The sequence below is a fragment of the Coffea arabica genome, chromosome 8c, assembly GCF_036785885.1.
Source record: "Coffea arabica cultivar ET-39 chromosome 8c, Coffea Arabica ET-39 HiFi, whole genome shotgun sequence".
NCBI classification, from domain to species: Eukaryota; Viridiplantae; Streptophyta; class Magnoliopsida; order Gentianales; family Rubiaceae; genus Coffea; species Coffea arabica.
The window spans coordinates 38589824-38721703 of NC_092325.1; the positions used below are offsets into that span (position 1 = coordinate 38589824).

At 36.8% G+C, this 131880-nt stretch overlaps 7 protein-coding genes and 1 non-coding gene across 8 annotated transcripts; 4 read left to right on the forward strand and 4 right to left on the reverse strand.

Moving 5' to 3' along the window:
* The first annotated feature begins 5249 nt into the window (after positions 1-5249).
* On the forward strand, positions 5250-7939 carry LOC113705521 (tRNA-splicing endonuclease subunit Sen2-1-like). The gene is made up of 2 exons (XM_027227398.2): positions 5250-5516; positions 6498-7939. The coding sequence occupies exon 2, from the start codon at positions 6521-6523 to the stop codon at positions 7247-7249; it is 729 nt and encodes a 242-aa protein (XP_027083199.1). The 5' UTR covers positions 5250-5516; positions 6498-6520; the 3' UTR covers positions 7250-7939.
* Positions 7940-10946: 3007 nt separating this feature from the next.
* On the forward strand, positions 10947-106920 carry LOC113703152 (BURP domain-containing protein 6-like). Its single transcript, XM_072063702.1, has 2 exons — positions 10947-10980; positions 105571-106920. The coding sequence occupies exons 1-2, from the start codon at positions 10947-10949 to the stop codon at positions 106635-106637; spliced, it is 1101 nt and encodes a 366-aa protein (XP_071919803.1). The 3' UTR covers positions 106638-106920.
* Positions 12191-13503, forward strand: LOC140013718 (BURP domain-containing protein 6-like). Its single transcript, XM_072063703.1, has one exon. It carries the CDS (start codon positions 12206-12208, stop codon positions 13220-13222), a length of 1017 nt encoding a protein of 338 aa, XP_071919804.1. The 5' UTR covers positions 12191-12205; the 3' UTR covers positions 13223-13503.
* LOC113706388 (BURP domain protein RD22-like) lies at positions 25107-27384 on the reverse strand. Its single transcript, XM_027228293.2, has 3 exons — positions 27224-27384; positions 26984-27083; positions 25107-26148 (listed from the first exon to the last, which is right to left on the reverse strand). Exons 1-3 carry the CDS (start codon positions 27263-27265, stop codon positions 25364-25366), a joined length of 927 nt encoding a protein of 308 aa, XP_027084094.1. The 5' UTR covers positions 27266-27384; the 3' UTR covers positions 25107-25363.
* LOC140013938 (small nucleolar RNA R71) lies at positions 50132-50238 on the forward strand. Its single transcript, XR_011820790.1, has one exon. It is a non-coding gene; the product is annotated as a small nucleolar RNA R71 (small nucleolar RNA).
* LOC113707331 (BURP domain protein RD22) lies at positions 74401-76173 on the reverse strand. The gene is made up of 3 exons (XM_027229610.2): positions 76016-76173; positions 75793-75892; positions 74401-75351 (listed from the first exon to the last, which is right to left on the reverse strand). The coding sequence occupies exons 1-3, from the start codon at positions 76055-76057 to the stop codon at positions 74585-74587; spliced, it is 909 nt and encodes a 302-aa protein (XP_027085411.1). The 5' UTR covers positions 76058-76173; the 3' UTR covers positions 74401-74584.
* Positions 90186-93199, reverse strand: LOC140013180 (beta-1,3-galactosyltransferase GALT1-like). The gene is made up of 4 exons (XM_072062278.1): positions 92722-93199; positions 91724-91852; positions 91475-91654; positions 90186-90386 (listed from the first exon to the last, which is right to left on the reverse strand). Exons 2-4 carry the CDS (start codon positions 91784-91786, stop codon positions 90342-90344), a joined length of 288 nt encoding a protein of 95 aa, XP_071918379.1. The 5' UTR covers positions 91787-91852; positions 92722-93199; the 3' UTR covers positions 90186-90341.
* Positions 106921-111534: 4614 nt separating the features above from the next.
* LOC140013564 (BURP domain protein RD22-like) lies at positions 111535-115121 on the reverse strand. The gene is made up of 2 exons (XM_072062893.1): positions 115110-115121; positions 111535-112415 (listed from the first exon to the last, which is right to left on the reverse strand). The coding sequence occupies exons 1-2, from the start codon at positions 115119-115121 to the stop codon at positions 111831-111833; spliced, it is 597 nt and encodes a 198-aa protein (XP_071918994.1). The 3' UTR covers positions 111535-111830.
* Positions 115122-131880: the final 16759 nt, after the last annotated feature.

The window sequence follows — 131880 nt, forward strand, 5'->3', positions numbered from 1 at the left end:
AGAAATAATAGAAAAGAAATATTAATTTCATAGGTTCTTTAAAAGATGTAAAACAAAACTATCACTTCAGCGTTAGTATTGAATATTTTCCCTACAGTACAAAACAGATATATATAAAGCAACCATTAATGAGGTGGTTTGCCGGTTTACATGCAAATCATATTATGTGTTACCTCTTAATCTGCTGAGAATTGACAATGACTTCATCAAATTTGGGCCACTTTCTTTTTAAACAATAACAGTCCAGATTAATTATGTGTTGGGGTGATGTTGCTTATAACAAATTGACAATTTGAACACCATAGCTTGCTACAACATGGTATTTTAAAACCAGAGCTGAGGAAGACCAAAAGGGCCCCTGTTTCTTTGTTCGGATGGTAGGTTAATTATTTTTCTGAGTATCTTTCCAAAGTTATTATTGCAGTGGTTTTCTCTGGATAAATTTACATTGTTTGTTGGAAAAAAATTGTTGAAACCTGTTTTGAAGTTTTTGATAACAACTCCATGCAGATGGTCTGTTTCGTTTTAGTTAGGTCTCCATGTTTATAAATAATGTCAATTTAATACATGAATTAAGTATAAAGGTTTTATGCATTGAATTATTAGTTAACAAGATAGGAAGTAGATTGACAACGTCTGAAAATCTATAGACTGGTTTTCTAGTTATATTTCACTTGTGTATTTATTTTCTTGTAGAACCAAAAAAACAAAAAAAATTCTTGGATATTCTTGCAGAATCTTACACAAAATTAAGAAGAAAATTCTTCTTGTCTTCTCACGACATACAAGATAGATGAACTTCATCCCAATCCAAAAACTAGTAAATCTCTGTTGAAAAACTTAAGACAAGTTTGAGTCTTTTGACCTATTTTCTCCCAAACTAAAACAAAGAAAGGGCTTGCACCTAATTATGGTAAAATCACCATCATTAATTCCAGGAAATATATCAGGGTTTTACTCTAATTGTGGGAGTGTAAGTTTTACTCAATCAAGAAAACTATTATCTTATGGATAGGGGATGGCAGTACTGAAGATTGAACCCTCCATTTCTTTATATTACTGCAACAATTTTCATTACTCTGTTACAATTACACAGAGAAATCCGCAGTTGAGATAACTATTCATTGCCAATTATAATATTTTGTCATGTTCCCTAAAGAAGGGTGAACCTCCCTGCCGAGATAAAAGCCATCTTCCCTGGCCATCCAGTAGCATACGTTACCGTAGAACTTACGTCCACAGGCAACAGCTATGAATCTATTGAAAACATCAAAAACCGGTTTTCTCTCCCCACCAGAAGAAACAATAGTATTTTATGGTTCCTTGAAGATCCATCCGAAGATGCCAACTATATTCTTCTCCTACACGAAGAAAACGTTCGCCAAGATCAGCACCTTTGCTCGATTGGCAATGAGTCTTCAAGGGGGTATCGTTGTTGGGAAGGCCACTGGCCACATATATATCATATGATTCATAAGCAGCAAATACATGTATTTTTTCAACAAGGAAAAGTGATATGATGAGGATTGAGTGAAGTCTTTTGATGGTAGTATAGTCCATCTTGCCTTTTCTTGTTTCAAATTATGGTATCTTCTGGCTTTTTTTTTTTTTTTTTTTTTTATAGGAGTTAGTGATCTGCATATAATGGGAGAAAAATAACAAAAAAAAAAAAACATTAATTGAAAGCATGACTTGCACTTTTGAAACGTTTTCAGTAAGGTACACTATTTAATACAGACTTCATTCCAATAAGCCTACATGAATTGGGTGCTGTTAATGCCATAATCCTTTTTTTTTGGTTCCATAGTCATATTGCATAAAATACCAAAATTACCCTTCTCAGGTCCAAATGCAATTTAGACTTAGGAGGGGCAATTTTGTCATTTTAACATAAAATTGCTGTGGAAATAAACTATGGACTGTGGCATTATCATTTGCCACATGAATTTTTTTTTTTTTTTTTTTGTCTAGATCTGATATTGTTATTGCAGAAATATCTAAGGTAAACACAGATGAAGTATTCATAAAGTTTCACAGTTCAACTCCAACAAGATATTAATGTCAACTTAATCCTTTACTTATGAAAATTTGATCACCTAAATTAAGAGTTTCGGAGTGCAATTTTAGCACATAAATACATTTAGCTGTATTCTCCTAGAAGAGAAAAAATATATATAAAAAATTTATCTGCAATTTGCCAAAGGGTCGGATTATGATTGCTCAAGTTCTCAATTTAAGCAAAATCCAAAATTCTGGATGAAAAATGATTTGGGTGACATTCTTACAAATCAAAATTTCCTTCACTGCAATTTTCATTTTCGTTAGAACGCCAACTCTTTGCGAATAAAAATCAAATAACTTTAGGCCTAGTTCAAAGCCGCCTTGTTTTATGGATGGACCAAGTAATTGGGCAGCAGAACATTGCCTAATAGGGCTCAAATTTCTTCAATTCAGCTACCCCCTGTGGATCTTTCCTTGTATAATATAGCAACAGGGCAAATGGCAAAAATAGTTATTAAACTATATAACATTTCTTGATTTGGTTATTAAATTTTTATTTGACTTTTCTTTTAATAGTATAAGTGAGAGGGTTCAAACCCGAAATCTCTCACTTACACTTCCTCTTTCTGAACCATCTAACTCATCCCTCCCCCTAATTGTTTATTTAACTGAAATGGATAGTCATCTAATTAAAATGTACTCCTACATTTTTTGTATACTATTAGAGCAGATGATAAAAATAATTCTTATTATATAGTGTTAGAATAAATGGCAAAAATAGTCATTAAACTGTTTAACATTTCTTTATTCTGATTATTAAACTTTTTACTTACGGTCATTCATCTAATTAGAACGTACTCTTACCTTTTTAAGGCTAATAAGTATAAATTTTTGTTAGATAAGTGATACTAAAAAGTTTGATTTTTATCAATTGAGTGACAAAAAAAATGTACTTTTTATATGTTGAGTGATCACATTAGCTAAATAAAAATTTTAGTAACTAAAACATAAAGTTCAATAAATGGGTACTAATTTATAAATTATCATAAATGAGTTTAAATAGTTTACACAATTATACCAATCCAAAAAAAAGGGTAAGATGGCAAAACCACCAAACCCAAAATAATAGAGAAATCCAAAGTTGAAAGCTGTTTATTGCCAATTGTAATATTTTGTCATATTCCCTAAAGAAGGATGAAAACCATCTTCCCTGGCCATCCAATAGCAAACGTTACCATAAAAGTCACCTCCACAGGCAATAGCTATGAATCTTTTTTTTTTTTTTTCCGCAACGATATATTTGTATAACTTACTCTATCCTAATCTAGGGGGAGAGGAGCCTAAGGAGGCTGTTGTAGGGGCTAGTGGATATACAGATCCAACTAGACTAAGAAAATGCTATGGCACAAGCCTTAGATTTTTTTCGCTGCTGGTGAAATTTGAATCCTCACCAACAGCCCATGGAAGGACTTAAGTCCCTCCTGGTGGCCACTGAGCCATTGGCCTAGTGGTTAATAGTTATGAATCTATTGAAAACATCAAAAAACATGCATGGTTTTCCCTCCCCACCAAAAGAAACAATAGTATTTTAGGCTTTCTCGAAGATCCATCCGAAGATGCCAACTATATTCCTCTCCTACATGAAGAAAACGTTCGCCAAGATCATCACCTTTGTTCGATTGGCAATGAGTCTTCAAAGGGATATATCATTGTTAGGAAGGCCACAGGCCACATAATATATATCATACGATTCAAGAACAGCAATTACATGCATTTTTTCAACAAGGGCAAGTGATATGGGGAGGATTGAGTAAGGTTTTGTCCATCTTGCCTGCCCTTTCTTGTTTCAAATTATGCTATCTTCTAGCATTTTTAATTTGTAGGAGCTACTCAGCTGTATATAGACATTAATTGAAAGCATGACTTACAGTTTTGAAAGGTTTACAGTTAGGTACACAATTTAATACAAACTTCATAGCAATATAATTTTGAAGCCTACATGAATTGGGAGCTATTAATGCCACAGCCCATTTTTTTTAGTTCTACGACCATTTTTGCATAAAATATCAAAATTACCCTTCTGAAGTCCAAATGCAATTTAGACTTAAGAGAGGCAATTTTGTCATTTTAACGCAAAATGCCGTGGAATTAAAATACATTTAGCTGTATTCTCCCAGAAGAGGGGAAAAAAAATACGACTTTTATATGCAAATGCAATTTGCCATAGGGTCAAATTATGATTGCTCAAGTTCTCAATTATAGCAAAATCCAAAATTCTGCATAAGAACTGTTCTTGCAAATATTTGGATAACATTCTGATAAATCAAAATTTCCTTCACTGCAATCTTCACCTTTATTAGAACGCCAACTCAGCGTGAATGAAGGGCAAACAACATGAGGCCTAGCTCCAAGCTGCCTCGCTTCAATGCCCAAGTAATTGGGCCGCCGGATATCATGTGTCGGGCCCAAGTTACTTCAATTCAGCTGCCGTGCGTGAAGCTTTGCTTATATATAATGTAACAATAGAGCAAATGGCAAAAATAGTCTCTTTTTTTTTTTTTTTTTTTTTTGTGGTAAGTGGAAAGTTTTGAACCAAAACCTTCTACTTAGGTAAAGATAGTTAGTAAAATATTAAACATTAATTGTTTTGGTTATTAAACTTTTATTTAAATAAAATGGTTATTCATCTATATAAAATGTACTCCTACACTTTTTGTATAGGATTAGAGCAAATGATAAAAAGAATCCTCATTATATGGTCTTAGAATAAATGCCAAAAATAGTTATTAAACTATTTAATATTTCTTTATCTTGATTATTAAACTTTTTACCTATGGTCATTCATCTAATTAAAGTGTACTCCTACTTATTGAAGGCCAATAAATATAAATTTTTATTAGATGAGTGATAAAAAGTTTGTTTTTTTTTTTTTATTGATTGAGCAAAGATGCACTTTTAATAAGTTGAGCGATCACATTAGCTAAATAAAAAGTTTAGTAAATAAAACATAAAGTTCAATAAATGGGTACGAATTTATAAATTACCATAGATGACTTTAGATAAGTTACACAATAATTAATATGGAGAGGTACTTTTGTCTGAAAATTTAATAACGGGACAAAATGTTTATTTAATGAGTTTGGGGAGCAAAACATAATTAAAGGTAAAGTTCAGGGGGTATGGTGCATTTAGCCCTTGTACTAATCCAATGAAATGGGTAAGTTGGTACGATTACACAAAGTAAAAACTCTTTCCGTCCGAAAGCATAAAAACCATCTGTGGATTCTCTCGACGACAATTGCTCTCTAACCATTTCTCCGTCGTTGCGACCTCCGGCGACACTATTCTGCTGCACCGGCAGGGTATTGTCACCATCATCTTGTTAGTGCTTTGGGATTATTATGGATTCTTGAGAGAGGGGACATTGTTTTGCTATGATAATACTGTGCCTAGTCCTTGCTGGAAGCTGAACTTTCTGAAAGATCATCATTGTTTCGGAAGTTGCAGTAATTCAGGTCCGAACTGGTGACTTGTTTATGTAGTTATCGATTAACTTGTCTATTAAGTGTTGTGAAATGTGCAGTCTAATAATGGGTGCTATCTGTTTGTTGTTTTGCCTGAAGAAACTTTTGAAATCTGATGCCCCATTTGCTTGATGAAAATTTTCATTCTGGGAGTTTTTAGCCTGTAGTTCTATATGTTGTTGTTTATTGGCGTATTGAGGTTGAAGAAATTTAAATTGGAAGGACATTATTCTGTTGTTCTCTGTCTCGGCTTTCATATGAAAAACCCTTAAGTGCAACCAAAGTTGCTGTGCCACTAGGGATGAAATGATATGAACGTGCGTGTGAATGTGTCTATATAAAAATTTTTGCTTCGCTTTAGTGCAGATTTTGAGCGCAACTTTGTCCTGCTCAATGCTGTTATTTTCATTGTTGTTCTATTGCGTCCATATAATAAATGTGGTTTTTGCAAACTCTTCAATTTTCTTATGTTTCTTTATGTTTTCACTATTTTAGATTTAGGGGAAAAATAACTACAGTATCAAATTGGGCCCAGCACGAACTTTAGTTTTTAAGATTTTCTGAGTTTTGTTCAAAAATTTTGTTTCCCGAAAAGGATGTGGCACCCCGGGGGGGGGGGGGTTTGATCTATTTATGGTTTATTCCGCATAGTCACCACCCGAAGATTTAGGTAAGTTAATGCTTTTGTTTATCATTTTTCTTGAATTAATTCATGGCAATGTTTTTCTCCTCCTTTTTTTTTTGGGGGTACTAAAAGCAGTGGATCTTTAAGGATATATATATTTTTGGGTGGAGTATTTGTTTGTTTTTAGTTCAGTTTATATTGTAATAATATGGGTTATTTTGTCATATTGGTAATTTCAAGTTTAAGGTCGCCTCATCATCTTTAACACTAGATGATCATTTAGTTTAAGTAGCAGTTTGGTGCAGACTTGTTGAAGTTACTACTAACAGCTTTCATGACTTCTAAAGGTGTTCTCCTGCTGAAGGATGTGATGGGGCCAAGATGGAAAGGAAAGGGAGCAGAAGCAAAAGCACTTGCTGATCCCATTTCCACTATAGTTTCCCAGCTTCAATCTTCTCTAGTTCAGTCAAGCTCTCAAGGTTTATTGATGAATTCCAGCGTACTCTTTGAAGCAGATGCCAAACAAACTGATCTACTTAATCGAGCTTGTTTTGGCCGCCCGGTAGTCACAGCTAAGAAGGATAAGCAGTGGTTCCAATTAGGTCTGGAGGAAGCTTTTTACCTCTTCTATGTCCTAAAATGCATCAAAATCGTCAACGAAAATAATTGTGAAATTGATAGTGAAGAGTTGTGGATGTACATGACGTCCAAAAAGGAAAATTTTCCGAATTTATTCAAAGCTTATTCTCATCTTCGGATGAAGAATTGGGTGGTTAGATCAGGATCACAGTATGGTGTGGACTTTGTCGCGTACCGGCATCATCCATCTTTGGTGCATTCGGAGTATGCTGTGATTGTTTTGTCTGATAATAATGGTGAAACAAATGGGCGTTTGATGGTTTGGTCTGATTATCATTGCACACTTAGACTTTGTGGCAGTGTTGCAAAGACATTGTTGCTTCTTAATATTGATAAATGTGGAGAGAATGCAACATTGCCATCATGTTTAGAAAGTTACATTGTTGAAGAAAGGACAATCACTAGGTGGAGTCCACAACAATGCCGTGAGAACCAAACAATTGCAACTGGGGAATCTTGACACCAAGAATTTGCGACAGCAGTTGTCAACAAGGATTAATGACATATCAGACCATGGAATATTTTGATGATTTTTAATGCAGGCTTTGATGGTTTTAGAAGGGATTGTCCCTTCTGTACAATTTAGAAAGATTCAAGTTCCTCATCTTGCTTACTGGATTTTGGTGTTGGAAATGTAAGAACTGCAAAGAAGTTCACAGAAATTTATTGTGTATGTCAAGTGATAGAAGAAGTGGAACTGGGAAAACAGGCTTGGTAGAAGCTGTATGAGATGGATATGGGACAACTGGCACCAGTGTGGTTGAGGTTAGCAGTGAAACTTCCAGCGTTGTGTTTTCAGCGTTAGAGCGCTGAGAAGAACAATCACAAGATGAATCCAGATCTTGCTGTGAGAATTGGATGGGATGATGATTACACAACCAAGGCATATACTTGAGTTTGCCTATGTTCTAGTAATTTTGAGAGGTTTCTGTAGAATGCAGAAGGTGCCGGCCTGATCAGGTGTAACGTGTTTTAAATTACATTTCGTAGTTCCTATTGATTGTTTAAGCTCGAAATGTAATTGATATCAAACGTTGAGTGTTCCTGTTACTCATCAGCTTCGATTGAACATTGTGTATCTATCATTTCCTTTGGCCCTCTGCCGCCCCATCAGTCTAATGAATATCTCATTTATTCTCTTCTGCTGCTATATGCCAAGTGCAGAAATGTCTGCAGGATATACTTTGTCGAAAAGAATTAGATCTTAAAATACAGAAGTAATATATAATCGAGGGCTTTATACTGAGGATAATTTTATTATTTTTTTTGCGCACAAACCAAAAGATGAACTAATTCATACATCAAAACTGAACTCGATGGAGCATAAGCTACCAATCATACATTTTTACCAAATCCGCTGGAGACGGATTACTGTTATTGGCAAAATGGATGGTGTCTTCAGTCACTGACCAACAGCAAATGTTTCCTTGCCATTTGCCTCCGCAAGCTTCAGCCAAGTGAGAATTGAATACATCGAAAGTTATGACTTTCGTATTCCACCAAAAATGACACAGATATCTAGGTGTCTCCCACACAATAAAGAGATGCCAACTGAAAATTTCTTTTGGTTGAAGTGTACGAGAACCAACATCGGAGTCTAAAGATTGGCAGTGGATCTTCAAGGGAGGAGAATTGATTGGAAAATTATTCACTATGTAAAAAACGCCATACCCCTAAAAAATAGCAAGAACCTGTGTACCCTGAATCAGGAAAAGAGAGGAAAGAAGCAAGGAGAAAAGAATTTTGATAGTACGGTTGCTCATATTGTCAATTTGAGTTTAGTTCACTGAGTTGCAAGATATTTAGCATTAGCCCATGTTCTTTATATAAGTTAGTTACCATAAAAGAAATATAAGTAATTTGGCGACATGTATGAGAAACGGATACTTAGCTGTAAAAGTTCCCTAAATTGGGCAAATCATTTATTGCTGTATCTGGCTAGAACATAATCTGGAAAACTTTTAATGGTTGGGGTCAATTAGAAATTGGCAAAACGTGTTAAGTACTGTGCTATAACGTGGGAATGGCAACGCGGCAGAGATGCCCAGTATTGCCCCCGCACCGCTTCCCCTGCGGGGTTGATACAAGTTTTTCCTGTAATTGTATATTGTAGCTAAATTTTAGTCAAGAATCATGTACTTAAAATACCAACACATCACGAAGTTATTATTCACTATAATTTCACAATTGAAATTCATAAAAATAATTAAACAAAAATACAATTGAATACAATCCAACATGATGAGACAAATACAACTAAAATAGTCAAACTTTTACTTTTGAAACAAATACAATCACCAAGTCATTATTGTGTTTTTTTTAAAAAAAAATGTTATTATGTTAAGTGTAATTAGAAATTTAGTATAAATGTATTAGTAAATTTATTAGCATGACTAATTAATAATTTCTATTAGTATACATGTATAATTATTAATATAATTGATAATATTAATTATATTATATAACTAATGTAATTACATAATACTTACAATATCATTATCATAAGTTATAACTAATTAAAATAAATAACATATATATATTTTAACGAGTGGCGGGGTAGGGGAATGCTCTGCCGCCCCCCACCTTATTTTTTAACTGGGGCTCTCGCGGGGCACTCGTTCCAACTGTCATCCCTTCTATAACGTAAAAAAATATTTTTGAATGCTGATTATTCACTAAAGGGTCATGCTCCTAGTTTTTATTTAGAAAAATGATGAATTTGACTAATAATAATATACTTGGTGGTTTTTTTGTACACCTTCGCTCTATTTCCCTCTACTTGACATGAAGTTCTACGCTACCTTTTGATTACCGTATCCATGAGTTTGTTCGATAAGAATCAGGACATAAAAAACTATCCTCCTTTCTTCCAAATTAATTTCCATGCAACAAGCGAGACTTAAAACTAGTTTTTCCTAACAAATCTAAGCACCTAACATTATCTCCTAAGCTAGCCTGAATTGAGCGTAATCATGACACATGTAAAAGTGTGGTACATATTATATTACATTTTTTTTTCTAAGAGATAGAAAAACATACACTCAATTAGATTAGAAACACTCAGGAACAACCCAATTAAGAGTAATCTAAGAGGATTCACAAGAAATCGACGTCCAGCAATTGGTGGGTATATACTATACATGGATGCTGCAAAGTTGGCTACTGTTCTTTTAGATAAGGCAAATAATTAAGCAAAATATGGAAGCTCTCATGCATCTCGTGCGGCCGATTTTCCAATGATGTTTACTCTTATTTGCGCATGGGCGGAACTAGTGGGGACCAAGGCGGGCGGTCGGATGCACAGTGCGGGGAGATGGGAATTTCCATTAAAATTCTCTCTTCGCCCGCCTTCCTCCTTCTCCCTTCTCCCTCTAAATTTTGAGAAAATTGAATTGCCCTCCTCCACCTAATTTTTGCTTTATGAAAAATTAAAACTTTCATTCTTTAGATTTGTTTGACCTCGCTGCTTTATCACTTTAATCTGTAAGGTTCATCTTGTTATAGTTGCATTAGCACTTCAAATTGATTTGTTAAAACAAACTCAGACCTCTCATTTACATTCCTTCTCCTTATACTACCTAATTCGTCCCTTCTCCCTCCCCACTTTAAAAGTAAATTTTGTACACACTTTTCAATTAATTATTTCATTTTTTATCTATCCAATTTCAATTTTAAATACCTGGTCACGCATACATATAATTTTTTATCTGAAGGTGAGTGGAGAACCACAATTGACATTCTTAATACATATATCTATGTATATGTGTATATGTATGTGTGTGTATAAAATCTTTTATTTGTGAAGTTGAGACTACTAATTAAGTTTGAGATTAGAGGATACTCAAATTGTAGCTTTTTGCTCTCCACTTTCTAAGGATGTATAGTTGTACTAATAAATAACTAATGCATATTTTGTGTTCAGTAATCAATATGCTGCTTGCCGACTGTGTTTCATACTGTTGAGACAGAAATTCGATTAAACATTTTTATACTTTGAGTTGGAATCATATATGAAGTGTTCGGGGGATCAAGGGCGGCTGAACGTACAGCTGGTCCCTGTATTGGCTGCGGCCATGGACATACTATGCTAATAATTGATTGGTACAGTCAATGTGTTGCTCAATTATTCAGTCTCCAGAATGTCCAAACTTTCCCCTATGCCCAAAGCTGTTAGAGAACTCGTACACAATGGTTTGTCTGAGAAGCAAACCTTCCCTATATTTCTTACTTATTCTGCTTCTATTGCTTGAGTTGATTTTTTCTTTTTCAAAGAATCTTATATACTATGGAAAAATCTTTACTGTTGGTTAATCATGTATGAGTAGTTTTTCTTTTTTTGAGAGAATTGGTGCGTTTTATATTAACAAAATATAAGAATTTACACTCTTAACAGTTAACTTTCTCGTTTTCCTTTACAATTGTAAGACTAAATAATAGCTTTGTCTACCCTATTGAGATAACCGGTCATAAAGTTAGCAGCTTGATACGATACACAAAATATGGAGTCACCTACCTAAAGCATGATATTATGTCCTTTATATCAGATATGCAACTAGAGCACTCCGACGGTGGAATATGTACAAGCTATGTTTTCAGAACCGGACCGGATAGTGACTCGGCCGAGGTCAGGGGTCAGGAGTCAATGGATTCGATCGGGGGTCGATAGGGGTCGAACCGGATGACGTCATAAATAAAAATTATTTAAAAATTAAAATATTATATATATAATATCTAATAATATATTGATATTAATAAAGGTATATTCATATATATTTGATGTTTCAAATATATTTAACAAGAAAATACAAAGAAATTAGAACAATCAAGTAGCAATTTATATTATTTAATAAATATTAACAAGTTTAGAATTAAAATTATGAATTTAATTGAAAAATAACATCAAATTTTAGGACAATATTTATAAAGTATCAAATATTTGAGGTATATCAATAAGTTTTAACAATTTAGGGGGTCAAAACATAATATAAAAAAGTTTGAATTTTTTTTAAAAAAAATTACTGTTGAACCGAAAAAACTGATTTTTTCCCGATCAAACCCGATTTTTGACCGGTTTTGACCGGATTTTAAATTTCCGGTTTTTTAATATGACTCGGACCGGCTACTTGGCCGGTTCCCGGTTCGACCGGTTCGACCCGCCGGTCCGGTCCGAGTTTTAAAACAGAGTGTACAAGTGATTGTATGCGCTATATCCAATCCACCATAATGGCCCACTTATTTTATTTTCATTTTTCGTAATTCACCAAAAATTAATTAAACTTTTACATTGCCTGAAAAGAACTAAAAGAGCCAACACTTATATGGCTTGCAGTAGTAGGTTATGTATATAGTAATTAATCTAGCATGCCTTTTGTTTTAACAATGGAATTATTTCATTGATGAGCAGGTACTGTCTTGAATGAAAAAAACAGTACCTGACTTTCATTCCTTAAAACTTTATATTTGTGACCCTGTTAAAAAGGTGTTTTCTCTTGCCATTGCATTAACTACAGGGAAAACCTCTGGAAGTGGCAGTTTCAGCAAACTGCCAGACGCAGGGTTTCAAATATATAATAGAAAATCACAAGTGAACGGCCATGGTAGCAGCTTCAGCAAACTACCAGACTCAGGGTTTCAAATATATAATAGAAAATCACAAGTGAACGGCCATGGTAGCAGCTTCAGCAAACTACCAGATTCAAAATTTCAAATATATAATACGAAATCTCAGGTGAATAGCCATGGTACAAATCCAACTAAAGATCAACTCTACAATGACAAAAACATTACAATTTTCTTCCTTGGAAAGGATTTGCACCGCGGCTCAAGCATGAATCTGGAGTTTGTTGAGTCGCTAAAGATTACTACACTATTCCTGCCAAGACAAGTTGCTGATTCCATTCCCTTTTCCTCCAAATCTGTTCCTGAGATATTGAACAAATTCTCACTGAAGCCACAATCAGAAGAAGCCGAAACTATTAAGAAAACAATTGCAGAGTGCGAGATGCCTGGAACAAAAGGGGAAGACAAGTACTGTGCGACTTCACTCGAGTCAATGATTGATTTCACTACTTCCAAGCTGGGGAAAGATGTTCGAGCAGTTTCAACTGAAGCAGAAAAAATAGATACCAAAATCCGAAAATATACTACTAAGGATGTTGCCAAGTTGAACACGGCTGCTAAAGTCGTTTCTTGCCATAAGGAAAAGTATCCGTACGCAGTATTTTACTGCCACACATCGCAGAGTAATGCATATATGACCAATTTGGCTGCTGCTGAAGATGAAGCTAAAGCTAAAGCTGTGGCTGTTTGCCACAAGGATACATCACAATGGGACCCAGAGCATTTGGCCTTTCAGTTGCTAAAGGTGAAGCCAGGAACTGCTCCAATCTGCCATTTCCTTCCTGAGGATCACATCATTTGGGTTCCAAAGTAATAAATATTCTGCAACAATATTGCCGGCATCCCCTGTCCGGGAGTGTATCAATATTTGTCAATTTAACATGGCATTTATATTTGCTGCAGTGTGGGAGTTCCAATCACATGCTCCTTTTTTTGTTTTTTTGGTTGTTTCAGTCGCATGTTCTTCCCATGATTAAATGAAACCTTGTTTAGTTTCGTCTCTAATGGTTGTACTATGTCGATGTAATATCACCCAGATGGAATGGTGTCTGGGTAAGTATTATTAATGGTTCAATTGTCTGTGGGCTGTTTTTCAATGTGTTTGTGGGTTGTTTCTAGATGTGCTACTTTAGTTTTAGACTGTTTAAGTTAAAATTGTTTTTCTAAAACACCTCAAAAATAGAATTGTCTACCGGTATGCTCGAATTGGGCATGGGGCCTCACAAATTCCATTTTAAACCAGTTTGCCTTTAGAGTATGAACAAATTGGAAAAGAGTGTGAAACAAATTTAAAATGACCATTTTTTAAGGTCAAATATACTCTCATGTCTTCTTAATTTTCGGTGTTTATATACTCTTCTTAATGGAGCGTGCAAAGTATCACAAGACAAGGCGATGAGGGACAAACTTCTGAGCATGTCCGGCGCCAAACTTCGGGGAACTCAACTTGCAAGGGTGATTGGTGCCATGACCAGCGCTGGTCATCATCGGCAACTTTATTTTTATTTTTCTTTTCTTTTCCTTTTTTATTATTTTTTTCCCAAACGATAGAAACTTTCATTACTTCATCAAAGGATTACAAGTCTGGAGCAAAGGCTCCTACATCATTTTTGGCTATACTACTCAGCCAATTTGGAAATGAATCAACCCAAGTTATCTCAGAAACTAAGTTTAAGGCAAATTTTCCCAACTAATGTGACACAGAATTCCCTTCCCTCTTAATAAAAGAGAAAAGACAGGAACTAAAACCTTTGCTAAGTACCTCTATGTCAAAGAGGACAGCTCCTGCTAAATGATCATTCAGGTTCCCCTCCCTGATCTGATCAATAATTCCCTTGCAATCAGATTGGATGATAATGTTCATCCAGCCATTTCTCTTGGCAAAAATCAGAGCTTTCTGAATTGCCATAGCCTCTTCAACAGCAGGAATTCCCTTTCTATCTTCACTACCAGCCCAAGCACCTCTTAACTTTCCTTTACTGCATCTAGCCACAACTCCCCATCCTACCTTAGCTTCATTCTTTCTAATTGCTGCATCAGTATTTATACATAAAAAACTTCCTGATGGTGGCTGCCAGCTAAACATCCTGTCTTCTGTTCCCCTCCCAACTGCTTCCTCATCTCTTATTGCCAAGTTAGCTACCTGGAACTCTAACCATTCTTGAACCGCCTTATTTGCTGTTACGCCTGGACATCTACCCTCTCTATTAAACTGTATATGATTCCTAGATTTCCAAATCTGCCACAATACATTAATAGTCAGCTCAATATGCTCCCTACCTTCCTTCCTAGCCTTTGCCTCCATCAGACCACTCCACCACAGCCAAAAGTTATGCCTGTAGTCCCTCAATCCATCCCAGTTAATTGGGGCAGCTTTTTATATCAGCTCAGCATGCTTACAGAAAAAGAACATATGCTCCATAGTTTCTATCCCTTCTCCACAAATACAACACCTATCATTACCTTGTCCAATTCTCCTCCTAATTGTTTCATTAACTGGCAATATACACTGAAAACATTTCCAAATAAAATGTTTGAGCTTATGCTCAATGTTCAGACCCCAAGAAACTTCCACACCCCCGAATTTGTTCGTTCCTGCTGTTGCTTCCCTGCTGTAGGCTGTCTTTTCTACCCTTGTCCTCTATCTCTTTTGCCACCACATATCCAGACTTCACAGTGTACTCACCTGATTTAGACAGTATCCAAACCAGTCTATCCTTACCGCCAAAAGCACTTATTGGAACATTAAGTATCCTTTGGCAGTCCTCTTCCTCAAACAGGTTCCTCAGTAAGTCCTCATTCCACCTTTCCTTAGAAATCAGCTCATGAACTTTCTGTATCCTACAATGCTGAGGCTTTTTTGTCTTATTTTTCCATCTTCACGTCAAGCAACCACCTGTCCTTCCATATCCTAATCTGCTGACCATTTCCCACTCTTTTCCGTACCCTTGCTGCTAACACCTCCCTTAAGCTCAGGATACTTTTCCATATCCAGGAATCCCCTGCATGACTTCTCATGTTCCAAATGGAAGCTCCTCTAAAGTACCTCCCCCTAACAGTCTTGCTGACTAATAGGTCTGGCCTTGTCAAAACTCTCCAGAGCTGCTTAGCAAGCATAGCAGTATTAAATTGTTGGAGATCTCTAAAACCCAACCCCCCTTTCCCTTTCACCTCAGACAATCTCCTCCATTCCATCCAATGGATTTTCCTGTTTTTCTCCCTATTACCCCACCAAAATCTGGCCATTTCCTTACAAATATCCCTACATTATCCTTTTGGCAGTTTGTAGCAGCTTATAGCATATGTAGGAAGAGCTAGTATCACAGATTTTAGAAGCACCTCCTTACCAGCATTACTCAGCAGCTTCTCCTTCCATCCCCCCAACCTGTTGCTGACCCTCTCCCTGATGTAGTTAAAGACTTGCCTCTTTGGTCTTCCAATAACCATTGGTAAGCCTAGATACTTGCTTTGCTTAGCCTCCTTCATACCTCTCAAGATATTTAGAATTTCACCCTTTACTGAATTCCCAGTATTCTTGCTAAAGAACACTAAGGACTTTTCAGCATTTATGGCCTGTCCTGAGGCTTCTCTATACAACTTCAACAAATTCATCACATGAGCAGCCTCCTCCTTATTAGCTCTGCAGAACACCAAAGTATCATCTGCAAAAAAGAGATGAGACAAAGTTGGACTCTGCTTAGCAATCTTAAGTCCAGAAATGTCATGGTTAGTCATGGCTTTCTTAAATAAACTTGACAGATCCTCAGAGACTAGTAAAAAAATGTAAGGAGACAGTAGGTCTCCTTGCCTAATGCCTCTTGTAGGTGTAACCAAACCTCTTTTTTTCCCCATTCAAATTAAAAGAGTACACCACAGAAGACATGCACTTCGAAATCTAGTTCCTCCACTTTTGACAAAAACCCATTTTTTCCATTACTTTTTGCACAAAACTCCACTCCACTCGATCATAGACTTTGGCCATATCAAGCTTCAAAGCCATGAAAGCGTTTGATCCACATCTTCTATTATTCAAACAATGAATGAATTCATGTGCAATAACAACATTATCAATGATTTGTCTACCTGGAATAAAAGCTGACTGGTTTTGGCTAACATAGTGTTTTAGGAAAGGCTTAAGTCTATTGACCAAGATTTTAGAGATTATCCTATAGACTACATTACACAAGCTAATGGCTCTAAATTGAGAACCAAAAACTGGAGACTCAATTTTAGGAATGAGAGTGATAATAGTTTCATTGATAGCCTTCAGTAAATGCCCAGAATGAAAGAAACTAGAAATGGCACTTACTAAATCATTTTTGAGTACACTCCAATACTGCTGGAAGAAAGCAGGAGTCATGCCATGAGGTCCAGGAGCTTTGTTGGATTGCAAAGAAAAAACAACTTTTCTGACTTCCATTTCTGATACAGGTCTAACCAGCATAGCATTCATTTGGTCTGTGATCACCCGAGGGATCCCACTCAATACTGGTTCAACCTGCTGGGGATTACTGGAAGTAAACAGATCCTGAAAGTATCCATTGATTTCTTCCTCAATATCTGGCTCAGAATCACACCAATATCCATCTCCTCTTTGCAAACCTGATATATTATTCCTTCTCCTCCTCTCAGTAACACTAGCATGAAAAAATTTTGTATTCTTATCACCATCCTTCAACCATTTGACTTTAGCTTTCTACTGCTAGAACACCTCCTCTCTCCTATAGGCCTCTTCCAGTTTCTTAAGCTCTCTCACCCTCCCAGTCTTATTGGCTTGACCATTTTCATTAGCCTCTATGATCTTCTGTTTCAGCTCTACAATCTTTTTTTTTTTTTTTTTTTGCATTTTTACCCTTTTGTTTATTCTAGTTCAGAAGAGCAACTCTGCAATTCCTAATTTTTTGATGCAGTTTAAAAAATCTAGATCCCTCCTGCTGTTTCTCCCATTCCTTAGACACAATCTCTCCCACTTCCTTATTATTGATCCAATTTCTATCAAAATAGAACCTCCTTTTCCATTTCCTACCCTTTGGTTCAGTGTCTAGTAGCAACATAACATGATCAAAAGCATTATTTTGTATATGTAAGCACTTAGCCTTCTCATGCTCACTTCTCCACTGTTTACTGCATAGAATTCTATCCAAACATTCCTTAACTTCCCTCCCTTCCTCCCAATTATTGACCATGTCCATGGAATCCCTTCAAAACCAATGTCAACCAGCTGATTAGTGTTTACAAAATGCCTAAAAATCTAAAAACTACTATCAGGCCTCTTACTACCCCCCACTTCTCATCATTAGATAGAATATCATTCATGTCCCCTGCTAACACCCATTTTTGACCCACCCACTCATCCTATCTTCTATGATCTTCCACTGTTTCTCTCTGATCAGATCCACACTACTAGCATACAAACAAATCAGCCACCACCTATCTCTAGCACCAGTCCTTTCTAGCAAAACTTCAATGGTAAAGTCAGTACAAAGAAACTGACAGATCTTCAAATCATTTCTCCACATCACAGCCATCCCACTAGCTATACCAATTGGATCCACCAAAACCATACTATCACATCTTAACTTTAGTCTCACCTTATTCATAACTTCTTTTTTATTTTTTGTTTCTGATAAGAAAATCAACTCAGGAGAGTGGAGTTTGACACTCTCCTCTGTTTGGGGAACTGTCAAGGGGCTTCCAATACCTCGACAGGTCCACAACAGAGCTCTCATTGAGACTTGAGAGCTCCATTAAGGTAGGACTCCACCACCTCAGATGCTAGCTCCACCCCATCCATACTACACCCAGTCTTGCCTCTTTTCTGGCTGTCCCCTTGTTCACTAATATTTTCCTTATCCACACTCTCACTCAGCTTCCTTTTACCCCTTTTATTAGCTATGACCATACTCCCATTCTTGTTCGCCAGAGGGATTCTTCTACTTACCTCACGAATTAACCTCTTCCACCCTCTATTCCCCTTATACTTCACCCTTTTTAACTCTATACTACCATTCAGCTCCTATTGTACTATCACAGGATCACTCCCTTTATCTCCTACATTCCTTCCCTTAGTATCAGGATCAATTCCATCAATCCACATAGAATCAAAAAGTTCCTGATCCTTCAACCCCTCATCGGGCCATCCTCCTGTATTTTTTCCTCAGTTGTGAAGATCAATCCCCTTGTGGTTTTACTCTTTCCCTTAACAGCATCTCCCTTCTTCTTATGATCAGGCTGCACACTTTCTTCCTTTATGACTTCCAACACTACTCCCTGGTCCCTACTCTTTTTAGTGTCTTTTATTATTGCCCCTAGATCCCTCTCCTTTCCCTCACTCCCTTCTACTACTGTATCAACATGTACCTCCACTAGCTTCCAGGGCAGACATAGTTGTTCCTGCCCCCCGTCCCCCCTCCTTAGCCAACTGTGGCCCTTCACCAACCTTATTCTTCTCCCTACTCAAAGTATTCTATTTCCTAATAGGACTCCTCGCATTACTTGCTCTAAGCCAGGCTCCATACTAATTTGCCTTATCCATATTCACTCCTTTTTCCCTGCAACTCCTCTCATTATGCCCCATGACCCCACAGCAGTAGCAGAAGCCATCTAGTACTACACCTCAACTTAACAGTGGTTCCTCTCAGCATTGGCTTAGTTAAATCCATCTCAACTAGAATTTTTAAATGTTTCCCATCCTTTCCACCACCATGAGGAATAATCACCTCCTTAACAGAGCTGAAAACTCCCCCAATTTTCCTACCAATGTCCTTGGTAATCCAGTGAATAGGTAAATTCCACAGCTGGACCCAAATCCAAGTCCTATTAAAAGCCTCAAGGTTCAGTTCTACCCCCTCCTCCCACGGTAACACTACCAAAGGCAAATTGTCATAAACCCAAGGCCTACCCCTCAGCACCCTATCCATTTCTTGTTTATTACTGAAGCTAAACTGAAACATATTAACCCCTATCTCAACAACTCTTAGATTTCTGGCAAACAACCACATATTATTTGTAAAGCTCTTTATACCAGTAATGTTTGCAGTCTTCTCCCCCACCACCCTACCAATAATGCTCAATTAACAATCAACTACTCCTTGAGCCAGATCATTACTATCTAACTCTACACCCTCCGCCTCCTTCTCCGTCAAAGCAAATTTCCTCAAAATTTCATCCAGATCCTCAGTCATCCTGAATCAATACCAGTAAATCCCCAACTAAACAGACCAAGTGAACACTACTCGTATCCTGACCAAACAGAAATAGAGGCTACGAAAAGCAAAAGAAGCAACAAAGATGATAGGTCATAATTTGTTGTTAAATTTATAATTATTCTCCCCCTGATTTTAGCCAAATATTATTTTAATCGTCAGATTCTACTTATATTTGGTATTTTGTGCTTATTTCAGGAGAAAGAATGAAAAGTGCTTAAAATCAAATTTCAGAGAACTTCTTGATGAGTAGGTATGCCCACGCCTAACTCCAGCCTTCTTGGCCGGACCTTCGGGATTATGTGCACGTGGAAAGCTTCGTAGAATGAGTGGAATAGCTGGCTTCAAACTAGGAAATCACAAGACTCGTGGGCCGCAGAGATGTAGAGGATAAAAACTCTCATCCTACAAAGCTTCAAGGACTTGGAAGCTTACCTTTCTTTTCGGCGGCCAATAGAAACAAAGCCAGAATCACGTATGAATTAGACTAGCTTGAGTTTCCTTTTTCTAGCGGTCATACGTCTTCTTTTTCGGGGGACAATTCCTATCTTTTTATTCTGACTCCTTAGCCGGCTTTTGGGGAGAGGAAAAGAAACGATGAAAAAGCTTCGGTCAACCTTCTCTCAATTGCTTTGCACGGCTTGTTCTCCATTAATGGAGAACTAAGTTCTTATTTCTAGTCAATGGACAACTGAAGATTTGGTTCAACAATAACTGTGAGATCAAAATTATTTTAATTGTTTCCTTCATTTATTGGTATTTGTATGTTTTCCGCTTTAAATTGTTGTTATAGCTATCGTGTATGATTGAATAGATGCGCAATATTTAATTATTCACGTAGGCTATTTGCTAGTTAGGGGTAATTGAATCCGTAATTGTTCGTTATCTCTATCTCAGTAGCAACTGGCGTAATTGGGTTTATGTCAGGGAAACATACGATCTAATTAAACAAACCCTCGTAGCGTGTTTGTTAGTTAGGATTGGGCCTTTCTAATTATTAATGCAATCTACAAATTAAATCCTACGGTTGTACGTAGGGTTGTTTTCGGGTTAGAGAAATAGTTAACGGTCGTACCTTGACTATCGAGAAACTAAGGAAAGGTTGGTTGTTTATCGCGTGCATGACAACTATAACTAATCTATTAATAAATGTGGAATTATCTGTGAATCGATGATCAGTACATGAACCATTTTTGAAGTGTACCCTTGACTAGAGTTTCTCCAATAATTATTTCTTTTATTTATTTTCTGCATTTAATTTATTTAGTTAGCATTTAATCCAACAATCCCCCATACTTTGAACTCTAGAAGAAACGAATTATCCCCAGTCCCTGTGGATTCGACCCTACTCACCGCTATATACAAAATCTATATTTTTCTCGAATAGGTATTTATTATTGCACAGGCTCGACCCCTGTCAAAAGACCAGACGAAGAAACAAAAATGACAAAAACAGCCGATCAAACAGCACAACAGAAGGATTAGGAAAAACTGGAAAGACAACAAGAAGCTACTACTACTGCAAAGGAAATTGTCACCTGAAAGCAGAACTTAGATCGATGGAGAAAGAGTCTGAAAGTAGAAATTACGATCGAGCTGGAAGTTGAAAGCCAGAGAGCAAGCTCAGCAGAGCTCAAATCCAGCTTGGGAACTCAGCTCGCAGAAGCCACAACCGATGACTCAAGTAGAAAAGGGACGACAACATCATGATTATCAAATTATTCCCTCGAATTCACCATTGGAGCAACCATCAATGTGGATCAAGATGGAAGAATAGCATCAATTTGTATTGAAATGTATTTGTTTTTTGTAAATTGAACTAAGAAAGTACGGAAAATTTAAATTTGAAAAAGCAAGTTCACACACCTACAAAAGGTGAAGTTTGTTCCCTACGTAGAGAGAGAAAGTAACCACCTACAAGAGGGACTCATTCCTTTTTTTCTTTTTTTTTTTATGGAATTTCATTTTTTTTTTTCAATTTAGAACTTCTAATTTATATGTAGGGTCGTACAAGGGCTTTTTTATTCAGACTTTTATCAATTATTATGAAATTTCCTTGGTTTCTACCAATTGCTCTCAACTTCCTTCAAGTTTTAAGGTTCATATAAATTTTCGGGGTTTGACCATGAATCATTCCCTTAGTTTTTTTGAGAATTGTTCGTAAAACAATTCTTACCACTCACTTTCGCATTAGTTGGCATCAGAGTAGGATTTCGCCTATTTGTGAGTTATACCAATGTCTAGTAACAAATTCGGAGATGAATCTTTTGGCCCACAAACTGATATCCAAATTCAAAATGAGTGCTTGGATATTGAAGCATGAGAAGACCGAACAAAGGACCTAGTTGGCTCGTATGCAAGTATCCCTGGATTTAGTTATTCAATGCTTGAATCGTTTGGGTATTGTGAGACAGAACCAGCTGGGTAATTAGGACAGAAGAGTGCCACTTGACCAAACCTTTGTGATAAGTGCCTAATTTATAATATATTTGTGGCTATTTTAAGGATTTTTAATCTCTTTTTACCTGAAATCAAGAATTGAAGTTGATATTATCTTAAAAGTTGATGTTTGAGTATTGTTGATTAATGATAGAATTTTTATCCCTTTTACTTGTTTAGTCTGGTTGTTTTTATAGGGAAAAGGGAAAAAGATTCGAAAGAACTTAGTCGCCAAGTCAAGTGAAGAAATTGGAAATTGTCGTGAAACGGGGAGGAGGAACCGGCCATGGTTTACTTAGCCAGTTCCTAAGCCAGCTGCTGGGTAGAATGTATCAACTTTTACTATGAAAATTTCAACTTCATAACTGGCCTTGTAACCGACTGAGTTTCCTCCAAGTGTTAGCCAACTGAAATTTTTTACTAAGAAAATGCAACTTGCTCAACTTGTTTTTTGAAGGGTTCTCTTTTTATGCACTTCAACGATTGATAAGACGTAATTGTGGCTTGGAGGAGAGTACAATCATCATCAAGAAACACCTTTTGCAATCTCAACTTTTCTTGGTTATTTTAACTTTCTTTTTTGTATTTGATTTCATATTCAGTTATAATACAAGCATGGTCTTCTCTTTCATTTTCTTCATGTTTCGTTAAGTTAATGCTTTGAATTATGGATAAATTTTTTATATCTTGTTTGTGACGTTTCCTTGGTTACTTGATACTATTATTTTGAGTAAATTATTTAGCACTTTTGCTTTTGTAATCAATGATTAACTAGCCATTAGTTGTGATAATTTCAAGGTGTTAAATTTGCATGAGAATTGAAATTTAATACTAGTTCAAAGAAATGCTAAACTTAGGAAATACACTCACGAGAGTAGGGACACACTTTTGTGATTTTGATGGTTTGTTCCATGTAATTTCATAGAAAAAAGGAGATTGTAGTTAATTTCATAACACAAGAGTAGATATGGATTAACTATAAGTATAGTCGATTTACTACGAGAGTAGATTTCACATGTATTAGAAAATTATGCCATAACTAGTCAAGATAATAACATTTAATTAATTGATAATTTCACCTGTAAGAGAAGTAAAGAATTCTATAACCCTAAGAGCTTTCTATTGTCATTTTTGGTACTGTTATTTTATGTTTGTAGTGTAGATTTAATTTTCTTGTATTTGTGATAGTCTAAATAATAAAGAAATTTAAAAATTATTGGTAATTCACAATCTTTCCTATGAAATCGACACCTCATATCCTCTATATTCGATAAACAATCTGTATACTTATAGAAAACAAGGTGTTTAGCTTTTATTAAAATTAGTGCATGGTAGAACCTCACTAAGTTTATCACACCGTTGTCATGAAAGATTTGGTTCAATATCAATACTAAGAACAATTTTATTAGTTTAGATATTTTTACTTGTTTTTCTTGTATTTATTTTGTCAAGTTTTTTGTTTGTTGTACTTAGTGGCTTATTGAGTTTTTTATCTTGTGTTAAATGTCTTGTTTTTGTTTGTGTCTTTTAAATTATTCTTCTTGACTAATTTTGCCTTTTAGATTGCTTGAAAACACTTTTAGGTTCTAAGGAGGATAGTAAACAAACGTAGATAAAATTTTGAGAGAAAAAAGTTCAGAAATGTACTACAATTTTAAAAATTACAACTATGGATGTAATCAAAAGATATCCGAAGGTATGTCTTTTAAAGATGATTTAAGTAATTTAAAGGTTATCAAGATTAATTAAATTTTTAAAATTTTCTAAAAAATCTTTTATGTGTTTATGAATTAGACTTTTAAATTATGAATAAAATTGTAACTAATGCATGATAGTTTCTTTTCATTTCCTTTCTTAATCCATACAAAATGAATGGATTTTGGTTTTCTCTACTCTCCTTTTCTTTTGTATTAGAATTCTCTCCTTTCCTTCAATCCAAACAGAGCCTTAGGGTTTTGTCAAATTGGCTAGTATACCGTGAAGACGCAGACATTCCAAATGTCTACATCTATTGGTCCAAATCACATGTGGTCTCCAATTTGTATCTTAGGTGAGCAAAGAAGAATCTCGTCTATTTGTCCCCTCTATTATTTATGGTTTCAATTATGGCTGTACTTCGGGGAATACTGTCAGTGTTTTTTTAATTCGGAGCTGATTGAGTAGTTCAACCGGTTTGATCGAGAATGAGGTCATTATTCAATCCGAATTATTCACATAAATCGAGCAATTATTGCCCCAGTAAAAGATTCAGTTTGATGGGGAAATCAGGTTCTTCAATTTATTTTTTATTTTTTTTGGTAACCCGGAACATGCCTGACTCGAACTCTTAGGATCCGAGTCGGCACATCAAATCGGAAGAGTGCGCCACGGCCTCACGCAGCGACCCTGGGCGAGTCACAGGGGTTTAAATATAAGATAAGATTCAAACCCAGGACCTTAAGAATTCTTAAAAGCTCGCTTACCGCTGGACTACTAGCGAGGGCGTAGGTTCTTCAATTTTCTTTCATACTTCTTTGTATCTTGATAATTTATATACATATTTATAATATTATGGTAACTTCATTCACTTTCATTTTTTTTAATTACGAATTACGATACAATCAATCAAACCTCTCAAACCCAGCGGAACATTTGTCAATTATTCCTTATGCCCTGCTTTCGTATCCCCCCTTCCCCCAGATAGTTACACACTCCTTTTAATTTATCCATGCATCTTTATTTACCAAAAAAGATAAAAAGTTTTTGATAAGGAAACTCAATTTCTCAATTGATAAGCTTGAAAAGAATTTCATGGGTTCACGATCATCTTGTAGTATTCATGTCGGGAACCACTTCTGAAGGGTTTTGTTTTTGTTAGTTCGGTGGTAAGTTTCGTTAATAACAGGCAAGTCAACTTTCTGCAAAAAGATAATTTAGCACAGCCTGACTGGTACTTACATGATCTGAAAACCGGTAGGTGAGTTCAGGGTTGGTCTGGGAGAGTTGATATATTTGACGTAGATTCATCAGAAGTTTGATATGTTGATGATCGTACACAACGTAAAATAGTAGATATACAGATCAAACACATACAACTGAACCATTAAAAATACTCGATTCCCCTAGTAGTAGTACCTTTACATTTGGAGAATATTACACTGACATAATTGATAATTAATACAACCAGAAGAAACGAGACTAAACAAAGGATTTATTCCATTATGGCAAGATAATTAATAGAAGTCCCAGGCTGCAGAAGACCACACACAAAACATCAAAGCGACAAATATTGATCACTCGTGGGATATCAACAAGCTGCTGCTGCGGAATATTTAGTGCTTTGGAACCCAGACAATGTGATCCCCGGGAAGGAAATGGCAGATTGGAACAGCTCCAGGCTTCACCTTGAGCAGTTGAAAAGCCAAATGCCTGGGGTCCCATGAAGATGTGTCCTTGTGACAAACAACCACAGCCTTGACTTTTGCTCCATCAGCACCAACCAAGTTAACCATATAAGCATCGATGTTCTGGAAGCTGTGGCAGTAAAAAACCGCGTAGACATAGTTTTGCTTGTGACAAGCAACCAATTCATCATCAACGATTGCTTTATCATTGTTCAACTTGGAAACATCCACAATACCATATTTTTGGATTTTTCCTGCATTTTTTGGTGCTTCATTTGAAAATGCTAGAACATTTTTGCCCAGCTTTGAAGTAGTGAAATCGACCATCGACTCGAGAGATGTCGCACAGTACTTGTCTTCCCCTTCAATTGCAGGCTCCTCGCATTCTGCTATGGTTTTCTTGATAGCTTCGGATTGGGCTGAATGTGGGTTCACTGAGAATTTATTCAAAATTTCAGGAACAGATTTGGATGAGAAGGGAGTGGAATCAGCCACCTGGCGGGGTAGGAAGGCCGGAGTATCATTCACTGATTCAATGAACTGCATATTCACGCTTGAGCCGCGATGGAGGTCCTTTTTCAAGAAGAAAGCTGTTACTTTTTGGTGATAATGGAGTTGGTCTTCAGTAGGACTATAATGCGCAGTGAATCTATATATTCTCAACGGGATTCTGTCTGGTCTTACGCTGAAACTGGCACCTCCCGGGGGCTTTCCTGTAGTTAATTGATGAGCAACAAGATGAAATACCAAATATTTTGAGGGACCAAATTTAACATTTTTAAATAGAAAAGCTTCACAGTTTTGTGAGGTATGACTTTAAATTTATATAAAATATATCTAAATTTTTTTACAGCTTAGACCCTCTAATTGTGGCAAGTATTGGGAATGGTTGTGAGTTGTGACATCTGCTGGACCACTATATTTGTATGATCTTCTGAACTAAATGCAGTGTAGACAATCACTTGTGCATGATTATGTAAAATTCAAGATATTTTACTCATTTTGTCGGTAAAAGCTTTTACACAGTGCATGAATATGAAATAATTATAAAACATTTAGCCAAATTCTTTTTTTTTATAATTAAATATTAGATTTTTCTAACAGATACCTAATCGGCACCCCATTTATTATATATATACTACTAACAGTTGTTATACTCTTTTACATTTAAGCCCATCCCTAAACTTAACTTTATTTTTTAAAAAAAGTTAATAGATTAACTCAATCTTAATGAATGTCCACTCTCGTTGGACAAACCCTTAACTCTTTTACTCATTTCATTATTGGTCGTTGAATGGGAAAATTGAAGTATAAAGACCAGATTTATTGTGTTTGTCAGCATAATTTTGTGATTTTTTTTTTTGGTTTTCCCTTTAGTGAAACTATAAATTTGTGGTGTAAATTTTCTCAAAATTCTTTAGCTTTTGAAATTGGTTTAGTATCTATTAAAACCCTTGAAATCTTGGGGAAACAAACAGGAAATTTAGCAAGCAATAGAAGAAGCGGAATAAATAATAAAGATTGGAAAGGAGCACTTCTCGGACAAACCATTGCGTACGATATCTCTGACAGCTTTGGGCATCGGACTGGTTGGAAGCTTGGATTTCCAATAAACTTCGAGATCTGCATGCTTTGCTCCAACTCCTGTCTGGTATAAATTTCACGATACCCAAAAAGAATATATCAGCAATTAAGTTTCCAGGCTGCCCAAAATGCAAGCAAATTATCACGAAGTTAAAAATTAAGATAGCCTGTAACTTTGAAATATATATATACACACACACTCACAGAAACAAGTGTGAGAAAGTAGAGGAGCTTGAGCAAGTCCATAATACTTATGCCACAGTAGAATTCGGCTATGTAAGGCTGAGTGAAGAGATACTAAAACCAAAATGTTGATGTGAGATAGCTCAAGAACCTTGGCAGCAGTATTTATACAAGTGCAAGAGCCACAGTGGCTTGCTAAATATTTGAGAGGGGAAAAGTTTTGACATGATTAATACTGCATAGTTGAGCATTTAAGGGTCTGTTTGTTTGAATTGAAAAAATTTTTTAGAAAATGTTTCCTCAATTTGTGCTTTTTAACTCATTTAAAACCACAGAAAATGATATCTCTTGGTAAAATGTTTTGCATAAGTGTGCGTAAATAATTCCGGTTACAAGCTAAATAATTCCAGTTAAAATGTTTTGCATAAGAGTGGTTGATATGGTGACGAACTGAATTAATTATTCATCAAGACGGGTATTTTCTAGAAGGAACCGAACACATGAAAATTAGAAAGAAAAGAAGAAATTTTTTTCCAAAAGATGACTTCCAATGAAATTAGTTTCCCAGTGAAAATCATTTATATGGTGCCGAATAGATCCTTAGTCACTGTACCTTTCAATTTTCATGATATGCATCAATCACTACAAGAAAATTGGTCATCAGTGATAACTTTTCTCTGTGACGAAAAAAAGTTGTCACAAAAGTGGATCCTTTATTGATGACTTTCTAACTCGTCACAAACCTCTAATGGGAGCCAACTCATTTGTGACACTAGTAAATTCCCGCCAAGTTTTAGCAAGAGCGCGGGAGTGTTTAGAACACACAATAGTGACGACATTAAGAACATCATCACTATTGCTTGGCCTATTTACGGACGACTTTTTGTTGTCGTCACTGATCACTAAAAAAAAAAGTTATTAGTGACAACATTTTGTAGTGATGAATTGTAATTTTTGTCTTAATAATCTAAGTCTCATTACTTGTTCTTTATTATTGTACTCCTCCCCTTACCTATTTCTTTTACTCTTTTATGACAGATAAATGCTATTCATACTAGTTTTTGGAAGATATCTATGGTTATGGTTGAAGAATGTTGAAGACAAAATTGCCTTTTGCTCATGGAGTGATTCATTTAGATGTTCTTCAATTTCTTAAACTATGATTGCTTTTGTAAATGTACCTTATGTACAAGTGATATTTTGGACAAATGTTATTTTTGTAGGCATTAGTTGGGCAATGTACACTTGAATTTGGCATTTGAGAATGCTATATTATTACCATGTAATCTAATGCAAATACTTTTGGTTATCAATCGTTCATGTTTATTTGTATGGTTTGTTTAAAATCAATGATTTAGCAATGATTACAGGCCAAATTATGACTATTAAGCTATTATGAAATTATCTAATGACAAAAAAAAGTTGTCACAAAATAGAAAATAAAAACTCCTTGTCACAACAGAGACTGTCACTAAATCTAAGTTACATTTGTGACGACAATTGTTGTCAGTAAAATAGTTATATACAATGGCTTTCGGTGCTTTTTAGTGACGACCTTAAGTAGAGCATTTTTGACAAAAGGTCAATTCGTCAATAAAACACTTCCAGATTGTCGTCACTAATGACAACTATTTAGTGACGACCTCAAAAATGCTCTACTTAAAGTCGTCACTAATGAGAACTATTTAGTGACGACATTTTAGGTCGTCACTGTTTACTTTTACCGACGGGGATTTAGTGACGACTTTGTGACGATCAAAAAGTCGTCAATAAAAGGTATTTGTGACGATATTTGTATGTTCTGTGATGATTTTGTGTTGTCACTGATGAACAATTTTCTTGTAGTGAATGGAGTATTTTTCATAATAGTCATTATCACAACTCGGGTCCAAGGATTGGTCCAAGTAATTTTTGGATCGAAATTCACTGAATCAAAATAGTTAACCCAAATTACAAGATAGCTATTGGATCCAAGCTTTAAACTCATTCCCTTCCCTTCCCTTTCTCAAATTGATATGGAATACCTTATTCTCCCCACCTTCAATACTTTGAAGTCCTAGCAAAATTGATATTGGATCTAGAGGTGACTTCCGTCGAACGTAGTAGTACTTAGCCCCACACAACACTTAGCTCTTTACGTGGTTCGCTTTGATACCAACCATCATGACTCAGGTCCAAGGAGTGGCACAAGTAAATGATTAACCCAAATTACAAGATAGCCATTGGACTCAAACTTTAAACCCATTCCCTTCCCTTTCTCAAATCGATGTGGGATACCTCAGTTATCATCTTGCCTACAGTTGAAAAAGTTTAGCTGACATGATCTCGTAAATGAATGATTGGCAGAAGATAGTATGCAACATTCTAAAAATTTGATTAAAAACCGTATAATTTTTTTATTTCTAACTTTTTTTCTAGGCCAAGTTTAACCAAACAGAGCATAAGTGTATCGACATAATATGGGACCTATTTGGCACCTAAGTTTTTTAAGTAGTTTTTCTTCTACAAGCTTTTAAAAATTTTAGATGAATCTTAAAAAACTTACCAAAATTTTTAAAAAACATAGCTCAAAATAACTAAAAATAGACAAATTTTTTTTTCCTTCTTTTCTTTCTTTTTCTTCCTCCCCACACCTAGATCCATCACCATATCTACAATCGGCCTATGCCGATAGGCACTAGCATCACCGCCAGTGCCTCTATCTCTCTCCCTCTCTCCTTCTTTCTTTCTTTCCTTTCTCTTTGTCTCGCTCCCTTTCCTCCTCCCTTCCTCCCTCTTCCTCCTCTCTTCTCCTCCCTTCCCCTACCATCCTCTCTTCTCCGTCTCCCTTCACTGGACCTGTCCCCTCCTCTTCCCCTACCGGTCACATGACCAGTAGGGAAGGAGGAGGGGGTCGTAGGAGAAGGAAAGGAAGGAGGAGGAGAAAAGAGGGAGAAGGAGAGGGAGAAGGAAAGGGAGGGAGGGGGAAGAAGAAGGAGAGAAGATTAAAAAAAGGAGGTGGGGATGGAGTTGGCTGGCACCGATGGCAGAGGGCGTGGAATGGTGGTAGTGGTCGACAGTGGAGGGAGTAGAGTAGTGGTTGTGGTGTGGGAGGGAGGAGGGAAGAGGAAGGAGGGAGAATTGGGGGGGGGGGGAAGAGAGAAAGAAAAAGAAAAAAATTTGAAGAAAAGAAAGTTTTTTTTATACATTTCTTAAATACCTAACTATACATAAGTTTTTTCACAAATTTTACAGTAAATTACAACAAAATTTTATACAAACAACTAAAAAACTCACCATTTAAATGGGGTATTGGATAATCAAATCACCCTTCTCATATTAGGGCAAAGTTCAAGTTATTTCCATGATTTCCAGTGTGTTTCTCTTGGATCCTATCTCTCTCATATATTAATTGCTCCATTTGTTTTGTACTTGATGTTCATTTGGGGTATAAGTTGGGCGAATAAAAGAATAATTAGAAGGTGAATATAGGAACAGATATCTATTACAAGGTTGCAGAAACCCTCAGAAGGACCCTGCAGGTGATTATCTTGCAAAAAAGGTAGCCCCTAGGGGATATCTCTTATAATTTCAAGATGTGATGATAAGGTTAGAGCAATGGGAATTAGCACACTGATCATTCGGACTTACGTTGGGAGCATTGTTTAAGGTTTCTATCAATTGATTATGATACGTGAAGACTAGACACTTCAAATCACAAGAGCAACGGCTAATTCCAATTTTCACTCTTCAACTATATTTGTATTTTCACTTTAATTTCTAAATTTTAAAGTGGAATACTTTATTCCTTAAAAAATAAAATTTGTCTGCTTAAGTAAAATGGTTGACGGAAATAGGACATATTTTATATTTAAGCGAGATGCATCTTATGTTTTAAGAACTAAAGTAGAACAAATTTTATTCATAAGTAGGATACTTTTTTTTTTATATATATTTTTAGAACTAAAGTGTGACAAATTTTACTTAAATTCAATAGATTTTATGTTTTAGCTATAAAAGTATCTCATTTTCAAGTTTAGGTACCAAACTAGGTATTCAACTATAGTTAAACGGTGCAACATAGAATTAACTCCAAGTGGAATTTTTAGTTATCTGGAAAGAGGAATCTTTTATAAATCAGTCCCCTCCTTGTTGGTGGCTTAAATTGAACACGGCAGGCTGCTAGTGCCAATAATGCATTTAACATCATAATCGCTAATACGGACAGACGGTGGTGGCCGGGGTTGGCATTTGGTGGGATAGTTGATAGTGCCACTGGCGTGCTTCAATTTGCCGCCATGACAGTGCCATCGCAGCCGCCCTACTCTAAAAGAAAAGGAAATGAAAATAACTAAAAATAATAATAAATTCGTAATGAGTAATAACAAGTTGTATTGCTGAAGAGAACTTGGTCGAATAGTTAAGTTGAGATCCTCCTTCTTCTTTCCTATTTCTTAAATCCCATTCATCTCCTGTTAAAATATTTTGAGAAAATAGAAAAACAAATTGTATTTTTTGTGTAGTCGAGTTGAACAAAAAGCTAAATAGCTTAGCTCGATATACTCGCAAACAAAAGTGAAGAGACTTTTTGAAACTACAGGGAAATTATGTTGCAAAATAGACTTTTTCTTTTAAATATCTTACTATCGGAAAGAAATATACTTTTTTTTTCTTTTCTTCTTTTTCCTCTGTTTTCGAAAAAGTAGTGTTAAATTAAACCAGCATGGCATCAAGTCAGTTTTAGCAATCAATAGCACTTAAATGGTCTCATGATTAGGTGTGTCAATTGAGATTTTTGAGCTGGACTTTGGTAAGCCCAAGCTCAACTCACAATAAAAATAATGTGTGTTTGAATAGCAATTTTTTTATCAAATATTATTTTACTTGCATCACAATTATAATTTTCAATCAACTTTGTATGTTCCTAATAACTTTTTTTTTTATCTCACATACATCACATCATAAAAAGTATTATAATAATTATTTCAAATAATCTCCCATCTAAAAACACTCATCATAATTTTGTTAAAATTTGCACTAATAACAGAAGTTACATTATCAATCATACACCAATATCAAATAACAGATCTAAGAAGTACGGAGATTACATATTTGAAGAATAAATAAAAATTAAAATAAAATACTTTTAAATTGAAGAACATTTGTGCATGCTTCCAATCCAAATGAAGATGCTTTAATCTAGTGTAAATTTTGTTGAAAAATAGGGAAAATGAAATAAAATGTTCAATTTGGAATGAAACACACATGCAATTATCACTATGTAGATTCCATAATAACTTGGCCTAATAATAGAGTAGGTAAAAGTTCGCCCGTTAAAGGATTGCTGTTATTATGGTAGATTAACTTGCATAAGAAAGAAAAAGTTTTATATAAAAACATGGATACATATGCCGAGGAGGCTTTGGTCTAATGGTTAAAATCAAAACTCTAGAAATTAGAGATTCTCGGTTCAAATTCCTTTGCCCCTCCCCCTTCTTAAGTCGCACCTCTTCCCTGCTGATGGAAAAGTTTTTTTTTTTTAAAAGTGTAAAACAAAAAGCCTCCTGTGGTATAACTATCTTACAGAAAAATCCCTTGCGATTTCAAATCATACGTGTCGGTACCTCATGATTTGAAGTAATTTGAAACATTGACGGAAATCGTTAAAACAAACGGTTTTGAGTGAAATGACAGAACTGCCTTAATAATATAAGCAAAAAATGGCCTAAAATAAACCGTTTTTGATTCATTACTTTCAATCACTAATAATATAAGCAAAAATCGTCGATTTCTACAAGTTTGGAGCAAATTTGAAGAAGAATCATGGTTGTTTTTTTAAGGTACGAGGGGGAAAATAGGTATTTCAGGTCAAAATTGGCTTAAAAAACTATTTTTTAGAAGACCACACACAGTTCCAACGTGTCTACATCAAACGCTAAATTTAACTATTTTCATTAATTTTTCACTTTATTTTAAATCATGAGGTACCAACGTGTGTGATTTGAAACTACAAGGGATTTTTCTGTAAGATAGCTATACTACAGAGAGCTTTTTTGTTATTTGTCCTAAAAAAAATGGATACAGATAGAGGTCAGGTTCGGTCCAGAAGGTTGATGTATGTGTTGTAGATTCATCCAAAAGTTTGGCATATTTTGTTATAGGATCTATTTTGCAATCATTCAACGTAAAATAGTACACAAAATTTGTACATCAACCATCAATAATACTCATCGAGTACCTTTACGGTTGAGGAAATATTACACCGACATAATTGATACTACAACTGGCAGAGAAGAGACTAAACAAGGATTAACTTATTTATGGGTAGATAATCAGTCGCACTCCCAAGCCAAGCTGATATTGTCTACTTAAGAGGGGGATTATAAGTTCAAATGGTTTTATATTTGATATTGTCTACCAGTTTAAAAAGGTTTAAGTCATAACTAAGTATTGTTGGACTGTCATACTAATAGCTTAGAACTAACTTGGAACCACCTGAAGGGATATAAATTTCTATCTGAGTTGTAAACTTGTAATTTGTAAGTCTTGAAGGTCTTGATCTTACACATTTGAATTTAAAAAATTTGAAGTGGGTGCCACTACACCCTTCTAATCTAAACGGGCCCCATATATAACACAGTTGGGGGTAATATATGTGCTCCCAATTATTAAAAAGCAAACAAAAACCTTACCAGCATTTTGGTCCTATGTGAGGGCCACATCTAATGTGAGATTGTCCTTAAGCATAGGTCCATACTACAATTTACAAGGATTCATGACTTGATGTCAAGAGGGTTGAATTAAGACTACTTTCTTGTATGCTTAAAAAAAAGACTACTTTCTTGTACACCAAACAAAATGTCGAAAAAACATATTTTCTAAAAAGTTTATTGGGATGATTTGAACCCAAGGCTTGGCACTACCTGGACTTTTCTAAAGTGCTGTAAATTTTTTTTGTTTGGGATATTCACAGCAATGATGGCTGGATCACCTCAACCTACTTTAATTTGCAGCCTGCCGACTTTTCTGCCCTGCCTTAAAAGAAAAGGAAATTAAAAGTACTTAGATATTAAGAAATGTCAAATAAGAAACTTTACCTCTTGTGCAGTCAAATTGGACAGAAAGCAGCTTCGCTCTAACCTAAACTAGAAGAAAGTAAAGTGACTATTTTGAAACTACACAGATTGCAAAATCTTAAGTAATAGATTACCAAAGGAAATTTACCATCTATTTCTTTTTCGTTCTGCTGAAAGTAGTTTAACCAGCATGATTTCAAGCCACAGTACTCAACACAACTTGAATAGGCTCACGGCGATGGATCCCTTCGTGGACTTGACTCGAGTACGCAGCAGGTTCAGTGCAGTGAAGGGTTAATCCAAGGAATTATAAGGAGAAAGTTTCATTGAGTTCCTCACTCCACCACCAGTTTAGCAGTTACTCTTCACCTTCAGCGTCTCTGAGTCTGGCTCATTTGTTTATCAATTTTGTTTGTTATTCTGTCAGGCGCACAGAGTCTGCTGAAGTCAAGTCCAACGAGGAGTCCATTATCTTGAGCCTAGCTACTGTCTTCAAATGAGCACATTTTTTGATGAATTATTTCATTTTTATCTGTCAAAATATATATAATCTTTTATGTATGAAGTTGAAACTACTAATTAAGTTCGTATATTTTCAAAAGTTATCTTCTTAAACATATAAAACCATTATATTCATGTAATTAGGAATACGAAAGTGATACTTGAACTCCCAAATTACTCTTTTGCATTCGCTGATGGCATTTCATTGAGTGAATAGATTAATGTTAGAAAGGCTAACATAGGAATGCGAATATCACTCATCACTACAAGAAAATTACCATTTAATGACACTCAAAAATGCCTCTTTTTGTATGTTTTAGTGACAATTTTTAATCTAATAGCATTTCCCCCGAGTGTTGGCAATATCACTGCCACTATAGTCTAGTGACACTTGAAAAGTGCCACAAAAGAGTTACTATGATAACATTTTAACATTTCATTGTACTAGGGATATGTGTCATGAGAAGATGCCACTATGTCATTTTTTTTGGGTGTTTGCGAATGCCAACAATTTAAGTTTTGATACAACTTTAAATGCCACTATTTAAAACTTTCCTGTCACTTTGAAATGCCACTAAAAAATTAAGAAAATAAAAAAATAATTTGAAATTAAAAATCAAAGTACTCTTATTGATCCGGGTAATTAATTACAACTCAAGAAAATGAAAGTTTCGCCATTTAAACAAGTCACTAACTAATAAATCTAGTAAGAAATTATATGACAACAATATAAACAAATTCATGCATTTTACAAATGAAACATGTCTAAAGACATTAATCTTTTAAGCTGATAACTTGGAAAAGATCATGTCTTCTTTGCTTCATTAATCTCTCAAATGCTATGTAATCTGCATTTAAACAATACAATGAATATATTACCTCTTCTCAAGGATTAGTTAGTAAAAATATTAACTCAACTCAAGATATTAGCAATAGTGGTTGAAAAATTAACAATGATCAAAGTGGGAAGTAAAATGGGGCACCTTGAACTTGCCATAGAGATACTAAAGTGACAGGTTGTCGAGCCTATGCAATAATAAATACCTGCTCAAACAAAAGTTAATTTCTGCAGATAGTGATAAGTAGGGTCAAATCCATAGGGACTGGGGATATTTGTCTCTTTTGGAGTTCAAACTAACAATGGGGGGTTTTTTATAGCAATGACAATGATTAAACAGTTCGAATAAAATCAAATAGCTAACTAAAAAGTAAACGACAAGTCACTAAAATCAGATTAATGATAACTAAAGTTCTAGCCAAGAAATAACTTTAGCAATGGTTCACCTAATTGATCATCAATGCAAAGGCAATTCCAATTATTTACTAATAAATAGGTTATAACTGCCAAACAAGCGATGACAGTCAACCCTTCCTTACTGTGTCGGTGATTAAGGTATACCCATTAACCACTACTCTAATTGAGAAATAATCATAGGTACGCCCGTAAGATTTAATTCTCTAATTGTCTTACGTATTAGTGGAGTCCTGTTCTAACCAAATAACGCACTACCAGGGTTATTTTATGTTAGCCCGCGTATTCCCCTGACACAAATCCAATCATGCTAGTTGTCACTATTTCAGGGCAATTAAACAATTACAGATTTAATGCCCCATTTGACAATAGATTACTAAATTAACTAATTATCTGGATCCAAGACAATCAATTAATTGAATAACCATGAACACTATAATAAGAGAATATGCGAATATCAATAAATAAAAGAAAAAGATAAAATTAAATCGATCTCACAATTTTTAGGCGAATCAAAGCCTCAGTTGTTCCTTGACTAGAAAAGGGAGTTTTGTTCATCTTTAACGAATAAAGCCCACAGGAGATCGAAGCAACCGTAGCAGCCATTGACTCCGAAATTGAGAAAATTCAATTCGGTTCAGCAATGAAGAAAAAGTCAAGATTACAAAGAATGCCCAATTGCTTTTCTTTGCCTTCACATCTGATGGAAGCAAAAGCACAATAAGATGAAAAGAGGAAAAGTCAAAAGAAAAGCTAAGCTAGAGGTCCTACCATACGAAGAAAGAAAAACTACCCAAGAAAAGTCAATAGAAAGCTATTTAATATCTAGTTCCTACTGCTACTGTCCGGCGTCCGTGGCCATGAAGAGACCGAAGAAAACTCTAGCCTTTTTATCCTCTTTCCATGTTGTCTTCCGCCGTTACCAAAGAGGGTCGCATCCTCATATTTCAAAAATGCCCCTGGACGCCTGCTACTTGAATTCTTTTCCGATGACTGTCAAATTAGCCTTGGTTGTGGTATTTTCATTCTACTCCCTAAAATAAATGTAAATTACGAAAAGTGAGTAGAGTCTAATAACTGATTCACATCAAGTCAGGTAATAGGGGAAATTAACAATAAAATAAATGATAAAATAGTAACCTATCAATTCCCCCCCACACCTAATGATGCGAACCCGAATCCCCAAGCTCCCGCTCTTGAAGAAACGAATTGCACAGGCAGCGGAAGGATCTATTTTGATCAGGCTATGGACAAATTTGGTGGATTCTAAACCAATCAAGGACAACTCGAGATTGATTAGAAGGATAGAAGGCGCCACAATCCAACATGGTCTTGAATTGATAAGCCAGTTTGAATCCCCGAGGCCAACTCTAAGGTATTGAAAGTTGCTTCAAAGAAGCCAAGAGAAAACTCTCAATTTTTAATTCATAAAAAATGTCCCCCCTTTAGTCTTACAAAGCTAGGCTATTTATAGGCTAAAGGTAACACAAACCCTAAAGAAACCCTAAGAGAGGAGTCGGCCATCTTGACTCCAAGATGGGCTGGCCCATGCCTTCTACTAAGCAAATAGTCCAACTAAACAAGTAATAACGACTAAGGCCCTACTCGGCCGACTCACAAGGAGGCCCACTTGATTCTTCATGAGCTTGGATCAAGGTGTTAGTTACTTGATTGTCTCTTTCTAAGCCTTCAATATCTTTATGGGCTTCGTGTTGGTCTTGGATAACTCGAACGAGGGGTTGGAGGGATTCTTTGAAGAGCTTGGCCCGTGCACGTGTGACTGGGCCTTATGGGACTCGGACTGGATCATTGCGTGGGCTCCGATCCATGCACACATCAGTGAATTCCTTGTTTTTGACTCTATTCATTGGCCCCCAATGAATCTTTGTTGGATCTAGAGATAGAGCATGAACACCTACTAGGGTTCGTATCATTCCCTTCCTCTTAAATAGATTTGTCCTCAAATTGTAGGACCGCTTAAATTGCAATAATGATGGAAACACGTGGATGATCACAATCCTAGTGGCATGGTGTTTGGATAACCTCTTGATGCTCACGAACTCCAATGATGCATAAAACTCAACTTTCGGTGGTAGCAACATGATGGAGTCAGCAATCGTGTCTTTATGTAGACAAGGAGATGATGGCAACGAAGAACGTAAGAGCATCAATTGGTTGGAAACCATGGATGAATGGAAGCTGGAAAAGTCGTGGACTGCTGCTGGTTTTGGAACATCAAACTTGACTGGAACAAGCATAAAATCTGGTTGTACTCCTTTAATCAATGCTGGAAAATTTCGGACAGCTTTACAACCTACAAAAATGAAATAAGTTTCATCTTGTTTTGAACCAGCAATTGGATAAAGAAGCAATGGAATATCATTAGCTAAATGGTAAGAAGGTATAGCACAAGATTTGAATGTGAAAACTCCCTTTGACACTTCATTATCCCTTCCTTCAACCAATTCAACTAGACAAGTCATTGCTGGCTCTTTACACTTTCCATCAAAATCTACATAAGGACGACAAGAATTAGGACTAGTCATACGCTCAAAATAAGGCAAAGAGGATGAATGAACCATAGGTAAAGAATGGGAAGTAAAATCTGGAATTCCCCCTTTAAGATAAACTCGAGTCAATCCTCTGATGGTGCGGACAGATTCGAAGTGACATTGGTCCATGAATTGATACCAAAGATATTTAACTCCTAGATGACAAACTCCATGGAAACTCGCAAAGTGTCCAAGTGACTTTGGAATGGAACATGCCATGACCAACTCTACTTGACTTTGTTTAATCTGCACCAAAGAAGAAATACTAAACAAAACACATGTTAGCTTGATAGAAAACAAAACGTTCGCACTCTTGACTTTTGCAAACATGGCCAACTCTCCCTCCTTATTCTTCACTAAGACCGAATTACTCCCGCCGTTTTCCACTCTATTACCACCAATTGACACTTGATTAAGTTGCTCAAAGTATGAATTCATCACTTCCCTGATTTCTCCCATCATAGAATCAACCAATTCTTTAGTCCGACTCCGGAAATCTTTCTTTGGTTCACAAGGCTTTGTCTCAATCCGAGAACTCTTAGATTCCTTGACTCGTTTGTCATGACACCCCTTAGATGAATCTCGTTTGCTTGAGGATGACCTTGACTTAGATGCTTGGCGCAAACGTCTTTGGTCCTCCTCATACGCATCACAAGTACGTTTATATCTTTCATTTACACACAAAGCACGGTCACGTTCCATCTCCTCCCGAAGTGAACGAAACTCATGTTGTGAACTAGATTGCATGGAACTAGAGTACTTGGAAGCAGTTTGCTTGGAACCCCTCCTCTTAAGAGGCTCATTCTCCAAGAATTCTTGATTATATGAGTGAGATACAACTCCACTTGGCATGATTACGTGACCTGCAAAAATGGTTAGCAAAGAAAAGGATTTCCTCACAACACACAAGCTCACGTATGTACACTCAACCCTCGTGTATCATTCAAGCGTATAACACTCTAATGGTCTCACCAAATTTCTCAAGGCCTCTTATTCACGTTCCTTGAACAAATTAGAATTTACTCAAGGATCGCAACCAACTAGTCAATTAAAAATCACAAAAGTAGCAATGAAGTTCATGGATTTTGAAGGATAATAGCAAACTGACTTAGAAAGATTTAAATGACCCAAGTACTGTTGTAAACAACTCTAGATGATCGACAAAAGAGACAACTCACAACTCAAACGCTGAAATTTTGGAAGCCTAGAAAGACTCCTACCCGACAAACTTGGATTTTGGGCTGCTGTTGTTACCGAGTTCTGGTCAGTATTTTGGATGGCAGATGGTGCTTTTGGGAAGGTCAAATCACGTGAGAATCGGTCCTCAATTTCCAGCCAATTTGGGTCACAAAGTGATACTCAACCGACTCAAATTGCGGGTGGTTTGGGCGTTCCAAGGTGTAGCGGTGTAGTGGCGACATTTCCAGGTTTTCTTTGGGATTTTGGGAAAAGAATGGCGGTGGTTCTTGGATGATTTCCAGCTGCTACAAACAGGTAAGCTTTTGGTAGCCTTTGTTGGCCACTAGGCCTTGTCTCCCAATCCCCACCGACTAGGATTTCCCAAGCTAAACAACTTCCTAATCCGAAACTGTGTTGGCCTTCTTTCCTTGCTTTTCCTCGATTGTGGCGGGTCAGGTTTAGTTTAGGAAACTATTTTGAGTGCTTGTGGGGGCTGGTGAGGTCGGTTGAAGGCTGTTAACGTGCTTGGGTGATTTGGACTTTGGGTAGATGGGGTTTTTTTTTTTTGGCAGCCTCTAATCCCAAGAGGACTGGGATTGGTTATAGCTCACGGTTGGGACTTGGTTACCACTTGGAAACTTGGCCGCACCTTTCCCCTTTTTTTTTCTCTCGTTTTCTTTTCTGTTTTTTTTTCCTTTCATTTCTTTTTTTTTTTTTCTCTTTGCAGCTCACTAAGGAATTTTTTTTCCCAAGAAACCGGATTCAGTCCCACTATTGAAATTTCGAATCAAGGTTCACAACTGGCCAAGAAGGATTGAAGTTTGTTTTCCAAGACCTAAGGCTTTTCCCAAGAGTTTCCAAATCTGATTTTCAAGAATCCCAAGAAGGCTGATCAAGAAGTTCAAGAACTCCCCAAATATGCTTTTGGCATTCAAGATTTGCAAAATGCAACACAAATATTCAAGGAGCAAATGCAAAACAGGTACGGGACACCCTTGTTTTTGCAAATACAAGGGTGTCCCGTACAATTTCAGCAACGATTCAAAGAGGCAACAAGGTACGGGACACCCTTGTTTTTTTTTTTTTTTGACTTTGGCTAGGTTGTTCCTACGACCAAAATACACAATACCCACAAGAATTCCCCACAATCTAGGCCACAGCCAGTAGCAATTAACAACCCAGAAATCCGGACAGGTTGCGACACACAAACAAGACTACTTGAGATGCGGCAATAAGGAAGGAAAACCCTAGTTGCAACAAGAAGAGAAAGAACCCTAGTTGTGGCTATATGTTTTTTTTTTTCTTTCTGGTCAAGACACAAGATACAGCTACCCAACAGAATTTCGAACACAAAACAGAATTTAGACACAAAACACGACGACAAATCTGGATAGCATTTAACGAAAGACACCAAACAGAATTTCGGCAAAGCACCAAAACTAGCAACTCAAGATTTTTTTTTTGTTGTGCAACTAGGACACGACTAACACACTGATTTGACAATATAATTGCCGGACACAAACAATGGAAACAATATCAATAAGACACGGACAGATTTGGTACAAGAAACAAACACGATGAGCAACAAGAAACTAGATACAAATAAAACTATGGAGATTCAAACCCTAAGGTGCAATTTTTTTTTTAATTGGGTAGGGTTTGGTAGAAGAACAATGAGTAAAACAAGAAAAGAAAAAGGATATTAACCTGGATCAAGAGCCGAAACTCTGATACCAACTGATGCGAACCCGAATCCCCAAACTCCCGCTCTTGAAGAAACGAATTGCACAGGCAGCGGAAGGATCTATCTTGATTAGGCTATGGACAAATTTGGTGGATTCTAAACCAATCAAGGACAACTCGAGATTGATTAGAAGGATAGAAGGAGCCACAATCCAACATGGTCTTGAATTGATAAGCCAGTTTGAATTTCCCGAGACCAACTCTAAGGTATTGAAAGTTGCTTCAAAGAAGCCAAGAGAAAACTCTCAATTTTTAATTCATAAAAAATGTCCCCCCTTTAGTCTTACAAAGCTAGCCCATTTATAGGCTAAAGGTAACACAAACCCTAAAGAAACCCTAAGAGAGGAGTCGGCCATCTTGACTCCAAGATGGGCTGGCCCATGCCTTCTACTAAGCAAATAGTCCAACTAAACAAGTAATAACGACTAAGGCCCTACTCGGCCGACTCACAAGGAGGCCCACTTGATTCTTCATGGGTTTGGATCAAGGTGTAAGTTACTTGATTGTCTCTTTCTAAGCCTTCAATATCTTTATGGGCTTCGTGTTGGTCTTGGATAACTCGAACGAGGGGTTGGAGGGATTCTTTGAAGAGCTTGGCCCGTGCACGTGTGACTGGGCCTAATGGGACTCGGACTGGATCATTGCGTGGGCCCCAATCCATGCACACATCAGTGAATTCCTTGTTTTTGACTCTATTCATTGGCCCCCAATGAATCTTTGTTGGATCTAGAGATAGAGCATGAACACCTACTAGGGTTCGTATCACCTAAACCCCTCTTGTCCTCAAGCATAAGAACAGTAAACAAATACCAATATTTGACAATAGCTATTGCTCCACCTACCATATTGCCAAGATACCAAGAAAAATATATCAAGCATCAGCGATCAAAATCAAAGAAACATCACTGCGATTAGCTTCTAAACCACAAACTCCTTTAATTGCAGGTTAACTAATCTAAGAAGAAGGAATGACGCACAACATTTATCAACAAATGGTCTAACTATTAACCAAAATCTCAACATTAAATCCATAAATCGGTAGGCTGACTTTTATTATACAGTAACACAATATTCACTTCTTTTTTCATGTTTTTCTATTTTTCTGTTTTTTTAATAGTAACACAAGACTTAGTCCCTAGCCATTGGAGTTTTTGGACGCGAACTCCGACATTTGTCAGATGAAAGAGCTCGGTTACTCAGTTCCTATCGCATGTGACCACGCACTCATAGCAATTACTACTTTTTGACGCGAGAATCGACACTTTTGGTGAAAATCCCCGATTACTTGGTAGTAACTACTAGCGGAGTACAGTCAACTCTTATTCACATCTAAATAACACAAAAAATTCAAAATAACACAAAATCAAAAGTAAATTTGCATCAGCTAGCCTCATTTTCAAACATGGAGAACGAAGGTTAATAATCGGACCAATTTACATGAAAATGCCAACAGTTATTTTCTATGTCTAGGAAAGTTAACCAAAAATTATAAAAGTCACACAGTCGTCGATATTCACCATAGAGATATTCTTAGACTCAACCACATCTACTTGATACACTTCTATTACTAAAACTTGGCAATAGCAAAAATAGAGACAACAATCAAACATCAAATTTTGGCATCACATACGAGCTAATCACTAAAAAGAAAGAAAGATTGACAAATAACAAACTAAAACGAAAGCAAAAACATCTAAAAAACTAAATAGTAGAAAAACTAGCACAGCTGCCCCCTCACACCTAGACCCTACATTGTCCTCAATGGAGGAATTAAAGCAATTAAAGCAAAGAGGACATCGAAACTTCCCTCTCGAGTGGCTACGAGGTAGGCGGGAACGGTAGAGGGAAACCGATGTGGTGGAAGTACGCGCCCAAGTTCTTCACTGGTTGTCGAGGGAAAAAGTAGGAATGGATGCGAGAGAGAGGGTGGCGCGCGAAGTAGATGCGACGACTGGTGGTAGAGGTTGCGCGATTGGAGTGAGAGAGATTGGAGTGGTGGCGCACGATGGTAGAAAATGAGGAAGAAAGAAGAAGAAGAAAGAAAAAAAAAAGAAAAGAAGGAAAAGAAGGAAAAAGAAAAAGAGAAAGAATTTTTTTTTTAATTTGCATCTTGCAGATCTAAGCTACAGTTAAACAAATGATTCTTTTTTTGTCTTTTTCGAATTAATTTATTATTTATCTTTTTTAAAAAATTTATTTTATTTTATTATTTTTTTAAAGAAATTTTTTTTCCAAATTCGAAATTAGAGATAAGAAGGAAAGCGAAATATTTCTTGAGGTTTGAAAACTTATCTTTCTCGCGAAAATAATGCGGGCACGTTATGAAGGCTAGAACCCTTTTGATGATGAGCTCTCCATACGACTTGACGTAGGAACGTCATGAGGGTCCGAACCCTTCTGATCATGAGCTCTCCATACGACTTGATGCGAGCGCGTCATGTCAGAGAGATACCTACGGATCATCAAAAACGAGAATTGAAGCCTGAAATCAGTCAAACTCAAGGAAAACATATTTAAACTAATAAACAAAATCAAACAAACAACTAAAAGAAATTGGGTTGCCTCCCAATGAGCGCCTTTCTTTAATATTTTTGGCTAGACATTGAACATTATTCTTAAATCTGAGTGTAACTCAATTTTTTTTGTAATCGATGGCCCTCCTCCAGGATCCAAATAGCCTTTAAGTGCAGCCTTCTTTCTTAATTTCCTACTCTTTTTCACCTCATACATTGCTTTCATCCCCTTATACTTGTTTTCAGTAAATTTGAATTTGCCTCTACAAGTAAACTCAGAAAAATTCTTGCACAGAAAGATTAATAGCATGAATAGCAAACCAGAGTGAGAGTTAACAAGATGATTCATTGTATCTAAAATATTAAAGTGGACTAGTTCTCCGTCAAATTTCATAGACAATGTACCCTTATTAGCATTATTTTTGTCTGGGCTGTACTAAAAAATGGTCTACCTAATAGCAAAGGTAAAGGGTCGGGAGAATGGTCATCATCCATGTCAAGTATATAAAAGTCAGCCGGACATACCAATTCATTAACTTTAACCAGCACATCCTCAACCAACCCATCAGGGTATGCATTTGTTCGGTCAGCTAATTGGATTATTATCTCAATTTCTTTTAATGGACCGAGGTTCAGAGAAACATACATAGATTTAGGCATTACGTTGATCGATGCTCCTAAGTCCAGCAGGGTATTCCTAATCAAAGTATTACCTATCTTACATGGGACAGTAAACCTACCTGAATCCCCGTACTTCGGTGGAAGTTTCCTTTGGAGAACTGCTGATACGTTTTCCCCCACGATGACCCTTTCATCTCCCCTCAACTGCTTTCGGTTGACACATAGGTCCCTTAAAAACTTTGTATACTTCGACACTTGATTGATGGCGTCTAACAGGGGAATATTGATCTTTGTCTTGCAGAACACCTCCAGGATCTCCTTTTCCTTATCCTGCTTCCACAGTTTCTCTAACTTACTAGGAAAGGGAGGCGGGTTAGTTCTAACTGTAATGACTGGATTAGGAAGTACCTTTTGATTTGGGCCATTGCTGTCCTCCTTCTCAAGCTCATTCTCGATCCTTTCCTCATCTTTGTCCTTGGGAATCGTGAGTTCGGGCTCTTGAATTTCCTTTCCGCTCCTTAAAGTCATCGCACTTACGTTCTTCAAGTTCAATTTTAGGTTGAGACGCAATTTTTCATAAACTTGGGATTCCAGGTGATTGATTGCCACTGCCATCTGATTCATCTGATTTTGCATTACTTGTACCTATTCCAATTGATTTCTTATGTTCTGCAGTTCGGAGTCTGTCTTTTGCTGATGTTGCACGGTGGTAGCCATCAGTTGTTTCATCATCTTCTCCAAAGATGGACTAGAACTTAGTGACGGAGGTGGTCGGGGTTGGTACTGCTGCTGGTACCCTTGTTGTCTATTTGACACAAAGTTAGGCTGCCTGTTCCCTCCATAGCTGAGGTTAGGATGGTGTCTTCAGCCGAGATTATACGTATTCGAGTACGGTTCATAGGGCATTCTTGGCGTAGGCGCGTGACCAGCCATGTTCACTTTCTCTGCACTTTGTTCTTGAATTATCGGGCACATATCTGTAGAATGACCCATAGTAGTGCAAATTCCACACACCTTGGCCTGAGATGCGTTTCCTACAACCAGTTGCCTAACAAACGAGGTTAACTCCGTCAACTGCTGCTAGATAGAAGATGTCTCTACCTCATTTACCTTGCGTATCGGGACATCCTCTCTCGTACCGAACTGTTGTGAATTCTCGACCATTCCCTCAATTAGCTCCCATGCTGCCCGAGGGGTCTTGTTCACCAGTGCCCCTCTGTCGCGCCCCACTTTTTGATGTGGTGTGTGTGAAAGTAGTGTGCATGTGAACGTGTGCGAAAAAATGAAAATAAAAGGCCATGGGACTTGAAAATGCGACGATTCGGCCAAATAAAGTTTAAAAAAGGGTTTTGGATGAAAAAATGGAGTCGCCACTTGGTACGGAGTTAGGGTGTACCAAGTCACCCAAAAAATGATTTTTGTTTTTGAACGAAAAAGTAAATAAACCCTTTTAAAGAACTTTTAGGTCTACGCAACCAAAGAAAGGGATCGGGGGTCACATTTGATAAGGGAGAAGGCAAAGGCAAAGCCTAAGGCACTCCCTTACCCTAGCAAGAGCTAGTTGCGTGACTTAGCCCCACTTTTCCCAATTTTTCTACCCAAAATATGTATCGCATGTTGGATATGACTAATGGATGCGAAAAGGAAGGAAAAATGCAATCCTAAACCTAAAATGTTTCTCATGAGACTTTTAGGTCCCAACCACATGAATTGTGGTGGCCAATAAGGAGAGCTCTCATGGAAGTCATGATTAATGCAAGTGAGGACTCAAGTGCAAGTGTGCAAGTGTGAGAAAATAAAGGTGTTTGTGTGTGCAAATGGGTTAAAATAGGATATTAGATACGTATAAGTGCAATTTGAGTGCCATTTGTGAGGTAGAAAAATAAATGAGGGATAGGAAAAAGGTGGTGAGAAAAATGGATTGAGAAAAATCTAAGTAGTGAGAAAATGTGGCTAAAAGAGTGAGGAAGTGATATAAAAAGAATGCAAGTGTATGACCTTAAGGGAATGCATCAAGTCGGGTACGGGAATGACTCCTAACTTTACGACTTTGATTTTCCCTTGGATTAGAAGGAAGAACTAGCGTGCTAAGGCTATTTTGTAGCCAAACTTGCTCGTTTCCCTTATCAAAAGGGGACTCTCAAACAAATATACCCTATAACTAGCATGAGATGCAAAAACCTAAATGAAGGGAAAATGTTGGAGGAGCATGTCAAATGATAAAAACTAAGAAAAATGCATGAAATGTAGTGAACATGCAAGTATGCACTAACGAAAGGGGACGGCCTATTGGGTCTAGCATTGGACTAGTCCTTTCTATGAATGAGCCACAACTAGCGTTGGATTAGTGTGGTGACGTACATTCATCCATCACATTCATCCATGGCTATAGAAAGCAAGTAGACATGCAAATCACCTATAAACACGTAGCACATAACACTTAGCATGCTCGACTAGATGCAAGAGCCTAATAAAGCAAATTAACACACAGCAACAAAAGCAAGCACAACACATAAGACAATTAAGGCCCTAACTATTACATTATTGGGAGAGAAGGCCTACTACAATCTAAAAGGGGAAATGGAATGAAATAAATAGTTAAAATAAACCTAACTATTACAATTGTGGCATTCCAGTGCCTTCCCAAATGATCAAAAATTGAACTAAAATTAAAGTGAAATTAAATAACTAAAAAGATAAATAAAGTGGAAATGAAATGGAACACTCAAAACCAGGCAATTGCACACATAAGGCACATATATGCACATAGGCCAAATAAAGTCAAAAATAAAGGGTAAGGTATACCTCTCTCGAGTCGGGGCCCTAATAGGATGAAAATTACTTATTTATCTCCAAAAGTAAAGAAAAGGTCAAGGCACCAATTTAGTTTGAGACAATTAAAGAAACATGCAAATACAAACTCACCTGATCATAAAGCTCTTAAAATCATGAATTAAGTGCAATTTAAACAAAGCATGGTAATTAATTGAATCAAACAAGCAATAAAATTGTAAAATTAAAGCTGCCAAGGACCAAATTGAGGACATTATTCAATTGGTTGGGTCATAGTGAAATGAAAGGAAACTTGGAGGGTCAAAATCCAATTTTCTGGAAACATTTCCATGCAAATTCATGCAAAGTGACGTGAGAAACATTCTGCAATAAAGATTGAAGCATCTAATGAAGGCCTTCTGCCATCCCAAAAAAATGCAGCTGTAGCTTCCATTTCGCACACAAGTTTCACTTCAAACACAACAAAGCATTTCAACCAACATCCGAGCCTTAGACTGAGCAACAACCACATAATTACTACAAACCCAATAAACAAAACAACTTAGAAAAAGTATCCTGCAAATCTGGAAAACAAAAGAAAGCTTTGCTGCAACTTTTTACCGCTATTTCATAGTTTTTGATGCAAACTCTTTCCATCCGAATACAGTTAATAACTTCCACAACAAAGACTTAGACTATAAAAGGCCAGTTTTCCAACATTTCCGACCTTTCAACAGGGGAGTTGGACACAAAAATCAGCAACCGAAACTGAACTTGGAGCAGCGAAGAAATCAAACATTTGCAAAATGGTATCTACTTTCATTGCTGCAACAGACCAGGAAGTTTCCTCCCCCTTTAAACTTTCGACCAAGCTTTTGCTTTATGAACTTAGAAAGAAATTGTTTACAGCAAAAGGAGAACGAAGGAGCAAAAACGACATTATCGCGGCCAGTGAATCAACAACAAAGAAAAAGCAAACAGCGAGTTCTTTATGCATTTGAAAAACTGGAAATCAACATGATGAATCATTCTTCAATCAAAGGAAAAATTTTAAATGCAAACAAATGCTAGCTGAGGGAACAAGACAGAAACGTAGACATGCAAATTGCGAAGAGGCGTCTGCAATTTTCTGGTGCCTCAAGATTTTAGCAACCTCATGTAGCGAGTATTAATATCAATTGCCGAAAGAGCATTAAAGAACGGTCTTTTTCTTCAACAACAATGCTTCTGTAAATTTGATGCAGAAAAATCGTGCAAAGCTTCAAACAAAACCAGTGAATCCATCCCTCAAATCCTCAACAACTGAACATGTTGATTAATACAACCCAAGCATGAAACAACTCCAACCATGCAACAAAATCCGACCAGTGGGCTACTCTAAGAAAAATAGCAAAATGAAGGAAATAAAGCAAGATCTGAGCTTGCATGAGAGATGAAGGCAAAAGGGATTACCTTTAGCACCTTATAAGGCTGAGACGAATAAGTTCTAACTCATGAGGAGAGAGCTGCCCCGGGAATGCCCAGCGTTGGAGGATCCGTAACTTGGATCTCAGATTTAGCGGCTGAGGCTTTGATCGGAATTCTACCCTGAATGCAAAACCTCGTCAGCCCTATAATGGGTTTCTTTTCCTCTGCCCAGAAATCTTCCTTATTCAGCCATTAGCTCCTTTTATTTTTTGTATCTTTTACTGCCGTAGCTTTCTTGAAATTTCCTCCCAAGACCTAGCCTTCACTCCAGAGCTTAATCGCAATACTCCTCTTCTTTTGCCCTCTATCTTTCCAGAATCTCTTCCGGCCGTCAACCTCACCCTTTCTTTTCCTTTTTCCTCTCTGCCTTCTAACTAAATCCCAGCCGTTCCTAGCCTCACTTTCATCAGCTGTTATCAGCCCTCCTCTCTTCAAACCCTCTTCTTTCCCCCCTGTTTTCACTCTTTCCTTCAGTCGTCCCCCCTTTGCTTTTTCTGGCCATCCCAACTCTCTCATTGGTTTCTTTTTCTAGCCGTCCTCCCTCTTTTCCGACCCTCTCTTTCTCTCAAACTCTTTCTTATTTCTTCTCTCCAACCGCCACCCAAAGCCTCTCCTCTTTCCTGGTTTTCTATCAACCCAGCCGTCATCTATTCTTTTCGTTTCTTTCTCTTGCCGTCCCCAAAACCTCTCTCTATCTCTCAAAACCAAGCTATCATTCTAGATTCATCCCCCCCTCCAGGTGTCCTAGACACCTGGCCTTTTACAGCTCCAAATTTCATCTCCAGGACCTCTTCCAATCTCATTTGCAAGTTGCGGCAAAAAACGCAGTTTTCTGCATTGCCGTGACTCTTTTTTTTTTTTTTGAAAAGTAAGAAATAATTTTAACTAAAATAAATAAAAATACTAAAAAAAATGCCCAAAACATATTTTTGTGAACAAATTCTTTTCTTACAAATTTTATGCTAAAATTCTTATAAATAAAAATAAACAACTAAAAAACAAAAACAAAATAAAACTAAAAAATGAAATAAAAGACAAAAATAAATTAAGATGCTATAAAAATACTAGAAAATGCCCAAAACAAAAATTATGAAACTAATATATATGATTATCACTAAAATAAAATAAAAATAAAAAAAAATAAAAATTAAATAAAAGTAAAATAAAATGGTTCAAAATTTTGGTGTCTACACCCTCCACTCGCAGCATCAATGATACTCCTGTATCTGAAGATTAGTCCCTCGTAAAAATATTGTATGAGCAACTGCTCACTTATTTGGTACTGAGAGCACTTGATGCACAACTTCTTGAATCGCTCCCAGTAGTCGTAGAGTGACTCCCCTGGATGCTGTTTGATACCACAGATCTCCTTTCTTAGACTTGCAACTTGGGATGCGGGAAAATACTTGTCTACAAACTTTTTCTTCAACTAGTCCCACGTGGTGATACTACCTGGTGGTAGGTAGTACAACCAGTCTTTTGCGAAGTCCTTCAAGGAGAAGGGGAATGCCCTCATTTTTATTTGTTTTTCTGTGATACCCGGGGGTTTCTACTATTGCACACGATATCAAACTCTTGCAAATGTTTATATGGCTCTTCACCTGACAAACCATGAAAGGATAGTAAAAGATGAATTAGACCAGATTTGAATTCAAATGGAGTATTATCATTTAAATTTGGGAAAATAATACACAAAGGCTGTTGATTTAAATCAGGAGCAGCCAACTCCTTTAATGTTCGTGCGTTCGTCATAGTGAATTCTTCTTGATCCGAGTCACTTGAAGTGTCACCAAACGAATCTGTTGGTTCAACTTCTAACTCAGGTCTCTGAGATGCAGCACTGGAGTACTTTTCCCTGAGTTGTCTGGTCTATTTTCGTGTTCTCCGTGCGGTCTTCTCTATCTCAGGGTCAAAAATTAATTCACCTGTACGAGAATAACGAGGCATACACTCAAAAAGTACTAGAAAATTAGAACAAAAATAAACTTAAAAAGAAACAAATAACTAGCACCAGTCCTCAGTAACAGCGCCAAAAATTGACAGGTTGTCGAGCCTGTACAATAATAAATACCTGCTCAAACAAAAGTTAATTTCTGCAGATAGTGATAAGTAGGGTCGAATCCATAGGGACTGGGGATATTTGTCTCTTTTGGAGTTCAAACTAACAATGGGGGGTTTTTATAGCAATGACAATGATTAAACAGTTCGAATAAAATCAAATAGCTAACTAAAAAGTAAACGACAATTCACTAAAATCAGATTAATGATAACTAAAGTTCTAGCCAAGAAATAACTTCAGCTATGATTCACCTAATTGATCATCGATGCAAAGGCAATTCCAATTATTTACTAATAAATAAGTTATAACTGCCAAACAAGCGATGACAGTCAACCATTCCTTACTGTGTCGGTGATTAAGGTACGCCCGTTAATCACTACTGTAATTGAGAAATAATCATAGGTACGCCCGTAAGACATAATTCTCTAATTGCTTTACGTATTAGAGGAGCCCTGTTCTAACCAAATAACGCACTACCAGAGTTATTTTATGTTAGCCCGCGTATTCCCCTGACACAAATCCAATCATGCTAGTTGTCACTATTTCAGGGCAATTAAACAATTACAGATTTAATGCCCCATTTGACAATAGATTACTAAATTAACTAATTATCTGGATCCAAGACAATCAATTAATTGAATAACCATGAACACTATAATCAGAGAATATGCGAATATCAATAAATAAAAGAAAAAGATAAAATTAAATCGATCTCACAATTTTTAGGCGAATCAAAGCCTCAGTTGTTCCTTGACTAGAAAAGGGAGTTTTGTTCATCTTTAACGAATAAAGCCCACAGGAGATCGAAGCAACCGTAGCAGCCATTGACTCCGAAATTGAGAAAATTCAATTCGGTTCGGCAATGAAAGAAAAGTCAAGATTAGAAAAAATGCCCAATTGCTTTTCTTTGCTTTCACATCCGATGGAAGCAAAAGCACAATAAGACGAAAAGAGGAAAAATCAAAAGAAAAGCTAAGCTAGAGGTCCTACCATACGAAGAAAGAAAAACTATCCAAGAAAAGTCAAAGGAAAGCTATCTAATATCTAGTTCCTACTGCTACTGTGCGGCGTCCGCGGCCATGAAGAGACCGAAGAAGACTCCAGCCTTTTTATCCTCTTTCCATGTTGTCTTCCACCAAATTACCAAAGAGGTCGTGTTCTCAGATTTCAAAAATGCCCCTGGATGCCTGTTACTTGAATTCTTTTCCGATGATTGTCAAATTGGCCTTGGTTGTGGTATTTTCATTCTACTCCCTGAAATAAATGTAAATTATGAAAAGTGAGTAGAGTCTAATAATTGATCCACATCAGGTTAGGTAATAGGGAAATTAATAATAAAATCGTAACCTATCATAAAGGCATTCCAACAAAGAAACCTCAACACTCGCCAATATTTCTAAAATAAAAAAAGGAAATAGTACCATCAATTTATATTTAATCCTAAAACTTGAGAAAAAGAGTAAATCATCTAGTATTTGAACCATATAGTACCTAATGCTTGACCATCTTTGAACCTACAACCACACCTTTTGGTCTGCGTAGAAATTATACATCACAAAACTAGCATCACATACAAGGTGAATGGGATGTTGGCACATTTCACCACATAATAATTAACTGATAACAACATGCACTGCACTTTTTATTATTTTTTGGGGGCATTGCACCAACATAGGATGACTTAATGTAAATGAATTCTAATTGATACTTAGTTGTCTAATCATACCTATCATTACAATTTAACACACATTTTTGTTAGAATATGGCAAATAAAGACACTTCATACTATATGAATTTCACTAAAAGTCCTACAATTATGTTTTTGAAATGCTAAGTAATATGCTTTTTTTTCCTGGCCTACTGATTGTGCTTTACATTTCCAAGGTTTATGCAAAGAGCATCATACTATCTCTCTTAGTCAAGTAATACAATTCTTTCCCTTTCTTGAGACAAATTTCCAAAAGCATCTCTAAACCTAGCTTGGCAAAAAAAAAAAAAAAAGAAGAGATCATGTTATTAACACTATGAAAGTACAATGATACAATGATTGTGAAAGAAAGAAGATTTTAACACTAGAGTAATCAATACAACTACTCAAAGGAAAGAAAAAAATTGAAATAACTGATATTTCTTGTCTTAGAATTGTACCCATAATCACAAAATATAAAATGATAAAATAGACAAAAACCTATAAACTATTGTTTTGTTCTATGGAATTTAGAGAGGACAAAAAGTACCTTTAATGATTTCTTGTGATGGTAGATAACAATGGAATTGAGATGCTAGATGATAGGGTTTGTGGATAAAGAGACTTGTAGAGAATGCAAGATTGAAAAAATTTTAGTGAGTTTCAATGTTTGAGGGATTTACTTTGATACTTATCAGTTAAGAGAAGGAGTAAATCAAGAAAGGAAACCTCATCAATTAGGCAAGAAAATCTCATCCACTTAGCAAACTGTGTTTTTATTTTCATTTTTTAAGAAAATGCCAGTAAAACTTTTGATCTAATGACATTCAAGTGCTATTGATTGTTAAAATTGACTTCATGCCTTAATGGTTTAATTTAACACTACTTTCTCGAGAACAGAGACAAAAATAAAAAAAAAAGAGAATAAATTTCTTTTCAAAAGTAAAATATTAAAAAAAATCTATTTTTTTCACATAATTTCTTTATAGTTTTCAAAGTCTCTTCACTTCCTTTTGCGATTATATCGAGTTGAACTATTTAGTTTTTTGTTCAACTTGACTACACAAAAAATGTAATCTATCCTTTTTTTAAAATATTTTAGAAGGGGAATGGTGAAATTTAAGAAATGAAGGAGAAAAAAGATTTCAGCTTTAACTATGACATCAATATCTCAGCAATACAATTTGTTATTACTTGCAAGACATTTATTATTACTTTTAGTTATTTTCATTTTCTTTTCTTTTAGAGTAGGGCGGATGAGCTAGCACCGTCATGGTGGCAAATTGAAGCACGGCAGTGGCACTATCAACTATCCCACCAAATGCTGACCCCGGCCACCACCATCCGACGTGATTACCAATTCAAAAGGAAAGAAAAAATTATATCACTTCATAAGCAGCCCGTATTAGCATGATGTTAAATGCATTACGGGCACTAGTACCCCACCATGTTCAATTTAAGCCACAAATAAAGAGGGGACCGATTGATAATCTTTCTTGATAACTGAAAATTCCTCTTGGAGTTAATTCCATGCTGCATCATGTAATTATACTTAAATTCCTTTTTTGGCACCTAAACGAAATGGAAATCGGGTTTTCCATTTTTAAAATATAAGAATTTGGTCCGAATTCGATAATGAATTTTCTGAATTTGAAATCAAAAACTGTAAGAGATATCCCATAGGGGTTACTTTGCAAGATTATCATCTGCAGGGTCCTTACTGACGGTTTCTGCAACCTTGTAACAGATATTTGTTCCTATATTCACCTTCTAATTATACTTTTGTTATCCCAACTTCAACCCCAAATGCACATCAAGTTCATAACCAATGGAGCAATCAATATATGACATGAGAGCTATAGAATCCAAGAGAAACGCATTGGAAATCATGGGAACAACTTCATGGTTTGTGAACTTGCTACGAGTACGGTTATCGGAATAATTAATTTCTTTGTTCGCCATTAAAGGTGACATTTCATCATATGCTTAGTGTGGTACCCAGAATCATCCTCCTCAAGATGATCTCTCCCGGACACTTTCGAATTTGAGTAGTCATCTTGTAGTTTAGATGTCCAGTGAGCCGAGGACATTCACAACAAGAAGTGATTGATGCGACACCTTACAAGCTTTTGCAGGTCTAACCTCTTGCACTAGTAGATCTAGAGTCGACCTATAGCTGCACCCTGCCCTATCAATGCGGCCTGAAACCCAAGGACACTTCTCACGTTTCACTATAATTACCCCTCTTTTCTTAGACCCCAGAGGTAACTGTTTCTTAATTCTCATATGTAACTTATGTCTGAGCTGTTAACTCTTGCTAAGTTAAGCATCAGAGCCAAATTGGGGGAATACTCCATCTCTGCTTTTGATATCATACAGGAAATCCGAACTAGAGTTCATCGATCTCCAGTCTTCTTGGGAGTTTCGACCGTGACTCTACAATTGGTGGCTGTTTGTAGGAAGTGAAGTAAATACAGTTGCTCTACTTTCTCATGACTAAGACTTGCTTTAATCATGGAAACAAGAACCCCCGAACTTTTGGGAGCCGTATAGCCGATCCAAGGGATTAGGACATACTAGAGAATTCACAGCCTCATGGAGAGGTCATAGCTCGAGTGGCCAAGTTTGTGGCCTCCAGTTCAGGGTTTTTTGAAGAGATTGTTAGGCATATGAAAGGTAAGGATAGAGGCGAATCTGCTCAGAGATAACCCGAAGAGTCTTCTTTGTCTTCTTTCGAGGGTGACTCGGATGACCATCACATACTCCAAGAGGAAGAAGGAAAAGAACCTTTCTAAATTGCAAGGCAAAGTGCATTCTAAAGTTTCCTCAGTTTTCGAGAGCACTGCTCAAGAACCCATTCAAGAGGGATGACACAAGTGAACGGTCTAGATACGGATCGACCCTTTACGGAGATAACATGCCCCCTTCACCCCTAACATTAACGAAGAAGTTTTTCCAACAAACTTTGAAGAGGTGATTTTAGTCCCGCTGGGTGAACCTTCCGAACTGAAGAAGTGTTTTGTCTTCAGCAAGGCACTGGGACGAGGTTACCTGCTTAGGTTACAGGAGGGGCTGAATCTCCCAGTGTAACTCCGAAACTTAAGTTAGTTCGGTAGTGAAAAAGTAATATAGTGGAGAAGATCAGTATAGTTTTACCAGAAATTAGTCATCCCCCTTCTCAGTAGAGGTGTTGAGTATTTATAGAGGACTGATTTGAAGAGGAATTGCTGGCACGAGTTCCGAGAGATCTGATACGGATATCATATCAATTTGATATGATATCCCTGCGAAAAGGCGCGCCGGAACCGGTATCAGAGTCAGGCGGCGCATGTGTCAGAACATCTCTCCGTCAAGTGTCAGATGTGTCAGGGGTCACATCATATTTCCACAGTTGTCAAGTCGTTTGGGCATCACCTCAGCTCACGCTCCGAAGATCTCCGCCGAGGTGATAAACGGGTCAGGACCACCTCACTAAATGACGCGCCGAGGTGGCACTTCCAGTAGTCTTGCAGGGTGAGGCCCCAGCCTATCCGGGCTGAAACGACCATCCTCACTAAGCCCCCCAAGCTTCGAGAAGGGCGAGATTGTGGTTTCCCGAGGTCGTTGCTTCCCGAAGTTGACAAGCGTGTAAGGCACGTGATCCAGCAATCATGGCCACGTGGATGGGACTGCTGAGGAACTGACATGATGGCTATCAATCGTGACGGCAGGTTCATGAACAGGCTCGAGATCAGCAGGACGAACAGCCTTTTCATTAATGAGGAGAGAGAGAACGCGCCCTCGAGAATCTCAAAGATACCGCCTCTTCATTTTCCCCTGGGTGCCTATAAATAGAAGCCCCTTTTCACCATTTCACTCTTTACCAAAAATCTAAAATCACCTTAGAGCTCTGTTCCTGTGTCCTTTCACTTCGGCAATTCCCTGAGGCAAAAAGACCCGACCCCTCCGAGGAGATAACTGCATCCGATGTCGGGGAAGGAGGTGCCGAGGCGTGTCACCGAGCCGGGACATCTGGAGGGCATCACGAGGAGATCGAGGTCGAAGCCGAGGTCCTATACAATGATGACCTCGGGAACGAGATCCCTAGGGACGAGGGCGTGCAAGAGCCTTCCACTCCTCCGAACTTGACAACACTTAATTACGGCCAGATGCCAGCCTTCAGTAGTATTATGGGACAAGCCTCCGTAACCGAGGTGGTCCGCAAGTATCCTTGGAGAAGGGATTACAGTATCTATTTGCCCCAGCCACACCAGTCAGCCGCATTGCCACCGAAGGGTAGGGTGGCCATCTACGTGGACCAACTGGAGGCCGGACTCAGAGTGCCAACAACAAAGTTTCTTCGGGACTGCTTGAGGTATTGGGGGGTGAGGATCACTCAACTCACCCCGAATGCCATTCGTGTCCTCGTCGGCTTCCAACTGCTTTGCCGACATCAGGAAATAGAGCCCACTGTCAACCTCTTCTGCCGTTGTTACTCGCTTAAGAACAGCGGGAGCGAGAAGGGTTGGTTTTATTTCGGGAATAAATTTCCGAAGTTAGTGGTAGACGCCCCGAACTCGATAAAGGAATGGAAAAGAAACTTTTTCTTCGTCCCGGCAAAAGACTTCCCACGGGGATTCTGGTGGAGGCCTCCCACCTCGGTCAAAGAGACGTCCCCGGGCATGTTAGAGGAGCGCAACTTCCAGAAGTTAACGGGGTCGGGCCTCAGGATTAATTGATGGGACTTTCCCGAAGTGGTGGTCGTAGAAGGCGGGATCAGCCGAGCCTTGATCAGCTCGGACCACCTCGTCTTCTTCTCTACTAGGCTTCAAAAACCTTGTACTTTTCCATTTCCCTTTTTTGTTTATTCTTCATGAATTCTAACTAACTCTTTTTCACACTATGCAGTGGTGAAGGTTCCCGACCTGATAATCTCGAAAAACGTCAAGGTGGTGAAGAGACCACCCAAGAAGCACAAGGATGCTGCTGAGCCCTTCACCAGGCCTACCAAGAACACCACTGCGGCTACGGGCGACCGCGAGCCTGCCGTGGTGATAGTGGGCGAAGGCTCCCATACCTCGACCACTCCCGGAGGTTCCCGAGCCTCGGCTATTCCTGTGGGAGTTCCTATTCGAGGGGTCACGATAGCCACTCCACCTCGGGGTCAGGGCGTGACTGCGTTCCCGGATAACCCCGTCACGGGGTCTTCGCTATTCAACCTCTACCATGTGCCTTCCAAAGCAGTCGGGGAGGATAAAAGGCACTCCGGAGCACATTGGTGTCCGGAGTGGGAGGTGAACGTCAATGACCGCTGCAAGAACCCCCTGGTCGCACATGAGTTTCTTGTGCATTCGGTGTTGCCGTGAGATAACACTTATGCCAGAAAGCTCACTCCAGGTGAGCTGATGCAAAGTGCCTCGGTCTCATGGTCCTCCACCACGGCCTTCTTTGCTGAGATGATCCAACGTTACGGACATTTCATGAAAAATTACGAGCCACCTGCCGAGTTCCAGAAGAAGATTGCCAACCTGGAAGAGAAGCTGAGGGCAACTGAGCTGGAGCGCGACAAAGCCGAGGCAGCGAAGTCGAGAACAATTCCCTGATAACTTCCCTTGATGAGGAGAGAGAGAATGGTCCAAGAAGAACAGTCGACCAAGGAGGCAATAGACAAGGCCGGGGTCACTGCCGTGGAGGCCTTCCGAAAGTCGGAGTTTTTCACCCACGACCTCGGCGATCTCACACGCCCAAACTTTATGTTTGACTACACGTTGGCTGTTAACGATGCTATGCCATTTCTCTCTTCTGAGCAGCTGGAGTCCCTTCAAAGCGCTCCTCACTACAACGAAGATGCCAAGGAGTTGTGCGACCGTATGGCCGAGGGCATCCAGGCTGGAAAAGATCTAGCCGAGGTTCGTGCTGAGTTCAACAAATGGCTTCAAGAGTTTGAGCTAGACGGTGATGGCCTTGAAGGGAACCAGTCTGGCAGAGGAGCTGAGGGACAGCAGGACGCCGAGGCGGCGAAGAAGAGACTATGGGGGAGTAAGGCTCCGGGGCAGGGAATGCTTAGAAGCATCCCTTTTTTCCCTGACCTCGGTCTTCTACTTTTTGTACTTGTGCTTCAATTTAATTGACTTCATATTTTTGCAATATTTTTAATTGAGTTCGGTTTTCTTTTCTTTACTGCTGCTGTCCCCTTATTTTTCACTTGTAATGAAATGGGAAGAAGTGAGAAATAACTCAAAACTTAAAATTAAAACTACGTACCCTTCAAGGGTAATACAGTTTAAGATTTTTAGCATGCCAAATTCGGGGCACCCGAGATCCATCTCGGTATGCCAATTTATAGTATCCATTTTGGCTGGACTCAACGACACGGTATGGTCCCTCCCACTTGGGGTTCAGTTTACCCTGGGGTTCAGTTCGGCTGACCGAGTTCTTCCGGAACACAAGGTCTCCCGGATTGAACCGCAAGTGTCTGACCCGAGCATTGTAGTAGCCAGTTAGGATATTTTTATAAAGAGGGACTTTGGCTGCAACCATATCACGCTTCTCTTCGGCGAGGTCGAGGTCAACTCGCCGTTCCTCTTCATTAACTTCGGCGGTGTACGCTGCCATTCGTGGGCTCGGAGTGATGAACTCGGCTGGAACGACAGCTTCGGACCCATAAGTTAAAGAAAATGGAGTTTTTTGGGTTGCTGATCTCGGCGTGGTTCGATAGGACCACAACACGCTGGGAAGTTCTTCCATCCAGGACGACCCAACCCGGTGGAGCCTGGTCTTGAGGTCATAAAGGAGAGTGCGGTTGAAGTTTTCGACCTGTCCATTGGCCTGGGGGTATCCAACCGAGGTGAAATGCTGTTTGATTCCCAAGTTTTCGCACCACGCTTTGAAAGGATTATCGGCGAACTGCCGGCCATTGTCCGAGATGACCACCCGGGGTAGGCCGAAGTGACAAACCACGCTCTTCCAAAAGAATTTTTGAACGGCTGCCCCGGTAATACTTCTCAGAGGCTCTGCCTCGACCCATTTGGTGAAGTAATCTACTGCCACCATTACGTAGGCGTAGTTGCCTGGAGTTCTAGGAAATGGGCCGATTTTATCAGTCTCCCATTGCTCGAAGGGCCATGGCGAGGTGATGGGAATCATGAGATTAGTCGGCTGGTGGTGCTCAGGGGCGTGGTACTGGCAAGACGGACAACTAAGGACCATGACCTGGTCATCCACCCTCATGGTGGGTCAGAAATACCCAAGCAACAAAACTTTTTTGACGAGCATCCTGTAGCCGATGTGAGCACCACAAAGTCTCTCGTGTATGTCTTGCAGTATTCTCTCACCTTCTTCCGGTATAATGCACCGCAGCCAAGGACCGAGGTACGACCTCTTGTATAAGAGATTTTGCTAAAGAGCGTACCGAGTTGCTTTGCGCTGCAGCTTTCTCGACTCAGCTCGGTCCTCGGGGAGCTCCCCCTGGCTGAGAAATCGGATCAAAGGCCCCATCCAGATGTCCCCAGGATAGATAGGGTACACGACCTCTCCTTTGTACCTCGGTTCGGCTAATACTTCTACGAGAACCGTCTTGTTCAGGTCAGAAAATGAGGTAGAAGCGAGCCGAGAGAGGGCATCAGCCCTCCTGTTTTGTGACCGCGGTATTTTTTGAATTTCAAAAGACTCGAAATGTGCCACCAACTGGAGGACCTTGGAGAGGTAGCGGTTCATCACCTCTTCCCTGGTCTCATATTCGCCCAGTATCTGGCACACAACGAGTTGGGAGTCGCTATAGACCAAAATGTGTGCGGCCCCGAGCTTACGAGCTAGTTGTAGGCCGGCAATGACTGCTTCGTATTCGGCCTCATTGTCAGAAGCGGCGAAGTCAAACCTTAAGGCGTATGAACACACCTCTCCCTGGGGGTCTTCGAGGAGCAAGCTCGCCCCACTACCCTCACTATTAGACGAGCCATCCACGTGCAAAATCCAACGTTGGAGCTCGGCGGCAGCCGAGGTGGTCTCCTTCACCTCATCAAAAGTGAGTTCGGCGAGAAAATCCGCAAGGGCCTGTGCCTTGATTGCGGTACGAGACTCGTAAGACAAGTCGTACTCCCCCAGCTCGATGGCCCATTTAGTGAGACGTCCGGAAGCCTCTGGCTGTGATAAAACTTGCCTGAGGGGTTGGTCAGTTCTCAAGCAGATGTGGTGAACTAAAAAGTAGGGCTTCAGCCTGCGGGCTGTATGGATTAAGGCCAGCACGAGTTTCTCCGCTTGACTGTATCTGGTCTCCGGACCTCAGAGGACTCGGCTGACGTAGTAAACTGGCATTTGAACACCTTCCTTCCTTATCAACACGTCGCTCACAGCTTCGACCGCGGCAGACAGGTACAAAAACAACTTGTCCCCTGGCCGAGGCGAGGTGAGTGTTGGGAGGTGGTGTAGGTACTCCTTTAACTAATCAAAGGCCTGTTAACATTCTTCAGTCCAGGAGAAGCTATCTGCCTTCTTCAGTGCCTTGAAAAAGGGCAACGCCTTGGAAGCTGACTGCGATAGGAACCTGTTCAGGGCTGCCAACCGGCCTGTCAGCCTCTGGACGTCACGGACGCACCGAGGTAAAGACATTTCTTGGATCGCTTTCACCTTATCCGGATTTGCTTCGATGCCTCGCCTTGAGATGAGGTAACCCAGAAACTTTCTCGAAATGACCCCAAAAACACATTTCTTGGGGTTTAACATCATTCCCGTCTTCCGTAGGATCTCAAGGAACTCTTTCAGGTTAGAAAGGAAGATGGAGGTCGTCCGGCTCTTGAGGAGGATGTCGTCCACATAGGCTTTAACATTGCGGCCGATCTGGGATTTGAAAGCCTGGTTGACCAGGCGTTGATATGTGGCCCCGGCATTTTTTAGTCCGAACGACATGGTGGTGTAGCAATATGTGCCTTGGTCAGTGTAGAAGGCCGTCTTCTCTTGGTTCTCCTGACTCATTCCAATCTGATGGTACTCCTTGAAAGCTTCAAGAAAGCAAAGGAACTCGTAACCCATTGCCGAGTCCACCAGGGTGTCGACTTTGGGCAACGGGTAGCAGTCTTTGGACCAGGTTTTGTTTAGGTCGGTGAAGTCGACGCACATTCTCCAAGCCTCCGGTGTCCTTCTTGACCATGACCGAGTTGGATAGCCAGGTCGGGTATTGGATCTCCCGGATTATCTTTGCCGGTAGGAGCTTGTCCACTTCTTCATCGACAGCTCGGCTGCGCTCAGGGCCGAGGTGCCTTCTTTTCTGTTTGATCGGACGAATTTGGGGGTCGACGTTCAACTTATGTGCCATTAGGTGATGCGGGACCCCTTGGACCTCATCTGCGGCCTAGGCGAAGACGTCCCGGTACTCTCTGAGGAGGTCCACCATACCTTTTTTGATCAGGTCAGGCAATCGGGTGTCGACGCGGATCGTTCGCTCCGACTTCGTAAGGTCTAGAAAAACCTCTTCTAGCTCATCTCCAGCCTCCAGCCTCCAGCCTCGGAGCCTTCTCAGCCTGCTGAGGGTCGAGGCAGTCTATTGAGAGAATGTTGGACCTCTTCTCAAACCTCACATCGGAGGTCGATGTGGAGGCTGCTTGTAAGGTGGCGAGATAACACTTCCGAGCAGTGCAGACGTCGCTGTTGACCTTGGCAATTCCCGCAGGGGTAGGAAACTTGAAACTCAGATGGTATGTGGAATATACCGCTCGCAGAGCATTAAGTGTGGGTCGGCCCAGGAACGAGTTGTACGAGGAGTCAGTCTTAACCACCACGAAATTGATTGGGATGGTTCGACAGCGGAGGTGACGCCCCACAGTCACTGTCAGAGTCACCATCCCTTCGGGATGCACGATGTGTCCCCCGAATCCCACCAGGGGGTCCTTACCGGGGTCATGTGTTCTTTGGCCAACTTAAAGCTTTCAAAAGTGCGGAGATACATAACGTCCACCGAATTCCCTGGGTCGATGTAGACCTTCTTCACAATATAGTTATTGGTGAGTATTTCAATCACCAAGGCTTCATGGCTATTTGATGCAGCCGGAACTGGATCGGTGTGGCCATAAGAAATGACTTCAGATAGGCGAGAACTTGACTCGGCCTGATCCGGGTTAGCTTGCCTATAGGTCCTCTTCCGGGAGTTCTGACTATCCCCTCCCGTCAGACCTCCGGCAATAGTGTTGATGACTCCAGCAATGTTTGACCCATATCCTAACCCCTGACCTGAGGATCCGTCTCGGGGAGGCCTTTTTGTCTCCCTAGGTTCCTCAGGGGGTCGGCAGCTGCTTCTCGACGTCCGCATTTCGTTTTGGCGTTGGTCACCTCGTCCGTCACGCCGGTTATCATTACGCTGATGACTTCCAACTCGGCGGACAAATTGCTTCAAGTGTCCCTGTCTGATGAGGTTCTCGATCTCCCTCTTGAGGTCATTGCAATTCTCGGTCTCATGCCCGATATCTCGGTGATACAGGCAGTAGAGGTTCGAGTTCCTCTTGTTTCTGCTACCAAACATCCTGGGAGGTGCCTTCCCGAGGTTGTTTTGTTCCATTACGAATAACACCCAAGATCGGGTGGTGTTCAGATGAGTTAATTCAGACTCGGGAATGGGTGACTTCCCCTTAGAAATCCTGTCAAACACACTGCGGCAATCTCGGCCAGGGCTTTGGAAGCCACTCCCTGTCCCCGCTTCACTTCGGCCCGTCTTTTCCCCTTCGGAGGTCAGCCCTCGGGCGAGCGGCTTGGACCTCTTTCTTCATGCGGTTGAGGTCTTCGGTTTATATGCCCTTCTCGACCTTCAACCATAGTTCGTGGAGCGTGCGGGGATACTTCTTGTGGATCCCCGTATTGAATACCCCGGCAACGAGCCCATGGGTAAAAGCAACAATGGTAACCTGCTCATTGGGGTCAGGTATCTGTATGCTTTTCTCATGGAACCTCTGGACGTACGATCGAAGTGACTCTCCTGGGTTCTGTTGCATATTCAGCAAGTAAGCCGAGATCCTGATCGTAGGTCAGGAGGAGACAAACCGATGGAGAAATTCCACTAATTCCCCCATGGTTGAGATGCTCCTAGGTTCTAAACCCCAGAACTATTTTCGAGCTATCCCCTGGAGGAACACTGGAAAAGCTCGGCATATGACGGGGTCAGGGATGCAATATAGGCGGAAGGCCAAGATAAAGGCATGGATATGATTCTCGGGATCACCTCGGCTGTCATAAGATTGTATCGAGGGGAGCTTGAAATTTGGAGGAAGCCTTTCCTCGTTGATATCATCAGTAAAAGGAGGGGCTCTCATGTAGTCCACCCCGAGCCTTCCTAGGGGCCGAGGTTTCTCCTCAAGTCGTCGTCCCAAGAGCCCTCGGGAAAATGCCTTGGATAAGGAGGCTACCTTAGAGGTGGCCTTGGAAAATGCCCGTTTTGAAGCGCTTTGGCTGAGGCGCCTTCCATCAGACTCCTCTTCAGATGAACCTTCAGGAGATCCATCTGACTTCCTTTTAGAAGACTCCGCATTCTGCTTGCCTTGCCTCTTTAGGTACCTCTCCAACTCCTCGAAGATGTTGGGGTTCTCGGTTACAAATTCAACCATATGGGTTATGGCTTGTTCGTTTGCGGGCTGAGTCCTTGAAGACTCCTGCCCTTCGAAAATATCTTCCTGTTGAACTGCATTGCTTTGTTCAGCCCCAATAGTGAGAGCTTTCCTGCTCCTAGAACGCGTAGGCTTCATATTCTAATGTCTTCACGTTCCCACAGACGGCACCAATTGAAGAGGTGATTTTAGTTCCGCTGGGTGAACCTTTCGAACTGAAGAAGTGTTTTGTCTTCGGCAAGGCATTAAGACGAGGTCACCTGCTTAGGTTACAGGAGGGGCTGAATCCCCCGGTGTAACTCCGAAATTTAAGTTAGTTCGGTAGTGAAAAAGTAATATAGTGGAGAAGATCAGTATAGTTTTACCAGAAATTAGTCATCCCCCTTCTCAGTAGAGGTGTTGAGTATTTATAGAGGATTGATTTGAAGAGGAACTGCTGGCACGGGTTCCGAGAAATCTGATACGGATATCATATCAAATTTGATATGATATCCCTGCGAAAAGGCGCGCCGGAATAGGTATCAGAGTCAGGCGGCACATGTGTCAGAACAGCTTTCCGTCAAGTGTCAGATGTGTCAGGGGTCACATCATCTTTCCACAGTGGTCAAGTCGTTTGGGCATCACCTCGGCTCACGCTCCGAAGATCTCCGCCGAGGTGATAAACGGGTCAGGACCACCTTACTAAATGACGCGCCGAGGTGGCACTTCCAGTAGTCTTGCAGGGTGAGGCCCCAGCTTATCCGGGCTGAAACGACCATCCTCAAACTTCAAATTCCCAAATGTTCCATTCTATGATGGAAAAGGTGATCATGAAGACCAAGTCCATGCCTTCTTATCGGCATTCAGACTGTATGGGATCCCCAACGCAGCGATGTGTCGGGCGCTTCATCATTTCGTTAAGACTTAGTAGTTGAGAAATTTAATGGCTAGTCTTCTCATGCATGGTATGCACCGATCTTTAGAATCGGCATAGTATGCAGGGGCAAACGCCACCCCCAAGTTTTTGAGATTTTTCTTTTAGCTCCTAGGAAATTTTATAAATTTTCATTAAAAATCTCTCTCTTGCACCCGTAGATTATCAGTTTTCAGTGTAATTCTATGATTATGGCTTGTATGTTTTTTTTCCTCTTCTAGCGCTTAGCTATTCAATCTTGATATCTGATTACAGCTCAAAATTTTGTTATCACTGCCTTATTTTAACAAAAAATAATAATAAATTTAGTGACATGAAACACAACAATGAAGCTGCGTATTCATTACTGAATCGAAATATGCATTAGTTATTTATTAATAGGGTTATTATTACTTTACCTCTTAACATTCGGTGTCACTATCAATTTCTCCTTTAACGTTACCTTTTAGTCATTTTACTCCCAAGACTAATGGTCAAATTTAACAAAGTTTGTTAATTAAAGTGAAAAGATACATTTAACCCTTAAAATTATTATCATTTTACTCTCATAAACTATAATCTGATTATCAATTTACCCCCTAGAGTTATTTTTTAGACAATTTATTGCACCATTAAACCAACTTAGCCAGTTAAAGAACTCTAGAAGAAAGTACTTTTTTTTTGTATAATAAAAATAATAAAAAATTTAGAATAACTCTTCTTCTTTTTAGTATCAAGAAAAAAAAATCAAATTGTTAATCTCTTTCTTCTTAATAATCTTATTAATATTGAAAAAAAAAGAAAGATGTGGAGGAGGAGGGGGAGGGAGAGAGAGAGAGAGAGCTCAATTCTTTTTTTTTTAAAAATAAAAATAAGAAAAAATTACGTATTTTTATTATTTTAAAATTATTTCATTTTTTTGTTTACTACCAAATTTCAATCCTGATCTTGATAATCTTAAAGTAATACGATAATGTTAGACTCTTCTTTATTTTCTTTCTTTACAAAATCTAATTTTCTATCTCCTTCTTTCATATCTCCTTTTCTTTTCCTAGCATTAATAAGTGTGAAAAAAGAAATTTGAGAGATCCTTTTATTTTTACGTTTTTGGATCCTTTAAAGTGAAAAAAAGGAAGAATAACCTTTCCAACCATTTCATTTTTTAATTATATATAAAAATGGTATATATATTTTAAAAATTTTGATCATACTAGTTAGATTAACGATGAGATAAAATGCTTAAAAAATAATGTTAAGAATTAAAGCGATTGTATCATTATAATTTCAAGGGATAAAATGGTAATAACAATATGATAATGCTATAAAATAAAGAGGTATTTTCTGTCTAAAATTTCTTAACATGTTGAGTTGAATTACTTATGAAGGTGAACTGACTAAAAGATAATATTACGGGGCAAACTGATAGTAGTGGTATAGTTTAAGAGAGTAAAGTGATAATAACCACTACAAGAAATTTGGCCTTTTGTAACAACAAAAAGTCATGACTAAAAATCAAAAAGTCATCATTATATGAGTATAGTGACGACTTTTTCCATTGTCACATCGTTGTCACTAATTCTATGTCACAAATGGGTACGTGTGACAACCCTTTGAAAGTCGTCACTAAATTTTGTTATTTAATGATGAGGACAAAGTCGTCACTAATGATTATTATTCTGTGACAAATTTTCTTGTCACTATTTCACATATTTTTTGTCATAAATGGAGCAAAAGTAGTAACAAATTTGAAGTCTATAGTGACGACTTGAACTTGTCACTATCAGTCCTAGTATTCAGTGACAGGAATAATCGTCACTTAGTGAACTTGCATATAGGTTGTCACTGAACTTTATCTTAACAAACTGCAATTGTTCATCATTGTCACGGTATTTCCGACAATTATAGTGAAACTCAATTTGACAAAAAGGCTTGGTAAACTTGCATGCTAGTGACAACCTTCCTTTGAAAGTTGTCACTGAGTTTTGTCTTCAAGAGTTGACATTGACCATTACAAATATAGTATTGCCATGGCATTTTCAACAATTATAGTAAAACATTCAATTTGACAAAAGGCAAAATCAACATAAAAGATATGTCGCAAATTCATATATATGATCATAACACATCTTTAAATTAATATAAACAAAAGTGAATCACAAATGTTGGGTCCCAAATCCCACATAATCAGTTCAAGTAATAATAACCAATACATATACTTCCCAAGAGATAGAGTACTAGATTTCTAAACTAAAGCATATATTACAGCACCAATGTCAGATTTCAGTCATCTCTATCAGCATATCCAATAGTCTTCTCCTGATCAATATGAAGCTGGACTGCATTGAAAATAAACTATTAAATGCATTAGAGTATACTTTAATCAGAAAATATGCTATTACAACCTTACACTACTGAATTTGAATGAATAATCAACATATGTTGCAAACAGGTCAGCACTTTTAACAGCATAATCAACATATTCGAGTTTATTCTGAGAACAAGTTCGAAAAGCACAACTTTTGCCATTCCACTTTTGCATATTGGCCAGAAAAAAAATCACTAATACTATACTCTTCAAATTCATATCCAACATGACAATTACATGGAAACTCAAATTGGGACTTTGTGCTAGGCAATATCATTTGTTGAAATAGATAAAAGTGGGATGATTGAGATAATTTAAGACAGTAGCAGTGAAAAAGACAATTACATGATCACTTTGAACAATTCAAATAAAGCCACACCAATAATTTATTTTTCACAGTTATGAACACAACTACATACAACAAATTCCTTCTAAAAAGTTTTGCAGGAATGTTATAAATTTTGTTCCATCTCAAAATATAGTTGAAAAGGATGCGGCATCTCATCAAGAATTTAACTAGCCAATGCCGCCATGTTCAAAACTCAAAGGTGCAAAGTTTAGTAACATTTAACATTTAACTTCCAAATTGCATAGCCCACGACCCTTTGAAGTCCCAGGTGATATATCATGTGGAAAACAGATATATCTTATGTAGTTTTGAAAATGCTTTCAATCAAAAACATCCCTTCTAGTTTAATAGCTGCACAAGAGAACAACTAAACTAACATTTTTCTAGCTTCAGTTTTAAACCAACCATTTACAAAATTTAAATGGTTTACAAAACGAATAGCAAAAGATAGGGAATCGACTCACAGTGTTGTCTTGAATTTTCAAGAATCTACGCAATCTTTAGAGGAAAAGACAATCTTCTTGCCAAGAGAAGGGCAACCGAAAAGGGCTAGCTTTTTCAAGTCGTTGTGTGACATCCATCTGAAAATCCAATTCACAAGATTGAGATGGAGAAGATACAAGCTAGGAAACTCAATACATTGAAAATGCTTTACTAATCTCTGTGACGTATAAAACTTGCACCAGAAGAAGCTAGAGCAAGAACTTATTAGAAGGCCAAGTAATGGTAGACTGTTTCACTCCAAATTCAACAGAATATGCAACATACAAAGAATTACCCCGGTACTTTAGCAATCTACTCCACTCTGTAATAGTACAAATATTGAGCACAACTTAAAAAGTTACTCATTGCTTCACATCAAAGTACCAAAAAATTTTTTCCCCTCAGTTACCACGTCACTTGATAATTTTATTGTGTTTTTGAATGCAATGACTTGTTAAAATGAAAATAGTCAAGCATAACTACAACTTGAGCACAAATGGCCATTAAATTATGTGATCTTCACATGTAGCACATAATTGAATTTGCAACGAATTGCAATGTACCCTCAATATTCTTGCAACAACGTCTTTAACCACTCTACTTGATTTGAAAATAAAAGCATGATGTCCATCCTCTTGTTTGCTTGCTAACTCACTTCCATTTACAGTTTTTCTCTTCTTGCTTTCTCAAAGATTAGTTACAAACAGGAGAAAAAGGATTAATAGCAGGGCAGTAGTAGGCAAAAGCCAAAAAAATGAACGGACACAAGCTGGCAACCTAGCAACAAAATTTCATCAAAACACTTGTTGTTCACAACAAACAAGAAAAAAAAAAGGAACAGGGCAGTATTTCCATGCCCTCATTATAGTTCATGCACAAAAAATTGGAGCCACTACAAAGGGAAGAGGAAGATGTCAGGAAATGAAATAGGCAACCTTCTTGTCCACAAGTTTGAAGAAAGCAAGGTTCCATCAGATATCCATTCTTAAGCATTGTATAACTAATCCTAAGTTTGAGATAAAAAGTTAGAATCTTCTTTCTGTTCCCCTCTTAATAGTTAATACATTCAAGTAAGTAACCCAAAGAAAGCAGAACATTCATTAGTCCATGCCAAAAATACCATTCCTACAATTGCATTAACATGACTACAAGCAACTCACCAGGGCAAATTATAATCTAAGTACACAAGAGAAAGCATATTACTAGAAAAATTATCCGATTATTCTCATAATGAGATTGAAGAATTCAAAAAATCACATTTGATATCTAGAAATCAACCACTCAATATTTATAGATTAGCGCTTCAATATACAAACGCAAGGAATTCATAGAGAATCTAGGATGCCAAGAACGAGCAAATTATATCTTTGCCTTATGAAAAGAATAAAAATCCTTACTTTGCAATCTCCTGATTATCCTTTTTTTTTTTATCAGTAACAAGAAGTACCAGCGTATAATCCATTAAACCCAGAAAAAAGGTGCCACCAAATATTTTTAAGAAATTCCTTAGATTGATTTGAAGACCTAGAGCAACCAAAACTGTAGATAGAGTCTCAATCAACTATGTATCTCAACATGCATAACTTTCAACTGCAACATCTAAGAGCCTAAATTGCAAATAACATAATTTAGCAAAACATGAATCTAAGAGAAGCATGAACTTGGTGGTGCTGAACCATAACCTCCAGATCCACGGCCAAAGCCAGGCCTTCCACCAGAACCCCTGAAAGCAGGCTGGTTGCAAGAGCTCCACCTTTCTCACCACCAAACTTACCAGGAGGTCCACGGGGACCAGCACGATACCCTTCCTGTGCACCAAATTCACTATCCCTCGTCCAAAAAGACAACAGCAGGGAAAGAAAGAGACAGAGAACAAAAGAGGATATGTTCTACTTCCTGAATTACAAATCTACCTGTCCACTAGAGAGACTATCTTTTCTAAGAAATGTTTATGCAGCCTTCTGGAAATGCTTGGAAAGCAGCTTCACAATCTCAGTAAATCCAACTTTCTCCTTGCCTTCAAATATGGTCTTCAGCTTCTCATCACAGTAGATCTCTTTCTTGTTGTTTGGATTCTGAAGGTTTTTGGAATTGACCTAATCCCAGACTTTCCTGACGGCGTCAGTGCGGGAAGTTTCAGGTGCGCCAACGAACTAGCGGAGAGCAGGAGAGACAGGCTGCTTCTTCAGGATGCCATTTCTGCGGCCAGAAGTTTTAGCAGCGGCGGATCCAGAAGTGGTGGAGGCGACGGAGGTCTTAGCGGCTGCCATAAGTGCTCTGCAGCGGTTTCCGAAAACCCCAGCGGTTGACGCCATAGAAAGAGACCCTAGAGAGAGAAGAAAGAGTGAGAGAGTGAGGGGACTGGGAGTCTGTGAGTGAAGAAGGCAGGTAGAGTGGAGGGAAAATATGAGAAAAGACCAAAAACGATGTCGTTTCTGCTTCTTTTGTTCACGCACATGTACTTCTTCAATTTTCAGCTTCCCGCTTCCATTTTAGCTAAGACCAAAAAATAACACTTTCATCCTCTTTTGTACGGCTAATTGATCAAATTATTGTTCGAAAAAAAAATCACAACAATAAAGTTATTATTTTGGGCTTTTTTACTTCACAAGTTGTATCTGGAACTTTATTTGTTACATTAAAACTTTGAAATTTTAGTGTTTTTGGATAATTTTTGGAAAATTTAGTGTTTTTGGGATTAATTTAGTGTTTTGGAATATTTAGTGTCTTATTAATAATATGTTTATGATTCAAAAAAATCTTTTAATGCAAATATTTTTGGTATTGATTTAATAATTTTATTAATTATGTACGAAATTGTGGTCTGACAAGACCTAACAAGCTGTTAGTTGATTAATTAACCAAAATAGTTTGCTAATACATGCATAAAACACTAAATGTATTTGGTACAAATACCAATTTATAAACCATATATAATGTGATTATTGTAATTAATAATAAACTCCATCCATGCGATTGTCAAGATTTTACTTAATTTCATGTTGAATTTTATTGTTCTTTGCCATTATTTTCACACTATGCTAGTCAATAATTTTCCATGTGTTGTCAAGACAATTAGATAAGGAATCCATGATATTTTTTAACCTTAGCTAAGTTCGGTACAAGTTATTAGCTAAGTTTGGAACAATTATAAAAATGTGTATATATATTTTATTAAAATATCTTTCTCATTTTGCTAATGAAAAACATCAACTAAAGTGTAAAGGATAGGGTGCCATAATAGAATTAATGAAATCGGTTTATCACATACGAGACTAAATTGTAAAAGATAAGGTCTCGTGATTGAGTTAATGGAATCAGTTTATTACATATGGGGCTAAAATGTAAAATTTAGGGTGTCATAATAAGATTAATAAAATTTATTTATCGCATATAAGCCACATTGAAAAAATTAGGGTGGCATAGTAGAAATAATGAAAGTGAGTTAGGAACAAGCACTTTAAAAATATGTTTATGATTCAAAAAAAGATATTTCAATGCAAATATTTTTTGTATCAATTTAATAATTTTATCAATTATGCACGAATTGTGGTCTGACAACACCAAACAATTTGTTTAGTTGATCAAATAACCAAAATAGTTTAATAATACACGCATCAAACACTAAATCTATTTGATACATGTACTGATTCATAAACCATAAACAATTTGATTATTGTAAATTGTAATACATAACAAACTCCAGTCATGGAATTGTCAAGATTTTTACTTAATTTCATATTAAATTTTATTATTCTCTTCCATTATTTTCACACTATGTTAATCAGTAATTTTCCATATGTTGTCAAGAGAACTAAATAAAGAATTCATGATATTTTTTAACTTTATAACAAGGTATTAGCTATGTTTGGAATAAATAAAAAATAGGTAAACATTGTTTTTTACAATACATTCCTCATTTTGCTAATGATAAACACAACCTAAAGTGTAAAAGCATAGGGTGCCATAATAGAATTAATAAAACTTTTCTTTATCACATACGAGGCTAAATTGCAAAAGATAAGGTGTCATGGTAGAGTTAATGAGATTAGTTTACCAAATAAGGGGCTAAAGTGTAAAAGTTTGGGTGTCATAACATAATTAATTAAATTTACTTGTAGCGTATGGGCCATATAGAAAAAATTAGGATGGTATATGGAGTTAAAATGTAAAAGTTAGGGTGTCATAATAGAATTAATAAAATTTATTTACAACACATGGGCCATATTGAAAAAATTAAGGTGGTATATGGGGTCAAAATGTAAAAGTTAGGTGTCATAGTAGAATTAATAAAATTTATTTATAACACATGGGCCATATTGAAAAAATTAAGGTGGTATATGGGGTTAAAATGTAAAAGTTAGGGTGTCATAGAAAAATTAATAAAATTTATTTACAACACATGGGTCATATTGAAAAAATTAAGGTGGTATATGTGGTCAAAATGTAAAAGTTAGGGTGTCATAGTAGAATTAATAAAACTTATTTACAACATATGGGCCATATTAAAAATATTAGGATGACATAGTAGAATTAGTGAAAGTGAGATGGGAATAAATGCTTTGGACAGTGACGACTAGTTGTTGTCACTAATTTAGAACTGGCAACCATATTGTGACGATATTTTAAGTTGTCACTGTAGGACAAGTTTCAGTGACAACATGTTTTCCAGTTGTGACAATGGTGATCTCCCGCCACACTGGATAGTTGCGCGCCTTCCATATTGTAACGACTTATCCCGTGTTGTCACTGTTGATGGGTGAACCCACGATCAAGAATGACGACATTAAAAGTCATTACTAAAGTTTCAATTGTGACAACTTTCTCTCTTGTCGCAGAGAATGTTGTCACAAAAGGCCAAATTTCTTATAGTGAACCCATATTAATATGACTACTCATTTCTCTATTCTTCTCATTCATACAATCTTAAGGGGAAAAAGTTGACCATTCTCGAATCTCAAACTCTGAAAAGCAATCATATTTGATCAGGATGTAAATTGAAAATACCCATATACATACTATTGCTAAGATGTGTGATATTTGCACTCTTATATTAGCCTCTCATATTGAAATTCACCTACTGAATAAAAGGCCATCTATGAGTGTGAGTGGCAAATTTGGGAGTGGAAATATCACTTTTTTGTGTCTAATTAGATGCACGTATTGGTTTTATATGTTTAAGGAGAAAACTTTTGAATATATACAAAATTAATTATTAGATTCAACTTCACATATAAAAGATCCCATGTATTTAGGACCAAGTACATAAATTTGAAATTTGGCAGATAAAAAATTGAAATAATTAATTATTGAATAGATCACATGTATTTAGTTTTGAAAAAAATTTTCTTGGCATAGTAAATAGAATTTTGAATAAATCAACATGTAATGCTAATGCAATTAATAACAAGTTGAACTTCACAGATTAACAACAAAATAGCAAGGTCAAAAATATTTAAAGAGGAAAACTTTAAATTTTTGATAAAACAAAAGTTAGGTGTACAATTCAATTTCATTAAATCTAATGAAGCATAATAAAGATCTTCAATGAAAATTTTTGAAATTTCATAGGGACTAAAAACAATCAAAAACTTGGCTGTCCCCGCAGCTTCCCGACGCCCCTGAAAAATTGGCCACATGCATGGTTTATTGCCCCGCTCAAAACGAATGATTGGCATTCTGAAAGATTATTTTGCTGTGACATCCTATAAAACTGATGGGGACAAATATTCAAAGAATTTATTGTAATTATTATTATTAGAATAGGAAAGAAGAATCTCTTATCCATCTGTCCCCTCCTCTTTGTCTGCATTGAACAATGTTCTGTAGTATAGGCAGGAATGATTGTACAATTTAAACTAGTAAAGCTAAAAATCAACCAAACAACTGAACCACTAACAATACTTAAAAAGGAAACCACCAGCATTTGGGCTGGTGGCCACCACCTAACTTGGTGAGGTGGGTGTGTTGTGCACCTGTTTGATCCGGTGATGGTTCAGTCCCTTCCGAATTATTTCTTGGCCTCCTTAGGTTCGCCCCCCTCCCCCTTAGTGTAGGATAGATTAGGTTATATAAAGTTGTCGTATCCGCCAAAAAAAAAAAAGAAAACTAACAATACTTAAAAATGAAACCAGGTACCTTACATCTTTGTAATAGTAGATTGACATATATAATTTGATATCAAAGTAGAGAACAAACTAAACAAGGATTTATTTAATTATGGCAACATAATGGATAGAACTCCCAAGCTGCAGAAGACATACGTAAAAACCATCAGAGCAACGAACATAGATCACTTGGGAAGCGTTAACATGTTTCTGTACTATATTTAGTGCTTCGGAACCCAGACAATGTGATCCTCAGGAAGGAAATGGCAGATTGGAACAGTTCCTGGCTTCACCTTCAGCAGCTGAAAAGCCAAATGCCTTGGGTTCCATGCTGACGTATCCCGGTGACAAACAGCTACAGCTTTGACTTTTGCTCCATCGGCACCAACTAAATTAACCATATATGCATCTGTATTCTGTGTGGTGTGGCAGTAGAAAACTGCGTAGAAATAGTTTTGCCTGTGGCAAGAAACTATTTCTTTATCGTTGTTGTTCAACTTGGAAACAGACACAATACCATATTTCTGGACTTCTGGATCTGTTTTCTGTGCTTCGTTAGAAATTGCTAGAACATCTTTGCCCAGCTTTGAAGTAGTGAAATCAACCATTGATTCGAGAGAAGTCGCACAATACTTGTCTTCTCCTTTCATTGCGGGCACCTCGCATTCTGCTATCGTTTCCTTAATAATTCTAGCATCTTGTGATTGTGGATTCAGTGAGTATTTGTTCAAAATTTCAGGAACAGATTTTGATGAGAAGGGAATCGAATTAGCAACCTGGCGGGGCAGGAAAGCCGTAGGACTTTTCACTGATTCAACAAACTTCATATTCATGCTTGAGCCGCGATTGAGGTCCATTTTCAAGAAAAAGACTTTCACTTTTGGGTCAATATGGAGCTCATCTTCAGTAGGATTTCCACAATAATGTTTGAAACTACAGCTGTCATCATATGTTTTCAACCTGAAATTGCCCCTTTCCGGCCACTTCCCTGTATTTATTGGATGAGCAACAAATTAGTACAACATATAAATCCGGCCAGCTTTTATTTCTGGTAATGGACTACAATGTCCCTGCGCAAATTCTTCCAGCAATATCCCCCTTTTTAAGATCCTTGTCATATGCTTGCTCATGATTAATGGAAGAGTAAAATTATTAAAAGAAAAGCATGTTAGATCTTTTTCTTTTCTTTTTTTTTTTTAACACGGTACAAGAAAACCCCTGTAATTATTGAAGTACTTTTTCTTTTTGTTTTGTTTTAAGTGAAACTAGAAGTTTTCTATTACAATTTCTCCTTTTTTTTTTAAGGTTTTGAACTTGATGAGTGTCTTTCAATTCCCCCAGAATCCAAGGGAAACAAACAAAGACGCAACTCGAGCAATAGAAGCACAGTAAACGGTAGATATAGGAAAGGACCATTTCTGAGACAAACCATCTTTTAGCAGGTCTCTAACAGCTTTGGGCATAGGAGTGTTTGGAAGCTCGGATTTCCAGTAGGCTTCAAGATCTGCATGGTTTGCCCCAACTCCTAGCTGAAATATATTTCACGATACGGAAAAAGAGTTATGCAGTCAGTTTGCACACTATCCAAAGTGCGAGCAAATTATCTATCTAAAAATTAACGTAGCTTAACTTTTTCAGTAATGTACACTCACAAAAAGAAAAGAGAGAAAGTAGAGAAGCTTCAGAAATTCCATAATAGTTTATGCGCACGAGCCACGGTAGGCTGCTAGTATGCAAGACGGAGTGAAGATAGTAATAAAAGCCAATATATTTGAGCGAGATGGCACAAGAAACTGGGCAGCTTTATTTATAAGCGGAAGAGCCAAGCCAATATATTTGAGCGAGATGGCACAAGAAACTGGGCAGCTTTATTTATAAGCGGAAGAGCCAAGTGCGATTGCCAATTGTTTGAGAGGGGGACAGTTTTGATATGGTGGCTGTACGGCACCAATCAAGTTTTGACATTGTTACTCTAAACATGCACCTTATCTACGAGTAGGCTTCTTGAGGGACAGTGAAGATAATACTGAAGGCAAAAATACATAAGTGAGATTTCACAGGAAATTGGCCGCATTTTAGATAAATGAACTTAATCATCACCTACAATTAAATGTGTGACTAAGAAAACCGTCATCTGTACCTTGATTGTCACCAAGAAAACTGTAATATGTACTTTTATTGTTACCAAAAATCCGATTGGTGAAAATACTACCAACTTATAACATTGAGAATTGAGTATCTAGTAGTATACCTAAAAAAGAAAAAAAATTCCATTTGAGAACCCTAAGAACATAATACTAATATCTCCAAAGCTCATCAAAATTCAGCATAATCATGCCACATGTAAAAGTGGGGTACATGATATACATGGATGAGGAAATTGTGGGCTAATGTGGAGTGACAGGTGCCGAACCTGTGCAATAATAAATCACTACTCGAGAGAAAAACAAATTTTGCATATAGTGACGAGTAGGGTCGAATCCACAAGGACTGGAGATAATTCGTTTCTTTTAGAATTCAAAGTATGGAGGTTTTCAGGATTAAATGCTAACTAATTAAATGCAAAAATAATTAATTAAAAGAAATAATTAGAGAAACTCTAGCCAAGGATACACTTCAGAAATGGTTCATGTACTGATCATCGATTCACAGATAATTCCAATATTTATTAATAGATTAGTTATAGTTGTCATGCACGCGATAAACAACCAACCTTTCCTTAATTTCTCGATAGTTAAGGTACGACCGTTAACTATTTCTCTAACTCGGAAACAACCTTAGGTACGACCGTAGGATTTAATTTCTAGATTGCATTAATAATTAGAAAAGTCCAATCCTAACTAACAAACACGCTACGAGGGTTTGTTTAAACTAGATCGTATGTTCCCCTGACATAAACCCAATTACGCCAGTTGCTACTGGGATGGAGATAATCGAACAATTACGGATTTAACTACCTCTAATTAGCAAATAGCCTACGTGAATAATTAAATATTGCGCACCTATTCAATCATACACGATAGCTATACCAACAATTAAAAGCAGAAAACATATAAATACCAATAAATGAAGGAAATAATTAAAAAAATTTAGATCTCACAGTAATTGCCGAACCAAATCTTCAGTTGTCCTTTGACTAGAATTAAGAAGCTAGTTTTCCATTAATAGAGAACCAGCCGTGCGAAAATAAAACAATCGGAGCTTTCTAATGTTTTCAGATGGGAAAAGGAAACTAAAGCTGAGCCCCCCAATTACACGTGAATCTGGCCCTTTTATATCTTCAGTAGCCGCCGCCCCCGAGAAAACTAACGTCTGACCTTAAAAAGCAAAAGCTAAGCTAATGACTAAATGCCCCTCCCGTAAATTTGGCTTTTTTCCTCCTTTATAGCGCCACCAGGAGCCAAGAAAACGTTTGACCCAATTAACGAAACCAAAGCTAATCTTTTGGAGTTTTAATCCCATGCTTCTCGCGGTTCACGTGGACCCAACCTTCTAATTGCCCACTTTTGTTGCTACCAAGCCCGCGGGTCCGGCCTTTAGGTGAGTCTCCTCAGTTTCTGGCGTGGGCACGCTCTGAAATGAAGGGTCTTCTGGAAATTTGCCTCAAGAGATTACTTTTAACACCAATCACCTACAATTCACACAAATATCAAATATGAGCAAAATCTCAATACGTAGCACAGTAAGTAGCCAAAATTGGGACAAAATAACAGTGCAAAATGTGCCCAATAATTGCTCTATCAAATCCCTCCACACCTAGACAATGCTTGCCCTCAAGCATTTCAAAGTTCAGAAATACAATCAAGAAAAGATAGGTCCTGCAGTAATCTACACTAACACAAGCATCCCACATTCTTGACAATGCCGCCAAAATTAGAATACACTAGATAGGTGGTGATCCGAAGAATATAAGCAGTAATACTCGTCACCTTCAAGAAAATGTATGAATACTAGGAACGCTCAAATCAACATTAGGAAATGACATTACCATAGGCTTGCACATTTATCACATCTCCACCACTGAAAAGTGAACTAAATATACAAATCAAAGGGACTTTAATAGGGTTGTAATAGGGCTTAGGTAAAAGGCGGGATAAGAAGGTAAAAATAGGGTATAATATGTCAAGAGAATGTCTGATATCCACCACATCACCACAACGCTTCATCAGAGAAATTTCACGGGCAAGGCATTTTCATTTGCCATTTCCACTGTGCAAGTGTCAAAACTCTTCCCCTATTCTCTCTTTTTTTTTTTTTTTGAACAAGCGGCTCACAAGGTGTGGGCACGTCTTGTAGGCCGGAGTCTTTTGCTCACGAGCTTTTTTTTTTTTTTTTAATGGAGCAGATGTCTTGCAAGGCGTGGGCACGCCTTGCAGGCTGGAGTCTTCTACCCACCAGCTCATTGCCGACTTCTCCCCCTTCCCTTTTTTTTCTTTTTATCTCAGATACACAGAGCACCATACAACTTCTATTCCGACAACACTCGCCACCTTAGATTCATTTGCCTTGCACAAACAACGGAATTCAGACATTTCTTGACGACACAAGGTTAAACAAGAAAATCTAAAAAGGTCATGGGTTATCAAACACGGCTAATCAAATAATAGTGAAGGATAAAAGCTCAAATAGGTTCACTACGGGGAGACAAGATGAAGGCATGGTTTGTAGAAAGTTAAAGAAGGTTAAATCCTAAATGCCCTTATCATTTGAAATGCATCCAGTTCAACAAAATGTGGTCTTGACATGTACAAAATAGCAAGTTCTAGAATGCCAATACCATGTGTGATACCCACTCAATCAAACAAGAATAGAGCGAACAAGGATAATGTGCTCATACAAGGCCCAAAAGCTCCCAAAAGTTTCAAGAATGAGTCAAGTCCAGCATATTCAATATTCAACACTATTGTCAAGGAAAAACAAAATGTATAACTAGTATGTATAACCACATATCCGTGCACCTTGATTGTGCAATCCATCATAGCAACATGCTCTAGCAGTCAACAAATGTAGGACTAGAGAAGTCAACTAACTACACTTTTTTTCTTTTTTTTTTCTTCATTTTCCTCTTCTTTTTTTCATTTTTTTTGTGTTTCTTTTTTTTTTCTTAAAAGCAAAGCAAAAGGAGATAATAATGGAAGTCATCCCTCCACACCTAATACCTACATTGTTCTCAATGTAGAAAAGATGAATGAAGTATAAGGAGAAAATGAGAGAAACTTCCCTGACCACCGAGAGGGTGCAGCGAGACACTAAGGCGGAGAAGGGTGGGGTGGCTAGAATCCAATGTGAGCAAAGAAAGTCGTCTGATGAGAGAGATAGTGATGGTGGGGCGGGCAGCGGCGTGCGATGGATGGCGCGAGGGGGAGAGAGAGAGTTTCTAGCGGCGGTGGACAAGGGGGAAACCTTGGACTAAAACAAAACAAAGAAAATTGAAAAGTAGAAGCTGAGACAATGGAAATTGATAAAACCATACAAGACAAGAAAAGAGAAAAGTAGAAAGTGGGATTAGAGAGGGTCCTGGTCAATCTTTGACTTTTGTTGGCGCAAAGGCTGGAAGGCGTGGGCGCGCCTTGGAAGCTATAGTCTTCTGACCGTCAATTCCAAAGCTTCATTCCTTAGGCGTGACCAACGAAAGTGGGCATGTCTAACTGCTAGCTTCCTGCCACAAAACAACAACCCACTAAATGACACTAATACTTAACAAAAATTTCGAAAATATAAGAAAACTAAAACAAAAGAAGCCTTGGGTTGCCTCCCAAGCAGCGCCTTTCTTTAATGTCTTTAGTTAGACATCGTCATGTTTATTCACGGAGGATAAAATCGTGTAGCTCGTCTCAGTATTTCATCTTCTATGTATCCTTGATATCCCTCGTAAATAGAGTAATTCTTGAGCACACGAGGTATGGTCTTCCATGGATTAGTAGATGCCTCTAAACAAGTCGATAAGAATCTTAGTTCTTCACTTACTCCTCCATTACGAACACTTAATGGTTCGAGATATTTTTCCATTGCAACTCTTAACTTATTCCTGTCATGAAACTCAAAATTATCTGGCATAATAAAATCTATTTCACTAACAGGATTTAAAGAATAAGAGTTCGAAAAATATTGACTAAGGAATGGAGGAAATGTCACCGCATTTAGGGATTGTTCACTGAATTCATTCACTTGAACAATTTGATATTGGGATCCTATTTCTTCCACTTCAATTCTCTTCTCAACTGCATCTTTAGCTTCTTCTTCTTGAGACTCTTGCAGCTCCATGTCATTTGTCAGGATAATTGCACTCTCATCATCATCATGATCGATAATCATCTGTGAAGGCAATTCTTCACTCATTCGAGAAGTCAATTGCGTTATTCTAGATGTCATTTGATCCATTTGATCTGCCAAGTTACGCATGCTCGCTTGTGTCTCCTGATGAAATTGATATGTGTTAGTAGCTAATAATTCAATCATTTCTTCAAGAGACATACCTGACATAGATGATGGTTGTTGAGACTCTTGCTGTTGAAAACCTATTGACCTTTGTTCATAATTAAAATTGGAATCATCCCACCATCCTTGATCATACCCATTTGAATAAGGGTCATACCATGTTTGATATTGAGGTGAAAAATCTCCAAAAGTATCGATTGGAGCACCTGGGCCATCTTGAAATGCGGGATATATGTCAGTTGATTGACCTGAGGCAAAATAAGTTCCACAATTCGCAACAGCCTATTGATCATTAGAAAAAACATGAGTCTCATAACCCCATCTAGAAATAAAATCCACTCTATCACCAAAATACAGAATATTAGTAGCCATAAAAAAAAGATGAACTAAAAAAGAAACAAATTAATCAAGCGCCAGTCCTCGGCAACGGTGCCAAAAATTAACAGGTGCCGAACCTGTGCAATAATAAATCACTACTCGAGAGAAATACAAATTTTGCATATAGTGGTGAGTAGGGTCGAATCCACAAGGATTGGGGATAATTCGTTTCTTCTAGAATTCAAAGTATGGGGGTTTTCAGGATTAAATGCTAACTAATTAAATGTAAAAAATAATTAATTAAAAGAAATAATTAGAGAAACTCTAGCCAAGGGTACACTTCAGAAATGGTTCATGCACTGATAATCGATTCACAGATAATTCCAACATTTATTAATAGATTAGTTATAATTGTCATGCACGCGATAAACAACCAACCTTTCCTTAATTTCTCGATAGTTAAGGTATGACCGTTAACTATTTTTATAACCCGGAAATAACCCTAGGTATGACCGTAGGATTTAATTTCTAGATTGCATTAATAATTAGAAAGGCCCAATCTTAACTAACAAATACGCTACGAGGGTTTGTTTAAACTAGATCGTATGTTCCCCTGACATAAACCCAATTACGCTAGTTGCTACTGGGATGGAGATAATCGAATAATTACGGATTCAACTACCCCCAATTAGCAAATAGCCTACGTGAATAATTAAATATTGCGCACCTATTCAATCATACACGATAGCTATACCAATAATTAAAAGTAGAAAACATATAAATACCAATAAATAAAGGAAATAATTAAAATAATTTAGATCTTACAGTAATTGCCGAACCAAATCTTCAGTTGTCCTTTGACTAGAATTAAGAAGCTAGTTCTCCATTAATGGAGAACCAGCCGTGCGGAAATAAAACAATCGGAGCTTTCTAATGTTTTCAGATGGGAAAAGGAAACTAAAGCTGAGCCCCCGAATTACACGTGAATCTGGCCCTTTTATATCTTCAGTAGCCGCCGCCCCCGAGAAAGCTAATGTCTGACCTTAAAAAGCAAAAGCTAAGCTAATGACTAAATGCCCCTCCCGTAAATCTGGCTTTTTTCCTCCTTTATAGCGCTGCCAGGAGCCAAGAAAACGTTTGACCCAATTAACGAAACCAAAGTTAATCTTTTGGAGTTTTAATCCCATGCTTCTCACGGTTCACGTGGACCCAACCTTCTAATTGCCCACTTTTGTTGCTGCCAAGCCCGCTGGTCCGGCCTTTAGGTGAGTCTCCTCAGTTTCTGGCGTGAGCATGCTCTGAAATGAAGGGTCTTCTGGAAATTTGCCTCAAGAGATTACTTTTAATACCAACCACCTACAATTCATACAAATATCAAATATGAGTAAAATCTTAATACTTAGCACAGTAAGTAACCAAAATTAGGATAAAATAACAGTGCAAAATGTGCCCAATAACTGCTCTATCAAGGAGGCAACAAAATAAATCAAAATGTGGAATCTCTTATCTATTTAAGTAGTTTTGTTATATCTTACTTGTACCTAAAACTATTACGTTCTACAATTAAAGCATATGGTTATTGTTATGAGCTTGTAACTTCGATTCCTTAGCATCAACTTGCGTTTAGTTTTAGCCGAGTATCAAGCTATGCAAAACATACTTAGATAAGTTTGGTATACACACCGAATTGCATTCACATATTATAATTCCACCTATAAACAGCAACTCTAAATTATAATATTTTTAAACAATAGATACAAACATGAAAATCGTTAAAATTAAAGAGGTAAATTAGTCATTAGTTTTGCTTTTGTCGCTTAAGTTGTACATCACTTAGTATAGAATTTTCCATGTAGTATATTTCAAAGCACATAAACATAATAATGTTTGATGATATAAGAAGAGCTTAGATGAAAATATATAATAATATAAGAAAAGTCATGTAAATTGAATATAATAATATTAGTTAAAGGTATTTGCATTTTACATGGTATGGGCTTCCTAAGGAAATGTCAAGAATATTCTTATTTGACAACTAAAATGATTGAAGTGACCAAAATAAATAAATATAATATGCATCACATTTTAACCCGTCATGGTTTTGTGTTTTATTACATAATCCCAATTATTTTAGTGCTATACCACATAACCCTCATATGATTTTTAAAATACATAACCCCCTATGGTTAATTAATAATTTTAGATTTTATAGATATTTTAATTGATTTCATTATGAAATACAAATATAGTCATTTTGACACTTTAGTTCAAATTATGAGAGGATTATATAATTTTTTCAAACCACAAGAGAGTTATAAATTTACTAATATTTGGTTCCCATGTGAGGGCCATATTTATTGTCAGATAGTCCATTAGCGTAGGTCCATATGACAATTTGGAAGTATTGATGACTTGATGTCAAGAGGCTTGAACTAAAAGACTATTTAAAAAAAAAAATCAATAAAACTACTTTCATTTAGTCCAAACAAAATACAATAAAAAACGTACTAAAAAGTTTTCAAATAATTTAAACTTAAAGTTTGGTGCTACCTGGACTTTTCTAAAGTGCTATAAAAACGCAGCAGGTTCACGACAGAAAACAGTTGACTATTGAGAGGTTGTATCCAGGAATATTTATTAAGGATTAAAATTGAATCCTACAATTCTCAGACAGTTTAGTAATTGCCCTTCACTTTCTTCGTCCTATGAGTCTGGAGTGGAGTGGTGGTAGTGGTCGACAGTGGAGGGAGTAGAGTGGTGGTTGTGGAGAGGGAGGGAGGAGGGAAGAGGAAGAAGGGACAATGTGTTTGGGGCCGGGGGAGGAAGAAAAGAAAATTTTTTTTTTTATATTTCTTAAATACCTAACTATACAGAAGTTTTTTCACAAATTTTATAGTAAATTACAACAAAATTTTATACAAAAAACCAAAAAACTCACCATTTAAATGGGGTACTGGTTTGACAAAAAAAAAAAAAAAAGGGGTATTGGATAATCAGATAACCCCCCTTCTTATATTAGCTAGGGTCACAAAGCTCAAGTTATTTCCATGATTTCAATGTGTTTCTCTTGGATTCTATCTCTCACATATATTAATTGCTGCGTTGGTTTTGTACTTGATGTCCATTTGGGGTATAAGTTGGGCGAATAAAAGTATAATTAGAAGGTGAATATAGGAACAGATATCTGTTACAAGGTTGCAGAAACCTTCAGAAGGACCCTGCAGATGATAATCTTGCAAAAAAGGGTAGCCCCTAGAGGATATCTCTTATAATTTCAAGATGTGATGATAAGGTTAGAGCAATGGGCATTAGCACACTGATCGTTCGGACATACGTTGGGAGCATTGTTTAAGGTTTCCATCAATTGAGTATGATACGTGAAGACAAGACACTTCAAATCACAAGAGCAACGGTTAATTCCAATTTTCACTCTTCAACTATATTTTTATTTTCACTTTAATTTCTAAATTTTAAAGTGGAATACTTTATTTCTTAAAAAAATAAAATTTGTCTGCTTAAATAAAATGGTTGACGGAAATAGGACATATTTTATATTTAAGTGAGATACATCTTATGCTTTAAGAATTAAAGTAGAACAAATTTTATTCATAAATAGAATACTTTTTATATATATATTTTTAGAACTAAACAGTGAAAAATTTCACTTAAATTCAATAGATTTTATGTTTTAGATATAAAAGTGTCTCGTTTTCAAGTTTAGATACCAAACTAGGGATTCAACTATAGTTAAACGGTGCAACATAGAATTAACTCCAAGAGGAATTTTTTAGTTATCTGGAAAGAGAAATATTTTATAAATCTGTCCCCTCCTCATTAGTGGCTCAAATTGAACACGGCAGGCTACTAGTGCCCATAATGCATTTAACGTCATCATCGCTAATACGGACGGATTGTGGTGGCCGGGGTTGGCATTTTGGGGGACAGTTGATAGTGCCACTGGCGTGCTTCAATTTGCCACCATGACAGTGCCATCTCAGCCGCCCCACTCTAAAAGAAAAGGAAATGAAAAAAACTAAAAATAATAATAGATGTCTAATGAATAATAACAAATTGTATTGCTGACGAGACCTTGGTCTAATAATTAAGTTGAGATCCTCCTTCTTTTTTCCTATTTGTTAAATCTCATTCATTTTCTACTAAAATATTTTGAGGAAAGAGAAAAACAAATTATATCTTTTGTGTAGTCGACTTGAACAAAATACTAAATAGCTTAGCTCGATATACTCGCAAAAAGAAGTGAAGAGACTTTTTGAAATTATAGAGAAATTATGTTGCAAAAATAGACTTTTTTTTAATATTTTACTGTTGGAAAGAAATTTACTTTCTTCTTTTTCTTTTCTTCTTTTTCCTCTGTTCTCGAGAAGGTAGTGTTAAATTAAACTAGCATGGCATCAAATAGGGCTGCAAATGAATCGAGCCGTTAATCGAAATCGAGCTCGAACTCGAGATCAAAATATTAAACTCGTTAGCTCGCGAGCCGACTTACAAGTTCGAGTATATATCTTTTTTTTTTAATTTTTTAATTTAAGTATATATATTTTTTATTTTAAGTATATATATTTTTTATTTTAATAGTAAAATTACATATATATCCTTAATATTTTATTATTTATTAAAAAATATTATTTTATTTATTTTTTAAAAAATACAATATTTATTTTTTATTTTTTTCGAGCTCGAGGTCGAGCTTGAAATTGTCAGCTCGTCGAGCTCGAGCTCGAGTTCAATAAAATTAAGTCAAGACTCGGCTCGATTAGGTCAAAACTCAACTCGATTCGACTCGTTTAATTTGCAGCCCTAACATCAAGTCAGTCTCAGCAATCAATAGCACTTAAATGGTCCCATGATTAGGCGTGTCAATTGAGATTTTTGAGCTAGACTTTGGTAAGCCCAAGCTCAACTCACAATAAAAATAATGTGTGTTTGGATATCAATTTTTTTTATCAAAATATTATTTACTTGCATCATAATTATAATTTTCAATCAACTCTGTATGTTCCTAATAACTTTTTTATCTTACATACATCATATCATAAAAAGTGTTATAATAATTATTTCAAATAATCTCCTATCCAAACACACTCATCATAATTTTCTTAAAATTTGCACTAATGACAAAAGTTACATCATCAATCATACACCAATATCAAAGAACATATCTAAGAAGTACGGAGACTACATATTTGAAGAATAAATAAAAATTAAAATAAAATAATTGTAACTCCAAGAACATTTGTGCATGCTTACAATCCAAATGAAGATGCTTTAATCTAGTGTCAGTTTTGCTGAAAGGTAGGGAAAATGAAATAAAATGTTCAATTTGGAATGAAACACACATACAATTATCACTATGTAGATTCCATATTAACTTGGCCTAATAATAGAGTAGGTAAAAGTTCGCCCGTTAGGGGATTGCTATTATTATGGTAGATCAACTTGCATAAAAAAGAAAAATTTTTATATAAAAACATGGATATAGATGCTGAGAAGGCCTTAGTTGAATGGTTAAAATTAAAACGCCAGAAATTCGAGATTTTGGATTCAAATTCCTTGTCCCCTCCTGCTTCTTAAGTCGCACATCTCCCCTGATGATGAAAAAGTTTTTTTTTTTTTTTTTTTTTTTTTTTTTTTTTTTGTAAATGGATACAGATAGAGGTCAGGTTCGGTCCAGAAGGTTGATGTATGTGTTGTAGATTCATCCAAAAGTTTGGCATATTTTGTTATAGGATCTACTTTGCAATCATTCAACGTAAAATAGTACACATAATTTGCACATCAACCATCAATAATACTCATCGAGTACCTTTACGGTTGAGGAAATATTACACCGACATAATTGATACTACAACTGGCAGAGAAGAGACTAAACAAGGATTTATGGGTAGATAATCAGTCGCACTCCCAAGCCAAGCTGATATTGTCTACTTAAGAGGGGGATTATAAGTTCAAATGGTTTTATATTTGATATTGTCTGCCAGTTTAAAAAGGTTTAAGTCATAACTAAGTATTGTTGGACTGTCATACTAATAGCTTAGAACTAACTTGGAACCACCTGAAGGGATATAAATTTCTCTCTGAGTTGTAAACTTGTAATTTGTAAGTCTTGAAGGTCTTGATCTTACACATTTGAATTTAAAAAATTTGAAGTGGGTGCCACTACACCCTTCTAATCTAAACGGGCTCCATATATAACACAGTTGGGGGTAATATATGTGCTCCCAATTATTAAAAAGCAAACAAAAACCTTACCAGCATTTTGGTCCTATGTGAGGGCCACATCTAATGTGAGATTGTCCTTAAGCATAGGTCCATACTACAATTTACAAGGATTCATGACTTGATGTCAAGAGGGTTGAATTAAGACTACTTTCTTGTATGCTTAAAAAAAAGACTACTTTCTTGTACACCAAACAAAATATCGAAAAAACATATTTTCTAAAAAGTTTATTGGGATGATTTGAACCCAAGGCTTGGCACTACCTGGACTTTTCTAAAGTGCTGTAAATTTTTTTTGTTTGGGATATTCACAGCAATGATGGCTGGATCACCTCAACCTACTTTAATTTGCAGCCTGCCGACTTTTCTGCCCTGCCTTAAAAGAAAAGGAAATTAAAAGTACTTAGATATTAAGAAATGTCAAATAAGAAACTTTACCTCTTGTGCAGTCAAATTGGACAGAAAGCAGCTTCGCTCTAACCTAAACTAGAAGAAAGTAAAGTGACTATTTTGAAACTACACAGATTGCAAAATCTTAAGTAATAGATTACCAAAAGGAAATTTACCATCTATTTCTTTTTCGTTCTGCTGAAAGTAGTTTAACCAGCATGATTTCAAGCCACAGTACTCAACACAACTTGAATAGGCTCACGGCGATGGATCCCTTCGTGGACTTGACTCGAGTACGCAGCAGGTTCAGTGCAGTGAAGGGTTAATCCAAGGAATTATAAGGAGAAAGTTTCATTGAGTTCCTCACTCCACCACCAGTTTAGCAGTTACTCTTCACCTTCAGCGTCTCTGAGTCTGGCTCATTTGTTTATCAATTTTGTTTGTTATTCTGTCAGGCGCACAGAGTCTGCTGAAGTCAAGTCCAACGAGGAGTCCATTATCTTGAGCCTAGCTACTGTCTTCAAATGAGCACATTTTTTGATGAATTATTTCATTTTTATCTGTCAAAATATATATAATCTTTTATGTATGAAGTTGAAACTACTAATTAAGTTCGTATATTTTCAAAAGTTATCTTCTTAAACATATAAAACCATTATATACATGTAATTAGGAATACGAAAGTGATACTTGAACTCCCAAATTACTCTTTTGCATTCGCTGATGGCATTTCATTGAGTGAATAGATTAATGTTAGAAAGGCTAACATAGGAATGCGAATATCACTCATCACTACAAGAAAATTACCATTTAATGACACTCAAAAATGCCTCTTTTTGTATGTTTTAGTGACAATTTTTAATCTAATAGCATTTCCCCCGAGTGTTGGCAATATCACTGCCACTATAGTCTAGTGACACTTGAAAAGTGCCACAAAAGAGTTACTATGATAACATTTTAACATTTCATTGTACTAGGGATATGTGTCATGAGAAGATGCCACTATGTCATTTTTTTTGGGTGTTTGCGAATGCCAACAATTTAAGTTTTGATACAACTTTAAATGCCACTATTTAAAACTTTCCTGTCACTTTGAAATGCCACTAAAAAATTAAGAAAATAAAAAAATAATTTGAAATTAAAAATCAAAGTACTCTTATTGATCCGGGTAATTAATTACAACTCAAGAAAATGAAAGTTTCACCATTTAAACAAGTCACTAACTAATAAATCTAGTAAGAAATTATATGACAACAATATAAACAAATTCATGCATTTTACAAATGAAACATGTCTAAAGACATTAATCTTTTAAGCTGATAACTTGGAAAAGATCATGTCTTCTTTGCTTCATTAATCTCTCAAATGCTATGTAATCTGCATTACAATGAATATATTACCTCTTCTCAAGGATTAGTTAGTAAAAATATTAACTCAACTCAAGATATTAGCAATAGTGGTTGAAAAATTAACAATGATCAAAGTGGGAAGTAAAATGGGGCACCTTGAACTTGCCATAGAGAAACTAAAGGCATTCCAACAAAGAAACCTCAACACTCGCCAATATTTCTAAAATAAAAAAGGAAATAGTACCAATCAATTTAGATTTAATCCTAAAACTTGAGAAATAGAGTAAATAATCTAGTATTTCCTAATGCTTGACCATATTTGAACCTACAACCACACCTTTTGGTCTGCCTAGAAATCATACATCACAAAACCAATATCTCTTACAAAGTGAATGGGATGTTGGCACATTTCACTACATAATAATTAACTGATAACAACATGCACTGCACCCTTCATTATTTTTTGGGGGCATTGCACCAAAATACACTACAAGAAAATTGCGTTTCTGTGACAAGCGAAAGTCGTCACTAAAAATTCAGAAGTCGTCACAAAAAAAGTCAGTGACGACTTTTACTGCTGTCACAGAGCTGTCACTAGTTCTATGTCACAAAAGGGGGTCCATGTGACGACTTTTGAAAGTCGTCACAAACGATTTTGCTTTTGTGATGACTCTTGTCGTCACTCATTGTTGTACATTGTGTGACGACTTTTATTGTCACTAAACTGGTTAAATTCTTGTCATAGTCAACCCTTGGAATTGTCACATTATGCTTCCGTTCAGTGACGACTTTTGTTGTCATTGTTTTCCATCCATAAAAAGTGACGACTTTCTAGTGTCACTAGTAAAACTTGTTGGCAGTGACAACTTTTTTATTGTCATTTATTTTTTGTAAAAAGCAATAAGCTAATGTTAATTACGCAACATAGCTTCCAACAATCACAAAACGTTCATTGAGTACCAAGGAGAAAAAAAAAGCCAACATACGAAAAGAAAACCAACATTCATTTCCAATAGAAGATCAACCCAAGTACATATATATATATATATATATATATATATAAATGTTGCCTCAAATGAGTCATAAACCATGCACCATCCAAAATAAGCCATTCAGTTACAATACTAGTGATTTCCCATCCACAATAGAGAGTAGTAAAGTTCTATACAAAAATATGAGCACGATTCCCATCTAGAACAAAACATGAGCACGATAGGCCTTGTAGTCTTCAATTCAAAAACCATCTTCACAGCAATGACTGGCTTCTTCTTCTTGGGAATCGTGTTAGAACCTACACGTTACCAAAATTGAAGCAATGAGCACTGGTGTTAAAACTGGAACTACACTTCTAGATAGGCACCATATTATAAAAACTAATGTCACTCTAATTTGAAATTATAGCAATTTAAGTAAATTGCTTAACACAAAAATAGAGTGAAATTATATATATTGAATAGTAAGCAAGAACAAACCATTGACAGTTAATTGCGTACTACGAAAGTATACAACTAATCTATTTCTCTATTGAATCTTTCTTGTGGACCAAGAATAAAAGCGTAGCTTGATAAAGGCACTATTAAACTTTGTACAACTATAAAATCTCGAAAGTTACCCAAAGTATAAATCAAACAACATTGTTGTGATTATTATTCTGCATTTTCATGAAGAGCATGTCCGAACCTCAAACTTTTAACTATTCTTGATCACAGATGAAACAGGAAGCTAAAAAACCAACTTTTTTTTTTAGGGTGGATCACTTAAAAAATGGAATGACAATTGATTTAGGGGTGCAAAGTTTATTATTTATTGAAATATTTTCTTCAGAGCTTAGGCAACTTCAGCTGTCAGTATTATGAGGTCCATTAATTGTGGATGAGATACAACATGTGGTAGTAGCTTGGTGGAAGATTCCACTAACACAGTAACCTTGGAAATTAGCTCTGGAATGGGACCTGTCCCAGAAGTGTTTTTGCTGATCTACTTGTATCTAGTATAGGCTTTGCTTTACTATGTAAATCTACATTGCCCCCTCCCCCAAAAACACACAAAACACCAAAAACGCCACCAAAAGAAAGGATCAACTAAGCAAATGCATATATTCATTTAGCCCAATCCGCCATATTTTTTGTTTCAAGAAAGCTCCAATGTGGTGGAGTACAACTGAACCACGTTCAAGAGTTCTAAGAGAACTTTCTAGTTTACATTGGATATTATGTGCACATCAAAACTCCTTAATCTCTATTAACAAGAACATGTTCACTTCAGAATGAGAAAGTATTATGTGCATATCTAATCTCAGATATAGATTTTCAGTGATAAAAGGATTAGGCCCTAACAATAAACTAACCACAGAATGAGATGCATTCAGGACAAACTTACTTCAGGACTAATGTACCACTTGCTATCAGGACTTCGATGAGGATGTGAATCAGAATTAATGAGCCCATAAAGCAAACCACGGCTCACATTAATCCTATTCAAGGAGGCCAAAATTTCATCCACCCGAACAAATGCATCATCGTCTGTCTTCATGACAAATTTTGCTGAAACAACCTGTGTCTGTTCAAAAGATTTAAGTCAAAGAGGCACTCGAAACTTTCCATGAGCTTTAAAGAGACAGGACATTACCCCAAATACGCATATAGCTAAAGTCTTCCATGTGATAAGGCTATAGTAGTCAACAAATGGCATCAGTTGGATGTCACCATAAGTTTTCGCCTCGTTCCATAGCTCCTCATTCACCACCTGGTTTTTATGCTACAAAGCAGAGGTGACACTTTCATCATATTGTCCAACAAATGGCAGGTTAAAATTTAGAAGTCAAATGCTTGGGACATGACTGAAAAAAATGGTATATGTTTAACTAATACAATGAACCGCTCTTCCATGAAGCAACAATTCTTTTGTAAAAAGAGACAAAGTTGTTCCCTTTAATAGTGCCTATCAAAGAATCTCATCTCTTCATTATGGCTCACCTATGCTGTTGATGCTATATTCTAGAATCAAGCATGTAAACTCAAGAACTACAGTGTGCAAATGAATTGCTAAAAATTGGTAGAGTTTCAGGATTTGGGCATGTCCTAATCCTGTTTCTAGAAGTAATAGTTCACATCAATGGCTGCAGATATGCATGCAGCAGTACTTGTGATACTTTCTCCCATTTTGTAGGGCAGAGCATGTCATACCCTTCGGGGAAAAAAAAAATCTCACAATGTGTAGTTATTAGAAAGAAAGCTATGAAATTCAGAGGCAGTCCTGATATGCTAATCAGATTTACAAGTTCATCAACCAAAACTTGAGACAGGGATAGGGAAAGATAAAATGCAGCAATGAGCATTGAACGAATGCCCTGTTACGGCCTGCTGTTAGACCACTTGGGCATTTCAACAAACAGTAAACGAACATGAAAAATTCCAGCAATTCTTTGCTCAAATGAAGCCACGGTTGGCCCCAAAATCATCAGAAGTACAAGGGATTTCAAATTCAATCATGATATAACATGCGCATGCTAAAATTTGAACAATCAACGGGGCAATTGCAATAAACGAAGCCATGGCAGACATGCTTAGAGGACTTGGGAAGGAACTGAAATTCAAAGAAAAAGGGGCGACTTATAGTGCTCTTACTTGAGCGGTGGCGACGGCGATTATGACGAAGCCGAAGACGGTGAGTTGGAATTGGAAGATGACTAGGTCTGATTTCGTCCGAGAGCCTTCATCTAGTGTTACAGAGAACGGTAGCAGCCCAGGAGGTTGTGCGCGGTGTTGGCGATGGCAGACAGCAGCAGAGCGGACGCGGACTGGTGGTGACCTGGTTCTTCCTCCTCTGTCCGTTGCCGCGTCTTTCTCTCCTGATCTTCCCGTCAGCCGCCACTCTTCCTTCACTCTGTTTTTTTTCTTTTCACGCTCAAGGCCTCCCTTCCAAGAACCCTAGCTGCTTCTCTGCTCTTCTGTTTCTCTTTTTCTCCTCTAAAACCTAGCCGCCCTTTCTCAGGCTTCCCCCTCAGCTTTTCTTGCTCACTTGTGCGCCGCCCTTTTTTTCTCCTCTATTTTGTTCTTTTTTTCTTGTTTTGTTCTTTTCCCTCTGTTTTGTTCTACTGCCAAAGCCCTCCTCTATTTTCCTTCACCTGAGTTGGTGCTAAAGAACTCGACGCGGTTGCGGGTCAATAGAGGGGAGAAAGGGCTATCGTCAGTGGTGAAGGAAATGCTAAAGAATAAATTATGGTGCTGGATAGCTCGGACTTCAGCGGCTGATGGTGGTGGATTGCGGCGGACTTCAGCGGCTAACGGTGGCGAGCGGCATTTCGAATCTACGGGAAGGAAGGGTTAGTTCACCATAGGAAGGAAAGACTGAGAATGAAATTTGTCTAAGTGTTGGAAGAGAGAAGCGGCGAGACTTTTGTTTGTGTGTGAACAACCAAAACGACGTCGTTTTGTAGAGATTTCAGCCACCCGCCTCGCGCCTCTTTCAGATTTCAGACTGGCGCTATTTTTTTTTTGACATCTAAGCACGTCTTTGAGATTCCAGGATTCACGCCTTTAGCTTCATACATCTTTTTTCTTTTTTTTTTTAGCCAAATTTTTTTTCAGGTTTCTTTTTTCATACTTAATCTCTTTTTTTTTCCTTAATCTCATCTATAAATATCAAATAAATTATTTGATATTGGTTTCTTTTTTGTGCATGTATATATATGTATGCTTGTTTGTGTCTATATACATCTTTTTGGATTTGGACAACTCAATATACAAATTATTTAAGAAATTACCTTACAAAAAAACTTACACAATAAAACATGTTTCAAAAATTTAACATGCATAGAATCGCTTATATACAGTATAGCACTTCTTACTCATGCTTATCCTACTCTTTGTCTATTACTTAGTTTTTATAATAAATTAAAAGAAACATGTAATCAAATATTCTGTTAAATGTGTTACAACTCTCAATCTTATTGCACGACAGATATTTTACTGAATAATTTTAATTTCGTATATACCCATTCCATATAAAAATAATTATTACTTATGATGTATTACACGTTATACTAATCTTTCACAGTGCTAACATTAGACTACAAATTATATTCAATTACACTTTTTCAAATTATTTCAGTTATTGATTTTTGGGGGTTGTTATAAGGAATAATAAACAATTCGTGAAAACATTTTTATGCTCAGACATGTCTATTATGTCAACTTAGCAAAAATTACAAATATCTAAAAATAGTTTGTTATTATATCATTTGCATTTTGCTAATACATAATGAATAGGGGCTAAATTATAAAATTAGGGTGTCATATCTTCGGTGCTTTTGCTCATATAAAAGAATTGGGGGCTAAATAATAAAATTAGGGTGCCATAGTAGAATTAGTGAAATTTGATCAAAATACTATAGAATTGCTTATATACAGTATAGCACTTCTTACTCATGCTTATCTTACTCTTTGTCTATTACTTAGTTTTTATAATAAATTAAAAGAAACATGTAATCTAATATTTAATTTGAAATGTGTTACAACTCTCAATCTTATTGCACGACAGATATTTTACTGAATAATTTTAATTTCGTATATACCCATTCCATATGAAAATAATTATTACTTATGATGTATTACACGTTATACTAATCTTTCACAGTGCTAACATTAGACTACAAATTATATTCAATTACACTTTTTCAAATTATTTCAGTTATTGATTTTTGGGGGTTGTTATAAGGAATAATAAACAATTCGTGAAAACATTTTTATGCTCAGACATGTCTATTATGTCAACTTAGCAAAAATTACAAATATCTAAAAATAGTTTGTTATTATATCATTTGCATTTTGCTAATACATAATGAATAGGGGCTAAATTATAAAATTAGGGTGTCATATCTTCGGTGCTTTTGCTCATATAAAAGAATTGGGGGCTAAATAATAAAATTAGGGTGCCATAGTAGAATTAGTGAAATTTGATCAAAATACTATAGAATTGCTTATATACAGTATAGCACTTCTTACTCATGCTTATCTTACTCTTTGTCTATTACTTAGTTTTTATAATAAATTAAAAGAAACATGTAATCTAATATTTAATTTGAAATGTGTTACAACTCTCAATCTTATTGCACGACAGATATTTTACTGAATAATTTTAATTTCGTATATACCCATTCCATATGAAAATAATTATTACTTATGATGTATTACACGTTATACTAATCTTTCACAGTGCTAACATTAGACTACAAATTATATTCAATTACACTTTTTCAAATTATTTCAGTTATTGATTTTTGGGGGTTGTTATAAGGAATAATAAACAATTCGTGAAAACATTTTTAGGCTCAGACATGTCTATTATGTCAACTTAGCAAAAATTACAAATATCTAAAAATAGTTTGTTATTATATCATTTGCATTTTGCTAATACATAATGAATAGGGGCTAAATTATAAAATTAGGGTGTCATATCTTCGGTGCTTTTGCTCATATAAAAGAATTGGGGGCTAAATAATAAAATTAGGGTGCCATAGTAGAATTAGTGAAATTTGATCAAAATACTATAGAATTGCTTATATACAGTATAGCACTTCTTACTCATGCTTATCTTACTCTTTGTCTATTACTTAGTTTTTATAATAAATTAAAAGAAACATGTAATCTAATATTTAATTTGAAATGTGTTACAACTCTCAATCTTATTGCACGACAGATATTTTACTGAATAATTTTAATTTCGTATATACCCATTCCATATGAAAATAATTATTACTTATGATGTATTACACGTTATACTAATCTTTCACAGTGCTAACATTAGACTACAAATTATATTCAATTACACTTTTTCAAATTATTTCAGTTATTGATTTTTGGGGGTTGTTATAAGGAATAATAAACAATTCGTGAAAACATTTTTATGCTCAGACATGTCTATTATGTCAACTTAGCAAAAATTACAAATATCTAAAAATAGTTTGTTATTATATCATTTGCATTTTGCTAATACGTAATGAATAGGGGTTAAATTATAAAATTAGGGTGTCATATCTTCGGTGCTTTTGCTAATATAAAAGAATTGGGGGCTAAAAAATAAAATTAGGGTGTCATAGTAGAATTAGTGAAAGTTGATGAAAATACTGTAGTATACAATGATGCAAAAAGTTGTCACAAAATTGGAATCGGGTAGACTTTCAATGACAACAAGTTATGTTGTCACTGTAGAGAGAGCGTTTGTGACGACTTTACTTGAGTTGTCATAAATTCATTTCCCGCGGCATCAAATGAGATGCGCGCCAACTATTTCGTGACGAGTTGAGAATGACAACTTCCAATGTTGTCACTGATTATGCTTGTGCTGTACTCATCTGTGATGACACCTAATGTCGTCACTGAATTAGGTTATCTGTGACAAGATTTTTGTTGTCACATAAATTTTTGTCACTGAAAAATATATTTCTTGTAGTGATAGGATGACTTAATGTAAATGAATTCTAATTGATACTTAGTTGTCTAATCACACCTACCATTACAATTTAGCACACATTTTTGTTAGAACATGGTAAACAAAGGTACTTTATACTATATGAATTTCAAAAGTCATACAATTATGTTTTTGAAATGCTAAGTAATATGCTTTCTTTTCCTGGCATACTGATTGTTCTTTTCATTTTCAAGGTTTATGTGAAGAACATCATACTATCTCTCTTAGTCAAGTAATACAATTCTTTCCCTTTCTTGATACAAATTTCCAAAAGCATCTCTGAACCTAGCTTGGCCAAAAAAAGAAAAGAGATCTTGTTATTAACACTATGAAAGTACAATGATACAATGATTGTGAAAGAAAGAAGATTTTAACACTAGAGTAATCAATACAACTACTCAAAGGAAAGAAAAAAATTGAAATAACTGATATTTCTTGTCTTAGAATTGTACCCATAATCACAAAATATAAAATGATAAAATAGACAAAAACCTATAAACTATTGTTTTGTTCTATGGAATTTAGACAGGAAAGAAAGTACCTTTAATGATTTCTTCTGATGGTAGACAACAATGGAATTGAGATGCTAGATGATAGGGTTTGTGGACAAAGATTTGTAGAGAATGCAAGATTGAAAAAATTTTAATGAGTTTCAATGTTTGAGGGATTTACTTTGATACTTATCAGTTAAGATAAGGAGTAAATCAGGGAAGGAAACCCCATCAATTAGGCAACAAAATCTCATCCACTTAGCAAACTGTGTTTTTATTTTCATTTTTTTTAGAAAATGCCACTAAAACTTATGATCCAATGACATCTATATCTATATAAATTTGAGAAGTGATTTTTAGCAACAAACCTCCACACATCTTCCCACTACCAATTCTATTTTTCTAGCATTTCACATTTAATTTAATTTATAAAATATATTCCTCTTAACTTTCACATCTACTTTTCACATTTGAAATTGTTGGTTACTTTTTAAAATCATTTCATTTCAAATTGTTGGTTAATATGCATGTTATCCTATTTGACCTTCAACCCATCACGTTTTCGATTGCCTTCCGTTATTTATGATTCTACTCCAATTAAAACTTCTATAAGACCATAACAAGATATAACATCCTTTCATACTTTCTTATTAATTTAAATAAGTAAGATTATTTACATTCCATTTTTTGTTATTCACACTTCAATAATCATTTTGATCATATAGTTTTCATTAATTAGACGGAAAATGGAGTGCAAATAACAGTTTCCTAAGTAAGAAGTGGCTTCCATGCCTTTCTAATTTAAATAAATAAGAAGTGGCTCCACTTATATAAGAATTTGGTTTGAAATTTATTAGTGGGAAGGTAAATAAAGAGAAAACATTGCCAAACTTAGTAAAAGTAAAAAAGTAAATGATAATATTTTATCTTTTAACTTAGTAATCCTAAGTAAAAGAGCAAAATTAAATAGAAAACAAAAAGGAAATAATGTCGTGGATTTAAAAAATCAAGAATGGTATCATTCATGAAATCTAAATTATGAAATCACTAAATAAAAAGCCCAATCCTAGGATTTAATTACTCGATTGCATTAATAATTAGAAAAGCCCAATCCTAACCAACAAACACGCTACGAGGGTTTGTTTAAGTTAGATCATACGTTTCCCTAACATGAAGCCAATCACGCTAGTCGCCACTGGTATTAATCAATTAAACAATTACGGATTCGATCAATTAATTTGGCATTAGTTCATTAGGTTAATTTGAATATCGGGCCCTTGACATTTAAATAACATAACAAGCATAAATAATTAAATCAGAAAACGTACAAATACCAACGAATAAAAGAAACAAATAAAATTTATTCGATCTCACCGATATTTGGAACCGCGCCTTCAAGTTGACCTTCGACTAGATGAGAAACTTAGCCACGCCTCATGAGAAAATCTCCAAGTAATTTAATTGAGGTCCAGGCCATCAAAGGAGCCAAGAAAGAAAAGAAAACTAAAACTATGCTAAAAGCTTCGATAAGAACTAATGATAAAAAAACTATTCATTCCAGATCTCTATACGTCTGCTCCTTTTTAAAGCCAAAGAGGACTAATGCCTCTCCTAGTGCGTGGATCCCGCCGAATTAAGAGTCAAAGCCCAAGAAGGGAACTCTGCCGAATTGCTTCTTGCTTCCCATCTCTGTACGTTACTTTCTTCTTAAGAGCCAACTGACTAATGCCCTTTTCCTTTCCTCTGTGGTCCCTGCCGAAGTCAAAGGTCCAAGCCTTGAAATTCTCTTTGCCGAAGTCTCTGGTTGTAGTCTTCTTAGTCAACAAAAATAAAGGAATAGGAGTCCAGTTCTTTTCAGCACTGTGGCCTGGCCTGTGGCTCGTTTGAAGTCTCAATTATTTCCAAAAAAACCCTCAGGTTTGGTAGTTTTCTGTTCCCTTTCTAAAATTAAGTCCACAAACCAAATATAAGTAGATATCCGCAATTAACACAATATTTGGCAGGGATAAAAGGGAAAATTACTAATAAAATTACTAACAATTAGCACCCTATCAATTCCCCCCACACCTGAACCATGCTTGCCCTCAAGCATGAGAACAACAATTGAGCACCGAAATTTAATAATGGCTATTGCTCCAACTACCGTATTGCCAAGGTACCCAGAAAAACATATATCAAGGTTCACAAGTTAAGATCCAAGAAAAATCACCTCAGTTAGCTTCCCAACCACCAACTCCTCCAATTTAAAGCAAACTAATCTAAAAAAAAGGAATGGTTGCTCATATTTATCAGCAAATGGTCCAACTACTAACCAAAATCTCGACATTAAGATCACAAACCGGCAAGCTGACTTATTCACATACTAACACAATCTTTATTTTATTTTATTATTTTTTTCTTTTTGTTTTGTTTTTGTTTCTTTTTCTTTTTTTCTTTTTTTTTTTGAGTAACAAAAGACTTAGTCTATAGCCCTTAGAGTCTTTTGACGCGAACTCCAACATTTGACAGATGGAGGAGCCCGGTTACTTAGCTCCAATCGCTATGCGACACGCACTTATAGCAATTATTACCTTTTGACGCGAGAATCGACACTTTAGGTGAAGATCCCCGGTTGCTCAGTAGTAACCACTAGCGGAGTACAATCAACTCTTATTTATAACCATATAGCACAATAACTAAAAATAACACAAAAAATAACAGCAGCTAGCCTCAAATTTCCAAACATGGAGAACTAAAATTATTAATTGGACCAATTCACATGAAAAATGCCAACGATCATTCCCTATGTCTAGAAAAATTAACCAAAAATTGAAAAAGTCAAGCAATTAGCGATATTCACCAGAGAGATGTTCATGAACTCAACCACATCAACTTGATACCTTTTTATTAATAAACTTGGCAATAACAGAATTAGAGATAACAATCCAGCATCAAACTTGGTATTCATATGAAGACTGACCACTAGAAAGAAAAAAAGAAAAGAAAATAAACGAAAAAGGAGATAAATATCAAACTAAAACAAAGGAAAAGCCTTTAGAAACTAAAAACAAAAATACTAGCACCCAAACTGATCTCCCCCTCACACCTAAATGACACATTGTCCTCAATGTGATAATCTAACAGCAAAAGGAAGGAGAAGGGCAACGGTACTTCCGTGAAGTCGTCAAAACAGGGGCGGGTCAGGCAGGAATTGAAGAGCAAGACCCGCATGGTGTACAAGTGCTGCCAAATTCTGCTCCAGGTAATGCAAGTTGACGCCAACGTGGGCCACTTGAGTCTCCAGTCTTGGTGGTTCCAATGTTAGATAAAAGCAGGGTCAATGTAGCCCAGAATCGCAGCAAGTGCTCCAATGAACGAAGTAATTGAAATCTCTTGCCAGAAGACTCCCAAACACAGTAATTAGACCCAAATAGTGCCCAATTGGACACAATCAACAAATTTCAGCAATTAGACATAACTAAAATTAGCTAATGACCCAAGAAATGGGCAACGCCAGCAATAGTAGTTCAAAAGTCGGACAATAACTGAATCACAAGGTTCGTTATTTAGCAATCAAACAGGCAGCCAACCAAATAAAATCCACAACTGTAGGCTGAATGCTCCAATCAACACCACTGGTGCACTCCACAAAAAATAAAACAACTCAAACGGCCAACCCAATCAACAACATGTGCAAGTTAGCCACCCAAAGACTAGACAAATATCCCAACAACACAGCAAATTGAATGAATATGCACTGAGTCTCCAATTCAGTCAAAATAAGATCAAGGGGCACGATACAGAAACTAACAAAGCAGAAGTCAAGTGATACCAACAGGGACCCCAACAGAGCAATGAATTCAACCAATTGGAGCAAGTGAAACTCAACAAATGTCACAAATTGGACATTCAATTACCCACTTCAAGATACCAAGCCTTAAGAATTTTAAGAATCCCAGCAAACAAGCAATTCCAGCAACTACCGATTAGAATTCGAGAAAATTTAAGAATTGTAAGCAACACCGCAACCAGTATCACTGGTGTATACACAGGAAGGAATTAAATCAAACGGTCAACAATTCAATAAATATCTGAAAATATCCCCACATATGGTAGCAATTAAACCCAAATCTGTCCAAAATTTACCCTAGAAAATGTCCAAATCAACACCCTCTTTTATCCATCAAGAAACCCAAACACAAAAGCTCAAATTCCAGCAATTTAAGGACCCGAAAAATACTAATCGAGGCAGAAATTTCAATACCTCCACCTGTCAAGTTCTGACAGGTGGTGACGCGCGGCAAGGAGATGGCGGACAGTAGCAGCAGGTTGCGCGAGGTGGAGCAGCTGCGTGATGGTGATGCGAGGAGAAAGAGAGTGCAAGATTGCGGTAGGGAAAGCTAGCTGGCGACCAGCGTGAGAAGGAGAGCTGGTGGTGGTCAAAGGCGCTGGTGAGTGGAGGTGGCGGGTGGAGCTTGGAACGGAGGAGCTCAGCGAGCTGTGGGTGGACGGCCGTGGGCAGGGGAGCAGCGGCGGCCTTTGGAGCTACTGAAGGTGGAGACGAGCTGGTAGTGCAGAGTTGGTGGTGAACAGCAGCGGTGGCAGCTGGGTTGCGTGCAAGGGGCTGCTGGACAGAGCAACGGGCAGCGGATGGCGTGCGTCCGTAGCTTTGGGAGGCAGCGGCGGCAACTGGCGCGAGCATGGCTGGCAGGAATGGCGGCGTGCACAGAGGAAAAAAAAGAAAGAAAGAAAGGGCAGCGGCGAAGAAGAAAGAAAAGAGAAAGAAAGAAGAAGAAGAAAAAGAAAGAAAGAAAAGAAAGAAAGAAAGAAGAAGGAAAAAAAAAGAAAAAAATAGTTTTTTTTTTTTGGGAAATTTTTTTTTATTGCACACTCAAATTTCAAAACTCGAATTGTGAGAACCAAAACTGAAGGTGTAAAACGGAAAATGTTTTTATTTTGAATTTTTTATTTTTTATTTTTTAGTTTTTGGGTCGTCAAACACCGCGTGGGCACGCCAAGATTGATAAACGTCCACTGACCTTAGGAGATACAAACACCGCGTGGGCATGCCAAGATTGCACTTCCTGATCACAGTAGAGGAAAATATTAAGACCGACTACCACCCAAATGAGAAACGACAAAATGAAAGTAATGAACAACGAAAAACAATAAAATTAATATTTGGGTTGCCTCCCAAAAAGCGCATTTCTTTTATATTTTTGGCTAGACATTGCCATATTTATTCACGGAGGATAAAATCTCGTGGCTTGTTTTAGTGTTTCATCCTCTATATAGTCCTGATAGCCCTCGTAAATAGAGTAATCCTTCAGCACACGAGCTACGATCTTCCGTGAACTAGTAGATGGCGCCAAATAATCAAGCAGTGATCTCAATTCTTCATCCACTCCTCCATCAAGAGCACTCAATGGTTCAAGATATTTGACCATAGCTACTCTTAACTTATTTCTGCCATGAGACTCAAAAACTTCCGGTATAACAAAATCAATCTCATTAACAGAAATCATGGAGTAAGAGTTAAGAAAATGCGGGTTAGGGAATGGAGGTGGTGTCATCACATTTGATGATTCTTCACTGGATTCTTTCACTTGAATGGGTTGCGGTTGGGGTTCCATTTCTTCCTTTTCGGCTTCTTTTTCAACTGCATCTGTAGATTTCTCATTTTGACACTCTTGCATCTCCTCATCACTAGTCAAGCAAATTGCACTCTTGTTTTCTTCAAAATCAACAATGGTTTTCGAGGGCAATTCTTCAAATTGAGAAGCCAATCGATTTATTCTGGATGTCAATAGACATATTTGATCTTCCAGATTACTCATTGCATCCTTCATCATCTCATTTCTCATTTGTGTCTCCTGTTGGAATTGATATGTATTAGTAGCTATTGATTCAACTATTTCTTCAAGAGACATACCTGACATAGATGATGATTCTTGAGACTCATACTGCTGAAAATTCATTGGCCCTGTTGTATAATTATAATTGGAGTTATCCTACCATTCTTGATCATACCCGTTTGGATTAGGGTTATACCACGTTTGAGACCAGGGTGAAAAATCTCCATAATTATTGAGTGGGACACTCAGATTATCTTGATATTCGGGGCACATACCGGTTGAATGATCTCTGGCATAACAAATTTTACAGGTTGCAGCAGCCATTCTTTCTCTAATAGAGTTTAGTGCCTCTGAATATGCAAACTTAGCAAAAAAACAAGTCTCATTGCCTTCCCTGGAAACAAAATCCAATCTATCACCAAAATACGGAGTGTTAGAAGCCATAAACTATATATAAAAAAATAATAGAAAAATAAATTAAAAAAATAAAAACAAGATGAACTCAAAAAGAAACAAATTAATCTGGCACCAGTCCCCAACAACAGCGCCAAAAATTGACAGGGTGTCGAACCTGTGCAATAATAATTACCTACTCAAGAAAATTACAAATTTTGTATATAGCGGTGAGTAGGGTCGAATCCACAGGAACTGGGGATAATTCGTTTCTTTTAAAGTCCAAAGTATGGGGGGTCGAATCCACAGGGATTGGGGATAATTTATTTCTTTTAGAGTCCGAAGTATGGGGGATTTTTTTGGAGAATATAAAATAACTAATTAACTAACCAATAAAACAACTAGTAGAAATAAATAGAAATTAATCAATAACCAATATGACTCTAGCCAAAGGTGCAACTTTTTAGACACCGTCCATTCAACTGATCATTGATGCAAAGATAATTCGATTACTCATTACCAGATTGGTTATAGTTGTCATACATGCGATGAACAACCAGCCTTTTCTTAATTTCTCGATAGTTAAGGTACGACCGTTAACTATTTCTCTAACCAAGAAATAACTCTAGGTACGACCATAGGATTTAATTACTCGATTGCATTAATAATTAGAAAAACTCAATCCTAACCAACAAACACGCTACGAGAGTTTGTTTAAGTTAGATCATACGTTTCCCTAACATGAAACCAATCACGCTAGTCGCCACTGGTATTAATCAATTAAACAATTACGGATTCGATCAATTAATTTGGCATTAGTTCATTAGGTTAATTTGAATATCGGGCCCTTGACATTTAAATAACATAACAAGCATAAATAATTAAATCAGAAAACGTACAAATACCAACGAATAAAAGAAACAAATAAAATTTATTCGATCTCACAGATATTTGGAACCGCGCCTTCAAGTTGACCTTCGACTAGATGAGAAACTTAGCCACGCCTCATGAGAAAATCTCCAAGTAATTTAATTGAGGTCCAGGCCATTAAAGGAGCCAAGAAAGAAAAGAAAACTAAAACTATGCTAAAAGCTTCGATAAGAACTAATGATAAAAAAACTATTCATTCCAGATCTCTATACGTCTGCTCCTTTTTAAAGCCAAAGAGGACTAATGCCTCTCCTAGTGCGTGGATCCCGCCGAATTAAGAGTCAAAGTCCAAGAAGGGAACTCTGCCGAATTGCTTCTTGTTTCCCATCTCTGTACGTTACTTTCTTCTTAAGAGCCAACTAACTAATGCCCTTTTCCTTTCCTCTGTGGTCCCTGCCGAAGTCAAAGGTCCAAGCCTTGAAATTCTCTCTGCCGAAGTCTCTGGTTGTAGTCTTCTTAGTCAACAAAAATAAAGGAATAGGAGTCCAGTTCTTTTCAGCACTGTGGCCTGGCCTGTGGCTCGTTTGAAGTCTCAATTATTTCCAAAAAGACCCTCAGGTTTGGTAGTTTTCTGTTCCCTTTCTGAAATTAAGTCCACAAACCAAATATAAGTAAATATCCGCAATTAACACAATATTTGGCAGGGATAAAAGGGAAAATTACTAATAAAATTACTAACAATTAGCACCCTATCAACTAGCTAGCGGATAATAGAAGAGGGAAATGATGATGATTTTTAATAATTTTGAGAACTCTAAAAACATATATTATAGAGATTTTTTTTTCAATTTACGTTAAAGTTTATGAAAAATGCTAATCTAAATGCAGCCAACAATTTTAGCGGTACACGATATGATAGGAGAAAGATTTTTTTTTTCTAAAAATGGAAGAAAATAAATTGGTTATAATTTGTTTTTTATATTATAAATTTTGATATATGGGTATAACATAATATATTTTGTCACCTACCTAAAGCATGATATTATGTCCTTTATATCAGATATGCAACTAGAGCCCTCCGAGGATAGAATATGTACAAGTGATTGTATGCGCCATATCCAATCCACCATGATGGCCCACTTATTTTATTTTATTTTTTTGTAATTCACCAAAAATTAATTAAACTTTTACATTGCCTGAAAAGAACTAAAAGAGCCAATACTTATATGGCTTGCAGTAGTAGGTTATGTATATAGTAATTAATCTAGCATGCCTTTTGTTTTAACAAAGGAATTATTTCATTGATGAGCAGGTACTGTCTTGAATGAAAATCAGTACCTGACTTCCATTCCTTAAAACTTTATGTTTGTGACCCTGCTAAAAAGGTATTTTCTCATTGCCATTGCATTAACTACAGGGAAAACCTCTGGAAGTGGCAGTTTCAGCAAATTACCAGATTCAAAATTTCAAATATATAATGCCAGAGCTCAAGTGAACGGCCATGGTAGCAGTTTCAGCAAACTACCAGATTCAAAGTTTCAAATATATAATAGAAAATCACAAGTGAACGGCCATGGTAGCAGCTTCAGCCAACTACCAGATTCAAAGTTTCAAATATATAATAGAAAATCACAAGTGAACGGCCATGGTTTCAGCTTCAGCAAATTACCAGATTCAAAATTTCAAATTTATAATAGAAAATCTCAATTGAACAGCCATGGTATCAGTTTCAGCAACCTACCAGACTCAAAATTTCAAATTTATAACAGGAAATCTCAGGTGAATAGCCATGGTACAAATCCAACTAAAGATCAACTCTACAATGACAAAAACATTACAATTTTCTTCCTTGGAAAGGATTTGCACCGCGGCTCAAGCATGAATCTGGAGTTTGTTGAGTCGCTAAAGATTACTACACTATTCCTGCCAAGACAAGTTGCTGATTCCATTCCCTTTTCCTCCAAATCTGTTCCTGAGATTTTGAACAAATTCTCACTGAAGCCACAATCAGAAGAAGCCGAAACTATTAAGAAAACAATTGCAGAGTGCGAGATGCCTGGAACAAAAGGGGAAGACAAGTACTGTGCGACTTCACTCGAGTCAATGATTGATTTCACTACTTCCAAGCTGGGGAAAGATGTTCGAGCAGTTTCAACTGAAGCAGAAAAAATAGATACCAAAATCCGAAAATATACTATTAAGGATGTTGCCAAGTTGAACACGGCTGCTAAAGTCGTTTCTTGCCATAAGGAAAAGTATCCGTACGCAGTATTTTACTGCCACACATCGCAGAGTAATGCATATATGACTAATTTGGCTGCTGCTGAAGATGAAGCTAAAGCTAAAGCTGTGGCTGTTTGCCACAAGGATACATCACAATGGGACCCAGAGCATTTGGCCTTTCAGTTGCTAAAGGTGAAGCCAGGAACTGCTCCAATCTGCCATTTCCTTCCTGAGGATCACATCATTTGGGTTCCAAAGTAATAAATATTCTGCAACAATATTGCCGGCATCCCCTGTCCGGGAGCGTATCAATATTTGTCAATTTAACATGGCATTTATGTTTGCTGCAGTGTGGGAGTTCCAATCACATGCTCCTTTTTTTGTTTTTTTGGTTGTTTCAGTCGCATGTTCTTCCCATGATTAAATGAAACCTTGTTTAGTTTCGTCTCTAGTGGTTGTACTATGTCGATGTAATATCACCCAGATGGAATGGTGTCTGGGTAAGTATTATTAATGGTTCAATTATCTGTGGGCGGTTTTTCCATGTGTTTGTGGGTTGTTTCTAGATGTGCTACTTTAGTTTTGGACTGTTTAATAAAAAATTGTTTTTCTAAAACACCTCAAAAATAGGATTGTCTACCAGTATGATCGAATTGGGCATGGGACCTCACAAATTCCCTTTTAAACCAGTTTGCCTTTAGAGTATGAACAAATTGGAAAAGAGTGTAAGACAAATTTAAAATGACCATTTTTTAAGGTCAAATATACTCTCATGTCATCTTAATTTTCGGTGTTTATATACTCTTTTTTTTTCTTTTCGTGGTGATAAAATGGTCACAGCTATAGCAGGTCACCTTATCGTGGGTGAGACGAGGTAAATTATGCTAACAATTTAAGTTCTTTTCATGATTTGAATGTCTTTCTCTTGGATTCTATGATACCTAATGTAGAACAGGTAGCGCAAGGTTTCATGGACAAAATGGAGCGTGCAAAGAATCACAAGACAAGGCCAGGACGGACAAACTTCTGAGCATTTCCGGCGCCAAACTTCGTGGAAATCAACTTGCAAGGGTGATTGGTGTGCCATGACCAGCGCTGGTCGTCATCGGCAACTTTATTTTTATTTTTCTTTTCTTTCTCTTTTTTTTTTTTATGTAATTTCATTTTTTTTTTTTCAATTTAGAACTTCTAATTTATATGTAGGGTCGTACTAGGGCTTTTTTATTCAGACTTTTATCAATTATTATAAAATTTCATTGGTTTTTACCAATTCCTCTCAACTTCCTTCAAGTTTTAAGGTTCATGTAAATTTTCGGGATTTGACCATGAATCATTCCCTTAGTTTCTTCGGAGAATTGTTCGTAAAAAACAATTCTTACCCCTTGCTTTCGCATTAGTTGGCATCAGAGCATGCAAATTGATTTCGCCTATTTCTGAGTTATACCAATGTCTAGTAACAAATCCTGATATCCAAAGTCAAAATGAGTGCTTGGATATTGAAGCATGAGAAGAACGAACAAAGGACCCAGTTGGCTCGCATGCAAGCATCCCTGGATTTAGTTATTCAATGCTTGAATCGTTTGGGTATTGCGAGACAGAACCAGCAGGGTAATTAGGACAGAAGAGTGCCTCTTGACCAAACCTTTGTGATAAGTGCCTAATTTATAATATATTTGTGGCTATTTTAAGGATTTTTAATCTCTTTTTACCTGAAATCAAGAATTGAAGTTGATATTATCTTAAAAGTTGATGTTTGAGTATTGTTGATTAATGATAGAATTTTTATCCCTTTTACTTGTTTAGTCTGGTTGTTTTTATAGGGAAAAAGGGAAAAAGATTCAAAAGAACTTAGTCGCCAAGTGAAGTGAAGAAATTGGAAATTGTCGCGAAACAGCGGAGGAGGAACCGGCCATGGTTGCTTAGCCGGTTCCTAAGCCAGCTGCTGGGTAGAATGCATCAACTTTTACTACGAAATTTTCAACTTCATAACTGGCCTTGTAACCGACTGAGTTTCCTCCAAGTGTTAGCCAACTGAAATTTTTGAATTTTGACTAAGAAAAAGCAACTTGCTCAACTTGTTTCTTGAAGGGTTCTCTTTTTATGCACTTCAACGATTGATAAGACGTAATTGTGGCTTGGAGGAGGGTACAATCGTCAAGAAACACCTTTTGTCATCTCAACTTTTCTTGGTTATTTTAGCTTTCTCTTTTATATTTGATTTCATATTCTGTTATAATACAAGTATGATCTTCTCTTTCATTTTCTTCATGTTTCGTTAAGTTTATGCCTTGAATTATGGATAATTTTTTATATCTTGTTTGTGATGTTTCCTTAGTTACTTGATGCTATTATTTTGAGCAAGTTATTTAGCATTTTTGCTTTTGTAATCAATGATTAACTAGCCATTAATTGTGATAATTTCAAGGTATTAAATTTGCAATGAGAATTGAAATTTAATACTAGTTCAAAGAAGTGCTAAACTTAGGGAATACATTCACGACAGTAGGGGCGCACTTTTGTGATTTTGACGGTTTGTTCTATGTAATTTCATAGAAGAAAAGAAATTGTAGTTAATTTCATAACACAAGAGTAGATATGGATTAACTACAAGTATAGTTGATTTACTACGAGAGTAGATTTTACATGTATTAGGAAATTATGCCATAACTAGTCAAGATAATAACATTCAATTAATTGATATTTTCACTTGTAACAGAAGTAAAGAATTTTATAACCCTAGGAGTTTTCTATTGTCATTTTTGTTACTGTTATTTTATGTTTGTAGTGTAGATTTAATTTTCTTGTATTTGTGATAGTCTAAATAATAAAGAAATTTAAAAATTATTGGTAATTCACAATCTTCTCTATGAAATCGACACCTCATATCCTCTATATTCGATAAACGATCTGTATACTCATAGAAAACAAGGTGTTTAGCTTTTATTAAAATTAGTACATGATAGAACCTCACTAAGTTTTTGACACCGCTGTTGGGAAAGATTTGGTTCAATATCGATACAAAGAACATTTTTATTAGTTTAGATATTTTTACTTGTTTTTCTTGTATTTATTGTGTCAAGGTTTTTGTTTGTTGTACTTAGTGTCTTGTTGAGTCTTTTATTTTGTGTTTAATGTCTTGTTTTTGTTTGTGTCTTTTAAATTATTCTTCTTGACTAATTTTGCTTTTTAGATTGCTTGAAAGCACTTTTAGGTTCTAAGGAGGATAGTAAACAAACATAGATAAAATTTTGAGAGAAAAAAGTTCAGAAATGTACTACAATTTTCAAAATTACAACTATGGATGTAATCAAAAGATATCCGAAGGTATGTCTTTTAAAGATGGTTTAAGTAACTTAAAGGTAATCAAGATTAATTAAAATTTTAAAATTTTATAAAAAAATCTTTTATGTGTTTATGAATTAGACTTTTAAATTATGAATAAAACTGTAACTATTGCATGATAGTTTCTTTTCCTTTCCTTTCTTAATCCATACAAAATGAATGGATTTTGGTTTTCTCTACTCTCCTTTTCTTTTGTACTAGAATTCTCTCCTTTACTTTCCTCCCCTCCCCTTTCCTTCAATCCAAACAGAGCCTTAAGGCTTTGTCAAATTGGCTAGTGCACCGTGAAGACGCAGACATTCCAAATGTCTACATCTATTGGCCCAAATCACACGTGGTCTCCAATTTGTATCTTAGGTGAGGAAAGAATAATCTCTTGTCTATTTGTCCCCTCTATTATTTATGGTTTCAATTATGGCCGTACTTTGGGGAATACTGGCAGTGTTTTTTTAATTCGGAGCTGATTGAATAGTTCAACCGGTTTGATCGAGAATGAGGTCATTATTCAATCCGAGTTATTCACATAAATCGAGCAATTATTGGTCTAGTAAAAGATTCAGTATGATGGGGAAATCAGGTTCTTCAATATTCTTTCATACTTCTTTGTATCTTCATAATTTATATACATGTTTATAATATCATGATAACTTCATTCACTTTTCATTTCTTTTTTAATTACGATACAATCAATCAAACCTCTCAAACCCTAAACACCCCCCGGCCCCGCGCGGGAAAAAAAAATTTGTGGTGTGCTTTTTAGTATCTTATTCGGACTCAGTTATAGAGTCCCATTGACTTAGCTACTCTAGTGCAAAATGAAGGCGTCGGACATGAGCACGGCGGGGCAAAGTGAAGAGCCTGAGTGAGTAACATAGGTTGCAGCTGGTTCCATCGACTTGATATAAGGAACTTAAAGATTGAATAATTCATGTTGTTTAATTCATGAATAATTGTTCAATGTAGACTCACGAATTGTCTCCTTTTATTATCTGATTGCAGAATGGTCATGAAATTCCTCCACCAAGTCTCACTAAACCAACTCTTGTGTGGATTGCATTGGCGAAGAAAGAGCCGCAGTCGAGTGGATCCATTTGTCAATTATTCCTTATGCCCTGCTTTCGTATCCCCCCTTCCCCCAGATAGTTACACACTCCTTTTAATTTGACCATGCATCTTTATTTACCAAAAAAGATAAAAAGTTTTTGATAAGGAAACTCAATTTCTCAATTGATAAGCTTGACAAGAATTTCATAGGCTCACGATCATCTTGTAGTATTCATGCCGGGAACCACTTGTGAAGCGTTTTGTTTTTGTTAGTTCGGTGGTAAGTTTCGTTAATACGAGGTAAGTCAACTTTCTGCAAAAAGATAAAAGTTCACCTGAAAAAAACACAGATACACTTGCCAGTATGAATTTAGCACAACCTGACTGGTACTTACATGATCTGAAAACCGGTAGGTGAGTTCAGGGTTGGTCTGGAAGAGTTGATGTATTTGACGTAGATTCATCAGAAGTTTGATATGTTGATCATCGTACACAACGTAAAATAGTAGATATACAGATCAACTACATACAACCAATATTTTGAAAATTGGATTGGATCGGTTGGTTCGATCGATTGAACTGCGAACCGATCATGCCTCCGGTCCGATTTACTTAAAAATTCAAAGAATTAATTGAACCAGTCAAAATCGGGGAGGTTCAACCGATTTTATTAAGTATTTATTTTTTAAAATAAATATTTTAGTTTTATTCAAAATGTTTAATACTAAAATGAATAAAAAATTATTAAACCTGTAAACCGAAATCGAACCGATTGAACCGTAAATCGAAAGATTTTTCGTTTCACTCCTCTGTCCGGGTTTAAAAACATTGCATACAACTGAACCAATAAAAATACTCGATTCCCCTAGTACCTTTACATTTGGAGAATATTACACTGACATAATTGATAATTAATACAACCAGAAGAAACGAGACTAAACAAGGATTTATTCAATTATGGGAAGATAATTAATAGAAGTCCCAGGCTGCAGAAGACCACACACAAAACATCAAAGCGACAAATATTGATCACTCGTGCGATATCAACAAGCTGCTGCTGCGGAATATTTAGTGCTTTGGAACCCACACAATGTGATCCCCGGGAAGGAAATGGCAGATTGGAACAGTTCCAGGCTTCACCTTGAGCAGTTGAAAAGCCAAATGCCTGGGGTCCCATGAAGACGTGTCCTTGTGACAAACAACCACAGCCTTGACTTTTGCTCCATCAGAACCAACCAAGTTAACCATATAAGCATCGATGTTCTGGAAGCTGTGGCAGTAAAAAACTGCGTAGACATAGTTTTGCTTGTGACATGCAACCAATTCATCATCAACGATTGCTTTATCATTGTTCAGCTTGGAAACATCCACAATACCATATTTTTGGATTTTTCCTGCATTTTTTGGTGCTTCATTTGAAAATGCTAGAACATTTTTGCCGAGCTTTGAAGTAGTGAAATCGACCATCGACTCGAGAGATGTCGCACAGTACTTATCTTCCCCTTCAATTGCAGGCTCCTCGCATTCTGCTATGGTTTTCTTGATAGCTTCGGCTTGTGCTGAATGTGGGTTCACTGAGAATTTATTCAAAATGTCAGGAACAGATTTGGATGAGAAAGGAGTGGAATCAGCCACCTGGCGGGAATCAGCCACCTAACTACTCATGCAAGTGCTATATTTGGATCATTGAATACTACATCTAGACTAGTTATGGTGTAATTTCCTTAAACATGTGAAACCTACTTTCGTAGTGAATCAACTATACTTATAACTAATCCATACCTATTCTCATGGTTATGAAATTAGCTACAAGTCAATTTCTTCAATGAAATTACATGAAATGAATCATTAAAAACCACATAGATGCACCTCTACTTTCGTGAGTGTACTCCCTATGTTTAACACTTCTTGAACTAGTGTTAAATCTCAATTTTCATTGCAGAAATAACACCTTAAATAATCATAATTAATGGTACCAGATTAATCATGATTTCAAGAGCCAAAGTGCTAAATAACTTGCTCAAATACTAGCAATCAAATAGCCAAATAATAAACACTCACAATCATAGGAAGTTCAACCAAACCCAAGGCATAATCTTTAGAAACAAATTATAAACATAAATTCCAGAACTTGCATAATAACCATAGTTAAGAATCCAATACAAAAGATAAAGAATTGGAGTAGAGATAACTCATGTCACTCGAGCTTCAACTCCTCTTTTTTCATCTCCATCTTTATCCTAATCTAGCTATTATACAAGAATGGATTAACTACACTTACTACTCTATCCTACACTAAGGAAATGAAAGAACTACATTTCTGCACTTCAAGTTCTCTCCCCTATGATCTCCCTCTGATTGCTCTCTATATAAAACTGATATGAGGTGCCTTTCTACTGGTTCAAAATTTCTGCTATGATTCTCCAAATCTGAATTTGTTAAGGGAGTCAAAAATAATGGCTTTGACTTGGAACCTTGGCTATATCTCTTCCTTATGTCTTCTGAAGCATGTGCAGCCTACATTTTCTCTCCAACTCGAGCTGGAAAGAAGTGTGAAGATGAGAAAAATGGCTGAGCAAATTACAGAAATTCGGCTGCCATACATGTTTTCACTTTTGACCTCACTTCAACTGCATTTTTCTCCATGATGAAGGCCGAACTGGCTTTTGTGGAAAACACAAAAGTTGTAGCCCATTGAATTAGCATTCCAATGCTTTAAGAATCATCTAATTTGGAGATCGGTGGACGGAGATATGGTCAAAATACCATAGACTGGTCAATTCTGGGCTTCAGCTTTCGACCATCCAGATAAGTTTCTGTGTTTCGACCTTTTGACCAAGAAAACGGTTGAATTGGACTTTGATGTCTTCATACCAAATGTAGATATATCTCTTAGCTTCAAAATGGTACCAAGACACCTTGATCCGATCATTGTAGCTCCTGATATAGTCAAAATACGAAAATGTGTCTGAGTTGTCAAAGCTGACTTTTCTTAATTTTTTTGTCCTCAAATTGCATTTCTTCCTTTTACACTTCATATTTTAATTTCACCACTTTAATCCATCTTCAATCATCCAAAAATCTTCTCAATGCACTTCATTTGATGATTGAATCATTAAACCTACAAAATATGAAGTTTTTCCCATAAAAATCAATAGAATTGCAATGTTAGCCACTTTAACATAAAATGTAGATTTTTACCAAAACCTTAGTTATTTTAGTTATAAAACTAAATAATCAAACCAAAATTAACTAATAAAACACACTAAAAATACGTAAAATAAACTTTTATCAGGTACCGAATAGATCCTTAGTCACTGTACCTTTCAATTTTCATGATGTGCATGAATGGAGTATTTTCATAATAGTGATTATCACGACCCGGATCCAAGAGTTGGTCCAAATAATTTTTGGACCGAAATTCACTGACTCAAAATGATTAACCCAAATTGCAATATAGCAATTGGACCCAAGCTTTAAACCTATTCCCTTCCCTTCCTCAAATCGATGTGGGATATCTCGTTCTCCCCTTCTTGAGCACTTTGTGTCCTGGCAAAATCCATTAGAATTCAAACCTTACAAAGTCCGTTAGAATTCAAACTATCCACTTGGATATGTTCGGATTCTAGAGGTAAATTGTTTGGGTTCTAGAGGTGGCCCTCACCTGACGTGGCACTTAGTTTTATAGGTTCTAAAGGTGGCCCCCATCGAACATAGTACTTAACCCCGCATAGTACTTAGCTCCTTGCAAGGATCCTTGCAATCCTTGCAAGGAGCTATAATATCGTTGGTCCAAATTCATCCCATTCAGAGACTATGCGAGATTCGTTTTGATACCAACTATCACGACCTGGGTCCAAGGGTTGATCCAAGTAATTTTTGGACCAAAATTTACTGATCCAAAATGATTGACCCAAATTACAAGATAGCCATTGGACCCAAGCTTTAAACCCATTCCTTTCCCTTTCTCAAATCGATGTGGGATACCTCAGTCATCATCTTGCCTACAGTTGAAAAGTTTTGCTGACATGATCTCATAAATGAATGATTGGTAGAAGATAGTATGCAACATTCTAAAAAGTTATTATTTTTTATTTCTAACTTTTTTCTAGGCCAAGTTTAACCAAACAGAACATAAGTCTATCTACATAATATGGGACCTATTTGGCATCTAAGTTTTTTAAGTAGTTTTTCTTCTACAAGTTTTTTAAAAATTTTAGATACAGAAATCTTAAAAAACTTACTCAAGTTTTTAAAAAACATAGCTCAAAATAACTAAAAACAGACAATTTTTTTTTTGTTTCTCTTTTCTTTCTTTTTCTTTCTCCCCACATCTTGACCCATCACCATCTCTGCCATCGGCCTGTGCCGACAGGCACCTCCATCATCGCTAGCGCCTCTATCTCTTTCTCTCTCTCCTTCCTTCTTTCTTTTCTTTCTTTCCTTTCTCTTTGTCTCGCTTCCTCTCCTCCTCTCTTCTCCTCCCTTCCCCTACCATCCCCTCTTCTTCCTCCCCTTTCACTAGACCCCTCTCCTCCCTTTCCCCTACTGGTCACACAACCAGTAGGGAAGAAGGAGGGGATCCGATGAAGGGGGTTGGTAGGGGAAGGAAGGGAAGGAAGAGGAGGAAAGAGAGAGAAGGAGAGGGATGGAGAAGGAGGAAGAAGGAGAGGAGAAAAAAAGGAGGTGGGGATGGAGTTGGATGGCGCTGATGGCGGAGGGAGTGGAGTGGTGGTATAGTGGTCGACAGTGGAGGAAGGAGGGAAGAGAAAGGAGGGAGAATTTTTTTGGGGGGGGGAAGAGAAAGAAAAGAAAAATTTTTAAAAAGAAAGTTTTTTTTTACACATTTTTTAAATACCTAACTATACAAAAGTTTTTCCACAAAATTTACAGTATATTACAACAAAATTTTATACAAACAACCAAAAAACTCGCCATTTAAATGGGGTATTGGATAATCAAATAACCCTTCTCATATTAGAGCAAAGTTCAAGTTATTTCCATGATTTCCAATGTGTTTCTCTTGGATTCTATCTCTCTCATATAGTAATTGCACCATTGGTTTTGTACTTGATGCTCATTTGGGGTATAAGTTGGGCGAATAAAAGTATAATTGGAAGGTGAATATAGGAACAGATATATGTTACGAGGTTGCAGAAACCCTCAGAAGGACCCTACAGATGATTATCTTGCATAAAAGGTAGCCCCTAGGGGATATCTCTTATAATTTCAAGATGTGATGATAAGGTTAGACCAATGGGCATTAGCACACTGATCATTCGGACTTACGTTGGGAGCATTGTTTAAGGTTTCTATCGATTGATTATGATACGTGAAGATTAGACACTTCAAATCACAAGAGCAACGGTTAATTCCAATTTTCACTTTTCAACTATATTTGTATTTTCACTTTAATTTCTAAATTTTAAAGTGGAATACTTTATTTCTTAAAAAATAAATTTTGTCTCCTTAAGTAAAATGGTTGACGGAAATAGGACACATTTTATATTTAAATGAGATACGTATTTTTTAAGAACTAAAGTAGAACAAATTTTATTCATTAGTAGGATATTTCTTTATATATATATATATATATATATATAGAGAGAGAGAGAGAGAGAGAGAGAGAGAGAGAGAGGGAGAGGAGAGAGAGAGAACTAAAGTGTGACAAATTTCACTTAAATTCAATAGATTTTATGTTGTAGTTATAAAAGTGTCTCATTTTCAAGTTTAGATACCAAACTAGGGATTCAACTATAGTTAAACGGTGCAACATGGAATTAACTCCAAGAGGAATTTTTAGTTATCGGGAAAGAGGAATCTTTTATAAATCAGTCCCCTCCTTATTGGTGGCTTAAATTGAACACAGCAGGCTACTAGTGCCCATAATGCATTTTACATCATCATCGCTAATACGGACAGATGGTGGTGGCCGGGATTGGCATTTGGTGGGACAGTTGATAGTGCCACTGGCGTGCTTCAATTTGCCGCCATGACAGTGCCATCTCAGCCGCCCTACTCTAAAAGAAAAGGAAATGAAAATAACTAAAAATAATAATAAATGTCTAATGAGTAATAACAAATTGCATTGCTGATGAGACCTTGGTCTAATAGTTAAGTTGAGATCCTCCTCCTTATTTCTTAAATTCCTTTCATCTCCTGTTAAAATATTTTGAGAAAAAAGAAAAACAAATTGTATTTTTTGTGTAGTCGAGTTGAACAAAAAACTAAATAGCTTAGCTTGATATACTCGCAAAAAAAAAAAAAAAAAAGTAAACAGACTTTTTGAAACTATAAGGAAATTATGTAGCAAAAATAGAGTTTTTCTTTTAAATATCTTACTGTTGGAAAGAAATATACTTTTTTTTTTCTTTTTTTCCTCTCTTTTCGAAAAAGTAGTGTTAAACTAAACCAGCATGGCATCAAGTCAGTTTCAGCAATCAATAGCACTTAAATGGTCTCATGATTAGGTGTGTCAATTGAGATTTTTTGAGCATGACTTTGGTAAGCCCAAGCTCAACTCACAATAAAAATAATGTGTGTTAGGATAGCAATTTTTTTTATCAAATATTATTTTACTTGCATCACAATTATAATTTTCAATCAGCTCTGTATGTTTCTAATAACTTTTTTTTTTTTTTTTTTTTTTTTACAAATTGGAGACCACGTGTGATTTGGGCCAATAGATGTAGACATTTGGAATGTCTGCGTCTTCACGGTACACTAGCCAATTTGACAAAGCCTTAAGGCTCTGTTTAACCTTTTTTTATCTCACATACATCACATTATAAAAAGTATTATAATAATTATTTCAAATAATCTCCTATCTAAACACACTCATCATAATTTTATTAAAATTTGCACTAATGATAGAAGTTACATTATCAATCATACACCAATATCAAAGAACAGATCTAAGGAGTACGGAGATTACATATTTGAAGAAAAATTAAAATAAAATTATTTTAAATTCAAGAACATTTGTGCATGCTTCCAATCCAAATGAAGATGCTCTAATCTAGTGTAAATTTTGTTGAAAAGTAGGGAAAATGAAATAAAATGTTCAATTTGGAATGAAACACACATACAATTATCACTATGTAGATTCCATAACAACTTGGCCTAATAATAGAGTAGGTAAAAGTTCGCCCGTTAGAGGATTGCTGTTATAATGGTAGATTAACTTGCATAAGAAAGAAAAAGTTTTATATAAAAACATGGATACATATACCGAGAAGGCTTTGGTCTAATGGTTAAAATTGAAACTCTAGAAATTAGAGATTCCGAGTTCAAATTCCTTTGCCTCTCCCGCTTCTTAAGTCACACCTCTTCCCTGATGATGAAAAAGTTTTTTTTTTTGAAAAGGATAAAAAAAAAGCCTTCTATGGTATAGCTATCTTACAGAAAAACCCCTTACAATTTCAAATCATACGTGTCGGTATCTCATGGTTTGAAGTAATTTGAAACATTGACGGAAATCGTTAAAACAAATGGTTTTGAGTGAAATGATAGAACTGCCTTAATAATATAAGCAAAAAATAGCCTAAAATAAACCGTTTTTGATTCATTAGTTTCATTCACTAATAATCACCAATAATATAAGCAAAAATCGTCGATTTCTACAAGTTTGGAGCAAATTTGGAGAATAATTATGGTTGTTTTATTAAGGTATGAGGGACAAAATAGGTATTTCAGGTCAAAATTGGCTTAAAAAACTATTTTTTGGAAGGCTACATGCAGTTCCAACGTGTCTACATCAAACGCGTTAAATTTAATGATTTTCGTTAATTTTTCACTTTACTTTAAATCATGAGGTACCAATGTGTATGATTTAAAACTACAAGGGGTTTTTCTGTAAGATAGCTATACTACAAGGGGATTTTTCTTTAAGATAACTTTAGATCATGAGGTACCAATGTATATGATTTGAGACTACAAGAAGTTTTTCTGTAAGATAGCTATACTACAGAGGGCTTTTTGTTATTTGTCCTAAAAAAAATGGATACAGACAAAGGTCATTGTAGATTCATCCAAAAGTTTGGTATATCCTTATACTATATAAGAATGAGTTTAGGGCAAAGATTTCAACCGCAAGGGTGGGGTTATTTTGGGAATCCTTAATATTATGCATTAGCTTAAAAGCTTTATGTACAACTTAACGAAACTTGTATTTGGATATGTTTACTGAAATGACCCCATTTTAATACATTTAAAGTTCTCATTGATGATCCATTTGGGTATTGATGGAATGTGTTATGAGTGTGCAACCGTTTTTGTATGTTGTACAACCTACATATGCTTGTGTGTTGGTGTAATTACTAGAATATCTCTTAACTACTAATAATTCCCCATTTTAATACATTTAAAGTTGTCATTGATGAGCCACTTAGGTATTGATGGAATGTGTTATGAGTGTGCAACGGTTTTTGCATTTTGTACAATCCATGTATGCTTGTGTGCTGGTATAATTACCGGAATATCTCTTAGCTACCAATTTCTTTCTTATACTATATAAGAATGAGTTTTAGTCAAAGAGGGCTTTGAATTTCAACCGTATGGGTAGGGGCATTTTGGAAATATGAAATAATATGTAGTTTTTTTAAAGCTTTTGGTACAACTCATAGCAACATGTGTTTGGGTATGTTTATAGAGATATCCTCATATTTGTACATTTAAAGTTTATATGGTAGGTACAACACAAAATACAACTTATGGTGAATTCTTTTGTCATACATTTCTAGAAATGGGGTTGTGTCTTTTTATGAGTATTTTGGAAATGTATGATTATTTTGGTTGTCTTTTTAGTTGTGGGTATAAGTGATAATAGCTTTTGTGTGGTTGTAATTATTTAAACGTCCTTAGTCTCTAATTAAATTGGGGAGAATGTGGTTTAGTAGGTAATTAGTGAAAGAACTTAATGAGAGAGGGGTATTTTAGGAATGTGAGTTTGTTGTACTGGTCTTTTTGGTGAGTTGCAAATTAAAGGTTGGAGAACATTGATTTGATGTAACTGATTAGACTTCTAGACTTCTCGATTGGCTAAATTCCATTCACTGCAAAGGTTTACTACAAATGATTTATTAGACACAATTATTAGGGATAATTGCACGAAGTTGGCTAGATAGGTGTTACTATTCAAATTCTGCTGCTTCAGCTTCATGTATTTTGGTTTAAGGTCTAAGTTAAAAGATTGTCTTTTTAGCTATCTTTATCACTCCCAACCATTCTAGAACCAGGATGGTTAAGACAAAATTAATGCTAATTATTAAAAAACTTATAGCATCAAGTGTTGGCCATCAGTTCATCCCCTTTTCTTAGTTTTCGGATTTGCTCAACAAAGGTATTGTTGTCTGGAAACATCTTTCATCCATTTGAAGACAAATCATAACAATCAATTGACTTAGCTTTTTGAAATTTTTTTTTGCTTTACTTGTATTTGTGGTAGGAACACGATTCATTGGAAGTGTGTTACATCTCCTAATCAGAATCTCCAAGCCAAGGTATGTTGAAACTGTATTTTTTACATTGAAATTTGTCATAATTTGCAAATAATCTATGATACATGTATAACTGCTTTTTGTGCACATGTTAATATATTTAATTAGGTAATACTAATGCATTAACAATGTTAGCCTCATGTGTGTGAGGGAAAAGTTTTGCAGGGAACATTTGGAATAAGGTAACCAAAAGTTTATCCTTTCTGCTGAATCTTTTAAATTCTTTTGATATACATGTCGTTAGTTCTGGAATTGATTTTGGTGTTAGTGCGTATTTAGTGATACTGATTTGGTTTGGTGATAAAGTTCGTTCATTTATGTATTTGGTTATATATATGATTGTCCGATTTCTAGGAATATTTAATCTATTTGGTGGTAGTTTGACCTTTGTACTGCTGATTTGCTATGGTGATAAAGTTGATTCATTTATGCGATCATGTGATAATTGATTTTGGTAGTTTGATCTGCTGCTATAAAACTTATACCTTGTCTTAATCTTATGTTTGATAATATGTTTATTTTCTCTTATATTCTGCTAAACTTATAGTAATCGAGTAGTCTATAGTGGTTGAATAGAATTCGTTAAAGCTTTCATTCCTAACTTCCTTAACAAAACATTAGAACTCAACCTAAATTTAGATACATACTTTATCAGTATTGCACCACAAATTATGCCACATAAATAGTTCCAAAATTCGATTGAAGTTGGAGTTATTTTATCACCAATTGACTGAAACTATAGCAAACTTAGTACTACCAAAAAATTATATGGACAAACATATTCTTATCATTTGAAGATCCTTGTAAATACTTTATTACAATTTTAACAAAAACAAAGCTCCCAAAGTAGTTTAAAAAGGATCTTAATTTATACAAGTTAATACCTTCAATTTCTAAGAATTTGTAAAATCTTTGCCTACTTAATTTATTAGCTATTGCACCAAATGAAATGATTGTTGGATGTTATCATATAGTAGCATTTGACAAAATTGACCAAAACTCATTCTTATATAATATAAGGACATCTAGGTATTTTTGGAATGAGGGATTATTTTGCAATCGTTAGTGCATTGGGTACAACTTATATGAGCATATGTGTTGGTGTAATTATTGAAATGGTGTCATGGTGCAATTAAAATAAAGAGATGTTGCAGCTATTCATTCAACTGTTTGAAACAACTCATAATAATACCAATGCATGAGTTCTCATGTTTGAATCCCATAACTTTGAAATAGCTTCCACACTAGCAATATATCACTATTTACATCTCAATTAAACAGGAAAAAACATAGGTATGTTGATGATTTAATGTCTAAGTATCGGTTATGGTTGTTCCGATGCCTCCTCTTTCACATTCTTCCGTTTTCCCCTTTTCAGCTTTCAGGATTAGGCTAATGCCCTTTAAACTACTCCATTATCCATGCATTTCCTTCTACTTATATTAAGTAGGATTCGGCTAATATGCATTATTATCTACAACAATTTTGTTAATATTACTTAATATGCGTTGTTATTTTACTCTTATCTTCAATCACTTGCTCACCTGGCAAAAATATTGATGATATGTACTGATAGGTTCTTGATAAAAAATAACTTGGTCAATATGGAAATAATATTCACTTCAACCACTAAAAAAATTCTCTTTAGTTACAGGCATCAAACACCCGCGCGATGCACTGGTACTTCCCCCTAGTTTTGTTATAGGATCTACTTTGCAATCATTCAACGTAAAATAGTACACAAAATTTGTACATCAACCATCAATAATACTCATCGAGTACCTTTACGGTTGAGGAAATATTACACCGACATCTAATGTGAGATTGTCCTTAAGCATAGGTCCATACTACAATTTACAAGGATTCATGACTTGATGTCAAGAGGGTTGAATTAAGACTACTTTCTTGTATGCTTAAAAAAAAGACTACTTTCTTGTACACCAAACAAAATATCGAAAAAACATATTTTCTAAAAAGTTTATTGGGATGATTTGAACCCAAGGCTTGGCACTACCTGGACTTTTCTAAAGTGCTGTAAATTTTTTTTGTTTGGGATATTCACAGCAATGATGGCTGGATCACCTCAACCTACTTTAATTTGCAGCCTGCCGACTTTTCTGCCCTGCCTTAAAAGAAAAGGAAATTAAAAGTACTTAGATATTAAGAAATGTCAAATAAGAAACTTTACCTCTTGTGCAGTCAAATTGGACAGAAAGCAGCTTCGCTCTAACCTAAACTAGAAGAAAGTAAAGTGACTATTTTGAAACTACACAGATTGCAAAATCTTAAGTAATAGATTACCAAAAGGAAATTTACCATCTATTTCTTTTTCGTTCTGCTGAAAGTAGTTTAACCAGCATGATTTCAAGCCACAGTACTCAACACAACTTGAATAGGCTCACGGCGATGGATCCCTTCGTGGACTTGACTCGAGTACGCAGCAGGTTCAGTGCAGTGAAGGGTTAATCCAAGGAATTATAAGGAGAAAGTTTCATTGAGTTCCTCACTCCACCACCAGTTTAGCAGTTACTCTTCACCTTCAGCGTCTCTGAGTCTGGCTCATTTGTTTATCAATTTTGTTTGTTATTCTGTCAGGCGCACAGAGTCTGCTGAAGTCAAGTCCAACGAGGAGTCCATTATCTTGAGCCTAGCTACTGTCTTCAAATGAGCACATTTTTTGATGAATTATTTCATTTTTATCTGTCAAAATATATATATAATCTTTTATGTATGAAGTTGAAACTACTAATTAAGTTCGTATATTTTCAAAAGTTATCTTCTTAAACATATAAAACCATTATATACATGTAATTAGGAATACGAAAGTGATACTTGAACTCCCAAATTACTCTTTTGCATTCGCTGATGGCATTTCATTGAGTGAATAGATTAATGTTAGAAAGGCTAACATAGGAATGCGAATATCACTCATCACTACAAGAAAATTACCATTTAATGACACTCAAAAATGCCTCTTTTTGTATGTTTTAGTGACAATTTTTAATCTAATAGCATTTCCCCCGAGTGTTGGCAATATCACTGCCACTATAGTCTAGTGACACTTGAAAAGTGCCACAAAAGAGTTACTATGATAACATTTTAACATTTCATTGTACTAGGGATATGTGTCATGAGAAGATGCCACTATGTCATTTTTTTTGGGTGTTTGCGAATGCCAACAATTTAAGTTTTGATACAACTTTAAATGCCACTATTTAAAACTTTCCTGTCACTTTGAAATGCCACTAAAAAATTAAGAAAATAAAAAAATAATTTGAAATTAAAAATCAAAGTACTCTTATTGATCCGGGTAATTAATTACAACTCAAGAAAATGAAAGTTTCGCCAATTAAACAAGTCACTAACTAATAAATCTAGTAAGAAATTATATGACAACAATATAAACAAATTCATGCATTTTACAAATGAAACATGTCTAAAGACATTAATCTTTTAAGCTGATAACTTGGAAAAGATCATGTCTTCTTTGCTTCATTAATCTCTCAAATGCTATGTAATCTGCATTTAAACAATACAATGAATATATTACCTCTTCTCAAGGATTAGTTAGTAAAAATATTAACTCAACTCAAGATATTAGCAATAGTGGTTGAAAAATTAACAATGATCAAAGTGGGAAGTAAAATGGGGCACCTTGAACTTGCCATAGAGATACTAAAGTGACAGGTTGTCGAGCCTATGCAATAATAAATACCTGCTCAAACAAAAGTTAATTTCTGCAGATAGTGATAAGTAGGGTCAAATCCATAGGGACTGGGGATATTTGTCTCTTTTGGAGTTCAAACTAACAATGGGGGGTTTTTATAGCAATGACAATGATTAAACAGTTCGAATAAAATCAAATAGCTAACTAAAAAGTAAACGACAAGTCACTAAAATCAGATTAATGATAACTAAAGTTCTAGCCAAGAAATAACTTTAGCAATGGTTCACCTAATTGATCATCAATGCAAAGGCAATTCCAATTATTTACTAATAAATAGGTTATAACTGCCAAACAAGCGATGACAGTCAACCCTTCCTTACTGTGTCGGTGATTAAGGTATACCCATTAACCACTACTCTAATTGAGAAATAATCATAGGTACGCCCGTAAGATTTAATTCTCTAATTGTCTTACGTATTAGAGGAGTCCTGTTCTAACCAAATAACGCACTACCAGGGTTATTTTATGTTAGCCCGCGTATTCCCCTGACACAAATCCAATCATGCTAGTTGTCACTATTTCAGGGCAATTAAACAATTACAGATTTAATGCCCCATTTGACAATAGATTACTAAATTAACTAATTATCTGGATCCAAGACAATCAATTAATTGAATAACCATGAACACTATAATAAGAGAATATGCGAATATCAATAAATAAAAGAAAAAGATAAAATTAAATCGATCTCACAATTTTTAGGCGAATCAAAGCCTCAGTTGTTCCTTGACTAGAAAAGGGAGTTTTGTTCATCTTTAACGAATAAAGCCCACAGGAGATCGAAGCAACCGTAGCAGCCATTGACTCCGAAATTGAGAAAATTCAATTCGGTTCAGCAATGAAGAAAAAGTCAAGATTACAAAGAATGCCCAATTGCTTTTCTTTGCCTTCACATCTGATGGAAGCAAAAGCACAATAAGATGAAAAGAGGAAAAGTCAAAAGAAAAGCTAAGCTAGAGGTCCTACCATTCGAAGAAAGAAAAACTACCCAAGAAAAGTCAATAGAAAGCTATTTAATATCTAGTTCCTACTGCTACTGTCCGGCGTCCGTGGCCATGAAGAGACCGAAGAAAACTCTAGCCTTTTTATCCTCTTTCCATGTTGTCTTCCGCCGTTACCAAAGAGGGTCGCATCCTCATATTTCAAAAATGCCCCTGGACGCCTGCTACTTGAATTCTTTTCCGATGACTGTCAAATTGGCCTTGGTTGTGGTATTTTCATTCTACTCCCTAAAATAAATGTAAATTACGAAAAGTGAGTAGAGTCTAATAACTGATTCACATCAAGTCAGGTAATAGGGGAAATTAACAATAAAATAAATGATAAAATAGTAACCTATCAATTCCCCCCCACACCTAATGATGCGAACCCGAATCCCCAAGCTCCCGCTCTTGAAGAAACGAATTGCACAGGCAGCGGAAGGATCTATTTTGATCAGGCTATGGACAAATTTGGTGGATTCTAAACCAATCAAGGACAACTCGAGATTGATTAGAAGGATAGAAGGCGCCACAATCCAACATGGTCTTGAATTGATAAGCCAGTTTGAATCCCCGAGGCCAACTCTAAGGTATTGAAAGTTGCTTCAAAGAAGCCAAGAGAAAACTCTCAATTTTTAATTCATAAAAAATGTCCCCCCCTTCAGTCTTACAAAGCTAGCCTATTTATAGGCTAAAGGTAACACAAACCCTAAAGAAACCCTAAGAGAGGAGTCGGCCATCTTGACTCCAAGATGGGCTGGTCCATGCCTTCTACTAAGCAAATAGTCCAACTAAACAAGTAATAACGACTAAGGCCCTACTCGGCCGACTCACAAGGAGGCCCACTTGATTCTTCATGAGCTTGGATCAAGGTGTTAGTTACTTGATTGTCTCTTTCTAAGCCTTCAATATCTTTATGGGCTTCGTGTTGGTCTTGGATAACTCGAACGAGGGGTTGGAGGGATTCTTTGAAGAGCTTGGCCCGTGCACGTGTGACTGGGCCTTATGGGACTCGGACTGGATCATTGCGTGGGCCCCGATCCATGCACACATCAGTGAATTCCTTGTTTTTGACTCTATTCATTGGCCCCCAATGAATCTTTGTTGGATCTAGAGATAGAGCATGAACACCTACTAGGGTTCGTATCATTCCCTTCCTCTTAAATAGATTTGTCCTCAAATTGTAGGACCGCTTAAATTGCAATAATGATGGAAACACGTGGATGATCACAATCCTAGTGGCATGGTGTTTGGATAACCTCTTGATGCTCACGAACTCCAATGATGCATAAAACTCAACTTTCGGTGGTAGCAACATGATGGAGTCAGCAATCGTGTCTTTATGTAGACAAGGAGATGATGGCAACGAAGAACGTAAGAGCATCAATTGGTTGGAAACCATGGATGAATGGAAGCTGGAAAAGTCGTGGACTGCTGCTGGTTTTGGAACATTAAACTTGACTGGAACAAGCATAAAATCTGGTTGTACTCCTTTAATCAATGCTGGAAAATTTCGGACAGCTTTACAACCTACAAAAATGAAATAAGTTTCATCTTGTTTTGAACCAGCAATTGGATAAAGAAGCAATGGAATATCATTAGCTAAATGGTAAGAAGGTATAGCACAAGATTTGAATGTGAAAACTCCCTTTGACACTTCATTATCCCTTCCTTCAACCAATTCAACTAGACAAGTCATTGCTGGCTCTTTACACTTTCCATCAAAATCTACATAAGGACGACAAGAATTAGGACTAGTCATACGCTCAAAATAAGGCAAAGAGGATGAATGAACCATAGGTAAAGAATGGGAAGTAAAATCTGGAATTCCCCCTTTAAGATAAACTCGAGTCAATCCTCTGATGGTGCGGACAGATTCGAAGTGACATTGTTCCATGAATTGATACCAAAGAGATTTGACTCCTAGATGACAAACTCCATGGAAACTCGCAAAGTGTCGAAGTGACTTTGGAATGGAACATGCCATGACCAACTCTACTTGACTTTGTTTAATCTGCACCAAAGAAGAAATACTAAACAAAACACATGTTAGCTTGATAGAAAACAAAACGTTCGCACTCTTGACTTTTGCAAACATGGCCAACTCTCCCTCCTTATTCTTCACTAAGACCGAATTACTCCCGCCGTTTTCCACTCTATTACCACCAATTGACACTTGATTAAGTTGCTCAAAGTATGAATTCATCACTTCCCTGATTTCTCCCATCATAGAATCAACCAATTCTTTAGTCCGACTCCGGAAATCTTTCTTTGGTTCACAAGGCTTTGTCTCAATCCGAGAACTCTTAGATTCCTTGACTCGTTTGTCATGACACCCCTTAGATGAATCTCGTTTGCTTGAGGATGACCTTGACTTAGATGCTTGGCGCAAACGTCTTTGGTCCTCCTCATACGCATCACAAGTACGTTTATATCTTTCATTTACACACAAAGCACGGTCACGTTCCATCTCCTCCCGAAGTGAACGAAACTCATGTTGTGAACTAGATTGCATGGAACTAGAGTACTTGGAAGCAGTTTGCTTGGAACCCCTCCTCTTAAGAGGCTCATTCTCCAAGAATTCTTGATTATATGAGTGAGATACAACTCCACTTGGCATGATTACGTGACCTGCAAAAATGGTTAGCAAAGAAAAGGATTTCCTCACAACACACAAGCTCACGTATGTACACTCAACCCTCGTGTATCATTCAAGCGTATAACACTCTAATGGTCTCACCAAATTTCTCAAGGCCTCTTATTCACGTTCCTTGAACAAATTAGAATTTACTCAAGGATCGCAACCAACTAGTCAATTAAAAATCACAAAAGTAGCAATGAAGTTCATGGATTTTGAAGGATAATAGCAAACTGACTTAGAAAGATTTAAATGACCCAAGTACTGTTGTAAACAACTCTAGATGATCGACAAAAGAGACAACTCACAACTCAAACGCTGAAATTTTGGAAGCCTAGAAAGACTCCTACCCGACAAACTTGGATTTTGGGCTGCTGTTGTTACCGAGTTCTGGTCAGTATTTTGGATGGCAGATGGTGCTTTTGGGAAGGTCAAATCACGTGAGAATCGGCCCTCAATTTCCAGCCAATTTGGGTCACAAAGTGATACTCAACCGACTCAAATTGCGGGTGGTTTGGGCGTTCCAAGGTGTAGCGGTGTAGTGGCGACATTTCCAGGTTTTCTTTGGGATTTTGGGAAAAGAATGGCGGTGGTTCTTGGATGATTTCCAGCTGCTACAAACAGGTAAGCTTTTGGTAGCCTTTGTTGGCCACTAGGCCTTGTCTCCCAATCCCCACTGACTAGGATTTCCCAAGCTAAACAACTTCCTAATCCGAAATTGTGTTGGCCTTCTTTCCTTGCTTTTCCTCGATTGTGGCGGGTCAGGTTTAGTTTAGGAAACTATTTTGAGTGCTTGTGGGGGCTGGTGAGGTCGGTTGAAGGCTGTTAACGTGCTTGGGTGATTTGGACTTTGGGTAGATGGGTTTTTTTTTTTTGGCAGCCTCTAATCCCAAGAGGACTGGGATTGGTTATAGCTCACGGTTGGGACTTGGTTACCACTTGGAAACTTGGCCGCACCTTTCCCCTTTTTTTTTCTCTCGTTTTCTTTTCTGTTTTTTTTTCCTTTCATTTCTTTTTTTTTTTTCTCTTTGCAGCTCACTAAGGAATTTTTTTTCCCAAGAAACCGGATTCAGTCCCACTATTGAAATTTCGGATCAAGGTTCACAGCTGGCCAAGAAGGATTGAAGTTTGTTTTCCAAGACCTAAGGCTTTTCCCAAGAGTTTCCAAATCTGATTTTCAAGAATCCCAAGAAGGCTGATCAAGAAGTTCAAGAACTCCCCAAATATGCTTTTGGCATTCAAGATTTGCAAAATGCAACACAAATATTCAAGGAGCAAATGCAAAACAGGTACGGGACACCCTTGTTTTTGCAAATACAAGGGTGTCCCGTACAATTTCAGCAACGATTCAAAGAGGCAACAAGGTACGGGACACCCTTGTTTTTTTTTTTTTGACTTTGGCTAGGTTGTTCCTACGACCAAAATACACAATACCCACAAGAATTCCCCACAATCTAGGCCACAGCCAGTAGCAATTAACAACCCAGAAATCCGGACAGGTTGCGACACACAAACAAGACTACTTGAGATGCGGCAATAAGGAAGGAAAACCCTAGTTGCAACAAGAAGAGAAAGAACCCTAGTTGTGGCTATATGTTTTTTTTTTCTTTCTGGTCAAGACACAAGATACAGCTACCCAACAGAATTTCGAACACAAAACAGAATTTAGACACAAAACACGACGACAAATCTGGATAGCATTTAACGAAAGACACCAAACAGAATTTCGGCAAAGCACCAAAACTAGCGACTCAAGATTTTTTTTTTGTTGTGCAACTAGGACACGACTAACACACTGATTTGACAATATAATTGCTGGACACAAACAATGGAAACAATATCAATAAGACACGGACAGATTTGGTACAAGAAACAAACACGATGAGCAACAAGAAACTAGATACAAATAAAACTATGGAGATTCAAACCCTAAGGTGCAATTTTTTTTTTAATTGGGTAGGGTTTGGTAGAAGAACAATGAGTAAAACAAGAAAATAAAAAGGATATTAACCTGGATCAAGAGCCGAAACTCTGATACCAACTGATGCGAACCCGAATCCCCAAACTCCCGCTCTTGAAGAAACGAATTGCACAGGCAGCGGAAGGATCTATCTTGATTAGGCTATGGACAAATTTGGTGGATTCTAAACCAATCAAGGACAACTCGAGATTGATTAGAAGGATAGAAGGCGCCACAATCCAACATGGTCTTGAATTGATAAGCCAGTTTGAATTTCCCGAGACCAGCTCTAAGGTATTGAAAGTTGCTTCAAAGAAGCCAAGAGAAAACTCTCAATTTTTAATTCATAAAAAATGTCCCCCCTTTAGTCTTACAAAGCTAGCCCATTTATAGGCTAAAGGTAACACAAACCCTAAAGAAACCCTAAGAGAGGAGTCGGCCATCTTGACTCCAAGATGGGCTGGCCCATGCCTTCTACTAAGCAAATAGTCCAACTAAACAAGTAATAACGACTAAGGCCCTACTCGGCCGACTCACAAGGAGACCCACTTGATTCTTCATGGGTTTGGATCAAGGTGTAAGTTACTTGATTGTCTCTTTCTAAGCCTTCAATATCTTTATGGGCTTCGTGTTGGTCTTGGATAACTCGAACGAGGGGTTGGAGGGATTCTTTGAAGAGCTTGGCCCGTGCACGTGTGACTGGGCCTAATGGGACTCGGACTGGATCATTGCGTGGGCCCCGATCCATGCACACATCAGTGAATTCCTTGTTTTTGACTCTATTCATTGGCCCCCAATGAATCTTTGTTGGATCTAGAGATAGAGCATGAACACCTACTAGGGTTCGTATCACCTAAACCCCTCTTGTCCTCAAGCATAAGAACAGTAAACAAATACCAATATTTGACAATAGCTATTGCTCCACCTACCATATTGCCAAGATACCAAGAAAAATATATCAAGCATCAGCGATCAAAATCAAAGAAACATCACTGCGATTAGCTTCTAAACCACAAACTCCTTTAATTGCAGGTTAACTAATCTAAGAAGAAGGAATGACGCACAACATTTATCAACAAATGGTCTAACTATTAACCAAAATCTCAACATTAAATCCATAAATCGGTAGGCTGACTTTTATTATACACTAACACAATATTCACTTCTTTTTTCATGTTTTTCTATTTTTCTGTTTTTTTAATAGTAACACAAGACTTAGTCCCTAGCCATTGGAGTTTTTGGACGCGAACTCCGACATTTGTCAGATGAAAGAGCTCGGTTACTCAGTTCCTATCGCATGTGACCACGCACTCATAGCAATTACTACTTTTTGACGCGAGAATCGACACTTTTGGTGAAAATCCCCGATTACTTGGTAGTAACTACTAGCGGAGTACAGTCAACTCTTATTCACATCTAAATAACACAAAAAATTCAAAATAACACAAAATCAAAAGTAAATTTGCATCAGCTAGCCTCATTTTCAAACATGGAGAACGAAGGTTAATAATCGAACCAATTTACATGAAAATGCCAACAGTTATTTTCTATGTCTAGGAAAGTTAACCAAAAATTATAAAAGTCACACAGTCGTCGATATTCACCATAGAGATATTCTTAGACTCAACCACATCTACTTGATACACTTCCATTACTAAAACTTGGCAATAGCAAAAATAGAGACAACAATCAAACATCAAATTTTGGCATCACATACGAGCTAATCACTAAAAAGAAAGAAAGATTGACAAATAACAAACTAAAACGAAAGCAAAAACATCTAAAAAACTAAATAGTAGAAAAACTAGCACAGCTGCCCCCTCACACCTAGACCCTACATTGTCCTCAATGGAGGAATTAAAGCAATTAAAGCAAAGAGGACATCGAAACTTCCCTCTCGAGTGGCTACGAGGTAGGCGGGAACGGTAGAGGGAAACCGATGTGGTGGAAGTACGCGCCCAAGTTCTTCACTGGTTGTCGAGGGAAAAAGTAGGAATGGATGCGAGAGAGAGGGTGGCGCGCGAAGTAGATGCGACGACTGGTGGTAGAGGTTGCGCGATTGGAGTGAGAGAGATTGGAGTGGTGGCGCACGATGGTAGAAAAGGAGGAAGAAAGAAGAAGAAGAAAGAAAAAAAAAAGAAAAGAAGGAAAAGAAGGAAAAAGAAAAAGAGAAAGAATTTTTTTTAATTTGCATCTTGCAGATCTAAGCTACAGTTAAACAAATGATTCTTTTTTTGTCTTTTTTGAATTAATTTATTATTTATCTTTTTTAAAAAATTTATTTTATTTTATTATTTTTTTAAAGAAATTTTTTTT

Excerpts from the sequence above, each read along its gene's own strand:
- LOC113705521 (XM_027227398.2), top strand. The coding sequence starts at position 6,521 with ATGGGGCCAAGATGGAAAGGAAAGGGAGCAGAAGCAAAAGCACTTGCT.
- LOC113703152 (XM_072063702.1), top strand. The coding sequence starts at position 10,947 with ATGCCCAAAGCTGTTAGAGAACTCGTACACAATG. Across the intron at positions 10,981-105,570 it reads TAGAGAACTCGTACACAATG|GGAAAACCTCTGGAAGTGGC; the intron begins GTTTGTCTGAGA and ends CATTAACTACAG.
- LOC140013718 (XM_072063703.1), top strand. The coding sequence starts at position 12,206 with ATGAAAAAAACAGTACCTGACTTTCATTCCTTAAAACTTTATATTTGT.
- LOC113706388 (XM_027228293.2), bottom strand. The coding sequence starts at position 27,265 with ATGGACTTGCTCAAGCTCCTCTACTTTCTCACACTTGTTTCT. Across the intron at positions 27,084-27,223 it reads ACTTTCTCACACTTGTTTCT|ACAGGAGTTGGAGCAAAGCA; the intron begins GTGAGTGTGTGT and ends AATTTATACCAG. Across the intron at positions 26,149-26,983 it reads CAGAGATATCGTACGCAATG|GAAAGCCCCCGGGAGGTGCC; the intron begins GTTTGTCCGAGA and ends AATTAACTACAG.
- LOC113707331 (XM_027229610.2), bottom strand. The coding sequence starts at position 76,057 with ATGGAATTTCTGAAGCTTCTCTACTTTCTCTCTTTTCTTTTT. Across the intron at positions 75,893-76,015 it reads ACTTTCTCTCTTTTCTTTTT|CTAGGAGTTGGGGCAAACCA; the intron begins GTGAGTGTACAT and ends AATATATTTCAG. Across the intron at positions 75,352-75,792 it reads TAGAGACCTGCTAAAAGATG|GGAAGTGGCCGGAAAGGGGC; the intron begins GTTTGTCTCAGA and ends CAATAAATACAG.
- LOC140013180 (XM_072062278.1), bottom strand. The coding sequence starts at position 91,786 with ATGCCATTTGTTGACTACTATAGCCTTATCACATGGAAGACTTTAGCT. Across the intron at positions 91,655-91,723 it reads TAGCTATATGCGTATTTGGG|ACACAGGTTGTTTCAGCAAA; the intron begins GTAATGTCCTGT and ends TCTTTTGAACAG. Across the intron at positions 90,387-91,474 it reads AGTGGTACATTAGTCCTGAA|GTTCTAACACGATTCCCAAG; the intron begins GTAAGTTTGTCC and ends GGTAACGTGTAG.